We start from the raw sequence: 144179 nt of genomic DNA on the forward strand, positions 1-144179 counted from the left end.
ACCAGAGAGAGTTCAAAATAATAGTTTTATGGATGCTCAATGAACTTAGGGAGAGAATGGATGATCTCAATGAGAACCTCAAAAGAAAGATAGTAAACATAGAAAAGAACACAGAAACCATAAAAAAAATCAGAAATGAAGAATACAATAACTGAAATGAAGACTATCTAGAAGGATTCAACAGTAGACTGGATGAAGCATAAGATCGAAAAAGTGAATTGGAAGACAATTGAAACAACAAAAAGAAAATTAAAAAATAGGATAATTTAAGAGATCTCTGAGATATTAAGTGTAACAATATTCTCATCATAGGAGTACCAGAAGAAGAGATAAAGAAAGGGATTGAGAATCTATTTGAAGAAATAATGACAGAAAACTTCCCTAACCTGGCAAAATAATTAGATGTACAGTTTAGGAAGCACAAAGAGTCCCAAACAAGAGGAATGCAAACAGACCCACACCAAGAACATCATAATTAAAATGCCAAAGGTCAAAGACAGAGAATCTTAAAAGTAGCAAGAGAAAGGCAGCTAGTAATTTACAAAGGTACCCACACAGGAATGTCTGCTGATTTTTCAACAGAAAATTTGCAGGCCAGAAGGGACTGGCAAGAAATATTCAAAGGTATGAAAAACAAGAATCTACAATCATGAATACTCTACCCAGTAAGGCTTTTAATTAAAATAGAAGGTGAAATAAAGAGCTTCCCAACAGGGAAAAGCTTAAGAAATTCATCACCAACCAGCCAGTATTATAAGGAGTGTTAAAGGGACTTCTGTAAAAAGGGAATGAGGTAAAAAAAAAACAAAAACAAAAAACAAAAAAACAGAAATAACAATACAAATAATAAAATAGCAGTAACAATGTACCTATCAGTAATCAATTTAAAATAAATGGATTAAATGCTCCAATCAAAAGGCACAGGGTAACTGAATGGATGAGAAAACAAGACCCATGCATATGCTATCTACAAGAGACCCACTTCAGATTAAATGATACAGACTGAAAGTAAAGGGATGGAAAAAGATATTTAATGCAAATAAAAATTTTAAAATTTTAAAAAAGCTGGGATAACGCTACTTATATCAGACAAAATAGACTTTAAAATAAATGCTATATATAATTAGAGACAAAGAAGGGCATTGCATAATGATAAAGGGATCAATAAACCAAGAAGACAGCATCCAACACAAGAGCACCTACATACATAAAGTAATTATTGACTCACATAAAGGGAGAGATCAACAGTAACACACTAATAGTAGGGGACTTTAACACCCCATTGACACCAATGGGCGGATCCTCCAGACAGAAAATCTACAAGGAAATAATGGGCCTCAAAGACACACTAGATCAGATGGACTTAATAGAGTTTTTCAGAGCATTTCACCTGAAAGCAGCAAAATATATACATTCTTCTCAAGTGCTCTTGGAACATTTTCCAGGATAGACCACATGTAGGACACAAAACAAGTTTCAATAAACTTAAGAAGATTCAAATCAGATTAACTTCTCCTCCGATCAATGGTATGAAACTAGAAACCAACTACAATAAAAAAAAAAAACTGGAAAATACACAAACACATGGAGGCTAATTAACATGCTACTAACCAATGAATAGGTTAACTATGAGACCAAAGAAGAAATTGAAAGATATGTAAAGACAAATGAAAATGAAAACACAATGACTCAAAACCTATGGGACACAGCAAAAGCAGTCTAAGAAGGAAATTCATAGCAATACAAGCCTACCTCAAGAAGCAAGAAAAAGCTCAAATAGACAACTTAATCTTATACTTAAAAGAACTAGAAAAAGAACAGCAAACAAAGCCCAAGATGAGTAGAAGGAAGGAAATAATAAGGATCAGAGCAGAAATAAATGAAAGAGAGTCTAGGAAAACAATACAAAAGATTCATGAAACCAAGAGCTAGTTCTTTGAAAGGATAAACAAAATTAATAAATCCTTAACCAGACTCATCAAGAAAAAGAGAGAGGACCCAAATAAAATCAGAAACAAAAGAGAACTAACTACAGACTCCACAGAAATATAAAGGATCATAAGAAAATACTACAACCAATTACATGCCAACAAATTGGACAATCTGGAACCAATGAATACATTTCTAGAAACATACAATCTCCCAAGAATGAGTCAAGAAGAAACAGAAAATTACCAATTACCACTAACAAACCTGTATCGGTAATCAAAAAACTCCCAAAACGAAAGTCCTGGACCAAATGGCTTTATAGTTGAATTTTATCAAATATTTAAAGGAGAATTAACACATATTCTTCTCAAACTTTTACAAAAAATTCGAGAAGAGGGTAAGCTCCCTAGCCCCTTTTATGAGATCACTATTACCTTGATTCCAAAACCAGACAATGACAGTATAAAAAATAAAAAAACTATAGGCAAATATCCCTTATGAACGTTGATGCAAAAATCCTCAACAAAATATTAGCAAATCAAACTCAGTGAAACGTTAAAAATCTCGTACACCATGATCAAGTTGGATTTATTCCTGGGACGCAAGGTTGACACAATATCTACAAATCAATTAATGTGATATATCGCATTAACAAATTGAAAGATAAAAATCATAGGACTGTAACAATAGATCTATGAAAAGCATTCTACAAAATCCACCATGCATTTATGATAAAAAAAAAATCTCTGAGCAAAGTGAGAATAGAGGAAACATATTTCAATATAATAAAGGCCATATATGACAAACCTATAGTTAACATCATACTCAATGGAAAAAAGGCTAAGAGTGGTTTCCTTAAAATCAGGAACAAGTAAAGGATGACCACTTTCACCACTTCTGTTCAACATTGCATTGGAAGTTCTAGCTATAACAATCAGACAAGAAAGAGTAATAAAAGTTTCCAAATGGTAAGGAAGAAGTAATACTGTCATTATTTGCAGATGACATGATACTATATATAAAGATTCCACCAAAAACTGTTAGAACTTATCAATGAATTCAGTTAAGTATCAGGATACAAAATTAATATTCAGAACTCAGTTGCATTTTTATACACCAATAATGAACTTTCAAAAAGAGAAATTTTAAAATAAATCCCATTTACAATTGCATAAAAAAAAAACAAATTGCCTAAGAATTGAATTAACCAAGGAAGTAAAAAACTTATTCTCAGAAAATTATCTATTGAGAAAAGAAATTTGAGAAGATACAAATAAATGGAAGTATATACCATGCTCATGGATAGGAAGAATCAACATCATTGAAAATGGTCATATTACCTAAAACAATCTAAAGATTCAATGCAATCCCTATCAAAACACCAACAGCATTTTTTTCAGAGAACTAGATCGCATAAACCTTAAGTTTATATGGAACCATAAAAGATCCTGTGTTAAACTATACTACAAAACTACAGTAATCAAAACAGCATGGTACTGGCATAAAAACAGATACATTGATCAATGGAACAAAATAGAGAGCCCCAAAATAAATTCACTCCTATATGCTCACTTAATATGTGACAAAGGAAGCAAGAATATACAATAGGGTAAAAAGAGTCTTTTCCATAAATGGTGCTGGGAAAATTAGATAGACGTATGCAAAAAAATGAAACTAGATCACCTTCTTACTCCATATACAAGAATAGAACCAAAATGGATTAAAGACTTAAATGTAAGACTCAAAACCACAGTATTTCTAGAAGAAAACATAGGCAGTAATCTCTCTGATATTGCTACTAATAATTTCTTTTTAAATAAATCTCCTTGGGCAAGGGAAACAAACAAGAAAATAAAAAAAATAGGACTACATCAAACTAAAAAGTTTTTGCACAGCAAAGGAAACTATCAACAAAATGAAGAGATAACCTATGAATGGGAGAAGATATTCGCTAATGATACATTAGATAAGAGGTTAATATCCAAAATATATAAAGAACTCATACAACTCAACAATAAAAAACAAACAATCCTATTAAAAAGTGGGCAGAAGACCTGAACAGATACTTCTCCGAGGAGGAAATATAGATGGCCAATAGACATGAAAAGATGCTCGGGGTCACCAATCACCAGAGAAATGCAAATTAAAACCACAATGAGCTATCACCTCACACCTGGCAGAAAGGCTATCATCATTAAATCAAAGAACAAGTGTTGGCAAGGATGTGGAGAAAAGGGAACCCTCATACATTGTTGGTGGGATTGCAAATTGGCACAGCCACTATGGAAAACAGTCTGGAGGTTTCTCAAAAAATTAAAAATGGCTATACCTTTTGACCCAGCAATTGCACTTCTGAGTAATTATCCAAAGAAAACCAAAACAATGATTCGTAAAAATCTAGGCATCCCTATTTTCATGGCAGCACAATTTACAATAGCCAAGATATAGAAGCAGCCTAAATGCCCATCAGCAGATAACTGGAGAAAGAAGTTATGGGTTATATATATAATGAACTATTACTTAGCCATTAATAGGTTAGTTGAAAGGTTATGCTGAGTGAAATAAGTCAGACAATGAAAGATAAATACCATCTGATTTCAATTATATATAGGATCTAAGGAACAAAAAGAGCAAACTAATCAAAAACAGACTTTCAAATACAGATGACAATCTAATGATGGGTAGAGGGGATGGTGGTTGGGCAGCTAGGAGAAAGGGGTGAAGGGTTAAAGAAGTACAAAATAGTAGTTGATAGATGGTCACGGGGATGGGGAGGCCAGCATTGGGAATGCAGTCAGCAGTAATGTGTGCAGAGCCAGAAAGAGAAAGAGCAATCAGGAGATTTATTTATAGTTTATAAATAAACAATATAAATGTCTAACTAATGTACTACATTCTTGAAACTAATAATAATAAAAAAATAAAATAAAAGGCTAAAAAATTTTTGTGTTTTGTTTATTTCTGCTTTAATCTTAATTATTTTCTTCCATATGTTTACTTTGGGTTTTGTTCTTTTTCTAATTCTGTTAGGTGTAAAGTCAGATTGTTTATTTGGAAAGTTTCTTGTTTTTTTGAGGTAGGCCTATATATTTATGAACTTCCTTCTTTAGAACTGCTTTTGCTGCATCCTACATATTTTCAAAAGTGTTTTTTATTTTTATTTGTCTCTGTAATTTTTGATTTCCTGTTAGATTTTCTTTTTGATCTATTGGTAGTTTAGTAGCACGTTGGTTTGTCTCCATGTGTTTGTGTTTTTTCCAGTTTTCTCCCTGTAGTTAATTTCCAGTTTCATCCCACTGTGATCGGAAAAGATGCTTGATATGATTTTAGTCTTCTTGAATTTACTGAGACTTTTTTTGTGGCCTAATATGTAATCTATCCTGTAATATGTTGCATGCACACTTGGAAAAAAAAAAGTGTATTCTGCAGTTTTGGAATGAAATGTTCTATGAATATCTCATAAGTCAATGTGACATTTAAAGCCATTATGTCCTTATTAATTTCTGTCTGGGTGATCTATCCATTGATGTGAATGCGGTATTAAAAACCCCTACTATTATTGTATTACTGTGAATTTCTACCTTTATGTGCTTTACATATTTAGGCGCTCCTCTGGTGCATGTATAGATACTTAAATTGTTACATCCTCTGCTCGGATTGAACCCTTTATAATTATTTAATGTTTTTTGTCATTTTTAAATATTTTTTTGTTTTGAAGCCTATTTTATCTGATGTGAGCATTGCTATCCTAGCTTTTTTTTAATTTCTATTTTTATGGAATATCTTTTTCCATCCCTTCCCTTTTAGTCTGTATGTGTCTTTCAATTTGAAGTGAGTCTTTTGTAAGCAGCATATGATTTATAATCCATTCAGCCACCTAATGTCCTTTTATTGAAATATTTAATCCATTTACATTAAAGTAATTATTATATGTAAATATGTATAACTTGTTGCCATTTTGTTCATTGTTTGGGGATTATTTTTGTAGTTCTCTTCTGTTTCTTCTTCTTTTGCTCTCCTTCCTCGTGGTTTGCTAGCTTTCTTTAGAGTTTGGGTTCCTTTTTCTTAATTCTTTTTATATTTTTATAGGTTTTAGTTTGTGATTACCATGAAGTTTATGTATATAATTCTATTTCCATGGCAGTCTATTTTCAACTAATAGATGTTTAAGTTCAAATATATTCTAAAAAGGATACATTTTTACTTTGCTCTCCATGTTTTACGTTTTTGATGTTATACTTTAGATCTTTTTGCTTTGTGTATCTCCTAACTACTTATTGTAGTTTGAGTTGAATTTTCTACTTTTGTCTTTTGACTTTTGTGGTAGCCATCTAAATGTCTGATTCATTGAATTTATTACATATTTGGATATAGATGTAAGATTTTTCTTTTCTCATATTTCTTTATTGCTGATTATAACCTTTCCCTGTCTACTTAAAAAAAAGATATTTTAGCATTTCTTGTAATGCTGGTTTAATGTGATGAACTTGTTCAGTTTTTCTTTGTCCAGGAAATTCCTTCTATGTGTGTGTGATTTTATTTTATTATTTTTTTAAATAATATTTTCTAATCTGATGTGAGTCTCTTGTAAGCAGCATATATAAGGGTCCTATTTTCTCACTCTAGCTTTTGATTGGAGCATTTAATTCTTTTTCACTTTAAGTGCTTGCTGATAGATATGTAGTTATTGACATTCTTTATTTATATTTTTGATACATATATTTTCTTCTTAAAGAAGTCCTTCCAACATGTCCTGTATCACTGGCTTGGTGGTGATGAACTCCTTTAGCTTTTCTTGTCTAGAAAGCTCTTTTTCTGTCCTTCAATTTCAAATGATACCTGTGCTGGGTAGAGCAATCTTAATTGTAGGTCTTTGCTCTTCATCACTTCGAATATTTTGTGCCAAGCCCTTCTGGCCTGCAAATTTCTGTTGAGAAACCAGCTGATTGTCTTATAGGAGCTTTTTTATAGGTAGTTAGGTGCTTTTCTCTTGTTACTTTTAAGATTCTCTCTTTGTATTTAAACCGAGTTTCCTGGGATTGTATGTCTATTTACTTCATCAGGTTAGGGAAATTTTTCATCATTACTTCTTTAAATAGGTTTTTCTTTTCTTGCTCTCTCTTCTCCTTCTGGTACCCCTATGATATGAATGTTGTTACACTTGATGTTGTACCAGAGGCTCCTGAAACTAACTTTATTTTCTGTTATTGTTGTTGCTGTTCTGATTGGGTGTCCTCCACTACCCCATTCTCTAAATTGCTGATTCATTCCTCTGTTTCATGCACTTTGTCGAGTCCCTCTAATGTACTCTTCATCTCAGATATTGTAGACTTACATTTCTGACTGGTTCCCTTTTATATTTTATTTACATTTTTATATTTTCTATCTCTTTGTTAAAATACTCACTGAGTTCATCTACTCTTCTCTTAAGTCCATTGAGCATCCTTATAACCAGTTTTTGAACTCTGCATCTTGTAGGTTACTTTTCTGCATTTTATTCAATTCTTTTTCTGGAGCTTTGTTCTATTATTTTATGTGGGACATGCTATTTTCTCCCCATTTTGACTGCATCCCTGTGTCTGTTTCTATGTATTAGGTAAGGATCCTATGTCTCCCAATCTTAGTAGAGTAGCTTTATGTAGTAGGTGTCCTGTGGGGTTCAGTGACCAAGTCTTCCCTGGTCACCTACATGAAGAGCTCAAGCTGTGTCCCTTGTGTGTATGTTCCCATTGTAGTTGAGCCTTAATTGTTGTTTGCATGCCACTGAGAGGAATGGACCCTGAAGCTTATTGGTTGTGAAGCTTGGCCTGTGAAGGATTGACCCTATGGAGCAGGATTCCCTTTAGCAAGACTCTGGTGCTTGCCCAGTCTGCCCTTTGGGTGTGTCCTCAGATGCTGCCCTGTGTGGTGCTCTGACTCTGTTGCTGATCAAAGCAGACCACCAGGTGTGCTGGCCCAAGAGCTTTCTGGGAAGAGTCCATCTGTAAGGTCAAGTTTTAGCCTGTGCTCCTCTGGGACCACCTGGTAAGAGATACCAAGCAATCCACAGATGGCTTTCACCCTTGTTGGGCTTATAGGTGCCTCGAGAGGCCAGGCCAGGAACCGATGCTGGCTGTGGGTAGTGAGGGGCTTTGGGCTACTCAGTAAGTGGTATGGGTCATGCTGAGGCCAGGTGCTGCTGCTTTGGATATTGTGAGCTTTTAGAGATTTTAGGAAAGTCTGCAGCAAGAGCCAAGATGGGCCATTTGTATAGAATAAACCATGGGAAGTGGACTGGGTGGGCCCACAAATTGGGAGAGACATAATCTCAGGGAATCACCTGGGCAGGGTGACCTGTGTTATCTAGATTGATGGAGACTCAGATATGGCTGCTGCCTGTGTCCACACACATGGAAGGGAGAGCACTCAACAAAGAAACAAGATACTTTCAGCATTTTTGTTTGGGAAAAGGCCGTCCCTCCAGCCCTTGCCCTGAAGCCTGACAACTCGAATTTCCCCCTATATGTTCCTGGCACTCTTTGAGCAGCTTCCCCAGCACTGGACCTCAGAGCAAGCAAATCATCATTAAGTCAAGGTGTGGGCCCTTTAAAAGGAATATCTGTGACTTCTTCAGTCCTCTGTCTCACTCAGCCATGATTACCACTCATTTTCACAGCCAGAGATTGTGGGGACTACTTTTCCCAGCTCTGGAACTCTGGGTGGGGAACACAGTATGGGGCTAGGACCCCTCATTCTTCAGGTTGAGGAGGGGGCTCTGCAGCCAAAATAACCCTTCCAATTCTCGATCACCTATGCAGTTGTGGCACCAGGCTGTTTAGTATCTCCACCCCTCCTACCAGTTCTAGGTGATCTCTTATGTTTGTCCCTAATTGTAGGGCTTTTGTTCAGACAGACCTCAAATGACTCCCAGTGATGGTTGCTCTTTAGATGCATTATAATTTTGGTGTGATCACAAGAAACGGTAGGCACAGCATCTACTTTCTACGCCATCTTGACTGGTCCCTTGGGAAACTTTATCTATCCTTCAACTTTGAATAATAAGCTTATTGGGTGAATTATTCTAGGTTGTAGGATTCTGTCTTTCAACATTTTAAAGATGTCCTGCCACTGGCTCCTGGCCTGTAAAGTCGCTGCTGAAAAATCAGCCGATAGACTTATAGGAATGTTTTTGTATGTAACTAGTTGTTTTCTACTTGCTGCCTTCAGAATTTCTATTTATCTTTTACTTTTGCCATTTTAATTATAATACATCTTGGTGCAGATTTCTTTGAGTTCATCTTGTTTGGAACTCTGTGCTTCCTGTACCTGGATGTCTATTTCCTTTCACAGGTTAGGAGAGTTTTCAGCCATTCGTTCTTTAAATAAACTTTCTTCTTCTTGCTCTTTTTTTCTATTTGAAAGATCCCTATTATGCAAATGTGTGTGTACTTATTCCAGAGGTTCCTTAAACTACCTTCATTTTAAAGTTTTGTTTTTGTTTTTGTTTTGTTGTACTGATTGGTTGATTTCCACTAGTCTATCTTCCAGGTCCCAAATCTGTTCTGTATTAGATAATCTGAGGTTAATTCTTTCTAGTGTATTTTTCATTTTAGTTATTGTATTCCCCAGCTTTGCTTAGTTCCACTCTCAAGTTTGGGGAGTATCCTTATGATTATTTCTTTGCATTCATTACCAGGCAAATTTCTTACCTCCATTTCATTAGAGTCCCCCTTTCCCTTCCAGAATTCTTCTCATTCCTCAATTTAAGAGGTATTCTTCTGTCTTTTCATTTTGTTTGACTGTCTATATTTATTTATATGAATTAGACAAAATAGCCATCTCTTCCAGTCTTGAAAAAAATGGCCATGTGTAGAAGTGATCTCTCTGTAGGCTGCACGTGGCAGGTGATTTTGGCAAGCCAGTTGGAACCAAGTAGGTGCTTACAGTGTCTGGGTCACTGGCCTACTGAGTTGTAGTGGCTCTGGATGGGAAATTTAGGTGCCTATAGTAATGCCCTGTTGATCATCCTTGCTCCCTTTATTGGAGCCAAAATTAGATTGGGCAATGTGTTTGGGAAAACACCATGGTGACCTTGCAGATAGGCGAAAGCACCTTATTAAGGCAGAGGGGGACATATACAATGGTGCTCATTAGCACTTCTTTCCCCAGAGAATTCCTACAGTTTCCAAAGAGCTCCTATAGCTTCCCAGCCTTCTCCATATGGTCTCTCTCTCGTTTGTTGTGCAGAACAACATTGTCTTACGTAGAAGTGATCTCTGTGTAAACTGTGTACTGGGTAGCTTTAGCAGGTCCATTAGAGCTAGACAGGCTTACAGTACCTAGGGCATGGAATTGCCAGGATGGAGCAGCTCCAGGCAGGGAGACTAAGTGTATGTGGTGATGCTTTGTTTATCCTGCTTGCTCCCTTTATTCAGAACTTGAATGAGCTCCAAGCAGTGTGGCTGAGATCACGCTGTGGTGATCTTACAAGTAGGTCAGAGAACCTAAATAGAGCTCCTGCCTCCTCTATTGTTGTAGAGAAGGCTGTAAACAATGACACTTGCTGGTACCTATGAACCCAGAAAGTTCTTTCAGATCCTGGAGGACTCCTAGCCTTCTCTATTCTGTCTCTTTATCATTTGTTGTTCATAAGTGGTTCAATTGGTCATCAGTTTTCTCTCCGGAGTAATTGTTCTGTATACAGGTGTATGTTTCAGTGTGTTTGTGGGAGAGGGTAAGGTCAGATGTCATCTTTGACCCATCCCTTATTTTCTGTTTCTATAAGTTTGACAAGATAGTTCAAATAAGTGAAATCATACAGTACTTGTCTTTTTGCAACTGGTTTACTTCACTTAGCTTAATGTCCTCCAGGTCCGTCCATGTTGATGCAAATTGCAGAATTCCATCCCCCCTTAGCATTACATAATATTCCATTGTATGTATATACCACATTTTCTTTATTTTTTCATTTCTTGATGAACATTTGAGTTGCTTCCACCTTTTGGCTATTATGAATAATGTTGCAATGAACATCGGTATGCAAATATCTCTTCAAGATTCTGCTTTTAGTTCTTTGCATATATGCCCAGAAGTGGAATTGTTAAATCATATGGTAATTTTATTTTTAATTTTTGAGGAAGCTTCATACTATCTAAGTAATATGCTTTTACAGATATTTCTTGTTTTTCTTTTCTTTTGATTTTATAGACATTATCTATTGGCTTTATACTCTGGAAGATAAGCTTTATTATACTTCTCTCCCATCTTAATTTCTCTTTACTGCTGTCTTCCAAGTATATTTATATCCCAAGTTTTGGTTAAATTACTATTTTGCTTTTGTATTTATGCCTATACAAGCATTGTTTATTTAATTTGTCTTCCTGTAGAACATATTTTTCCTCAATTTAAGGATAGTGCTATTTTTATTACCTTGGTTTTTTTTATGTACTTATCCTTCATTTATAACCAGATTTACCTACAAAGCTGTAAAGTTTCCCCCATCAGGTAACTTATTAATCACACATTTTCCTTGAAGACAACTTCTGTTCTTTTGCTCCATCTTCTCTGGTTTCTTTAGGCCTGCAGCAGAGCTTACTTCCACCATCGTTCTGATTTTCTCTTAATTTTTTTGCTGTGCTAGGTTCCCTATTTCTTGAATTCTATGGCTTAGATTTTCTCAAGTCTGGTGATTCTTGGCTGTCTGTTTATATTTAAGACTAGAAGCTGTATGTTTACAGAGACATTGACAGTGAAAAGACTGATCATATGCTATACCCCAGACACTACTGAATTCATGGGGCTTAAAAAGGAAATAAGACTCAATGAGAAATAAATATAAACTCAACAATTATAAATCTAAAATTATAAGTGTGGCTTTAGTATGAATGAGGGATATTAGTGGCATAAATAAAAGAGTAATTGGCTCCTCTTAGCCAATTACTATATACTACTAATAATTGCAGTAGTAACAATAACTAACATCTGGGTAAATGCCTACTCTATACAAGTACAATTAAATTATCTATGTAAGACAAAAGTTTTCCTATGGTTTTAAAACTATGACCTTTCTGAATTTTCTGAACAGAATTTTATTACATTGGGAAGAATGAGTTATACATCAATAATGTTTGAAGAAGCAGTACAGGTTGACAAGTGGTATTTTGAATGTTTTTGTTTCTCATTCAGTCTTTTCATCTTTTTAAATGAAACAAAGTTATATTTTCATTTTTACAAGTGCTCTTGTGCAGGGCAATACATATCATATATCATTTGTGTAGAAAAGGATATATAATACATATTTTTGTATAAACTACATATTTGGAAAACATTTTTCTTGAAGAATGAACAACAGTGTGGACACTCTGCAGAAAGGGATGGGACATGCAGGTATGTGTAAGTTGGAGGAGAGCTTTTTAATAACTTTTCTATACTTCTATTCAGTTTGAACTTTTAAACCATGTAGTTATATTGCTTTTGTGATAAAAAAAAACTAATTTAAAATAAAATACAGATCTAAGCATGTTAAAATTTAATCATAACATGACATTAGAAGGATGATTAAAATGGAAAACACTCCACCAACATAATTCTCCTCAGTGCATTTTCAGAACTGAAGGGCTGAAGTCACCTGTCAAAAGCAAGCAGAGCATCAACAGAATGCTGCCCAGATCAGGTAGGGGAGTGAGAGAAAATGTGATGAAATTCCACAGGACAGATTTTGAAGAGTCTCATAGCATTGATCTACCTGTCAGCTCTCTGCTCTTCACTGACTTCCAATCTGTAAGGGTAGTGTTTCCAGGTCAGAGCTGAGTCTGCTCAATTCTACCTTGCTGTCACCTCTCTCTCCCTTTCTCTGGAGCAATGGTCATAACGTGGACTAAAGCCAGGTTAGCTTTAGGATTAGTTTTAGGACTGGAAACAGAGTTATGGATGAAGAGCAATAATCATGAACTTACCAGGCAAAAATCAGCCATTCTGACAGCAAAACCAGTTGGTCAAGACAAGAAGTCAGGTGCAGTTAAAGCTGAGGTCCCGGCTACATCTTTGAAATCAGAAATCCAAGCAAGTGTCAACACCAAGGAGAAGCAGCAGCATGAGCACCTCAGAAGGTGGTCATTCACTTAATTGCCTCAAGAACTCCGAAGTTGACACCATTCTAATCCTCACTTTATAGATCCAGAAGCTGAGGCTTGGAGAAATGTAGTCATTTGCCCATGTCATATAGCTGGTAGGAGTTAAAGACAGAATTTAAATCCTAGCTGTTCAGCTCTAGGGCCAGGAAATGTGCTAACAATACAGATAAAACACTCAGTACAATAATTACTTGATTAACCACTAATAAACATGTGATTACAAACTAAGGTAAGAGATTTGAAGAGAAGAAATGCAACGTGTAACTAAGATACTTAACATACACTGCAGGGTTATGTAAGGCTTTCCTGATGAAGGAAAACTTGAACTGAGACTTAAACATTGAGTTATCTAGATTAAAGGCTGGAAGGAGGAAAGTCAGAAGAAGAGAGTTCCCAGTCAAGGGAATAGTATGTGCAAGGTCTTGTGTGGGGGTGGGGGGGGACAAGAAAATGCCAAGTATGAGGAAAGCCTACAGCAAGTGCTGACTAGTCTTGGGAACAGCATGAGGCGGTGACAGAACCTTTGGGGTGTTTGTGGAGATTGATTAAGACTTGGTAATTGCCTTCACACCTAAAACTTGGGGTAGAAAAGTGCTCTGGCATGAGGGACTTAGGCTTTTTGTGGGAATTTAATGTGATCACGTGTATCAGCATCTATCACTATGTCTGCCCATGCACACGTTAGTTTTGTTCTTCATCTCCCAGGCCCCTGTTCTTTCCTCCTGCTACATCCTGTAAGAATTACAGGGATCAGTCAGTCCACATAAACTCCTGATTATGTGGCTTAAACATTAAGTGAGCAACAACACCAAGTTTGCAAAGAATTGAAATGTGGTGGCCCCAGTTTCTCTGCACTCTTTGTAAAGAGGCCTCCTTCCCTACACTCTCCTCCCCTGTCTAGAATGACTCAACATAATGGAAAGGCAGACAGCTGAAGTGCATTTGGCCAAAGCACATTGTGTTGCAGAGTTTGCTGGCTTTCCCTACCCTGGGATTTCAAAAGCAATTCAAATAAGAGATAGACCAGGTGCAAAGATCCATTGATTTGTATCTGTTAGAGTTGAGGTGGATTTCAGCTGTGTCCCCATTTGGCACTTCCCTTTCACACTGTGCCAGGAAAGCATTGAAAAATGCCTCTTGAGTGTGTTATGGAAAACTAGCTCCCTGGCTTGTACTCACTTTGCTTATCTGGATCTCTGCACAGTGGCATGGCCTCCATTCGCCATAGAATTGTCATGCTCAGATTGTTCAGCTTTGGCATTTTAACCTGTTTTTCATTTCTATGAGTAAAAGACTATTCATTTAATAATCAGAGAGTACTTGGTTATTCAATAACATCCTGTAAGAATTACAGGGATCAGTCAGTCCTTGATCCTTAAAAAGAAAGGAAACACATTCAGAAAATGGTGAAGATTCAGCTTAGAAACTGCAGTGCAAAGGAGGTAAATGTTAGTTGTATTTTTGGAGGGTCCTTCCAAAACCACCTTGACACTGTACTGACTTTCTAGAGCTCAGGGCTGTTACAACAGAGCTATTTCTTTACCTATATGAAATCCTAAACACTGAACAATATGCAAAAACAACACAGATCACCTAACATGAACTCAGCCCTGTTTGTGGTCCTGGGGTCCCAGAAGGAGGGGCTCCCAATGGAGTGGGAACAGATATTGATCATTGGTTACCTCAGGACAACCTCCGAAGACCCTAATAGAGGTTTGCACAAGACATAAGAGCAGAGCAAAAGTTAGCCATGGTTGGTGGGGAAGTCAGAGAAAGCCTCGGAGGGCTCTCTGATCCTTATATCCCTCTTTGTGAGAATCTGTTTATAATATAATCTGATTACAATACACTATGATTTAGGATCCCCTTTCTCTGCTTCTATAGATGTCATCACTACTATGTGTCCTCACCAGAGAGAGGCTTCTGATTAGGTTCCTGGCTTGGTTGTAATAGTTAACATTTATTGAGTTCTTACCAGGAACCAGCCACTGCCCTAAGTAAGCCCTGTCTCATTCCATCTTAGAACAATCCCATGAGGCAGCTCTTATTCCCAGCCTGACTTATAGTTAAAAAATCTAAGAATTGGAAGGATTCGGGTGATTGCCTAAAGTCACACAGTTAGAGTCGGAGGGTTGTAAAATGGGCAGTCAATGGCAGAGACCTTGTTCTAAGCCAGAAGTCAACAAATTATGGCTGATTGTTTTTGTAACTAAAGATTTATTGGAACATAGACATGTCCATTTGTTTACTGTTGCCTATGGCTGTTGTCATGCTGCAAAGACAGAGCTGAGTAGTTATGTCAGAGACTCTGTGGTCCACAAAGCTTAAAATATCTGCCTCTGCCTCTGTTCAGAAAAAGTTTGTCAGTCCCTTTCAATTAAATCGAAGTCTTACAGAGGGCACAGATTACCTCATTCATCTCTGCTAGCCCCTCAGCCTCCAACCTCCAACCTGGGAGATTTCATTATTGATTGTTACACTTCAGAGGACCTTAAAATTCTTGCTCAACTAAATTTAATCTGTATCTAAATAATCCTAAACTTCCTTCCAAAACTGTAAAAATTTAAGCAAAAGTATTTGCTGCAGGCTTCATTAGGTGAGACAAATCCCAGAGGTCAAGACTTGGCTCTAACAGTATGAAAAGGAAAACTTTAAATTAAAGTGCACTCTACATCTGTAGCAATCTCTCTTTTAAAAGTGTTATTCTGTGTGTATCTCTGCAGTAACCTAATCAGAAAAAAAGACAACATAGTATTCAGCACTTTTCCAGCTGGAACACTTAAGCAAAACCTCAAGGAGATGAAAATAAATAAAACCCTACACTAAGTCTCTGATGTCTTGCAGGCAGTCCAGAAAGGAGAAGCAAAGTGTTAGTGATGAAGCAGGTGTTCCTTTCCAGCAGGAGGGAGAGAATATGGCCAGTGGGCACTAGATCAGGCCTGGAAAGAGTTACTCATTTTGGGGTGGCACCTCTGAACCAAGTGAGACCACATGCTTCAACCTCACTCAGCCTTTCACATGGAGTTTTCCCAAATTTGAGTCACAAGGGCTGCAATAGTGTGGAAGGAAGAACATTGGACTGTTATGGGAGATCTAGGGTCACGTTTCAGCTGTTTTATCCCCTGGTGATTTCCTGGCTATGTCACCTAGCCCATAACCTGACACTGAATAAATCAATGAAGGTGTGTTGAGCACAGTGAGATGAACACAAGTATGGGAGCCAGATATGTATTTAAATCCCAGCTCTGCCTTTACTTCCAATGTCTTATGCAAGTGACATCTCTCTGAAGGCAAGGACTACATCTTATTCATCCTTTTATTCTCACTACCTAGGAAATAATAGTTGCTCAACTTGGAATGAATAGATCTTTCTAAACCTTGGAGTTACAGTGAACATTAAATGAGTAAATAAATGTCAAATCTAAGTATTTATCAAGTGCTCAATATGTATTATGAAGATAACAATAGGAATAATGATAATGATATAAAAGCAACACTAGTCATGTACAGGTCCCCAATCCCCAGGCTGTGGACTGGTACTGGTCCATGACCTGTTAGGGACTGGGCCACACAGCAGGAGGTGAGCTGCAGGCAAGCAAGTGAAGCTTCATCTTTATTTGCAATTGCTCCCCAGTGCTAGCATCACTTCCTCGGCTCCACCTCAGATTCTTATAAGAGCACTGGTCCCTGGTGCCAAAAAGGTTGGGGACCACTATACTACGTGACAATTACCTGTTCCCAATTGCTTTTTCACCCAGCACAGTAGCCGGAAAATAATAGGTGCTTAATAAATGTATGCTTCATTAATAGCTTTTGTAATACATAGAGGGTAACATAATCATAAAAATGGTACTATACAAATATAATTTTCAATTTTAAATGTAATAAGCATCTCAGTAATGCTATAAAGAATCTTTATAAACAGAAAGCAAGTGGCTTACAAATTAAATACTTTAAGCCAATGCACAAATTTATTAATAATCTCCTGTAGCTGCCAATTTCTATGGGTTTTCCCATCTACAGTGTCAGGATTTCAAATCGATGTGCCTTCCAGATATTGATTTCTATTTCTCTTTAAGTGGAAAATGAATTTTGCTTTTCATCCAGGATTCTTCCATCTTCAATATCATTTGAATCATTTCATCTAGTCTTACTAAGCAATGTAACAGCTGTCCAAATTTCAAAATATGAGGCTAAAATTTTTTGAATGACTTCCATTCTGATTAGAGCCTCTTGACAGTACAGGAGAGCATGAGAGTTTGATATTACAGGAATTCTCAAGACTTCAAATCCTCCATTGCCTATGGAATATTTTGACCAAGGGCTGAATTTGGCCAAGGGCTGTAACATTCAGAAGTCAAGCCCAGCACAGAGATCTTTTTCAGCACTTTGAATCCAGTGACTGTGGTACAAATTAAAAGAGCTTTATTCTGTACTGATCTGCACACTCTTGTTGTTCTTTCATGATTGGAATTTGGGAAATAACTGTTTTGAATGAGAGGTCAATCTACCTGACAGTAAGGGCTGTTCATTTCTTCTTTGAAACTCGAAAGTTATTAAACCTTTACCCTTTTCCAACCAACATTTACCCAAGCTATGCCACTATCTCTTTGCTGCCAAAAGATCCTCCAAAGATCTGAAAATGAAATAAGGCAGGCAGAACAGTGGCCCCAAAGACATCCACATCCTAGTTATCAGACGTACAAAAGAGACTTTCCAAGTGTGATTGAACCAAGGCTCTTGAGATGAGAGATTATTCTGAATGAGCTGAATGAGCCCAATGTCATCACAAGTGTCCTTATAAGTGAAAGAGAGAGGCAGGGGAGTGAGAGAAGGAGATGTAAGGATGGAAGCAAAGTTGGAGTGATACAGAGCTGTGAGTAAAAATGTGGGCAGCCTCTAGAAGCTACAAAAGGCAAGGGAATAGAGTCTTCCCTGGAGCCTTCAGCTCTTAATTTTAGGACTTCTAGCTTCCAGAACTATAAAATAATAAATTTATGTCATTTTAAGCCATTGCGTTGTGGTTGTTACAACAGCTCAAAACTAATACAGTTGATTCAATGCATTCTCTCTTTTTTTGAGTGTTTACCATGTCCATAGTCTCTCTGTGCTCACTTTACATGCATTATTCCTTTTAAATCTTCAAACAAGATATAATAGCTGTTCTAAGTCAATAGCAAATAGTGGAATCTGACCCAGAATCTGAACTTAAGACCACTCAGATCGTTATCTATTAGCTAAAATGTTTCTTGATGAGGGTGGAAATCTTATATTTTTTGTTTCTTTAAAAGATAGTTTTATGAATAACTAAAAATGATTCTGTTACAACATCTGGCATAACACACAAGAAACAGGGCACTTCTTAGACATTCCACGTCCTTCACCCAAAGTGATGAGAGAACAAAATGAGATGCAAAGTTGTCAAGGAAAGGCTACTTCTCTCATTCACTGAAATAATTAAGTAGATCATTTCCTTATTATCAATGAAACTGAGGACGTATTCATTCTCATTGAGATCACAGATGGAGCCTTGTTTTAATTTGGTGCTTTAAAGATTCTCATGCTCTCCTCAAGAAAATCTAGATCATTTGGGAAGAGGATCACTATAGAACTACTTGTTAGTAACTATCCACTCAATAAATGTGCCACTTCTCAATAATTGATCCTGAATGGTAAATACAAGAAACAAAGGGTCTTTCTCTCTCTCTTGTGTAATGGTCTCACTTAGGACAAAAGCCAATACCAGAAAAGGAGGTCAGACGTAATCCAGTGGATTTCTGTTATTCAGAGAGGAGATTATGCTCCAATGATGATTTGTTTGCTCTCCTACTTATCTGTTTTGGTCCTGCAGAAGTATGTATGGGAGAGGGAGGAGTGGTTGGGTGTAATCAGGTTTACGGAGCACCTATGCAGAAAGGACTCAGGCTCCACAGTACTGCAGTCTCAGGCTGGCGTGGTGCTGTTAAGCAGATCCACTGGGAAACAGCTGACCCTGCACATAAACCTGGATCTTGGTAGGTCTTTAAAAGAGGGTCCAGCCCCACCAGGCGTTAATTCTGCATTCAGGCGTTACAGTTTGGTTTGGGACTACTACGGGCAACATGGGAGTGGTTATGTAGCAGGTGTGTGGGAGATAGAAGAACCCACCCAGAGAGGAGTTTGCAGCCCAGGGTGGCAGGGCAAGTCAGAAAAAGTGGCAATGATAAAGAAAAAGGTCTAATTTGACACAGTCAAAACAGAAGAATAGGTGAGTCACTGAAATATCATTAAGCTCAGAGAACATTTTAGAACCCAGTGCAAATGCCTCCAAGCTAAGAAAAACTTGAAAAGAGGTTCAAAATGCAGAGAGAAGATGAGACCTATCAGCCAGAGAGAAGCTCAAGCTAAAGAAACTAAGCTAACCTGTCCTTGATGACAGGTATGGTACTTTCAGGAAAGGCCTCCAGGAAACCTAGCTGTAACAGCATGCCAAGTTCCTCACATGGCCTCTGCCACTGAAATTTATCTGTTAGTTTACTCTCTGAGAGTAGGCTCTGTTTCCAGTGGCAACTCATCAATTTCACCAGAAGAAATCTAAAGACTTAGTGACACACAGCCCCTCAGCAGATTTGAAATGGAGGTACCTACTGTCAAAGGCTGCTCTATGCCAGTGCCAGGCAGATGAGCAGGTACCAACATCAATGGTCTTTGGGGTCAAGATTAGAGAAAAGACCTCCAGGAAAACCATATCTCTGCTATTTGAGAGGCCAGAATGGTGATACAGTGATTAACAGCACACACTTGGCCAGGGAGATAAACTCACAAAATATACCCCCTATATAGATGTGTTACTGAACTGTAGGGTGATGGGTTCTGAAGTTTTCTGTTACAGGGGTGTGATTATGGGCAGCACAACCGTTCTGAGTCTCCTTAAATGGTGATGATGATGATGATTCTTGTGCCAAAAGCTCCAGCAAACACCCCTGTTTTCTCTCCCACTCCACTCAACAGCCTAAGAACATTGTGGTAACCAAGGGACATTGTCTTACACATAACAAAACAAACAAGAAAACCAAGATAGTCACCATCTCTAAATATTACTTCCATAAAGTCTCCAAAGAGTCATTTCAGTGACAAGATAAAGTCTGTTCAAGGAGACAGCACTCTGAAGAACAGCAGGGTATAAGTGGCCCTTCAACTCCTGTACAACTCCTCCCACATCTAATGACATCACATGGTGTCTGAATGGTAAACAAGGCCTAAGTGGGTGCCAGCCATGGCAAGGAAGAGCAAAACAGACAGCTGTGACTGTTGGCAGGAAAACCTACACCAAGTTTATCTAACAGGTTTTGTGTTTTTTTTTTTTTTTAGCTTTTTAGGGACATTTAGTATCTATACACAGAACCTCAGAGCTACTGACCAATTAAGTTAATGCAGTAAGAAAAAAAGCATTGGCCTCAGGGGGAAAAGTATCCAAACTTATTCTTCAATTATACCATTAGGAAAACAATCATTTAATTTTTTTTTTAGTTTTCCAACCAAGTATTTCAATGTCTGCTTTGGTATGAAGTTATCAGAACATATGGCACCTATTGAATTCACCTTGTTTTACTTAAATATCAAAGTAGCTGTACCTATATAGTGGAATACTATGCTATTATATAACTGGGAGCTACAGTAGTATATTTTCAGACATGGTAAACACTGACTTGAATATTATTCGATGAAAAAGTAAGTTACAAAATAGTTTTCATTGTATGAACTGTTTTTAGGGAGAGACAAAGATTTAAAGGAATTAAATTATAGATCAATGTGATATTTATCACGTTGAATATTTTGTGCCAAGCCCTCTGTCTTGCATAGTTTCTTTTGAGAAATCAGCTTCCAGTCTTATGGGCATAGGTAACTAACTGTTTTTTTCTTGCTGCTTTTAAGATTCTCTCTTTGTACTTAACTTTGGTCATGAAAACCTCTTTAAATACAAGGTCCTTGAGTTACATTGCTATGTTTTATTCTATGCATTTTATTGCGTCAGGTCTTATATTCAGGTCTTTAATCCATTTTGAGTTAATTTTGGTGTGTGGTGATAGACAACAGTCTAGTTTCATTCTTTTACAGGTGGCCTTCCAGTTTTCCCAGAACCATTTATTGTGAGGCTTTCCTTTCTCCACTGTATGTTTTTGGTCTTTTTGTGAAAAACTATTTGCCCATATAAATATGGGTTTACTTCTGGACTCTTGATTCTGTTCCACTGGTCCGTGTGTCTATTTTGCTATCAATACTATGCCGTTTTTATTACTGTCGCTTTGTAGAATCATTTGAAGTCAGGCAGAGTGATGCCTCTAGCCTTGTTCTTTTTTTCAGGATGGCTTTAGCAATTCAGGATCTTTTGTGCATCCATACAAATCTGATGATTTTTTGTTCTATTTCTTTAAAAAATGCTGATGGAATTTTGATGGGGATTGCATTAAATCTATATAATGCTTTAGATAATATAGTCATTTTAACTATGTTGATCCTTCCAATCCAAGAAAACGGAACATCTTTCCATTTCTTTGTATCTTCTTCGATTTCTTTTAGTATTCATTATATAGGTCCTTCACTTGTTTCTTTAGATTTATTCCTAGGTATTTTATTCTTTTTGTTGCAATTGCAAAAAAAATTATTTTTTCTACTTCTATTTCTGACACTTCATTATTAGAGTATAAAAATGCTATAGATTTTTGAATGTTGATTTTGCATCCAGAGACTTGACTTTATTTGCTTATGGTTTCTAGTAGTGTTCTTGTGGAGTCTTTTGGATTTTCTATACAAAGAATCATGTCATCCACAAATAGTGGCAGTTTGACCTCTTCATTTCCTATTTGTATATCTTTTTATATATTTCTCCTATCTTATTACACTCGCTAGGACCTCTAAAGTTATATTGAATAACAGTGGTGATAGTGGACAACCTTGCCTTGTTCCTGATCTTAGAGGAAAAGTTTTTAGTTTTTCACCATTAAGGATAATGTTGGCTGAGGGTTTGTCACAGATGGCCTTTATTATGTTAAGGTACTTTCCTTCTATACCAACTTTGTTAAGTGTTTTGATCATAAATGAATGCTGCATTTATTGATATAATCATATGATTCTTATTTTTTAATTTGTATATGTGGCGTATCACATTAATCGATTTGCATATGTTGAACCATCCCTGTGGCCCTGGGATAAAGCCTGCTTGATCGTGGTGTGTAATCTATTAATATGTTGCTATATTCGGTTTGCTAGTATCTTATTTGGGATTTTTGTATCTGTGTTCATGAGAGATATTGGTCTGTAGTTTTCTTTTTTTGTGTTATCTTTATCAGGTTTTGGTATCAGAGTAATATTGGCCTCATAAAATGAGTTGGGAAATACTGCCTCCTATTCAACTTTTTGGAAGAATTTGAGGAGAATAGGTATTAAATCTTCTTGGAATGTTTGGTAGAATTCACCGGTGAAGCTGTCTGGTCCCGGACTTTTACTTTTTGAGAGATTTTTGATGATTGGTTCAATTTCCATACTGCTGATTGGTCTATTTCAATTTCTCAGATCTTCTTGATTCAGTCTAGGAGGGTTGTATTTTTCTAAGTACTTGTCCATTTCTTCTAGGTAATTAAAATGGTGTTATATACTTTTTCAAAGTATTCTTATATGATCCTTTCTATTTCTGCAATGTCAGTTGTAATTTTCCCTCTTTCATCCCTGATTTTGTTTATTTGTGTCCTTTCTTTTTTTTTTAGTGAGTCTATCCAGGTGTTTGTCAATTTTATGAACCTTCTCAAAGAACCAGCTCTTTGTTGCATTTCTTTTTTCTACTGTTTGTTGTTGTTGTTGTTGTTGATTTCATTTATTTCTGCTCTAATTTTGAGTATTTCTTTCCTTCTGCTGACTTTTGGCTTCATTCATTCTTCCTTTTTAATTTTTTTTTTAAAAGATGAACGTTAGGTTGCTTATTTGGGCTCATTCTTGTTTTTGGAGGTAGGCCTGTAATGATATGAATTTTCCTATTATGGACCACTTTTGCCATGTCCCAAAAGTTTTGATATGTTGTACTATCATTATCATTCGTTTCTATGTATCTTGATCTCTCCTTTTATTTCTTTTCTGATTCAGTTATTCTTCAGTAGTGTGTTGTTTAATCTCCACGTATTTGTGGTTCTTCCTGATTTCTTTATGCAGTTGATGTCTAGTTTTAAAGCTTTATGATCAGAAAATATGATTGGTATGATTTCAACCCTCTTATGTTGTTGAGGCTCTCTGTTTCCCCATATGTGGTCAATCCTCTAGAACGTTCCATGTGCCCTAGAGAAGAATGTATAAGCAGCTGTTCTGGGATGGAAGGCTCTGTATATGTCAATTATGTCCAGTTGGTCTAATGTGTCATTTAAGGATATTATTTCCTTATTGATTTCCTGTTTAGATGATCTGATCATATCCATCAGTGGGGTATTTAGGCCCCCTACTACATTAGTGGTTTGGTCTGTTTCTCCCTTTGGTTCTGTTTATAATTGCTTTACATATTTCAGGGCTCCCTGACTGAGAGCATAGATATTAATAAGTATTATGTCTACTTGGTGCATGATTCCCTTTATCATTATGAAGTGTCCCTCAGGATGTTTCTTTACCTTTTTTACTTCGATGCCTATTTCATCTGATTTTAGTACTCCCACTTTTCTCTGAGTGCCTTTTGCTTGAAATATCATTTTCCGCCCTTTCACTTTGAGTCTATGTTTGTTTTTGGACCTGAGATTTGTCTCCTGGAGGCAGCATATAGTTGGGTTTTGGTTTTTGATCCATTTTGCAACTCTGTGCTTTTTTATTGGTGAGTTCAGTCCATTTACATTTAGGGTGATTATTGAAATATGATGTCTTCTTATAGTCATTTTATTTTTTGTTTTCTGGTAGCTTGGTGTTTCTATTGCTTCTTTGTCCTTGTGTTTTTGTTTTCTTTATGTTGGTTGGGTTGCATGAGTTTTGCCTCTGGTTCTTCTTGTTTTATGTTATATACTTCAGTTCTGAATCTTTGGTGTTTGGTTATCATCACAAATATGAAAAAAATATATATATTTGCATGTGTGTGTGTGCATGTGTATACACAGTCATCCATTTTCTTCTGCATGTGCCTTATCTTCATTTTTCTTTGCAAATTTGGACCTTTAAATCCTCCACTTTTCAGTCATTGTTATCTCAATTTGTCCCTATGTATACTGAATATTTATTACTATCTTGCTATAGCAATTCTCTTCTTATTATTTAAGCTTATAAAGTCTTGATATTAGTAAGGCTTGCACCCTCCTGCTTCTATTTGCCTGATAGTCACTTTACTTCTAAATATGTAATTTTTTTTGGTCATTTTGCTTTAGGTAAGCTGACCCCCTTTCAGGATTTCCTGTAATGCAGGCCTCGTAGTGTAGAATTCCTTCAATTTTTTTATGTTGAAATGGTCTTAATTTCTCCTTCATATCTAAAGGAGAGCTTAGCTGGATATATTACTCTAGGCTGGTAGTTCCTTTCACTTAATATGTTGAATATTTCATTCCACTCCTTTTTGGCTTATAAGATTTGTGCTGAGAAGTCTAATGATAATCTAATGGGTTTTTTTTTCTAGGTTACTGTCTTCTTTTCCCTGCCTGCCCTGAGAATTCTGTCTTTGTCATTGATTTTTGATAATTTTAATACAATGTGTCTTGGTGAAGGCCTTTTTGGGTTGAGATAATTGGGTGTTCTATTGACTTCGTGAATTTCAAGCTCCAACTCATTACTTAGATTTGGGAAAAACTCATCTGCTAGTTGTCTGAAAATGCTTTCTAGCCCTGCTCCTTTTCCTCGCCTTCAATAATGCTCATTATTCTTATGTTTCTCCTCCTGATGGTATCAGCTAGTTCTTGTATTTCTCTTTCATCATTTTTCATTCTTCAGTTTCTCTTTTCTTCATTCTGATTTATTTCTAGATTTTTGTCTTCGATATCACTGATCCTTTCCTCCATTCGATTGACTCTATTTCCCGTTTGCTATTTCATTTTTCAACTCTTGCAGAGTGTGTGTGTGTGTGTGTGTTTTATCTCCAGATCTATTCTGTTCTTCTTGAGGGTTCCAGTCTCCTTGCTCTGATCATCTAGTTGTTTTTTCAATTCCCGAATTTGTTGATATGACTTGTTTCGGAACTCACTGAATTTTTTCAGAAGTACCATCCTAAATTCTTTGTATATTTCTAGGTCTATAAGCTTATTTTCTGGAGATTCTTCTCTTTCCTTCTGAGATGCCTTGTCTCTTGGTTGTTCATGGTGTTTAATGGACTATTTCTCCACTTAGACATTAATGGAAGTGTATTCTGCTGTTTTTCCCGAAAGAAGCTTTATTATATAAAGGTCTTTCTTTAGCCTGCTGCAAAGAAGATGCTTTTCTTTTCATTTCCAGTAGGTGGCGTCTAAGCCTCTTGGATCCCTGCTTTATATAAAGCCTTAATAATTCCTTTTTTTATTTTCTTGTATATCTTTAATTATGCTCACTACCCTCAGTTTCAGTCCCTGTCAGTATCAGCAACAGTTTCGGCAGCATTTTCCCAGATTCCCCTGGGGCTCCGCAGTGATCAGTCTTGGATGGGGGAAGCAGCCCTCTAGCTTGGGGATGGGAGCTGCAGCTCAGCCTTGGTTTTGCAAATGCGGCTGGTAAAAATCAACTATTGTTTCTCTTCAATCCCATCCCTCTTCTTTGCTTTCTGCCCTGATGACCCGGTCCTACTGCAGCTACATGGAACTCACAGCACTTCCAGTCACAGTTGTTTAGGGAAGTCACCACACCTTTTCCCCTCTCCCTTATTCTAAAGGGAGCTCTGGCTGCAAGAGGCAGTTTCTTTATTTCTCCCAGTCTACTGACCTAGGGTTCTGACCTGTGGTAGCTCTTATGCGCAGATTCCACACTCAGACGTGCTGGTGTGCAGTTTGGGTGTTTTTGTTGAGTTTTAGATGTTCAGCTTATTGTTGTTTCAAGGGGAGAGATCTGAGGACATCTCTCACTCTGCCATGTTTTCCAGAATCCAAATCATAGCTTTAAACTAGACTTTTTCTGAAACTAGCAAGAAAGAAACCTTTTTTTTTTTCATTAGGATCATTAACTGTGAGAATTATGTAAGCTTAGAGCTGTTGGTGGCTTTCCTGCCTTTACAAGAAGAGGTGGGTTAAATCTACCCAAGAATAAAGCCAATATTGAGCTAAGAAATGGAAAATGGTGCCCTGAGAGTATCTTATAAGCCCCTGGAATTAGTCCTGCCAGGAACAAGCTATGTCTCAGCCTTCACAGTTATACGAGCCCTTAAAAGTTAAGTCTCAGTTGGTTTTTGCCACTTGACAATTGAAAGAGGCCCATCTACTACAAAGTTTATTGAGCAATATTTATTGACACTTTTTTTGTGTGTGTGTGCAGGCATTGAGCTGTGCTTTATATTGAGAGACTTTCATTCTACTTTTAGGCAAATGAAACACAAAGTCTTCAACACTAGTTAGCTCCTAAGAGCCCATGAATCTCAGAAATAGTTTGACCTAATCCTTGAAACATCAGGGATATACTTCTCATCAGTACCATCACATTGAATTTAACCAAAAAAGGAAATCTCACCTGAAGCATTGATATTTTCACTGTAGAACTTCTACACCAATGCATCACAATGTGGTACTTTGAAGAATTCTTAGCTGACCCTGCTTCATTACCTTGGATTCAGAATTCTCCATTAAGCCATATATAGCAGTTTTATAGGGCTGCCATAACAAATTAGCACAAACTCATTGACTTAAGATAACAGAAATTAAATATCTCATAGTTAGAAGGCTACAAGTCTGAAATCAAGGTGTTAGCAGGGCCATGATCCCCTTCAATGCTCTAGGAAAGAATCCTTCTTTGCCTCTTTCCAGCTTCTGAATGAAATAGCTTCCAAGAATCCTTAGTGGTCCTCGACTTGTAGCTGCATCACTTCAATCTCTGCCTCCATCTTCATATGGCCTTCTTTACTCTGTATGTGTCTCTTTGTCTCCATATGACCTTCTTATAACCCATCATTGGATTTAGGATCCAGTGCGACCTCATTTTAACTTGACTATATCGTCAAAGAGTATTTTCAAATAAAGTCACATTCTGATGTTCCAGGTTAACATAAATTTTGGGAGTACACTACTCAACCCAGTGTGTACTGCCCAACAAAAGCTCTCAGTGGAATGAAACTTTCAGATATAATGGCCCAAGGAAAATCTCATCTAGTGAGATATTTTTTCTCTTTATGTCACAGAAATTAAAGACAAAACTTCTAATAGAATTTTTTTTTGCTTTTAGAGTGAATAAAGAACTCTTGTAAACAACCAGGCCAGCAGAACATAGGAAATATAAGCTGTATTATATCTGCATTTATATTTAGCCATACTAACTTCTGCTTTACCAACATATAGTTTTATTTGCAGATTGTGGGGCGGGGGGGGGGGAGAAAGGATCATGTTGAGAGGGATTTCCATTCAACATAATTACTCATCAGGGAAATAGAAATTGAAACCACAATGAGATACCACAACACACTGAACAGAACGGCTAAAACCATAAAGGCTGACAACATCAAGTGCTGACAGGGATGTGGAGCAACTAGAACTCTCAATCACTGATGGGAAAGAGAATAATAATACAACTATCTTGAAAAACTGCTTGAAGTATATATTAAAATTAAACATATGTCTGTCCCAAAACACAGCATTTCTATTTTAAGTGTAGATCCCAAAGAAATAAATGTCTATTCATTGTTGCTAAAACTAGAAACAGAATGGTAAATAAATTGTTGTATATTTATATAATTGAATATTATACATTAGTAGGAAAAAAGCTAGAGACACGGAAAATATGAATAATTTTAAAAAACACTTATAAGTGATAAAAAAAATCCAGACATAAAAGAATATACATAATGTGTGTTTCTATTTACATGAAGTTCAAGAACAGGCAAAATTAATCTTCAAGTCAGAATAGTAATTACCTCTGGAGTCAGGAAGACTGATTGAGAATTCACATAAAAGAACTTTCTGGAGTGGGGAAAACAGCTTTTACCTTGACCTAGGTGGTAGATAAAAAGGTGTATATGCGCATAAAAATTCATCAACCTGTGTACTTAAGATTTGTGTATTTTTATATAAACAATACTTTAAAAACAATAATAAATGTAAAGTATATAGTTTATTCTCTCTTGGAACTTCAGAAAGGGAGATGAGTATTAACAAATAAGGACTCAAACGCATTATTAAAATTATTATAAATTCTCCGATAAAAAAAAAAGGAGAGTGTACTTTAAGAAAGAAAAACAGAAGAATACAATTTGGATTGGGGAATTATTTTCCAAATAACTCCATACTTCTGTCTCAGATTTCTACTGCAATCTCAGATGGTGTCAGTTATTTGTAGACAATGGGACTCAGGTCAAGTCACCCCAAATTATGACAAAGTGGCATATTCATTATTTTGAATTAAAGTTACTCGAGAAATAGTAAGAACACTCTGACCCTCCTCTATCTCTGGCCCTCTAAAATTCAGGAAATTAATCTTCCATGTGAAAGGTACCCCAACAAAATAGAGAGACATCCTTATTACCCATGATAGGGAATTCAGGGCAGAGAAACCTATACAAACAAACCTTGTTACTTCTTTACTAGTTTGCTACCCTAAGCTCAAACTCTGTTTAGATTCTTCTCTAATTAAGTATGCAAGCCTAAGTTTCTCTGTCCTGTCAGTTTCTCACAAATTTATTGTTTCTTGTCTAAAAAGTATATCCGCTGTTGCTTTGGTCATTTCTTTAGGTCCCATTTCTGTGAGATGTCAGCACAAAAGAATTAAACATCCCCCCCGACCACCACCAATAATCTCTGCCTGTTTATTGAATCCCAGGAAACTTAGATCTAAAACAGATTATTTCTAAAAATGAGTTAGCATTTTACTTCAGGAAGTTTAAGAAACTTGCAAACAAGAAACTTATACCAGATGTCACTACACAATCTTCTCTCCTTCATTAGAGGTTAGATAAGAGGGAAAGGTCATTTGACTGAGGACCATGATGTGGATCTTTGAAGGAGACTGGATGAAAGTATTTGCTTTATTCTCTTGTTAAGCATGTTTATATATATTCAACAAACGGATTAAGTTCCACTGAATTATTCATGGAGCAATATCTTAAGATATAACTACTTCTAAGAGAGTTCATATTGGAGGGATGAAATAATCACTGACTCAGCAGACAGGAAGTTATTGATTATTAATTACATTCAATGTTTAGGTAAAGAAATGGAAAACATTACAGAACTGAAATTTTAAAAGGGTACCTCATCATAAAAAGTATACAGAAAAAGAAACCTCAAATGGTAAAATTGAGAAGGACATATCCCTGTAAAGAATTTGGCAAAAAGTCTCGGCAGATGAGCAAAGGTTTGAAAAATCCTGTTGCATGCCTGATGGTCTGTCTAAAAGAAGGGATCCAATCCAGAAATGCTAGTCAAATTTCTAACGTCTGGAAAGGAATCACAATCGAACCTCAGTCAAAATTCTGTTATTTGATAACTTTGATATCTCATATAATCTCAGTTGTTTTAAGGCGCCCTTTTGGGCTTTTGGATTTGGTGATTAAATCTTGTGAAGTAACCCAATTAATGTAATACATAATTAGTGTTAGCTTTAGAAATAGATGGTGTCTTCTTTTAATTTTATGGAATCTTTGTATATTTTTCAGACTATTGGTAAGATCAAGACAATGGGATATTTGGGAGTGTGTGTGTGTGTGTGTGTGTGTGTGTGTGTGTGTGTGTAATTATTTATTAAGTACAAATCCATTAACTATGTCTAAGTGGGCACCACAAAGGAAAGCTAATGAATCTGTGACAAGAATTTTTGGGACCAAGAAAAATCCATTCTAGATGCTGCATTGCCTGCAATACACTGCTTTTTTTTTTTCCAGATATGAGGATTTGCTCTTAACCATATAATTAGATTAACAAAGAAAATTATTACCTCCATAACCAATACTACTTGATGGTCTTACACAAATTCAGAACACTGATGGGGATGTGAGAACATTGTGTTGATAAACTGCAAAGGCTAGAGTGACCTTTCCACAGGAGAACAACTGGAAGCAACATATCTTGTTGGAATTTTTGTTGATTAGTTGGTTGGTATGTTTTTGCTATATTTCAAAAGAATGCAGCAAATTTCTGAACACTTCTGTCTTTGTCACCTGATATTTCTGTACCCACTAAAATAACAACCATTTAATAAATGAAATGCCCAATTAATAAAGTTGGATTGAACCTACATTTTTTTCTCCTTATCACAACAATGACTATATTGTTGTCCTTGAAAAAGATAACCTATTGCAGAAATAACTATAATACTAACATTTCTTTTTAAACTTCCCCCTAAATATGAATATACAGATAACTCCTGTTTAAATAATTTTTTAAAAAAAGAGTAACAAGCAAAAAATGTAGTCATTCTACAGCAAACCAAAACTAATCAGTCCTAGACTGAAACAATTCTTTCACTTTTTTTTTTTTTTTTTTTGCTAATAGCTTCCTGCCTCATCCCCTTTTGCCTATAAAAACCTTCCATTTTATACAGCCCCTCAGAGTACCCATCTCATTGCAAGATGAGATGTTTCCTGATTCATGAATCACTTAATAAAGCCAATTAGATTTTCAAATTTATTCAGGTGAATTTTTGTTCTTTAACACTTGGTATAACCCAATGCTATTCAAGAAAGTTTTCCTTAAGATGAATTTTGAGCTACATCTTGAAGGAAGGATGAAAAAATGGTATGCAAAGAGAGAGCGAAGATAAATGGATGAATAGTACGACAAGAGCAATGAGACTAGAGAAAAGAATGAAGTAATCTAGTGTGGGTGAAGAAGAGGACCCTCATCACAGTTATTATATGATGCTGTTTCCCTTTATCTCCAAATGGGAAACATGAGGAATATGTCTTATTAAGAGCAGGCATTTGAGCCAGATACCCTTATAAAAAATAACCCAATCTATACTTTAGAATGTTCTAATGTGGAAACCCATATCCAAGAATGAGCTATGAAAAACAGTATTTCTGCTATTTTTAGAGGCAACCACCTTCTTTCTCTGAGTAATAAGCCTAATATTCAGACTTATGACTCAAGCACTATAAGCAAATGAAAACTATATCAGATTAATATTTTCAAAATATTATTTCTAATGCACTTGCAATTTTACTCAGGATAACTCTGCCAAAAAGAATTCATTTGCTAGAGAGAATTACAAATAAAGAGAAGAGAGGGCCTTGGGGGTAGTGATGAAGGCAGAGAGCTCAGCAGTTCCTGGGCCAAGAACAACATTTGAGGACTCGTACCAGGCTCTTTGCTCCACAAATATAGCAACCACTGCAAGAGGCCCATTAGGCTGCTATGCAGGACACCTGTGACCAGTGTTGCTCCTACAGTTCTTCTGCTTAAAAGTCTTGTCCTCGTGGTTCTACATGATACCAGAAACTGCCACATTTTTTTCTTTTTTTTGACTGTCCCTATAATCACACATCTGGGTTTTGAGGCAGCTAGGTCCAGGATAAAGAATTTGATGTGAGAATGAAAAAAGAGAACAATAATACTAATGGGTATCATTTATCATGCACTTAATACCTGTGATATTGTGATGTCCTAATAATTATATATTTGGTCTTTGTTCCATTCCTGGCACATAAAGTAGTTTCCCCTTATCCATGGGGGTTATGTTTCAAGATCCCTAGTGGATGACTGAAACCATGAGTAGTACTTAACCCTATATATACTATGTTTTTTCATATACATACATACATACATTTTCACTTATAGGAAGCCCAATATGGCTTTTCTTTGGCATATCTGAGTTGCCAGAATCACTAATCTTATACTTTGCAGCCATTATTAAGTAAAATACGGGCTACTTGAACACAATTGTTACTTGTGGGCTCCAAGCCCGGCTGGTCAAAGGTCTGGCTGGTTCAAGATCTGGCTGTGATCCAGGCTTGTGGCTAGGAATAGGAATGTTACATTAGTGTAGTAGGGCACCTGCACCTAAAATATGTAAACATAATTTAGCTTATTGTATCACACATGTGTATGAATCCCACTATTGTACTCTCATCTGTGTGGAGCCATGCGGTCCCCTGGGGAGCAGAAGGAGAGCACAAGAAGGGGAGCAGAAGAAGAGCAGAAGCCCACTCCCCGCAATACAACTGCACTCCCCCCAATAGAAGCGTGCTTCTCACAGTAAAGTTGGTGCCTGCCATTTCATTCTCCTGTCAGCCTCTTGTGCATTCTTCCAACTGAGCGTCTCACCATTGACCTTCCCTTCTCAATCAGTTCGGCACTGACATTACTGGTCCAAAGTTCATATGTTCAATATTTCAAAAGGCTAAAACTAAAAATGTTAGAGTTTGAAGTAAGAAAAAGTTTAAATTGAGAAGGTGCTAACTGAGAAAATGAGAGCTCAAGGGGTACCTCAAATCCATGTAAATAAAGTACAGAGTTCAGGCTCATTTTATGTCAAGGGAAGAGGAAATAGAAGAGGCAAATGATGACTGACCACCACAGATATCTGGGCACCAGTAGGGGTCAAAGGAAGATTGTGTTAGTTGCTGTGATTCTGGTCATGAGGTTCCTACAAATCCTTGATGAACAATACATACTTCCCTTGTCTCCTTAAGTTGCAAGCAGAATTCCTCTAAAGGCTAGTATGTCTACATGCAAGACTAAGCAGAGGCTATTAGCCTGAAATCCATGGGACAAGCGGCTTAAACAAGATGAGGTCATAGAGACCTATCATTTCACTGTTACACAACCACTATGGTACCATGACAGTCCATCTGATAACCTAAATAGCTACTAAATTACCATTGGGCAGAAGCATATACAGCATGGATACACTGGACAAAGGGATGATTAAAGTCGAGGCAGGACAGAGCCAGGTAGGTTAAGATTTCATCATGCTACTCAGAATGGCCCACAATTTAAAACATCAATTGTTTATTTCTGGAGTTTTTCTTATAATATTTTTGGATCGAAGTAAACTACTGGTAACAAACTGTGGAAAGCGAAACCACAAATAAGAGGGGAACTATTGTAGCTCCTAAAACTCTTGTAATTTTCTAAGTGATAAGAGTGATGAAAGCTAAAGGAGCGTCTTTATTAGTCATAACATGCCCCTTTCAACCATACCTGAGCTTATGTTAATGAGGTAACTTTTGGAAAGTTCCTAGGAAGTGGGCCTGTTGTTAGAGGAAAATGTGATTAGAGGGTTGGAACTTTCAATCCCACCCCCTACTTCCTGGTAGGGAAGAGGGGCTGGAGATTGAGTTTAATCACTAATGGCCAATGATTTAATCAACCATGCCTATGTAAACGAAGCCTCCATAAAAATTCCTAAAGTATGAAGTTCAGGGAGCTTCCGGGTTTCTGAATGCATGAAGGTGTTAAGAGGGTCATGAGCTGAGGGGAAATGGGAGCTCCATACTCCTTTTCCCATATCTTACCCTATTCATCTCTTTCATCAGGCTATTCCTGAGATGTTTCATTTTATAGTACACCAAAAATATTATAAGTAAGCTATGTTCTTGTCTTCTGTGAGCTACTCTAGCAAATTCTCAAACCCAAGGAGGTGGTAGTAGGAACTTCCAATTTATAGCCAGCAGGTTGGAGGCACCTGAGATTGGCATCTAAAGTGGTTAAAGGCAGTCTTATGGGATTGAGCCTTTAATCTGTGTTATCTCCAGGTATATAGGGTCAGAATTGAATTAAATTTGCAGGACATCCAGTTGATGTCACAGAGAATTAGAGGACTGCTTGGTGTGGGAAACCCCCACTACATTCATAGTATAGAAGTGCTGAGTGAGTAGTGAGTAAAGAGAACAAGAGTTTTCCTTTTCATTACCATATTTCCTTTAACACTCATACCACCCTGATGGAGTCCTGACAGAGGAAACGCTTGGTTTCCCACTCAGCATCCAGTTTTCCCTTCGAACTGAATCAGTTTTGTTCTTCCCCAGTGCAACCCTGGGAAAACCAAATGCATTCCCACTCCAGTGATGGCTTAATTTATCTCTGGGTAATTTCGTCTCCTTTCCAGTGGTTGATTCAGGAATGTCCACGTGTACCACTTATCTGGAAAGTGAGTTGAGAGGAGACCACTCCTGGGGAAACTTAGAAAATTCTCCTTAACTTTTGATGCTTAGATTAGCTGCAGTCATCTAATAGTTTTGGCAGAATGTTACCATTTGGAGTGATTTTTGAACTCCAGTGTTGCCCCAACAACATGGGGAGGATAAAGACACACAGAGCAATTAGCATTTTTTCTCAGTTCCTCCCCATTGATGCAGCAAAGAATTACAGGTCAGTGAGATTTGGAAAAGGTAAGATTTATTGAAAGTACGTTTTAAAGGAGATGAGCCACACTAAGGGAGACTGCAGCCCTGTGGAATTTGGGAGGTGAAAAGATAAAAGAATAAAAAACAGAGTATCCCCAAGGGATGTGTGAGTTTTCAGCCAAGAGAGCTGTAACAAGGCAGAAGTGAGAAAGTCTGTATTATATTAAGGCCACGATGGGTGGTTACAAGGCCTTCTTAGGTGATTGGTGCGTGAGGTCATTTTGATCGACACGTGGCTTCTATATAACTCTTTGCCTAGTGTGCATGTGCTTACCTAGAATTCAGTCTGTTATAATTAGATTCATGGACTTCTAGTGTTATGCCCCGACTCATATCTCCACGAACCACCAAGAAGCCGACACCCATGCAAGAGCAAGAGGGAGTTTATTTCAGACTCGAGTCCGGACCTCAGTCCGCACACTGACACAGCAGTGAGTAGGAGGCGGTCCCGAACATGGGGTTTCAGGGGTATTTGAAGGGAAAAGTCGTAAGCATAGGGAGCGATGTCTTGGTGTTACAGGATTGGTACAACGAGCTTGTCTCTTAGCAGGATTGGCTGGGTGATGGCACCAAGGAACAAGGCGGGGAATTTGGAGAGTTACTTTCCATAGTTGCTCTGATTGGCTGAGTCTAGAGTGGGGTGATCGTCTTGCTATCTGTGGCTTTTCCGGGAACTGGCCCATGCTTAAGATGGAGTCTTATACCTAAGATGGAGTCACTTTGGTTGTTCATTCCCCCCTTCTACTAGTAAATGAAGAAGCTCAATCACGAGCTTCCTCCGTTTCTAGGTAATGGTACTGTGAACGCATAACCATGAGCTGGATGGTGCCTAACCGTTCCCTGATAAGCCTAAGCAACCAGTTAAGAACGCAGGGGCCAATAGTCAGGATCAGTAAGAAAGCAGTCAAGGGGCCTAGGAGCGGCAAGGCCCATGTCATCCAGGAGGATCTAAACCAACCGAACGCACCTTGAGCCTCTGCTTCAGCCAGGCAGTTCTTGATGGACTCTCGGAGTTCTTTTACCTTGTTCTGGACAATGCCTGATGCATTAACAACAGAAAAAACACTTCTCTCTTAGGAACTGGCAAGTACCCCCTTCAGTGAGACTTAGGTGAGGCAGGTTGTGGATGGGCAAGAGACCAAACTGGGACTCTGGCCACGGAGACCAACTGGTGAGCCCTTTGCCGCACTAGGTGGAGAGCCTGCAAGGACCCAAGAAGGGAGAATTTACAAGGTGTGATCTCCCTACAGTAGGGAGTGCACTGTGCCCTCAATAGAGGGGAGGGAAGGAGGCTCACCCAGTTCTCGCCAGTTTCTTCAAGTTTAAACTTGGTTAAGGTCTTTTTTAATGTCCTATTCATCCTTTCTACCTGGCCTGAACTCTGAAGCCTATATATGCAGTGTAGTTTCCAATCAATACCTAACATTCTGGATAAAGTTTGACTTGTGGCGATGAACACCAGGCCATTGTTGGACCCCAGTGTCAAGGGCAAGCCAAATCAAGGCACTATTTCTGACACTAATTTCTTAGCTACTACCTGAGCAATCTCTCTCTTAGTTGGAAAGGCTTCAGTCCATCCTGAGTAGGTGTCAATGAACACAGGTAGATACTTAAATCCAAAAGTTCCAGGGCTTACTTCTGTAAAATCTAACTCCCAATGTTCTCCTGGGGATTGGCCCCTAAGTCTTGATCCAATTTGTACTTCAACAGGAGTCGCAGGGTTAACTTGGGTGCAGATATGACATCTTGTTACCTCTTTGGCAGTTTTGTATAGCCCTGGGATATAATAGTCTCTTTTTAAAAGTTCAATTAGCTTTGCCCCTCCTAGGTAGGTGCTCTGATGGACAAGTGAGACTAGTTCCCGACCTAGGGCACCGGGCACCAGAGTGCACCCATCCGGGAGGTGGATCCATCCAGTGAGTCCCTTTGACCCCTTTAGCTTACTGCTCAGTTCAAGTTCTGCAGGGGTGTAGACAGGCAAGTCTGAGAGTGTTCTGGGAGGCAGGACAAGCATAATGTCAATAGGCCCCACTGGTTTTCGGGCAGCTTCCTTTGTGGTCTGGTCAGCAAAGGAGTTGCCCCGGGCTATCTCAGACACAGGCCTCTGGTAACCTGGGCAGTGTATGATGGCTACTTTCTTAGGTAGCCAGATGGCTTCAAGGAGAGCTAGGATCTCTTCTGTTCCTAATTTTCTTCTCTCCTGAGGTGGGTAATCCCCTCTCTTTATGTAGTGCCCCATGAATATGTGCAGTAGCAAAAGCATACCTGCTATTGGAGCGCTTGGGTCATGGCAATGAGTTTGGCTCGCTGAGCTGATGTTCCATGACTCAGGGCCTGAGCCCAGATGACAGTCTCTCCAGTGACTACTGCCGCCCCAGCATACCTGACTCTCTCTGAGACGAAGCTGCTTCCATCAGTGTACAGGGTGGCATCCGGTTGTGTCCACGGGACGTCAATCAGGTCTGGTCTGAGGCAGGTGATGTTATCCAAGAACTTGAGACAGTCATGTAGTGCTTTTGGGGTTATAATCTGGTAGCAGGGTGGCCGGGTTGAGACAGCAGTTTTCAGGAACTGAATGTGAGGCTTATTGTTGTAAGTAGGACTTCAGTTATTTTCTTAAGCTGGGGGATATTAACTTCATCCTGGTTGTTGAAGATGTGCAGGGCTACCTCAACTTGCTCAAATTCTTATCCTTAAACCTTCCTATCCTTTGTTACTTTTTTTTCCTAATATCTGGGGCCGACTGACTGATAAAAGCAAGATTTTATCAGAAACTGGCGATACTAATCGAGAGCCTCCTTACCTTGTTCGGTGTTGGGGTCTCAAGGTGGATGGGTATACGAGAGGACATGTTGAATACGAGCTGGGTCTGTAGTGGGCTGTCCGTTTGGCTCTAACACAGCCTTGGAGCTCTTCCGCAGGATCCGTTCCCTTTCTTCTCAAGTGAATAAAACCTGTAAGAGCTGCTGGCAGTCATCCCGGGTGGGCTGATCTGATGAGTGAAGAAAAATAGTCTGTAAAAGAGAGATCAGTCCCTGTGGTTTTTCTGAGAAAGAAGGGTTTTTATGTTTTTATTATACAGATCTTTTCTGTTATCCAAAATTTCAATTTCAATATCAAGACCACGTATTTAGTCTAATTACAGCTATCTAATTATTGTAATAGTTGCATTGTCATGGCCCAAATCAGAGCCATACCCTTTGCTTCTTTACAAGCCTTTTGTTTTTGAATAGTTAGGTCTATTTTTGATATTCATGACATACAATAATTTATAATTGAAATTATGGCTGATACCATTATACAAGGAAGTATGAATAGTAAAGATATTGACAAATTTTTAGGAACTTTATACAATTTTTGAAACACTTGTATTGGTAACATATTCATAACCTTTGTTTCTTAAATGTATTGTTCACTGGTAAAGAAAAATCTTTTAAAATCTCTTATTAGGAACAGACCAATAACACAAACTCTAGTTTTGTGTCTATACATTGTTGACATTAAAGTTCATTTTAAAACCTTATGATAAATACATTTAACTTTAGCCAACTTGACTGTCTAAAACAAGATTTTCTCTCTTTTTCTTTACAACTTCATGTTCACTTATGTTCTTGTCTTTTATTTTCCTCTCAGGATTTCTCTTCACAAACCTTCTACCACTTTCCTCATTCCTTCAGTTTGCCTCTTCTCATTCACTCAGAAATAACCACTTTAAGACAAACACCTTTCCTTCAATTCCCTTCAAAATAAATCTCCATACTTTATACCTTCTTTTGTGCCTCAAACAACCTTTAAATAACCTGAAACTATTTTAGGATAAAATTACTCTTTGTCTTAAAAACAACTCCTTTATATCTCAAACACATCTTATTTTCCTTACATACTTTGTATACAGAATTTTGTCCTTTACTTGTATTATTCTCAGTAATTCATTTATATATACTAGAATTTATAACTCTTAGTAACCTTCCTTAATTTCCAGAGAAAACAATAAAGTAAGCAATTGTAAACTGTTTTATATGTCAGCATTCAATAGATTAGCAAATTTATGAATGTACCAATTTTATAATTTTAAAGGCATATTTTTTGGTACACTTTTAGGAAGACTTAATTTATCTATAAGTGCTTATTTCTTTTTAAACTAACCAAAGCAGAGTTCTTTTATAAATCAACCTTTCTATAAAAATAAACTCCAACCCAAACCGAAGAACCAGTTAGAAAGGAGACTGTGCACTCTGTGAAACTTCTAATCAAATTCACATTCAGTCATAAAGAAGGATTAGCCTAACAGGCCCCTATTAGCTTCTTCAACTCATATTTTTAATATCAAAAACAAACTCACTTCTATCACTGGGTAAACTATTTAAATTTCCTGTACCTCAGTTTCTTCATCTGAAAGGCTGTTTTCAGGTTTAGTGACCCTTCTGATGGCCACTTGTTCCAAATGTGGGCCAATCTAACTGGCAGAACCTCTGGAGATCAAAGGGGGTGACGGGGGACCCATAACCTTGAACCCGCTGTCTGAAGTCTTTGAAATTACTGAAGACAGCAGAAACAATGGACAAATCGAAGGTCCCCTCCGGGGCCCATCCTACGTTGAAAGAGGGCCATTCCGTGTTGCAGAAAGTGACCATCTTTCCCTTCCTGACCTCTACAGAGAGTCTGTGAGCCCATTCCCGAACATCCTTGAAATGGCTGGTTAAAAGTCCTAAAGGGGAAGAGGTTGTCTGTCCCATAACGTCCGTCACAGTCAGATACTACACAACCACACCAATAGCACGGATACGACAACACAGGAACACAAAAGAAAACAGACATGAGGTCTCGCTCCTCACCCGAGATTCAGAAGGGGTCCGGAACGTCTCCCGGGACCCCCCGCAGTCGTAGCCATGGGTGCGTCCACCTGAACCACTCTTGACTGCCAGAAATTCAGAAACTGGCTACCGGTAAACAGAGACTGAGGCGCTGAAGGGACCAACAGACTGGACAAACATATAACAACCACTCACAAAGAGACCAATAGACTGGACAAACATATAACAACCACTCACCGGCCGGCCACAGAGGTCCCTCCGGATTGGGTACCTTGGGGCCGTGGAGATCCCGGACGAGCCCCCAAATGTTATGCCCCAACTCGTATCTCCATGAACCACCAAGAAGCCGACACCCATGCAAGAGCAAGAGGGAGTTTATTTCAGACTCGAGTCCGGACCGCAGTCTGCACACCGACGCAGCAGTGAGTAGGAGGCGGTCCCGAACCTGGGGCTTCAGGGGTATTTGAAGGGAAAAATCGTAAACTATTTAAATGGGGAGCGATGTCTTGGCGTTACAGGATTGGTACACGAGCTTGTCTCTTAGCAGGATTGGCTGGGGTGATGGTGCCAAGGAACAAGGCGGGGAATTTGGAGAGTTACTTTCCATAGTTGCTCTGATTGGCTGAGTCTAGGGTGGGGTGATCGTCTTGCTATCTGCGATTTTCCGGGATCTGGCCCTTGCTTAAGATGGAGTCTTATACCTAAGATGGAGTCACTTTGGTTGTTCACTAAGTATTATTATGATAGTATAATGCGGCTGAGTTTGTGGGCAGGTTAGGGTAGTACCTTTGGCGTAAGCGTCTGTGGCCAGATTAAACCAGCTATTGGTTGTGGCCCTCTCTCCTTTGTTCCCTGGGATGCAATGATGTATTCTTTTGGAGATCTCTGGGCTGGGCCTCCATTCCTTTGTTCACCTGTCGCTCATGTCTGACTAGCTACCTAACAACCAGCATGAGCATGGCAAAGCTGAGAGAAGGAAAGACCGGCTTCCTTGATGGCACAATTGAACTGCTGAATCAAACGGCCCTAAGACCTGAATTCTTCTGGATGTCCTGTTACATAATATAATCAATGCTCTGCTTAAGCCAGTTTGAGTTAGATTGTTTTCCTACTTACAGCCAAAAACATTCCGATACATTGTTATTATTTTTCCTACTTGGAAATTGAGGCTCAGACTGTTAAGGGTGGAAAATTTTCAAATGGCCAACTTCTGCTTCCTTTATTTAATGTTAAACAGGGTATAGTTCCAGGAGATATTCTGTGCAAAGATATGCTAATATTAAGGGTATAGTGATCCTGCGTAAAGATATGTTAATGGCCAGCCAGCCTCTGCTTCCGTAAACCTGCTTGCTTGCTAGAGGTGGTTTGGGGGCTTTTTAAGCTATTCCTTCTAGAGGGTCGGCCGATTCTCTAGTGGGGAGAGTCAGTCCTCGGCCGGCTAATTAAGGCTCATAATTAATCTCAATTGGCTCCATGGGTCTTAAATTTGATTGCACCACAACAAGACAGCAAAGTAACTCATTCAGGAGTGGGAGAACAGAGTTGAAAGTGAGATCTCTTTGACTCTAATTCCTACTCTAACCTACTAACTAATCTGAGAATGGGCCATCAAAGCAAAGATCCAGACCCTCATAGGGGCTGGACATCAGAAGGGAGCTAGTGTAAATCTCTTCAAATATTCCTTATCAGAAAGAGGAAGGGATCTAGAGCGGGGCCTCCTAAGCAGCCAGGGCACCACAACATTCTGGCTTTGGGGATTGGAGGTGGGATATGTGTGTGGAAGTCCCTGTAGAAGCACTAAAGTGACTTTGACCAATTTCATAATATGAAAAATGACATTTTCGCAGTTTTTCATGTACAAAGTGCTTTTCTGATATGTGATTTTAGTGTTTTTCATTCTTTTCAGAATCTCCCTGAGGCATACATTTACCTTTATTTTTTTAGATGAGAAAATTGATTCTCTTCAAAGTTACAGGATTTGCCCAAATCCTCCCAGCTAAGTGGTAAAGCTGGGGCTTGACCTAAAGTCTGTCTGATTCTAAATTCATGTTCTTCTCATGTCACTATGTTTGTCAATATAGCTCTTGTTCCTGCAAGTGATTTACTTGGGACCATGTGCTTTTAAAAATGTTTGGCAACACCTTGGAGAATGGTGGCTTTCATGGTTGGTACAATAACTGAGTGATTTAGAAGGAGGTCCAGAGGGGAAGAAAGGAGCCAACTGCCTTGAGAGTTTCCAAGTAAAGTTCAGCCCTGGAGCTCAGAATTTTTGTTATTTGGAATCAGAAGAAGCACTTTAGAGCAGAATGGAAACCCTCAAGCAATGAGCCTGGTAGCCCAAACCACCCCTGGGGGTAGAATTCTGCATTACATTTATCTTCGATGGAAAAGCTTTATGCTCTCCACTAGTACTCTGAGGCCTTGAGAGAAGACATTCCCAGTACCAATCTTGGTACCTGGCTAAAGAGCCATGCTGAGAAAAACTCAGAAATCAGTGCAGAAATTTAAACTCTTAGTCTCCTAGCATTACTTGCTGAGGTTTCTCCTTGGTTGTTTATAAAGATAATTATAAATTAAGTTTCCACAAGCAAGAACTTACCCACCCAGAACTATTCTGTTGTCCTCACCAGAAGCTGTGCGCACTAGGGCATTTCACATGGGCCCCTCCCTGATGGTGCCATTGAACGGTCTACTTGTAATTCTGAAGAAGAACTTGATACAATGAGCCTCACAGTGTTCCTGGCCTCATTTCTTCTTACTCTATAGCTTGTAACTGTACACAAACTTCATTTCTTTAATATAGTTTTTTCCTTTGTTTGAAGTTGGTTTTGCCCAAATAATGGCTTGATGACTCATTTGCTTTTTCCTCCGTCTTTGTCCTCCATATGCCTGTTCCTTGAATCATTAAGTTTTAGGACATGATTAACTGAGCCTCCAGTCTATAGTCATGAGGACAAAGAGGTTTTGATTAGACTTTAGACTAAGGATAACATCTTGGCTTTAGATCTGTTTCAGCCCCAGCTCCATTAAGATAGAAAGCCATGTGATCAGATAGAATGGTGCCATGGCTGATTCCAGGACCAGAAACAATGATCAACTACCTCAGCTCCCTTTAATCATCCAGTCAGTAATACCATGACACCAACTCCCTTAGTTTCCATGACAGCTGATTTCCCTATGTAATCTGTGCTTCCCAGACACCCAGGGAGCCAGGCCTTTGAGCAATAGCTTGTCTGTGTCTCCAGGACTTGCAATTATCTAATAAATACTTATTCTACTTAGCCCAATCCGTATGTTGGTTTTTTGGCTGAGTGGCACATATAGCCCCAGACTCATTTGCCCTCTTCTTTCTATTCTAATTTCTTAAAACTTTTATTGAGTGCTGACTGAATTCCAGACACTAAACTTACCTTTAATCCTCACAACACTTTAGCAGTAAGTATTATTATTCCTGCTAATAAGGAGATTCAGGTCAAGGATGACTTGCTTAAACACATATAGCTGGGAAGACATTGTTTCTGTGAGGGTCTGCTTCCATGGCTAGTCTGCACACAGACTTCATGACTAGCGCATTGTGATCAGGATGGCAAGGGCAGGATTTCATAGCAGTTCTGGTTTATGAGCCATCAACTATGTGTACACATTATGCGGTGCTTGGTAGAATTGGGGTTGTCAAAGACCTGTTCTTCAGTGAGTTTCCAGTCTAGTGGAGACAGCTGTTGTGGAAGAGACTACTAATTAAAATCAAATATTCATTCTCCTCATCTTCAAAAGTGATATAATTTTTAAGTAGATGTATAATTACTAAGCTAAATACTGTAATCCCAGTCAACCCTGCAGCTAGGGGTGGCTCTGTTACAGAGTTCTAGCCAATAGAATATAAGGAGAAGTGATCTGTGCAATTTTTCTGTTGTGCCTTTAAAAATAAGTGATGTTCCCACTCTTTTCCCTTCATTTCCTTCCTGCTTCTTAGAATGGAGATGGAAGAAGCTAGAAGCACTATCTAGAATCTTACAGTGGAAACCACATATTAAGGATGTCAGAGCAACAATATAGGAGAAGCCAAGGCCTTGATGATTATGGAGCTACTATATCAGCATTGGACCATCTCTGGACTTTAACCTGAGAGAGAAGTCAACTTTTCATTTTAAATCACTGTTATTTAGGTCTTTTTGTAAAGAGGCCAGCTTTACATTCTATTGAATAGAGATATAAACACAAATACCTTTGAATGAATGTCTAATAACTTGGTAGGCCCATCTGTGTAATGGTAAGATGCAAGTAAAGTATCCACCATTTACTCCGATTCCCCGAGAAAGTGCTTCACAAGTGATCTACAACCAGTTTGTTAATGTGCATACTTGCTCTGTTCTTTCTTTTCTGCTCCCTGTCATCCACATTGCTTTCAGTCACAGCTCATTATGAGAAGGCCACCACCCAGCCCAAGAGTACTATCTCCCTCAATCCTCTAAGCTTCTGTTTGAAGAGAAGTGGAGAATATCTTTGCAAAGGCCAGAAGGGACTCTTTTGCAACTCTGGCCACTCCTAATCTCCTGGGGAATCTGGGCAGGTCTACTCAGAGCCCATCCAGACAATGGTGTCAGCTTCAGGCTCTTCCTCTTCACCACAGGGCACACTCAGTCCATAGGACCAGCCCAAGGGATACAGATACCAAATCCTCCCTTCCAACCTCTTCCTCTTCCACTGCTCACCAACCAAAAGTTCTCCTGCATATGAATGAAGGAGAATAGACCCCAAGATACATTGAGGATATGTGTAGGAGGGACACTGACAGAAGCAACCAAAGTTAAACCATATATATATATAGCCAAAGCTGACTGGTGTGTGTGTGTGTGTGTGTGTGTGCGCGCGCGCGCGCGCGTGCGTGTGTCCCAGAAGAACCACCAGGAGGACCAGAGGGGTAAGAAATGCGCTTTGTTACTCACAAGGCAGGGAAGCTTTAGCAGCAGCTGGTCAAAGCTGTAGGAATAAAGCTACTGACTAAAAGCAAGCAGTTTTTTATTCACACAAGCAGAGGAGGGGTTATCTCATTGGGAGAGCAGCCACCTTCTCAGATAGATGGGAGCATGATGTGCTGCTTGGTTATGAACAACCAAAGTGACTCCATCTTAAATATAAGACTCCATCTTAAGCACAGGCCAGTTCCTGGAAAAGCCGCAGATAGCAAGACGATCACCCCACCCTAGACTCAGCCAATCAGAGCAACTATGGAAAGTAACTCTCCAAATTCCCCGCCTTGTTCCTTGGCACCATCACCCCAGCCAATCCTGCTAAGAGACAAGCTCGTGTACCAATCCTGTAACGCCAAGACATCGCGCCCCATGCTTACAATTTTTCCCTTCAAATACCCCTGAAGCCCCAGGTTCGGGACCGCCTCCTACTCACTGCTGCGTCGGAGTGCAGACTGCAGTCCGGACTCGAGTCTGAAATAAACTCCCTCTTGCTCTTGCATGGGTGTCGGCTTCTTGGTGGTTCGTGGAGATACGAGTCGGGGCATAACAGTTATAGGAGCGGATAACGTCCATGGGAGCAGCAGAAGACATCCTTGGGAGTAAATGCTGCTGAAAGCTCTTTGTGTACTGCCTTGGTTGCTGGCTGGGCAGTCTTCTGAGTTTGTGGAGAGGCTATATTCTGAGTTAACCCAATAGAAGGCTTCATGGAGGAAGCATTATGTCCCAATGGAAGCCAGTTACAGGGAACCCAGAGAGATTTCCAATTTTTCATTCCCTTAAAATTCTTAACAGGTAGCCAGCCAGATACAAAGCTGACAGGAAACCTACCTAAAAAGTCCAGGCTCTCTTAATCCAATTGTTTTGGTCCATTTATCAAGAGCTCATAAAACAAAAGTACCTAGAGGGACTATCAAGGAAATGTCAATGAGTGAAGTAGAAAACTGAGACACATTTTATCACCCACGAGGACAATGGATGCACAGGTTCCACTAACTGTTACCATGTAAGAATAGGAACCCAGATGAGATTAATTCAGATTTATCAAAGAAAATGACCTATACATCTGAATTTTTAATGTGAAATATCCCAATTTTAAATGCCTATTAACTCACATTTTTTTAAAATTACAAATTAAATTCATTTTAGGCCACACTCAGCCTGCATCCTGACATTTTGAGACTATGTTTATATTTGTACTTAATGAGTGAAGTATGTGTGTGGAGAGAGGTATAAAAACAAGATCACTGCTTTCAAGGAATTTATAATCTATGAGAACAGATATGACATAGGCACACACTACTGCAAAGAGAAGTCTGTCACATATTATTTAGAGAAATCAGGGATAGCTGCCTGCAAGAAACACCTCTTTCAAGAAGCAAGAAGAATTTTAGAAAGAGTGAAGTGGGCCAACAGTACCAAATTCTCCCAGAGATTAAGAAAGACAAGACCAGAGAAAGGTCATTGACTTTGAAAAATAGGAGGTCCTTGGTTGCCAAGGTGAAGGTATTTTTAGTGGACAGCAGGACCAAGGCAGTGGCAAAGCTGAAACTATAAGTGATGTGACTTGTTGGAGAGAAATGGCCACTGCAGGAAGGAAATAAGAAGAAATCTAAAGGTATTAACCAGACTGGAAGAGAAAAGGTGTCAGTGAGATTGCGGAAAAGGAGGACATAGGAGAGGGAAGGAGAGATGATGGTGGAAAATAAGAGAAAGAGCAGATTCAAGGAGAAAGAAGGAGAGGATGGAACCAAGGGTATGGGTAGGGGTTTAAACTTGGTTGGAGGAGGAAAGGCTCTGAAAGTAAGGAGTAATCTCTCTGAGGACATAACAAATCACAAGACAGTCCCCAAAGTTTTCATTTCTTAAAATTAGCAGAACAGAAAGCTGTCAGGAGCCATCTTAAGACTAGAGGTCCGCCATTATAAATTACCAGGAAGGTCACGTAGCCAGAAAGAACTTGTTCTTCTTTTTGCATAAGTCACTCAGCACCTTCTAACTAAGCAACAGGAAGCCGCAATAACCGCAGGACAGAACGACGCTGATACCAGCTGGCCAATCAGATCATGCCATATACTCCTCTTTCCCTAATCAGCCCTACCCCTTTCTCTTATTTCCTGTATAAAAGCAACTGCTGCTCAGAATAAAATTTGAGGCTTGATCAGAACACTGTCTTGCCTCCACTCTTTTCTCTCGTCCGTGTTACCCCTCTTTTCTTTAGGTTGGGTTCTCCTCGGTTCTCCCACCAAATAACTTGTCCCGCCCGCGGGACAAGTGGCGCCCAACGTGGGGCTCGAGTGCAGAACCCTTACCCAGGCGGACTACGAAATAACAGAGGCTGCAGCTCGTTAAGGAGAAGTTTTTCAGAGAAGACTGCCTTTCACCGCTCATGGAAGGTCCTCGTCTTCGGCTCACCGGAGATCGCCGTCTTCGGTGAGTGTTCATCCGCCTTAGTTTAGTTTCAACACGGACTGCTAGGATCATAAGTAACAAATTTTAAACGGGGAAAAGAGTTGAGCATAACTCCCTCTGTCTTCTCTAGGTCCTCTTGTCTTTTCCTTTTTTTTTTCAAAGGATTTGGGACTTTTCTCTCTAGCCCGCTTCTCGGCACAAGCCGTCCACCCCCGAGGTTAGAGGCTGCTTTTTCTGAGTTGGGAAAATACAGTGTGTCAGTCGACTTTAAGGCAGAAGTCGTCCACTCAGAGGGCATCCCGGTCGTAGACCTCTCCCTCCGCCCTGGAGAGAGCTGTAGGTCTGCGATTCGCCTCTTGAGAAGCCGTGTTGGCGGATTGTACCAACCGACTGCCCACGTCGAGACCTCTGGTATAATCCCTCCTCTGCCGCCTCTGTAAAAGAGCCTTGTCTATGCCCAAAGGCACAGCTGGCGGGACGTCCGTAGGCATCGCACCCCGGGGGGTCCGTGTTAGCGGATTGTACTAACCGGCTGCCCACGCGGGAGAGAAGTTAAGTTCCCTTCTCCTCCTTTTTGCCTTGATACCTATGTTCACTTCCTCAGTTCCTATCCCTCTTTCTTTTTAGATAAATAAAACAAAAAGATGGGACAAACCTTGTCCAGAGAAGCACTATTCATAAAAGACTTAAAACGCTCATTCAAGGAACGAGGAATCCGAGTAAAAAAGAAGGATTTAGTCAAATTTTTTCTCTTCATTGATGAAGTCTGTCCCTGGTTCATAGTAAATGGCCCCAAAATCCATCCAAAAAAATGGCAAAAGGTAGGCAGAGACTTAAACGATAAGTTACAAAAGGAAGGCCCTGATGCCGTCCCCATCGCTGCTTTCTCTTATTGGGGACTAATTCGAGATATTGTAGAAACCGCCTCCGATGACCCCGAAAAACGACAACTCTTGTCAGTAGCGGAGTACTGCCTTAAACCGCTGTCTCGCTCAGCATCCGTTGCTTCTCTTCCCACTGAGAAGCCCCCCTCTAGATGTCCCTCAGTCGTTATAGACATGAGCGATCCCTCTCCAACTAAAGGTATATACCCTTCTTTGCCCACAAAACATCCCCCTTCTCCTAAAAGTCCTCTTACCAATCCCTTACTGACTAAAAGACCACTCAATGACCCCTTAGATCCTGGTGATGCCGCCACCTTAGGAGATGAGGCCGTACGATATCGTAACCCAGATTGGCCTTCTGCTTGGCTCCCACCCTACAATCCACAGTTCTGTGCGCCTGTTCTGCCATTCCCCGCCTCCAACGGCAACAACCTTTCACAAACCAAAGATAAGCTTGCTGCACAGATGGCCGAGATAGAGAGCAAACTAGCCTCCCTTCAGGCTGCTTTACAAGAGACTGTCCTTACCGCCCAACGCTTGCCCATAAAACCCTCCAAAAACCCCAAACCAAAAACCCTCACCTTCCCTGTCATCACCCGATCCCAACGACCTGAATCTCCCACCTCTAACACCGCTGATCCCCCTGATGCCCCTGAAGGTGGAGAGGACACTGCTGACAATAATGATGAAGAAGAAAGCAGTGACGACGAACTCCCTCCCCCCGCCCCGGAGCGTAGAGAGTTCCATAAATTACAGTTCAAAAACTTAAAAGAACTAAATACAGCTGTCAGGACTTATGGACCTAATGCTCCTTACACCTTATCTGTCCTCGAAACACTGTCTCGAGGGGGACACCTTCTCCCTTGTGAATGGCTCCGCATAGTCCAGGCTGTCCTCACCCGTGGCCAATATCTAACTTGGCGGGCTGATTTCTGTGACCGCTGCCAGACTATAGCCGCTAATAATCTTAAAAATCCCCGCTCTCATTCTTGGACCTTTGAAAAACTTACTGGTCAGGGGACATATGCCACTGAAGAGCGACAACGAAATCTCCCTATTGGACTCCTTTCTCAGACACATAATGCCGCTCTTGGGGCCTGGAGAACTCTTCCTAGTTCTGGCACCCCCACCACACCACTCACCAAGGTTATCCAAGGTCCCCAGGAAGATTACAGTGAATTTGTCAGTCGCCTTCTAGAGGCTGCTGAGCGCGCTCTAGGAAGCGACGCCACTAATGACAGGTTAGTCAAACAATTGGCTTTTGAAAATGCTAACGCCTCCTGCCGAGCCGTCCTCAGGGGTAAGACCCGGGACAAGACGCTCGATGAAATGCTTCGCTTGTGCCGAGACGTTGATCCATTTACTTCCAAGGTATCTCAGGCCATTCATCTAGCGGTTGGTGCTGCAATCCAGGCCAACCCTGGCCAACAAAAAAATTGTTTCAAATGCGGTCAGCCAGGGCACTTTGCCCGTCAATGCCACGGTTCCCATGACATCCAAGACTCAAAATGCTAGGTGGCTCCCTGAGAGACTTATTAATTAACCCATCCAGGGAAAAACCCTGAGATTATCCCTCTCTCTGTACTTTTTACAGAAAACCTGGAGAAATGCTGCTATTCGTCAAAATGTGGTTGATAGCCTCTTGGATACTTCAAACCGCAAGTATTAAGCTTTCCGTATCTAACCAGTACCAAGTCTTTAATTTCACTTGGATCATCAGAAATCAGGCTGGTGATATTGTCAACTCTACCTCCACTCTTGGAAATCAGCCCTCCTGGCCCCAGTTAGAAGTAGATCTTTGTGCCCTAGCCCTAGGGGCCGGTGCAGACTGGGGTACCCCCTCTAATTTTTGGCCCCAAGATAAACCTGTTGATGCTCCTGACCCTACTTATAACGGTAACCTCGCTGGTTGCAACTCTTACATTAAAAGGGCTAGCCTTGCTGATCATATGGATGGCTTTTATCTGTGTCCTGGCCCCACCCACCGAGACCGCTCTCTAGATTACAAATGCGGCCACTCCAGTGAATTTTTCTGTGCCTCCTGGGGCTGTGAGACCGCAGGTGATGCATATTGGGGACCCTCCTCTACTTGGGATTACATTACCCTTCGGAGAAAGTTTCTCCCTAAATATTTACAAGACAAACTTAAAATCACTACTCCAGAGCCTCCTAAAACTCAATGTCAACACGCTTGGTGCATCCCTCTTCTCATTTCCTTTACGGAAAACGCAAAAAATAAAGACTGGACAGGCCGAGGATTCACTTGGGGTCTGCGTCAGAGACACTGTGATGGCTGGACGTTCGGTTGTTCAGATCCCGGGTTGACCTTTACTATACAGCTTCTTAAAAATATCCCTAATAAAGACGCTACAGCCATAGGACCTAATCCGGCTCTACGTCACCTCCCTAAAGATAAGGCTCCTATCCTTAAACCCACAACTACATCAGGTAAACTTACAGCCACACCCCAGCCCAGCCATAAAAAAACCACCCCTTTTCAGCCTACCATCCTGCCTGGGCCTCCTGATTCTTCACAACTTATAGTTGACTTGATTAATGCCTCATTAGAGGCTCTCAGAGACAAAAAGAGCACAGCCCATCAAGAATGTTGGATTTGCTTCTCGCCTATCCCTCCTTTTTATGAAGGCATAGCGACCCTTGAACCTCCCCTTTTTACAAATGATAGCGGTGCTTTGTTACATACTCAAGACCCCTTTACAGCCCTCACCCTAACATCTATCTCCGGCTTAGGCCTCTGTCTCATAGGACCAGCAATGCGTCCCCCGACCAGCCTAATTCCCATATGTAACCAAACCATGACAATCAATCACACATTCTCATATGTGCTTGCTGCTAGTGGCACTTATTTTGCTTGCTCCTCTGGCTTAACCCCATACGTTTTTACATCCCACTTTTTGACCTCTCGCGATTACTGCGTAGTTGTTTTATTCCCCCGATTTTTTCTCCACGACCCTAATACTTTCCTTCAATTCATAGATCCAGATGCCACGTCTCGTAACAAGCGTGAGCCTCTCACTGCTATCACCCTTTCTGTCTTGTTAGGTGTCAGTGCCATAGGAGCAGGCACTGGCATTGCTTCCTTAGTCACTTCCAACAACCAATACTTACAACTTCAATCTCTTATTGACAAAGACCTTAATAACCTCAGAGAAGGAATACAAGACCTAAAAGACTCTGTAGCGTCCCTCTCAGAGGTAGTTTTGCAAAACAGAAGAGGGCTTGATCTCCTCTTCCTCAAAGAAGGGGGCCTTTGCGTGGCCCTCAGAGAAGAATGCTGTTTTTATTCTGATAAGACAGGCCTTATGCAAAATAGCCTTGACAAGGTAAAAAAGAGTCTAGAAAATAGAAAAAGAGCTAGAGAACAACAAGAGTCTTGGTACCAAAACTGGTTCTCTGCCTCCCCTTGGCTTACCACCTTGCTACCTAGCCTTTTAGGACCTTTTGTAGGCATTTTCTTACTAATCTCATTTGGGCCTTGGGCATTTAATCGTCTTACAACCTTTATCAAAGACCAGGTTGACAATGCAATCAAAAGACCGTTAGAAGTCCATTACCATCGCCTTGCCTCCCAGGAGCCGGTTGACAGCTACAATCAAGAACCGCCCACCGCGCCTGTTGGTCTGCAGTTCTCCTTCCTCGATGAAGAAATGAACCTTCCCTGGTATAGCAGAATATGGCGCTTTATCCGTAGGACCTAGCTCCCGCCCTTCGGGGACGGCCTGGTAACTGGAGACAGGCCCGCCTCTTCCGATATAAAACAAGAGGCCTGGGCACCGAGCTGAGTGCAACGTCTAATAGTGCAAGGGAAGGTCCTTACCTGACCTGCTCCAGAATTCCCTGAGAGCATGCCTGGCTACCTAGAGGTTAGCTGACATCACTCTGCCACTCCCAGCCTTCGGGAGGAGTCAGGCCACTGCTCCCTCACTCGGTTAAAGCTCACCCCCAAGACGCAGAGGCTGGTAGTCAAAGACGGGTAAGAATCCCTCAGGGCTGGGACCAACCTAAGACAGGGCATGATTGCATGACTTTCATGTGCCGATGACGGGTAAGGCCCAGACTGGTGAGGGGTCGCCTAAGACAGGCACAGTCTATCTGCGCCTCAGCAAAAAAGGCTTTGGCATTTTAAGAAGTAAAAAAGGGGGAGATGTCAGGAGCCATCTTAAGACTAGAGGTCCGCCATTATAAATTACCAGGAAGGTCACGTAGCCAGAAAGAACTTGTCCTTCTTTTTGCATAAGTCACTCAGCACCTTCTAACTAAGCAACAGGAAGCCGCAATAACCGCAGGACAGAACGACGCTGATACCAGCTGGCCAATCAGATCATGCCATATACTCCTCTTTCCCTAATCAGCCCTACCCCTTTCTCTTATTTCCTGTATAAAAGCAACTGCTGCTCAGAATAAAATTTGAGGCTTGATCAGAACACTGTCTTGCCTCCACTCTTTTCTCTCGTCCGTGTTACCCCTCTTTTCTTTAGGTTGGGTTCTCCTCGGTTCTCCCACCAAATAACCGGTCCCGCGGGCGGGACAGAAAGCTGTGCTGGAAAGTGAGGGAGAGAGAGGGTAAGGAATGGAGATGGAGAGAGAAGAGGCAGAGAGAAAGACAGAAAGACAGAAAGAGACAGAGAGAGAGACAGAGAGAGAAGGAAAGGGAAGGAAGGAAGGAAGGAAGGAAGGAAGGAAGGAAGGAAGGAAGGAAGGAAGGAAGGAAAAGAAAAAAAGGAAGAGCTTAAAATTATTTCCATGGAATTTATATTAAAGAATAAATCTTTTTGATTGCAAGAAACATCCTTGAGAACTCTAAAAAGTTTTAAACAGGGTTGGAAGCAATACAAGTAAAGATGAATAAAATTCATCTTGGCAAAAGATGAAATCAAGTGTAGGATTAGCATTAAGTATATCTTGGGGAATGAAAAAAAATGTTCTGAGTCCATATTAATAGAGTGAGATTATCTGTGGGGCAAAGATAGCCAATGACTCTCTAGTTATGAAATAGAAAAACAAAAGGATTGGACCACTATAAATCATTTTTAAAAGGAGTGGAAAAGTGCCTGTTGCAGGGTTACTCCCTTTTACATTACTGCCTCTGTCATTGTAAAAATTCTATGTTCCTTTCCTGAGGAACAGTGGCTCCATGTCTGGCTTGTGCTGGCTGCCTATCCTCAATAGTTTTCTAGAAAAACCTATACCTGTCTTCCTTTTGCAAGTTACTATCCCACTAACTTGTTTTCAATAGAAAGATTCAGTGCTCTTATTTGTACTACTGTCCCTACTCATGACTTCTAATAGATTTCTATAGTTGTTTCATGAGACATATGGGCAGAAGGTGGCCTAGAAATAGCAACTAACATTCATTACAGCACATACCCACTAGGTGCCAGGTGGGGCTTTACATACATACATACATACATACATACATACATACATACACACACACATACATACATACATACATACACACATACATACATAATCTAGTTCATTCCTGACAATAACCCTCTATCTAATTTCTAATTCTTACCAGCTGCATAAACTCAGAAAAGGTTCTTACTGTTTCTTCAATTTCTTCATCTTAAAACACAATAATAATAAGAGTCTATGTCACAGAGTTGTAAAGATTAAATGAGTTTAACATATTTAATGTGCTTAAAATAGTGTTCTGTATGCAGTAAGCTCTCAATGTTTTTATTATTATTGTTATTGTTTTTGTTATTATTAAGTAGGAGTTATTATCATCTTTATTTTACATATGAGTAAATTGAGGCACAGCTTGTTTAAGTTACTTCCCAATGTCAACAGAGCCAGCTGGTAAGTGGTGGAGGTGGGCGGAGGTGGGTAATGCCAGAGTCCTTTACATGCAAAATAAAAAAAACAGAACATTGAGCTACAGAGCTCCATGGTTGAAGAAGAAAGATAAGAACCATAGTTGTGTGGATTTCAATCTTATTTCCCCTTCTTTTCAACTAGAAGTGCGACCGTGTCTTGTTACATTTGTTCATATAACCAGCTGGTTGGGAATAGTTTTGCCTGGGAATTAGCTCCCTTATGAAATTCTGTGAGCTCCCCTGTCTTACAACCAGATAGAGCATGTCATTTATGGGTAAAAATCTCCTCTGAACCTTGGCCACAATTATCTGCCAAATATGAAGTTCTTCTAGAGAACCCTGGTTGTTTGACATATTTTAAAAAATGGATCATAAATTCACTTGCAAAGTGAATCACAGAGGAAAAAAGTTCTTCATAAGAAATACTGTCATAGGCTTCTGTTGGAGAAACATTAAGTGTGGTTAATTTACTTTTCCTGGCCCTTTAGGAGTTGACTGTTCACTGTATATGACTCTAAAATATTTCAAGACTATTTATATTCATGCTAACTAATGTTTAATAAATTTTTATTATGCCACATGGAGAATCATAGCCTAGATCTAACCTTTCCTAAAGTATAAGATTTCCTATATTGGCATAATGTCTTCTTTCCATAAGAAGAATCCCAAAAGGGATTCTGAAACTTATCTATTCACTCTCTCAGCACCATCTTCACTAGATAACTGTTGTTGTTGTTGTTGTTGTTGTTAATCCATTAATGTAAAACTCAGTTTCATTGGTGCTAAGGAATGGCTCTAAGATTTTATATCCAGTTAAAGGAAGAGCTGAGTTGATACCTCCCTTTTTGCCTTAGTTTCTTCCTTAGTTATAGGGTATATAAATATGTTCTAGTCTTCTTCTGTTAAGATTATATTTGGTTGCAAGTAAAAAAAACTCAACTTCAAGTATTTAAATATATAGGGATTTTTCTCACACAACAAAAAAAAATCAAGAAGAAAACTATTATTGTCATTATTGATTCAACAGCTCAGTGATGTTACAACTACTGTACCTGCAATTTTCTCATTTGCAAGATGCCTGCTGAAATTTATTCCCTTTCACTAAGGTGTTTACCTCACACTTAAAGATATCTATCTATAACTCATTTTCCAGAATAGTGGCATATGGCCACCCTTACTTAGTTGCAAGAAGAAGAGAATTGGGAATGGATGCTGGTGTTGGGTAAGTCAACCCACAGTGACTTCACATGTGAATCTTGAAGAATATGTTTATAAAACTCCTAAACAACTGAGTCAACTTGTTCAGTCAAATCAATAAAAAAGTATTTGGAGATTTGTTTAGTGATATATCCATCACTGAAATTATGTATTTTATTGTTCAACGGGTTGGTTGTTTGGTTTAATTTGGATAGTCTAATTTTGCTCCAATCTCTGATCTTGATCCATTGACATATTTTGTTAAAATCTGATCCAAAATAATGGTTTTCAATAGAGTTCAGTGGATCACTGCTAGCTTGACTGTACAAGAATCACCTATTTATTCTTGAGTCAGTTTTGGTCATTTGAGTCAAAATATTTGTCCATTTCATCTAAATTTTTTAATTTGTTGATATAAAATTATCTATCATATTACCTTATTATTATTTTGATGTCTGTTAGACTTACAGTGATGCTCCTTCTTTCATTTCTGATATTAATCATTTGCATCTTTATTTTTTTAATCACTCTAGTTAAAGGTTCATCAATTTCATTGATCTTTTCAAAGAATCAGCTTTCGCAAGTTGATTTTTGCTATTTTTTAAATTTTCTAATTCATTATTTTCTGTTCTTCATTATCTTCTTTCTTCCACTTACTTTAGGTTTAATTTACTTTTCTTTTCCTTTTTTTTTAAGATGAAAATGTGGATCATTGATTTTGAGCCCTCTTTTTTTCTAACATAAGCATGTAGAGTTATAAATTTTTTCCTAAGAACTGCTTTAGCTGCATCCCACACATTGTGATATTTTTATTTTCACTTAATTTTTTAATTTTATAGTGGTGTTTCATTGTTTTTGTAATTTGCAATTCCCTAATGACATAAGATTTTTAACATTTTTCCATATGTTTATTTTTTGCATATTTTCTTTGTTGGGTGTCTATTCATATCTTTTGCCTATTTTATCATCAAGTTGTTCTCTTTTTTTATTTGAGTCTTATCAGATACGTCTTTTGCAAATATTTTCTCAATCTATAACTTTGTCTTTTCATTCTCTTGAACTGCTCATTTACCCTGTGCTTCAGTTTGGGTAGAGCCTACTGTCTTCAAGTTCACTAATCTTTTCTTCTATAGTGGCTAATTAGCTATTAATACCATGCATTGACTTTTTCAAGATTTCAAATATGGTGTTTTTCTTCTCTAAAATTTCTATATAAATTTCTATTTCAATTCTTTATCAATGTCATTTCCAGATCTGTTTTTCTATTGACTCCTACTTATGCATCATATTTTTCTCCTTAACATACCTAGCAATTTTTCATTAGGTGTTGGACATTATAATTGTTATTTTGTTGAGTATCTGGATTTTATTGAATTTCTTTAAAGAGTATTGTGTTCTATGGTGCAACTAATTAATTTATTTGCTAATTTTTTTAATGCCTTTGAAGGTATTTTTAAGTTTTGCTAGGGTGGGTCCAGATATTCTTCACTCCAAAAATGGTAAAGCCCCATTTCTATGGTGTGACTCTTTTGTGTTCTCCATTGAATATTGTGGGTGATTAAAAAGGATTTATCAGTCTGATTAGTCAGAGATTAAACCTCTCCCCTCCCTGTGTGAGCTTTTAGAATTATTTAGCTTTTAATTCCTTGGTCTTCTGTGCCCAGCTTGTGAAATTTCGCACTTTGTGTGCACACAGTATAGTACTCAGCAAAGACTCAAGACAAGCCCTCCATAAATTTTTGTAATTATTTTGTTATTCTCTCCTTTCTAGAAGTCTGTCCAGCAAATTCAGTCACCCCAGCTTCCCCAAACTCTTTTCTCCATTTTTTTCCACTCAACAAGTCTGATGCACTGTTTTTGGATTCCCTCTTGTTGTGTCAGTGGTCCATAAATTGCTTTTGGTTAGAAGACTGGAGTATTTACAAGATTCTCAAGGCTCATTTTGTCTCTTTCCCTTCTCTCAAGATTTAGTCATGTGCATTCTGTTTTTCAATGAATGAAAACAATTGTTTCATTTATTTTATCCAATTTTCTAATTGTTTAGTCTAAAGTCAAGTCCAGACCTCCTTATTCCATCTTCACAGGAAAGTGAAGTTTCTCCAGATGATTTCTGATATGCAGCCATGTTTGGAAACCACTGATATTAACAATTTTGGCATAATTCTTATCTATATTTTGTTAACATTACGATGTTATTAATGGGATCACCTTCTCAGATCCAATTTAAATATTCACTTTTGATAACAGTACTAACAATATTTAAGATATTGTACCAGGCAGTCTGCTAAGGGTTTCATTTATGTCATTTCATTTAATTTATACAAACACTATTATTAAACCTGATAATGTCCTCCAAAGGAAAAACCTAAGATTTAAGATATTAGCTTTTTCTTCCTGTGTCATACTGCTAGTAGATGGTATTTTAACAGCAGATCCTGTAATCTTAACCACTATGTTATAACGTATTCCAGGGGGCCCATTGGGTGTTACATAGATTACATGACTGCTATTCATCTACATTTAAACTGGAAAACCACATTTTCATGGAGTTATGCTTGTGGAGACTGCTCATTTGGAGTAAAGACCACAAAAACAAAGAGATAGGAAGAAAAATAGTATGCCTCCAAGTGCTTGACATTGTGAAATGGCCATATTGATAATGAGATTGTTTTAATGTCCTTCTGAAGTTATTTCACTAAAATTTTACATTTTGAAAATTACTCCACAATACTGTAATATTTTCATATTTACCTCATCCTGAAATTTCATCTCATCTTCCATTCCTACTTGGAAATTAGAATCAAAGTGGTCTGGGATAGGGGAGAATCGGAATTTGATTCCAATTTTCTTAAATTACTTGGTAATTTAAGAAAAAGAAACAGTAATCTTTTGTTCTGATAAAGCTTCAGAATATTGGAGCAAAACTGTCACATCATAATATTTCTTAATTCAAAATAACCATATCTAAATGGTTGTGTTAGTAAACCCTGTTAAAATATTTTTCTTCAGGTATTTTCCTTTAAAAAAAAAAGTGACTTTAAAACAAATTCAATTTTAAAAGACCACAATTTCTGGAATATTTTGTTGGCTCTCCATCAACTATCTTGTCTCTTTAGTCAAATTAGGTTTGAAATTTTCTAAACAGACATTGAATCAATAGGCAACACCATGAATTAAGATTAAAAAATGAATTGAATGTGAGAAAACATCTATCTTCTCAGTTCAGTCATTTAGGAAGGATGTCTTTTGTGTCCATCCCTAAGTGCATAGGGCCACCACTCTTTGTTGCTAGGTAAGAGAATGGCTACCGAGTGATCTTCAGCAACAACATAGCAGTACTTCTTGCAATAAGTGAAAGATATCCATGTCTATTAATACATATTCCTAACATAGTAAACGATCGCAAGAATGTGCCTGAATACACATGGCTGCTGGCAGGCCTCAGGTCTACACTGGCTATTGGTCAGAAATATTAGGACTTTTTTTTGTCATGTGATTCTCTCAATAGGGGAGCCCACAGTGTGGCAGCTGGCTTCCTTCAAACCAAAATGCAAATGAGAACTTGAAAATGAGAGGGCAGTCCAAGAAAGAAGCCACAGTCCTTTTGTTATCTAATATCAGAAGTGACATCCACCACTTCACCCAGATTCTATTCGCTAGGGTTATGTCACTAAATCCAGCCCACACTTATAGTAGGAGATTACACAAGGGCATGAATGCCAGGAATCAGGGGCAATTTTAAAGGCTGCCTATTGAATTAGTCTTATATGCAAATTTCAACTATTTGCATCCAGATTACCACTTTGCTGTTAAATCCACTTGATACTTATTCCTATTTATAAGATATCTTACTGCATTTGACCTTGTCAACCACTCACTCCTTTTTATTATTTTCTTCTCCAATTTTTGTCAACACTTTGGTCTGCAAGTTTTTGTCTTACATTTTTTGTTTTTATTTTCTTTCATAAGGCCATATTATTCTGCCAAACTTTAAGGGTTTTCACCTTACAGTAGACCCCCTTATCCGTGGACGATATGTTCCAAGACTCCCCAGTAGATGCCTGAAACCATGGATAGTACCAACCCCTATTTATACAATTTTTTTCCTATACATATATACCTAGATAAAGTTTAATTTATAAATTAGGCATGGTAAGAGGTTAACAATACTGAGTAAAAATGGAACAATTATAACAATATTCTGTAATAAAAGTCACGTAAAAGTGCTCCCTCTTTCCCCACCCCCTCATTTCCTCTCCCCTCCCCCACCTCTCTCTCTCTAACTGATAACCCATGTGGTTAGTAAGTGACTAACAGGCAGATACATTAGACAAAGAGATGATTCAGGTCCTAGACAGGGTAGAGTGGGATAGATAGCATGAGATTTCATCATGCTATTCAGAATGGTGCACGATTTAAATTTTTGAACTTTTTATTTCTGGAATTTTTTATTTAATATTTTCAAATCACAGTCAAGTATAGGTAACTGATACTATGGACAGCAAAACCTAAGATAAGGGGGGACCACTGTATTCTCTTCATCAGGTGCCATTTATCCACACATTTGTAGCATCTGCCATGCATTAGGTGTCCTTATGTTAATCACCCTAACTGGCAGAACCATTTAAAGATTAAACTCCTTTAAACCAATGGTCCAAGGTTTCAATATTCACATTATTGGCTTTTAGGGCAGAACTACTGGAGATTTCTTTTGATTCCACTTTTCTAGTATTGATCTGAATCACCTGCATAAGCACGTGGAGTAAGAACAGACCATTATATTTTATTGTTTTCCATTTTACTTTCAGAACATTTGATGTAGCTTGAAAAGCCAGTAATGCCTGTCCTAAATTTGCTCATCTGAAAGTAATTTCAGTTGAGTAATTTAATGATTGGAACATTTTGGAGCTTTTTCCAGGACACCAAAACTCTTAATATGGTTTATGAATTCTACATCACTCTCTGGCTTACTGTTCCCAGCTGTTGGGAAGTCTTTACCAAGTCTCTCTGTAGCTCCACAGATCTGGCCTCTCAAAGGGTTATCATATCTTTCATTTCCTTTTGATCTTGGGATCAAGCTCTAATTAGAGGGAAATACCAGAGACAGGAATGATCCAAGGTGGGTAACATTACTGTAAACATTTACTTAATAATTATTTGGTGGAAGAGTTCTTGAATCTGGAGTCTAGGAACATTCAAAATTCCTTTTCAAGACCTGACAGGGTTCTGTTGAATGAGAAAATTATGAAAAAAACCCTTTGTGAACAAAAGCTGTGGTGGTTGTTACCACTACTTCCTGCTGCTTATTAGAGATTAAAAAATAATTAATAGTAATTTGTAGATTAAGTGCATAATGCATGAATCCAAAAAAGTTGATCTATAACTAAGTTCAGAGTGTCCTAATTCAGGGAGAAAATATACTGTCAATCATGGAGATGATGCTATGGCTAAAGCTTCATTGGCAGAGTAGGCTTCACTGTGCACTATCAGTGAAGGCTCACTCACCCTCAACAAATGTTTTCTTCTTTACTTTTCTCTACTTTCTGCCACTCTGAGAATTGTAAACCATATTAAAGAGTTGGACATATCATCAAGAAGAAAACTATTCGAGACAGAATTCCAGAAAACACATACCCAAATGACTTCATTCCTAGCTCTATCACATGTTGTTATCCTTGGCCAATATGTGGCGATTAATATTCCCTTCAAATTCTGAATTAGCTAGAAACCTCTTAAAGGGCTGAGATCTGTAATGAAGAGTATTATAAAATTTTTAAATTATTGTTTCATTATAACAAAAAAGTTATTTTTTAGTTCACTCTTCTGTATTCTTGCTCAATAATGTCCAATTATGGGTAAGGAGAGGCTTTCCAAATTAAGTCACAGATCATTTAAGGCTAATATGAGTTTCTGCTCTTTAATAGTCTTTGACAAAAAGGACACTGATTTTGGTTTATATGGTTAACAGGCAATATCCTTGGGCTCAATTGGATTGAGACAACTTGCTCTGCTAAAAAGAGCAAAGAGCTGAACTTCTAGAAGGTCTTGGAACTCTTCAATTTAATTCAACATTTACCAAGAAACTGTTTTATTGAAGATTATTTGCTGCATTACAGTTACAATGATAACAGGACTTGGTCTCAAACCCTCAAAAAGCTCAGAGTGTGTATTTGATGAGGGTAGAATGGGAGAAAGTAAACAAATAAAAACAATACTTGATATTCTATAAAGATAGATATGATAAGTGCCCTCTTAGATAAATAAGATAAATAAATGTCTATTGAACAACAGGCATAACCTGTTTATACCATGTATAAAATAATAACAAATCTTGATCTTCAAAATATATAGTATAGAAGTCCATGAAATTCAAAGTTGTGCAAGTACACATAATTCAGTGAGTAAATCAAATGATGTTCTCTGTTATATTTCCGGAGAAAGGAAAACAGGAAGAGCTGAGAGAAGATACTGCAATTAGTGAGGTTTATCTCTATTTTTGAAATCCTTTGAGAGATTCTAAAATATGGCCATCTAATGTGCTTTCTGAACATTGGGAGTTGCTTTGTCTGTGATGCACAGTAAAATAGAGGTCAACATTTATAATGGTTTTTCCAAAACATCCTCATACCTAGACTGAAGAGCCATGTGAGAGTTCAGTCTCAATATTGTGTTTGGTCCCCCAAGGGAGCCCACCAAAGTACTCTGGGGAGAGAAGCCCGGACAACTGGCATCATGGCCTTAGCCTACATTCCGATAAGTAGAAAGAGAGCCCAGGAAGTAAGGAAAACCAGAGTGATTCCAGATATTGAAAGTGAAGGTGCTTCAGATCTGCAGGGAAAACTATATATTGTCCTCCCACTGACTGGATTTTCTCCCCTACTCGTTTTTCCTCCTTGACAATCTCTATGTCTCTGAATCTGCCCATCTTGTTTAAGGCTTATGTCTCTTTGACAGTTTCCACACACATCAATCTCTTCATCCTTTGATCAGTTCAGCAGCTATCTATTTTCTGTGTCATAGATGGACATCTTGGCTCCATAATTAAATTCTAAGCTAAGCTATTCATCCATTTGAATATGGAGTGTCTACTATATTCTGAGCACCACATACAGTGCTGGAGCACAACTGTGAACAAGGGCTGTGCCCCTAGTGATTCAAACTAATAAAGGACAAAATTACACACTATGAAAAGTACTAGGCCAGATATTGAGTACTAGCAGATTCTATGATGGAGAGTATCAGGCAAGACATCTTGGAGGAGGCAGACTTTAAACTGAGACCTAGAGCAAGAGAAAAGACTGGTCACATGAAAGGGGATGGGGGTGAGAGGATGCTCCAGGCAGGTACACGTATAGAGACACAGAAGTGGAAGGAATTCAGCCTTCTTATGGAAGGGGCAGATGGTCAGTGTGACTAAAGTATGGTGAGCAAGAAGGAGGAGGCAGAAGATGAGATCAGAGAAAACAGCGACTAGACCAGGTAGGCCTGTGAAGGGACCCAACATTATACATCATTCAGTCAACATTTGGTACTCAGTAGTCCCCTTGATGCTCAACACAGACCTAAACTCATCAAATACTCAACAGTTGAAATGGCTGAGAAGTCTTAGTCTTGCATCAACACTTCTAGAAACTTCCAGCCTGGTAAATCAGTCCTTCTCCTGAGATTTGAGATTTTCCCTGTAAAAATGGGCCTAAAAAGAGAGCTTTCTCATAGGATTTCTATGAGTATTAAATGGGATAATTCATGAAAAGCCCATTATACAGCACATGGCACATAGTGAGCACTTAATATACTATCAGCTATTGTCGTGTTATTAGTAGCATTATCAACCATGACCCCTAAAATACTCAAAATTTTCCAATTCTACCATTCTATTCTCTATTTGGAGAAACCCTGAGGTGCAACTGGGTGCCAGTCCCTCTGTGAGGGCTTCTCAGACACTTCGGACAGGAATGCTGATTCATACTTCTCTCTTTCACTGCAGCGATGCATGTGGTCCACTTTGGTGATTCTTGATACTGCATTACATGAAAATTGTCCAGGTCTGTCTCCCCTACAAGACTGTAGAGTCTGTGAGAACATTTTCACATCTCTGAAATTAAGGATGCATCTAACTAATAATGGTATGATGAAGTTAATTGACGTAATTGACAGCGCTTTTTTTCCTTAGTGTCACATAAAATAATGCTGTGTCTTATAATAGATGACACCTGAGATTAGGTGAAATATGGTTGCTTTGGGCACAGGCTTTAGAGTAACACTACTGGGGTCACTTATTTGGTATGTGACCTTGAGCAGGTCACACACTTGACCTTTATTATATTTTTTGATCTGTACAATAGGCATAATAATAACTGTATCTCTCTCATACGGTTGTTGCAAGGATTCAATGACAATATATCATTCAGAATAGTGCCTGACACATTGTAAACCTTGTAGAATTATTAGCTACTGTTATCTGTGTTCCCAGTGACCAACTCAATATCTGGCCAGAGTGAAGCTTAATAAATAGACATCTGATAAGTACGCCAAAGAGCAAAAGAGCAAACTCTGACAGCCATTGGAATGCAAGCTCAGATCAAGTTTTACAAAGCCCCTGCCAAGGAATTTAGTTGATTGCCCTCTGCCCTCTGGATCACACCCCAGCCAGCTACTAAGTATAACTGGGGTTCTAAAGTTGGGTAGTTTCGGTCTAATAAAGGTTCTTCTAATAGCCAATCTTTGCTTTGGGGCCCAGCAGCCACCCAGCCGAGACTTTCTTAGAGGTTGCAATGGCCTGAAACTTTCTATCAATCCTCCTTCTTCTCTTCTTTACCAACTATTAAACTTCCATCATACTCTGGGGCTCCCTTCACCTTCTGTTCCTCCCCTTTATCCCTCCTCACAGGGCTTTCCTCTCATAAATCTCTTCTTTGTCTAATTCTGTCTTGGCCTCTGCTTCTGAGGGGGGCTCCTAGAAAACACAGTAGTGCCTTTGTGGACCCAGGCAACACTTTCATGTTTCCTGCCTGGACAAGCATGGTGTTGCCAGAGGAGAAGCAGCTGAGAACGCTCAGAACAGCCCATGAAGAACCTCATCCCCATGGAAGCCTTATCTCAGTGCCCACATTTGGTACGAACTATACCAGGATTTCAGGGAGCGTGAACCAGGCAACACTTGCTTAGTCAATGAAATTCTTTCCTCTTTGTAGGCCTCAGGAAGGCTGTATGAGAGCTCACTGCAAATAGCAAAACTCAGTGGGAAACATGAGGTAGGGCTTTGCACCTCATGTCCCGCAGTGGACCTGGCTATATTGAGAACCTTTACCTGGTTCTTTGTGCCCAACCACTAAACAAGGCCATGCCTGACTTTGGTTGTATTTGAGCACAGCCACAGCCTTTGGGATCTTTTCTTGGCCAGGAGCCAAAGGGGCCTAATTTCGTCTTCTGTTACCAAAAATACATTCTGTTTCCTCTCAGTCCTGTGCTTAATTCAAGAGAGTAACTAAAAATGCTGGGTAAATTCACATGCTATTTTTATTCCCACTTCCCATGTGCACTCCCTCTTTTTCTTCCAAATGTGGCTTTTCAAAATCTGTACTTACACATCAGCCCAATTATTGCAATTTAAAAAACGAAAATGGTCTCTCTATAAGATGAACACTTGTTTCTACAGCGTGCCCCTTCTTTACTTGCCCTTCCTCTCTCAAATGCCCACCCAGCTTATACTCGCAGGATGAGAATCATGTGAAAAAAGGGGTCTGGCTTCTGTCCAAAGAAATTAGAGACAAATAACAACAAGTATGACTTGCACTTGAGCCATCAACATGGATTCCAGGGCAGCCCCTTAGACTTTAGAATTATTTACCTTCTCAGGCCATCCTTCTTGTCATAAGAGCTCAGATGGCTTACAAATGACTAACACATAGAATATACTGAGGAAATCATTTTGAAATAAATGGAGCCTGTATTATGCTGGTAGATAAGAATAGAAAACCAATAAAGTAGAAAGTAATGGTTTGTAGTATACACTATTCTTGGTTTTTTTTACACTGTCAATATTCCTTTAAATAAGCAACTCTTTAAGCGCAAGCACAAGTCAGGTATTGTGCTTTTCACAAACATGTATTTTTAGAATAATTTTGAGAGCTGCATCTTTGGTGAACAGTGAAGCGTTGCTGCTCGTTGCTCAGCTCTGGCGTACAAAAGGGGCTGCTCTTCTGCACTTCCTTCTTCTCAGCTTCATGGTTGGAGTTCACAGGTTCCAATGTGGAGGTAGAGTGAACTGAATCTGGACCCACCAGGCTTCTCTGAGTTGAAAGGTCTCTATGGGCAGAGGAGTGGCTCCTGACAGTGGCCCCTCTTACCTTACCTGAACTCCGAGCTATGGTCCATATTTGTGTCTGGCCAAGGGTCTGGGGAGGACTGGTTAGGGTGCAAAGTACCTAAAAATTAGAGAGGACTGAGAAGATGGTGTTCTGAAGAAGGACACTGATTCAGACCCTGAAAAGGATCATTTTCCATAGCAGCCTGGTACTAACTTGGCTCTCAGGGATTAACTCAAATAAGAGTTGTCAGCTGTGGTTGCACAATAGACTCACTTGGGGAGATTTTTTTAATTACTAAAGCTAGGTTCCCTCCTATCCAGAGATGCTAATTCAGGTGTAGGTGGGGTCCTGAGATGAGTATCTTTTAAACACTTTCTCAGGTGATTCTAACATGCATCCACTGAGGACAACTGGTCATTCAACACCTGACTACACTTCCTGGGACTCAGTCAGAATGAGACAGGCTTTTGTGTGGAGAAACATGGGAGCAATGCCACTGTGTGTGGTGTTTGGGGAACACATATGCATTGTGTATATATTGTGTAGATATCTTCATATGTGTAAAATGTATATTTAAGTGTATTTATTTCAGTTAATATTGTAAAATATGGTTTAAAACATTGATATTATGGACAAATATTATATGATTTCATTTATGTGAGATGCTTAGAATAGTTAAATTCATAAAGACAGTAAGTTAGAATAGTGGTTACCAGGGACTGGGGGGAGGAAGGGAATGGGGTGTTGTTGTTTAATGGGTAGAGTTTCATTTGGGAAGGTGAAAAAGTTCTGGAAATGGATGGTGGTGATGATTGCACAACAATGTGAATGTACTTACTGCCACTGAACTGTGCACTTAATAAAAGTTTAAATGATTTTTAAGTAGAATTTTAAGATAATATGCTTTTTTGGTAGGTAACTTTTAAGGTTCTGGTTTAACAAGCTTCCATAATGCATATAGCATTGTACAGAATACTGGAAACAAAACATTTATTTCTTGCTTTGGATACCTGAGCAGTAACCTCAGCTTCCTGCCTATGGGTTTTCCATACCATACCAGGACCAACACCCTGAAATATCCACTCTAAATTTACTGATCCCCAGAACCACCTGAGTTATTACACATAGCTTCTCACAAGAGTTCCCATCTATACCTACCATTCCCACCCCTGAGACCCTCTTAGTCTCACAGCTATTTCTTAACCATCCAGAAATTCTTGGAGGCTTTGTCATTCATAAGTCTTATTTGCCACTACAGACAGCTCTGAGTATGTTGGAATGGCATATCAAGGTTTGCTTGTAGGGAAAGGAAGATCAGTGAAGTTGGAATTTAAGGAGTCTTTGAGTATACTGTAAGTGAACATGAAGAATAAGTTAATACCAATTTTGTCAAATGAGTGGCACTTAAATGACAACAGCATAAATGGCTAAAATAAATCAGCTATTCTTTTATTCATTATTTAAAAAAAATTATGAGGAAGCCATTATGAGCCAAGACTTGTCATAGTGGCAATGAGAAGATTCTGAGAAGTCCCCAGACCAATTTGGGAGATCAAATGGGCATTAATCATAGAACATAAGAAAGACCATAAACGAGGTAAAAGTATCTATTCTTTTGGTTGTAAGAGACAGAAATTCATAAAGCTTTAAGTAAAAAAATAATGTAATGGCTCATGGGATAGAAAAGTCCAGGGTAAGTTTGCCTTCAGACACAGCTGAATTCAGGTATACTTCTTAAAAATTTTCTCCTCTCATCATTTGACTCTCTGTGGTCCTCATTCTGAGGCAGACCCACATATTGTGGTGACTAGATTGCTCTAAGCATAATAAATTCATACCAGTTTGAAAATTCCATATAAAGAGAACTCTTTTCCTAAAGTTTTGACTAAAATTCTAGGAGTGAGTCTCATTGAGATGAAGTGCCCATCTCTAGAGCTGGGGGGATGGAGAAAAACAGGGAGTTGGCTTTACTCAAACTATATAGACTGATCAGGTGGTGAGGGAGATGTTTTACAGTGGGAAATAAATTCCTCTTATCCGAAGAGGAAATGGATCCTGGCCTGACAAGTAATTTTCCTCACCACAGCATGGAAATTAAGATGGGGAAGGGGGCTGGTCTCCTGTAGGAAATCAGAGGAGGATTCTCAGAAGGACCAATATTTAAACTGGTCTTTATGAACTTAAGAATGTGAAAGATCTGATCATGAAAGGAAGGGAAGGGTTAGAGGGAAGGCACACCTAAGGAAGAAATAGCATAAGAAGTATGAATATCAATCAATGATTTTAGATAAGAAGGTTCTATATGATCAGCCTATTATTGGGTGATACAGGTTGATCCAGAGAGGACATTAAATTGAGGCAGGAGAGACCTCTTCAGCCCACCTTAGCAGACCTGCCTTGAGACAGTCTCCATCTTTTAGTAATGATAATAAGATTTCTTGAAAATAAGCAGAGCAAGCAATAATGCAATTTTAAGTGAACTAAATATCAGGTCACAGTAATTCTTGGTCAATGACACAAGTTAAATACCTATAAAAGGTATTCCTCAGGTTGGGGTATAATTTGTGAAGTAAATTTGTTTTTGGTGCTCTTGTACTTTGTTTTGTTTTATTTTGTCTTTTAATGTATGGTTATATTAGAGAGAACCTCACCCATTAGGAGACTTCCAATGGTCTTGTGTGAAAAACATAGGTAAAAGAGTTCAAAGCACAGGATAATATAAAACAATATTGAAGTCTTAGAAACAGAGTTTAAATATTTCCTTTTGTTTCATTTTTTTGACTTTAAAAATATAATAGGAACCCACAGAGAGGATTATTTATGAAAATACAACTCTGTGGCCTGCTTCAGCCATCATTGTCAGATCACCCTTTCAGATATACGTTATTTTACAGAAAATTCTTTAAAATTCTGAGAGGTCATGTAATGTTGAATTCTTTCTTGGCTCAAATCAGGAATCAAACAATAGCTCTAGGTCTAAAAATGTTTCCAAATCTCTAACATTCTCTTACTCAAATTTAAAAAATTCCTAGCATGTCTGCCTTGAACTCCTCAAACTATGGTCATGAGAGAGTAAATTTCCATTTTGTTGTAGACCCCTCCTCTTGGGCTAATTCTATATTGAAGGCAATTTTGATAAACAATAGACAACCACTGTTATCTAACCCTTTTATCAAAAAATGCAAAGAACCAGGAAGCAAAGACAAAGAAATTTGGAAAACAAAAATGAGCTAACATTTATTCTTGATTTTTGTCTCTGCTTTTTTCATGCTTCCTTATTTTTCTCCATATATTAAATATATAATAACCAAATTTTATTAATATACACACAAAGTATATATTACATGTGTAGCATGTAAGCATGGTAGGTAGTAGGTAAACTAAGTCAGCAGTTGGTTTCTGCGATAGCATTCTGTATGGCCCATGGCGGGCTTGTGCCATTCCCAAATAGAAAAATCTCAAATGAAAGGTGACATAAGCCACATTGAGCTAAAAAGAAAAAAAAAAAACTAATAACATCGAAGAGTTACTGTTCAAACTAAAGGACAAGGCTCCTTTGTAAATTTTTAATAAAACTTCGCTTTGTTCTTTTTTCCAACAAATATTTTTAAATTAGTGAAATATCAAAGAAAACATGAGGAAGGGAGCACAGGATGGAAACATAAAAAGCATAAATGAAATCCAAGAAGTTCTGTGGTAGATGACTAAAATTTTCTTCACAAAGAAAAAATGAATAAACTATTTCATCATCTCATGTTTCCCTAAAAGGGAAAAACACATAAGTTTTGTTTTGGGATAAGTAGCCAAGGCTATTGTAGAGGGGGGAAGTGTTATGGGAAAATGAAAGTGACTCTTATGTCTATAGCACATAAAATATCTAAAAGTTACAAAATATTAAAGGAAAAGAAGGTATATCTGTAAAAAATTTTAGTGCACATGTTGGTGGAAAGCAGAATTGTGGGATAAATGGTTGTATTACTGAAATAGAACTTGGTATATAAACTCAAACATTCCTTTCAAATTCAGTTTTGCAGGGGTTTGACTTCAGAGGCCTGAGCACTTTCGACTTTATCTTTGTCTTTATTCTTCATTTGGATAAACGCAACTGCTAAAATTATACCTGAAAGAGAAAACTCAGGGTCAAACAGATGGGATCTTAAAATATACTGTCACATTCATTTATAAAGTAATATCGTGGTAGGAAAAAAAATGACTCATACAACTTCATTTTAGTTTGTGGCACAATAAAGTTTCATTGTCCTGGTGAATAAGAGTTTCTAGGCATTGGCTTTCTTAGATAAGTAAGTTTATCACTTATCTTATTGTCAGTAAGTATGTACCAATTCCTAAGTCATATCTAAGCTAGTGCCTATCGCTGGGTCTCTATCAAGGAATATAGAACCTAATACCTGCACTACTCTGAAAACTAAGTGTATAAGCATCTGACAATTTCCAAACTTTGTACATGTTCAGTAAAAGTTGATTCTAGTCCTTCCTCTTCTCTAGAAAAAATAGTTCAATCAAACAACTAGAAAGCTGTTCAAAGATTTGTTCACCTACCCAAAGCCTACATTCACTGTCTCCACTCAAAATATCACATGTTGGGGGTGCTTTCCTCATGATTCCAGTTTGAGTAGACTACCTAACCTTTCAGATTTCTCCTATCTTTAAACTCCTAGAAATTACATTGTACATTTTAGCAGTAAATGTGTGTTAAAAATCAGAGACCAATATGAAAAAGGGAGCTGTTTTAAGGAAATTAATCTGGCAGTAAGTTAATATCACTAATCATCAGAGAAATGCAAATCAAAACCATAATTAGATATCACTTCACACCTATCATATAAGCTATTATCAAAAAGACAACAAATAACATGTGTTGGAAAGGATGTGGTGGAAAGGGAATACTCATGCACTGTTGGTAGAATTGTAAACTAGTGTAGGCACTGTGGAAAACAGTATGGAGTTTCATCAAAAAAACTAAAAATTTCTACTTTTGGGTATCTATCCAAAGAAGACAAAAATGTGAATTCATAAAGTTATATGTACCCCTATATTCATTGAAGCATTCATAACAACTAAGATATGGAAGCAACCAAGGTGTCTATCAATAAATAAATGGATAGAAAAGATATAATAGACAGATGAGAGAAAGAGAGACAGACAGACAGACAGACAGACAGGCAGAAATATATAGATAGAGCCACTGATATACATATATATATGTATACACACAACACACATACACAATGGAATATTATTTAGCCATTAACAAAAAACAATGAAATCTTGCCATTTGTGACAATATGAATGGACCTAGACTGTATTATACTAAGTGAAATAAGTCAGCCAGAGAAGGACAAATACGGTGCAATGTCACTTACATGTGGAATCTAAAAAAACAAACAAAAAAAGTGAACAAACAAGATAGAAACAGTCTCACAGATATAGAGAAAAAACTGATGGTTGCCAAAAGGTAGAGAAATGGGTTAATGGGCAAAAAAGGTGAAGAAGAATAAGAGGTATGAACTTACAACTGTAAAATAAGTCATAGGGATGTAACGTACAGCACCAGGAATGTAATAAATAGTATTATAATAATTTTTCATGGTGCAGATGGTTACTAGATTTATCACAGTTATCACTTTTTAAGGCATATAAATGTTGAATAACTATATTGTACACATGAAACACACATAATATTTTATGTGAACCAAACTTTTAAAAAAGATAAATAAAATAAAGGATATTGCACAGTCTTTATTTTATTGTTATTTTAAAAAGATTCTTGCAATAATCCCAACCCTATTTTGCAAAAAGTAATGATTAAAACTATAAAATCCTACTACTTCTATCTATATCTGCAAACTCATCCAATCTTTAACTCGTAACAAAATTATGGGATTGAATGGTCATACTAGAAAGTTGCTATTTGGTACACAAGCTCAAAAATCCCTTAAGATGAGAAGTCAAATAGAATAAGGAAAGGCATAGAGGTAAAGAAGAGCTTAGTAAGTAATGGAACCTCAGAAAGCCAGCTCAATTCGTATAAAAGGTGTGCACCAGACTCTGGTCGTCATATGGTCACCATGCATATATTAAGATGGGTAATAGCCATGTCATGAAGACCCTTCCATATCATAATAACGAGGAGTTTGGATGGAAGTGTATAGGAAATGAGAACTCTGTTAGTGCTGTGAATCAGGGTCCAATGTGACAGATTAGGTCATTGCAGAAAAGAGCAGATGCTGAGAGAAAAATTAAGAATACTTAGAATAATCCCAGCCTTTCTTTTAAAAGAGAAAAGACATGAGACTGTGTAAACCCCTATACTCTGGAACACAAAAATTGATAAAGTATCTATTTCCAATACTTAACTTGTGGTGAGAACAAAGGTTGAACGAGGGTAAGCACTCGTTTGTAGGCATGGAGTGGTTCATAAAAAAGCAGACAGGTAGAATGGGGACTCTGCTGTCTAGCCAGGCCAAGAGCTAAGGCAAATGAGGCCTGTAATGTAGTGGAATTATTTGGAAGTAATAAAGATTCATGGTCCACAGTCATGGAAATGTACAGAGGAACATTCTGCAACATTTCAGGTATGTCAACATCTCTGGAAAGCTAACTTGTACTTATTCTAAAAATGGTGGACTAGATCATAAGCTCTATAGCTTATGATCATATAGGTTTTATTACGTCTTGCCCATCACTATCCCCCATACCAAGCACAGTGCCTGCCTGATAGATAGCAATGTCACAGCTGTTGCATTTCTTTCTCTTTTATCATGTATGCTCAGTAACTAGGCATAAAATACAATCCTTTATGCTTTAAAGCTCTGTATATTTCTCAAACTAACCAACAAGGCAATGATGGGTAGAGGGTAGTACTAAAGCAGTATCTCCCAACCAGGTAATCTATATTCTTGGCTATTGCCTCAGTTGCTATTTGAACAGCCACTAGACCAGCCCACGAAGCAGAACTTATGTTTCTGAAGACCAGCACAGAAATCCTTGAATCTGAGATATTATACTCACCAATGACCAAAAACGTAGCCAGGAGTATGCCAACTGTCATGCCCACAGTGGGCATCCCAGGCTGGCGACCTGCTGGCTGGAAGCACCGTTCTTCCACACAAGTGCAGAAAGTAACTGAAGAGCAAAACAGTATTTAGTAATATAAATTTTTAAGTGAACATTTGCAGAACCCCATATTAAACTCTAGAATTCTTTCAAACTACTCATGGTGATAGACATTATCCCGAGTTGCCTACAGCAAAATACCTACCTGGTAAAAAAACGGTCCCTTCCATGGGTGGCCGGCCACCATCATTGATGTGAATTGGGATATAATAAACTCTCTCCTCGAAGCCTATGTGTTTGGTGGAAAGTCTGGCATGAGTTCCTGTAAGAAAAAGAGTAAAATAAATGACATGGAACACAATTTCAGGCCCCTGGATTTGCAGGATTAAAGCTCATCTTTATATCATATACTAAGATCGACTGGGAAATGCTTAGGTATAAGTATGAGTTAAGCTACCTAAACTTTCCTAAAATATCACCTTGTACCTTCCTTCCATAATGTCAAAAAGGGCTAAAGTATTCTTTAAGTTCTCAATACCTGATTTCTCTGTAAAAATGAATACTGAATACAGTCAATTATCATTATTCCAAATAGTTGTGTCCTATAAAATTGCTATGGACACTGAATTAGAAAGAAAAAAATTTAAAGAAATAATTGGTAAATTTTCCCCAAATTTAACAAAAACTAAATCCTCAATCCAAGATCAGCAAATCTCAGAGAAAAGGAAAAGGAACAAAATTACAACACAGCACATAATAATCAATTGCTTAAGGCTAGTAATAAAGAGAAAATCTTAAAAGCATCCAGAGGGGAAAAGACACATTACATTCAAGAGAACAAAAAAGAAGCAATACAATCCAGAACACAGTGGAGAAATATCTTCAAAGTACTGAAAAGAGAAGTCTCAATAAATTGAAAAGTATTCTAGTCAAATGTTCTCTGGTCACTATGGAATAAATAAGAAATCAACAACCAGAAAGATATAGGAAATACTAAAATATTTGGAAACTAAAAAATACACTTTTAAATAATACATGGGTCACAGAAGAAACTTAAAGGAAATTTAGAAAGTAATTTAAACTGAGTGAAAATGAAAACACAATACATCTAACTTTGTGGAATGAAGTTAACGTGACACTAAGAGATAAATTTACAATATCAAATGCCTCTGTTAACAAAGAAAAAAGTTCTTATAGCATAAGAAGAATAAAAGAAATAATAGATATCTGAGCAATGAAATGCAAAACAAAAACAGGAAAGAAAAATCAATGAAACCAAAAGCTGGTTCTTTGAGAATATCAACAAGATTAATAACCTCTAGCCAGACCGATCAGGGAAAAAAAAGACATAATTTTTCAATATCAGAATAAAGTGATATCACTATATAATCTGCAGATATTAAGAGAATAATAAAATAATATTATATATAACTTGTGCCAATAAATTAGACAAATTAAATGAAATAGACAAATTATATGAAAGATACAAGCTAATAGCTCAACTGAAAAGGAATTTATAACTTGAATAGCCCTGTATCTATGAAAGAAGTTAGTTGTATTTGTAGATAAAATTTCCTACAAAGAAAACCCCAGGTCCAGATGGCTTCACTGGTGAAGTCTACAAAACTTTAAAAGAAATAAAAAGCAATTTCGCAAAACTCTTTCAGGTAATTTAAGAAGTAGAATACTTCCTAACTCATCCTATTAGGCCAGTATTACTCTGACTTATATCAAAACTAGACAAAGACACTGTAAGAACAGAAAAATATAGACTGATATGCTTCATGGATACAGGCGAAAAAATTCTTATTTTTCATTATATTAAATCTAACAATAAAATCATGATAATATTTCACAACCAAGTAGGCTTTCTCTCAGGAGCAGAAGACTAGTTAAAGATCCAGAAGTTAATTGATATAATTCACCAATTAACAGACCAAAACAAACAAACAAACAAACAAATCAACTACATAATCATCTCAATAGATGCAGAAAAAGCTCTTGAAAATTTTAACACTCATATCTAATTTTAAAAAAGCAAATAAATCTCTCAGCAAGTTAGGAATAGAAAATAAAGTCCTCAATATAAAGGGTATTTATAGCAAACTGTATACCTAACAATGAAAGATGAATGCTTTCTCCTTGAGATCAAGAATAAGCCAAGTTATTTCTGCTTTCACATTCTTCATTCAACATTGTACTGAAGGTTTTAGCCAGTAATAAAGCAAGGTGAAGAAATAAAAGGCATTCGGATTGGAAAGGAAATAAAATTATTATTACTCACAAACCTGATTGTCTATGTATGAAATTTATGGAATCTAAAAAGAGGGAGAACTAATAATGAGGTCATCGATGTTATAGGATACAAAATCAATACATAAAAATCAATTATATTCCTATATTACATAAAAACTAAAAAATTATAAATATCATTTAAAATCCAATCAAAAATATAAAATGCTTAGGGAAAATTTTACAAGAACTTTACACTTAAAATTAAAACACATTGCTCAGAGAAATTAAGGAAGATCTAAATAAATGGAAACATCACGTTCATGGGTCAGAAGATTCTATCTTGTTAAGATGTCAATTCTCCCCCAAATTCAGCTATAGATTGACACAATCCCAATCACTATCTCCATAGGCTTTTTTGTTGTTGTTGTTGTTACAAATAGATAAGCTGAATTTTAACATGTATGTAGAAATGCAAAAGACATACAATAGATGAAATAATCTTGAAATAGAATGAAGTTGGAAAAAATTACACTACTTGATTTCAAGTCTTATTTTGAGGTACAGTAATCAAAACAGTGTAGTATTGGTATAAAGTTAGGCAAAGAGATCAAGAAAATCCAGAAATGATCCATATATATGTGGTCAGTTGATTTTTGATAAAGCTGCTAAGACAATTCAATGTGAAAAGTATATTTTCAATCAGCAGTGTTTGAATAGATAGCCATCTTAAAAATAATGAACCTTGACCTTTACATGCACTATATACACAAATTAACTTGAAATATATCATAAAACTAAATGCAAAGCTAAAACTATGAACCCTTCGGGGGAAAAGTGGAAAATTTTAAGTGACCTTGAGCTTGGCCAAAATTTCTTAAACATCACACACAAAAATGTCGCAAATTATATAAGAAAAAAGTCAGATTTAATGAAAATTTTTAAATTTGCTCTTCAAAAGACTGTTACAAAATGAAAATGCAAGCCACAGACTAGGAGAAAATATTTATAAACATGTATCTGACAGTGAACTTGTATCTAAACTACACAAAGAATTCTTATGACTCAATAATACAAGCCAAAGAGGCAATTTTTTAAATGGCACAATATTTGACTAGACACTTCACCAAAAAAAGATATATGAATGGAAAATAAGCACATGAAAAGATGCTCAACACCATTATTTATTAGGGAACTGTAAATTAAAGTCATTCTGAAATACTACTACACTCCCACAGGAATGGCTAAAATTAAAAAGACTGAGCACAGTGAGTATTGGGGAAAATGTAGAGCATTCTCATACGTTGGTGGGAATGTAAAATGTTACAAATGATCTGGAAAGCAATTTGACATTTTCTTAAAAATTTAACCATAAACTAACATACGATTCAGCCATTCCACTTCTATATATTTAACAAAGAAAATGAAAACATATACTCAAACAAAATATTTGTTCAGCAAATGTTCACAGCAGCTTTACATGTAATATCAAAACTTGGAAGCAACCTAAATGACAATAAATAAGTGAATGGATAGCAAATTGTGATATAGTCATATAATGGAATGTTACTCTACCATAAAAAGGATGAAGAATTGATACACACAACAACATGGATAAAACCCAAAATAACTATGCTCAATGAAATTAGCCAGACCACCCCCCACCCCCAAAAAAGTGTTTATTCTATTATTTTATTTTGATAACATTCTTGAAAATGCAAACTAACCTGTAGCACACAGAAAGCAGATCAGTGATTGCCTGGGGATAGGAGAAGGGCAGGGTGAGCTGAAAATAGGAATTGCAACAAAGCATGAAAAATTTTGGTGGTGGTGAAAATATGCTTATATTGATTGTGTTGATGGCTTCAATAATGTATACATATATAAATTTTAATAAATTCGTATGTTTTAAATATGTGCTATTTGTTGTATGTCAATTATACTTCTACAGAGCTGTTTTTAAAAAGCATTATGAAATTTGCTTCATGGCTGCCATTGGAAATTTTGCAATTGCTACTCAGATTGTTCAACTAAGGGGGATGCTGTGTGTTAACAATCTTTCCTCCTTTCAAAGTTGGGGGCTTTCTCCCCTGTGGAGAACTTCCTTCTGCAAGTTCCCAGAGCATGAACTGCCTTCCTGGAGCATAGAAGAAAGCTTTGTTTTGAATGCTGCAAGCACATCAGGCTAATAAAAACTAATTTCACCATCTATCTGGGTTTTTTTATTTACTTTTTACAACTTACCGTTTATTTTGGAAACTTCCCAGTCTTTTTGTAAGCTTTCACTGCTAAGGGAAAATGTAAATTGTAGACCTCGAAATGACTGTTGATCATCATCAGTGGCCTCGAAAATAACACTTCCAGTTTTTCTGAGGGGATAGCAGAAGAACAAGCCTGTGTACTCCTTAACTAGCCGTGGGGGGTTGTCATTCACATCAGTAAGAGTCAGGTGGAAATTCGCTGTGGAACTCATGGAGGATCCACCTAAGGAATTAAGTGATTGAAACATGGTATCAACTCTCTCATTTCCTCTTAACAAGAAAGGAAATTTTCTTTAAAAAAAAAAAATTATAATTTAAGCAACTGAATATACTGAGGTAGTAGGAAAACAACAAGATTTTATAATCAGATCTGGTTTAATTTCCTGGTTAACAAGTCTTAATGATGATGATGATGATGATGATGATGATAACAACAACTAAGGTTTATGTGCTAATATTTTCTATACGTTACTTCAAATAAACTTTGATTTACTTTTATAGATGAGGATGAGAGAAGTGTGACTTGCCCAAGGTCACGCAACAAGAGAGGTTTCTGACCCAGGAGGTATGTATGACCTTAGAGTCCACACCCTAAATTTCTCCTCAATACTAATTGAGGCATTTTTGTTAAGTTTTCTAAGCTTCATTTCTTCAGCCATAAAACAATTGGCTTTGCGAGGATCCCAAATGTAGTGTTCTTAGAAAATAGCAAAGGGCTACAGAAAAGTTCTTTACTATGGTACAATGGTGAGCAAGCTACTAAACTGCTCAGTGCCTTGGTTTTCTCATCCATAAAATAAAGTCAATAAGCATACCTACCCCATAGTGTTGTATAAGGAGTAAATTTTTACACTGAGTGCTTAAAATAGGGTTGTCAGTGCAACATGAATGCTGTTTATTCCCTTTCTCTCTGACCTCTATCACAGATACTGTTTTTACAATTTCTGCCTCCAACCTGCTTCAATTCTAGTAAACCCTGTTTTCTTGCTTTTCTTTTCAACTGTCTTCAATGTTCCTGACTACACTTAACCAAAGTAGAAAAAGCCACTATGCTCCTGAGGTCATTTTACCTCTTTGCATAATTTCAGGGCCGACAACCGCAAATGGAGCAGGGATTTGAAGCTTGGTTTTGGTTCATGAAACAACTAAATGTGAGAGGCCTTTAGGACACATCCAAAGTGAAGTGTTGACCCCCACAGTATATTGCAGTGGAATGCACAGCATCAAGGCCCAGCCAGAACATTCCTCCTGATTAATCGGTAGTTTTTAAATCAATATTAAATGTATACAATGTGACAGTGGAATGTGCTTAACTAGAAGCAAGCAAGAGAGAGAGTCAGGGCCTGACCTGCTTTGGCTAACCTGTCCACTCATATGTTCGTTTCCAATTCAACACACATTTTCTCATTTCTGCCCTCATTGGTTTCACCTGACTACAGTACTTTTGTTTTTATTAATCTTTTCACAAGCAGGGAACATTTTTATGATTCTCATCTATTGGAATGTTCCCTATTCCAGCTCTCAACTCGACCTCACATTTTAAATGTGTATTTTTGATCTAAAATTCTATTTCTTTAGTCATAATTTGTTCAATTCTCATTTTTTGGTAAACCAGGCAGATATATTTACTATCTAACTAGAGGCTCTAATCAAGATTAGATCAACAGAATTCCTATTCTAACTTGGAGAATTCTGTAAATGCCAAGAACCAACCTTATCACTGGTAAGCACACGATTTCTGTGAGTTTATTTTTATTTTAACTTTTAAAGTCCCTGGAACTCCACACTCAGAACCAGTGGATAATATAAATTACCACAACTGAATTAAATGAGTTGCAAAGATTATATCAGGACAATTCAAACATCCTTGGATTATCTAAATAATGTCTTTCCTTTTCAAAGTTCACTTTATTTTATCAAAACAGATATCCAGGGCCACCCAAACCCTTAAATCAGAAACTCCAGGGGTAACTAGGGTCCATACTGAATAAGCTCCCCAGGGAATTCTGGTGCGTATCAAAATCGAGAACATTGCATATAATATTTTGTTTCGAGAAAGACAAAACCTGAGGTGCTACAATTTAAGACTGAAGGAGCAAGTAATGGTCTAGGTGAACAGGGCAGTAGTTTGACCCTACTCTCAGGAGAAATCTCGAACCACTTTGGAGAAGGTGGTAGTTTGGTGGGCACATAGGAACCGTCCTTAGACCTGCAGCCCCTATAGAAAACCGCAGAGTGAGCAGTATCCATGAAGCTGAGCCAGCCTGCAGGTGCAACTCTGCCTGCAGGAGCCCTGCTTGGGGAACGTGTGGTTCTCATCTTGAGCAAAACAAAGAAGCACTCTCCTCCACTCCTGTACCCTCTTGTTCTTCCACTATAAGATATTTTGACAATTTGACCCAGTGAACCTTCCCACCCACCTTCCCCTCTCTTCCATTTCTATTGATGTATCCCATAATAATTTATATTTCTTTTCTTTGCTCACCTACTTCAGTTGCCACCACTTGTACCCGATACAGACTTTCAGCTTCCCTGTCCAGTGAAGCCACACTAAAGATCTCTCCAGTGACAGAGTCAATTTTAAGCCAACCTCTTGAGTCACCTCTCAGTGAATAACTTTATAAGGTGAAAAGAACAAAAGAAAGCCCACATTATTCTACATGAAAATGTGAAGATAGTTTATGCATCACTACATCAGCACCATCCCTTGCATATTATTTACAGCATAAAAGATCATTACTTAGTATTATTAATGTTTTATTTACATAACATCTATCTTCAAAAGGAGGACTTACTATCTTTACAGAGTGGTAGTTGTATTTGTTTTATTAGAAAAGGTATAGTCACAAACTCTAGGGGAAAAAGTTAAACTTTTCTGGCAATCAAAGAATTTCAATGAAAACAACCTGGAAATATTTTTAAAAACTTATTAGCAACCCACTCCTCTAAGAAAACTGGAACAACCAGTGGTGAAAACGTTGTGTAAATGAATGGATATTCTGAGGCTGCTGGTGGCTCAGTGAATTATCTCATGCAACAAACATCTACTGAGTGCTCAACAAATATCAGGCAATGGACTAAGAGAGGAGATTACAAAAGGGGGCTCTTAGGCCAGTGGAGGAGACTGATACAGAAATGATAATTTCAATAAAATGTGGTAAATACAATGGAAGGGGCCTCATGGAATCTCAGAGAAGTTCACAGGCATCAGTGCAGTCTTCCTGAAAAAGTAGATGTTAATTTAACTAAGGTCAGAAAAAGCAGGCAGCTTCAAGCAGGAGATGCATAAGCTAAGGCTGAGAGGCTGAGGATGAACTTTCAGGTGTAGGGGAGTCAGACTTTCCAGCAGTGTTGGAAATAAATGGGAAGCAGTGAATGGGAACAATGATGTCCCAGAGACTGGAAAGAGTCAAATCATGGGAAGCAGTGAGCAGCCACGGAATGGTATTAAGCAGGAAATTGCTCTAGTCATATTTGTGTTTTCAGTGGAACTCATTGGCAGGTGTGTGAAAGATAAATTTGCAAGAGACAAGACTAGAACCACATGAAAAACCAATTGAAAAGGCCTTTGTAAAGCAACACATCATAGCCATAAGGATGTCTAAATCTTTAGCCCAAAGAATTTCACTTCTGGAAATTTTCCCCAAACAAAAACAATTTAATAGAAGTTACAGAAGAATCACAGGTATACATATAGTCAAAATATTTTGTATAATAAATACTGAAAACAACACACATGTGCAGGAAAAAGGTGATGATTAAAAAGGTATGATGTATTAGTTCATCAAATTAATTTTTCCCAATGTTAGTATATTCTATATGTCAAGTGCTATATTAAGCGTGTGTACAGGTGATGAACAAGAAATTCTGTGTAATCAGAATTTCATCCTGTGTAAGATGGGAACCCTTCAGAGGGTTTTCAGAGGAGTTATATGATCTGATTTGCTTTTTTTAAAGGACCATTCTGATTGCGACGAATAGATTTAGGGTGAGGTGGAGGAGTGGTGCAGGGGCAAGGATTAATCCAGAAAAGAGATGTAGCCTGAACCATGGCAGAAGTGGTGATGAGCACTTGTATTCTGGATGTATTTCAATGAAAAAATCTCTAATATTTGCTGGCAAATTAGATTAGAATCCATTGGTTGCTGATGGATTATAAGTTTACAAAGCTTAGAGAAATAGAACAATTAACTTACTCAGGCCAAAAACTTTAGAATCATCTCAATTTTTAACTAACTTATTGCTAGCATCTGAACTACTAATTATTCCTCATTCTTAAAGCACTTTTTTCATTTGGAGTTTTCTTACAGGGCACTTCCCTTTTCAGACTTCTTCCTCATCTTCCCAATCTCAACTTAAAAATATATATATATATATATTTTCTTTGATCTATCTGAGAAATTCTCTTAAATGCCTTTGTTTTTCTCACTCATAACTCAAATTTTTATTCACTTGACTTTGACTAATGACAAGTCAAGTGCTATTTTTAATAGCATTCTCATGAAGGAGGAAGAAACATTTATTAAACATAAATGGTTATAAAATTATAGACATTTGTGCCCCATCATAATTTGTGGCTCTAAAGTACAGGGCATATCTACACTAAACCACACAATAAGCCCCCCATGGTCTTTCCTGTCTTATGTTTGTCTTTATAAAACTAGAGAATAAGTAAACTAAAAGAGTTAAACAGTAGGTAAGAACTATACTCTTTGACAATCAGAAAAAAGTCTTAGCATTGATTCCAAGTACTTAAATGACAGCTCATTGAAGGCAAGACTTCCCACAAATGTTTAAAGAAACTTAAGAAATTACTATTCCTAACCACATACATTGGTTTAAATCATGCTGAAATATTTGCCATACCTTAGACAGTAGGGCTAATGTTATACAATAGAAGCAAAAGATGTGGGTTCAAGTCCTATCTTGTGCTCATTAACTATGTGATCCTACAGAAGTTAGAAATATTAACAGATATAGATATATACATGTATGTACGTGTATATATATACATATACATATACACATATATATATTTGGGGCAAATTAATTATCATTGCACTTTTTAAGAAAAATTTGTGTTGGTCCTATTGTACTGGAAGAAAATTGACTGAGATTTGCTAAAGTGGAAAGATTAATACATTTTGTTTAATCACCTTAGCCTGAGCATAAGCCTCCCCAGGGGTGGGCCCTGGAATGAGTCTTGTTGCCCCCGACCTACTCTCTGGAATACCAAGGAACCTACCTATGTACTTTACATTCAGAAGATTCCCTTATCCCTGCCGAGTCTGCCCAGTTGGGCTTTTGCTTCATTCTCTTTGTTTAGAACCCCAGTCTGCCTTAGGGCTTGGCTGGAACTATTCCCCAAACCCCAGCCCCTGCCTGGGACTGGTTCAGACACAAAGTGGTCTCTAGATCCCATCTCCTGAATTCATCAGCTCTCAATGGAACCTATAGTGAGTGGGCTGGAATGGAATCTAACATGCTTACAACTTGCCTGAGCCTGAATCTCCCCACCCTCCACCCACACTACACTTCCACCCCCACCTTCCACCCCCACTGTCAAGAACTATGGAACTGCTGCCTGCAGGAATCAAGGTCAAGTTCACCATGTGCACTAGCATTGAGTTTCAGATCACTAGCTGCTCTCTTAGGGGAGAGCCCTGGAGTCAAGCCAGCTCCTCTGCCCCTCTCAGCCCTTCCTCCTCCCCACAGGCCTTGGTCACCGCACAGCCAGGCCTGCCCAGCTTGCTCTCTTCTACCTTATTTCCAGACCTTCCGGATCTTTGGCAGTCACGTTGCCCACTTTTGTGCCTACAGCCACACCTTCACTGACTTTTGCTTGGAATACTTGTTGGGAAAATTGGGGTGCTTCATCCACATTTGTTACAAAAAGACTGAACGTGGCAAAAGATCTGGCATCGTACTTTACACCAGGCACCAGAGGCTCAGGATTTTCCGCATGGAACAAAATGTTGTGAATGGATGCTGTTTCGAAATCAAGAGGCTGTGTAAGGCAAAAAAAAAAAAAAAAAAATACAATTAATTTGAGGACAACTAGCTCCCTTAAAAGATTTATTCCCTAGACTCCTTTAAAAAACTCTCTTACAAAGCAGTAGTTCTCAATTCAGTGTCAACACAAACCTACTTTTCAGAATGGTAATAGCACCATGAAAAAGTCTGTGCTGCAGGATTTATCAGAGTTTTTAACATGCTAATATGCATTTGACTCTCCTAGAAGAGGAAATCAGTGCAGCTCTCCTGAAATTTATTTAACCCTGGAATAGTTCATTCAGCAAAAATTTATTGATTCTCTCAAAAGAGTTCTTAGTAGACAGCATGGGAAATGCTTATACAGAGATTTTTCACATTATATGGAGAATGATCTCCCAGGAACCTTGGGATCCAACTCCAAAATAAAGGCCCTTAAGCATATGGAGAATGGGAGAGGTTAGAAGAGACAATCAAAAGACAGATGATCTGCTCTTATTCCAGGTCATTCCAGACAGGGTCAGAAATAAAAAATTGAGAAACAAATCTTGGTTTAGTATGAGGAAGAATTTAACAATTAAGGCTACCCAAGACAAAAAACAGTTGCTTCAAACACAGTAAGTTTCCAAATCTGGAAGCTTTCAGGAAGGGCTTAAACAACCGATGATAGGCTAGTATAGAAAGGATTTAAATATCATTTAAACAATTGGTTTTATATATGAGACTTTGAAAGTCTCTCTTGAGGGTTCTTAACTTGGATTAAAGGGATTCTGGGAGATTTTAAACTCCTAGATTTTTAAACCAAAAGCAAAATATTACTTATGTATGTACTTATGTGAATTTTTTTCAGAAAGAGGATATATAGTTTTGTCAGAGTCTCAGTGGTATCTCAAAGTAATGAAGAAACCAAAGCAAAGTCCCAAAAGGACATTATGGATTATGGAAACTGCACTATTTTATTCACTCTTCCACGTGTGCAGGGCCCAGGACCTATTAGTGAGTTGTCAGCCCTTTAACTTTAATATATATATATATCTATACCATTGGTTAAACAGAAATAATAACATCCATGTGAACAGAAAAACTCATGGAGGGTTTGATGCATAATTGTATCAGCTCAGTCTGCCTTTCCCCAACATCTGAAAAAATTCTCCCCCTCACTCAGGAGCTGGCTCAATGCTGTCCCCTCCAGATCGGTTTCCCTGACTCCTTTTCTCTATGCCCAAGTACACAAGCTCCATAACCTCTATAATCTCATAGTACCTGACCCAGTATTCTAATTGTTTCAGTACCTATTTTAGATCCTTACTGACCATAAGCTCTCTGCAAGGAAGAATTGTGTTATATTCATCCTTGCTTCTCATCTCTTCCTTGACATGCAATATCCATAGACCATCAGTCAGGAAACATAACGATGAGAAGGCCTTGGTCCTTCCTGAACCTTGTGGGCTCCAGTGGAAAAGAGTCCAGAGAAAATGACCACTCTTCAGAACCCCTCTCCTCCATGCACACACAAACATATACAACATCATAACCCAATTTCTAGTTCAACTGAAAGTACAAAGATTGCTCATGTGGAAAAGAAAGAATTAATGTGAAGACACAAAGTATTTTGAGAAAAAAATAAGAAGCAACTGAAAGGATATAATATATAGGACATAAAATGTTGTGAGACAACTGAGATGTAAAAAGAGAGGTTTCTCACAGAGATAAGCACACACTGTCTTCAGGGCATGGCCCCATGATGACTGCTTGATCACTACCATATAGTTTTACATGGCTCCTCACTTGGGGTGGGGGTGCAAGCTGTAGCTTCTGACTCCTAGGGACCTACTCCTCATATCAGGAAATGAAGTCAGAAGTATCAGATTGAGAAATCCTGGTGGAGGGAGCAGAAAGGCACCAGCCCCTAGAACAAGCCTGCAATGAGGACAAAGGACATATTCTCTGATATTCTCTGTTCTTTGCTGGTCCAGCCACACTCAGGCTCGAGTAGGCAGCACAGGCATCTGTGTGCTCAGGCAGAGAAGGCACATCCCATCCTTGCCACCAAACAGGTTCTAAGTCTCCTCCTTGGCTTTCTCATCTCATCACTCTGGCACCCAGAAGTGAGGGGTAAAGAAATGAGATGGTATGTCTGTAAATGAGAAGCAGCTAGTGTTACCAGAACAGAACACATGAAGCTGAGAGTAGAAAGAAGTGGTGGAGAAGATGGTATATGTCAAATTAGAATTGGGACTTTATCCTTGAGGAGCAGAGAGAGATGTTAAATACCAGACTGACAAGGTCAGATTAACATTTTAAAAAGATAACTATGGGAGCAGCCATGTGAGGGATGGATTTGAGATGATCCATACTCATGGAGGCCAGTTAGGAAAGGTGGCAATACTTCTTAAACACTTATCGAATGGAAGAACAAATGAGAAAAGGAGCAGCCTACCATTGATCAGTCTGCCTAACTTTCCCAACAGAAAAAACACTGAACCAAATCTTCCAGGAAAAAAATTAGAAATGAAAGATAGTAAAATAGCAAATGGTAATCAGCAGAGCTTAATCAAGGATAAGTCTTGTCAAACCATAACACAGGGATGTGCCTGAAAGCCAAGTCAAGAAATCCATCAACACCTCTTGGGATGGCCTCAGGTCCCCTCTGGGAGACATATTCAACAAATAAGCTGGGAAAATACGCTCATGCTGCAATTTCTCTTCTGCACATAACTTCTTGAAAGGTCAAATCCAGTGATTTAGATTCAACCTGAAGGCAGAGATAAAAGTGCTGAGGGAGAGGAATTGCAACATGGGCTATTTAACATTTCATCAATGATTAGTGTTGAGAAAAAAGTGTGTCCTTTAGCTTTCCAGATAACACTTGGGCTGGTTAAAAATAGATCATGTACTAAGAATTCAAAGGACCATCTATAACAAAGACATGACAAAATTTGCATTTTTAATATTTAAAGCTAAAACGAAACACTGAATTTTAAGAAAGTGAGTCTCAGGAGAGTTATTGATGAGCTGGCAGGCCTCAAAGAAATAGCTTTCCTGCTCCTGAAACAGACCTGGCCTCGAGAGTGTCACAGTCTACCACACAACAGGCCAGAATTTTGAGTGGCGGTCAATATTGAATAGGGCAGCATTTCTAAACTTGTTTAATCCTAAGCATCGCTTGGGGCACATGAAATAATAGAAAATACTATATTGGTCTTTGTCCCCAGTTCCTGGCACAGAGCTCTTAAAACTCTTGTGATATCCTAAGTGATAAGAGTACAAGGAGCATCTTTTGTTCTAATATTTGGTCTTTAACCCCAGTTCCTGATACTGAACCCTTAAATCCTTAAATCCTAATAGGACTGCCTTTTGTTCTAACAAGGCAACACTTAGTGGGCTCCTAGATGACTTCGTGATGGGAACTAGTCACCAGAAAGACCAAGCCATAATTAGAAGCTTGAAACTTTCAGCCCCACTCTACCATCCCCTCCAGGGAAGGGAAGAGAAGCTAGAGATTGAATTAATGATAAATCTTGTCTAAGCAATGAAGCTTCCATAAAACTTCCACAAGTAGGGGGTTCAGAGAGCTTCCAGGTTGGTGAGCACATCCATGTGTTGGGAGAGTGATATATCCTAGCTTCATGGAGACAGAAGCTCCTGCACTTAAGACCATTCCAGACCTCAACCTGTGTATATCTCTTATCTGACTGTTCACCTATAACCTTTATCATATCCTTTAATGTATAATAAGCTAATAAATGTTTGTATTTCTCTAAGTTCTATGAGCTGTTCTAGCAAATAATCGAACCTGAAGAAGGAGACATGAGAACCCCTGGTTTATAGCCAGTCAGTCAGAAGTATAGGTGACAGCCTCAGATTTGCAACTGGATTCTGAAGTAGGGGCAGAGTTGTGGAACTGAGCCCCTAACCTGTGGTATCTGTGCTGTCTCCAGGTAGATAGTGTCAGAATTGAATAGCATTGGAGTATATCAGGCTGGTTTAGGAAAATTGCTTGTTGTGTGGAAAACCTACACATCTGGTATTAGAAGAAAGGTGTGGAAGCAGTATGAGAATAAAGGGGAAAAAAAAGGGTTTCCTCTCTTTCTCAGAACTGTTGTTAAAATTACTGATTTCCCAAGAACAAGGCCAAATAAACAACCTAACACTTCATCTTTAAAAAAAAACTAGAAAAGGAAGAACAAATGTAGCCTAGAGTCAGAAGGAAAGAAATAATCAAAATTAAAGAAGAAATAAATAAAATTGAAAACAAAACAAACAACAACAACAACAAACAATAGAAAAAATGAATGCAACAAAGAACTGGTTCTTTGGGAAGTTTAATAAAATTCACAAACCCCTGGCTAAATTCACTAAAGAGAAGAGAAAGGACACGAATAAACAAAATCAGGGATGAAAGAGTGAAAATTACAACTGATGTTACAAAAATTACAAAGGATCGTACAAGAATACTATAAAAAAGTATGTAACACCAAATTTGATCACCTAGAAGAAATGGACAAGTATTTAGAAAACTGCAATCTTCCTAGACTGAATCAAAAAGATCTGGAAAATCTAAATAGATTGATTCAATTTCTAAACATAAATTGAAACAATCATCAAAAACCTACCAAAAAGTAAAAGTCTAGGACCACATGGCTTCACCAGTGAATTATAGCAAACATTCAAAGAAGATTTAATACCTATTCTCTTCAAACTCTTCCAAAAAAATTGAAGAGGAGGCAATACTTCCCAACTCATTATATGAGGCCAATATTACTCTAATACCAAAACCTGGTAAAGATAACACAAAAAAAGGAAACTACAGGCTGATATCTCTCATGAACACAGATGCAAAAATCCTAAATAAAATACTAGTAAATCGAATACAGCAACATATTAAAAAGATTATACACCACGATAGAGTGGGCTTCATCCCAGAAGCACGGGGATGGTTCAACACACACAAATCAATTAATGTGATACATCACATAAACAAATTAAAAAATAAGATTCATTTGATCATATCAATAGATGCAGAAAAAGCATTCAACAAGATACAGCAACTATTTATAATAAAAACACCTAACAAAATCAGTAAAAAAGGAAAGTTCCTTAACATAATAAAACCTATATATGACAAACCCTCAGCTAACATTATATTTAATGGTGAAAAACTAAAAACCTTCCCTCCAAGATCAGAAACAAGACAAGGCTGTCCACTATTGCCACTGTTATTTAATATAACATTGGAGGTCCTAGTAAGTGCAATCAGGCAAGAGAAAGGTATAAAAGGCATTTAAATAGGAAACTAAGAAGTCAAACTGTCACTATTTGCAGATGACATGATTCTCTATATAGAAAACCCTAAAGACTATCCAAGAACACTACTAGAAACTATAAGCAAATACAGTAAAGTCTCTGGATACAAAATTAACATTCAAAAATCTTTAGCATTCCTTTAATAATGAAGTGTCAGAAAAAGTAGTGGAAAAAAATAATTCCTTTTGCAATTGCATCAAAAAGAATAAAATACCTAGGAATAAATCTAATAAAACTTGTGAAGGACCTGTATAATGAAAACTACAAGACCCTATTAAAAGAAATCGAAGAGATACAAAGAAATGGAAAAATATTCTGTGGTCTTGAATTGGAAGAATCAACATAGTTAAAATGACCATATTACCTAAAGCATTATACAGATTGAATGAAATCCCCATCAATCCATCAATCCCATTGTCATTTTTGAAAGAAATAGAACAAAAAAATTATCAGATTTGTATGGAAGCATAAAAAACCTTGAATTGCCAAAGTCATCCTGAGAAAAAAGAACAAGGCTGGAGGCATCACTCTGCCCAACTTCAAATTATACTACAAAGCGACAGTAATCAAAACAGCATGGTATTGGCAGAAAAACAGACACATGGACCAGTGGAACAGAATTGAGAGTCCAGAAGTAACCTATATTTATATGGGCAAATAATTTTCGACAAAAAAGCCAAAAATATACAGTGGAGAAAGGAAAATCTCTTCAACAAGTGGTGCTGGGAAAACTGGAAAGCCACCTACAAAAGAATGAAACTAGACTGTTATCTATCACCAACACACCAAAATTAACTCAAAATGGATTAAGGACCTGAATATAAGACTGGAATCAATAAAATCCATAGGGAAAAAAAAACATAGGAACTAAACTCAAGGACCTTGGACTTAAAGGGGATTTTATGGATTTGACCTCAAAAGCAAGGAAATTAAAAGCTAAAATAAATGAATAAGACTGCATCAAACTAAAATGCTTCTGCTCAGCTTAAAAAATCATCGACAAGGTAAAGAGACAATCATGTGAATGGAAAATATTTTTGCACGCAATGCCTCCAATAAGGGCTTAATATTCAAAATATACAAAGAACTCATATGAGTCAATAACAAAAAAACAAATGATCCAATCAAAAAATGGGCAGAGAACCTGAATAGACTCTTCTCCCTAGAGGTTATACAAATGGCCAACAAATATATGAAAAGATACCCAACATTGCTAGCTATTAGGGAAATGCAAATCAAAACCACAATGAGATACCATCTCACACCTGTTAGAATAGCTATAAGCAATAGGACAAGTAATAACAAATGCTGGAGAGGATGCAGAGAAAAAGGAACCCTCATAGACTGCTGGTGGGGCTACAAATTGGTACAGCCACTATGGAAAACAGTATAGAGTTTCCTCAAAAAACTAAGAATTGATCTACCATATGATCCAGCAATCACCCCAAAGACTTGAAAACTCATATCAAAAAGATATTTGCACACTGATATTCATAGCATCATTATTCTCAATGGCCAGGACATGGAAGCAACTAAAGTGTCCATCCTATGATAGATGATTGCCTAAAGAAGCTATGGTACATATATACAATGCAATATTACTCATCCATAAGAAGAGATGAAATACTGCCATTTGCAACAAACTGGAACCTCAAGATAATCATGATAATGAAATAAGCCAGACTGAAAAAGTTGAAAATCACATGGTATCAGTTATATGTGGAATATAAACCTAAAAGCAACAAATGAACAGGACAAACAGAGACTCAGGGATATGGACAATGGACTAGTGGTTAGCAGAAGGTAGAGGTTGGGGGAGGAGGGAAGTGGTAGACAGGATAAAGGTGGTCAAATATAGGGGAGTTGAGGGATGGTGAAGTGGGTAAAGGGGATCAAATATACGATAGCTGAAAGAAACTGGACTCTGGGTGGTAAATTCACAATAGAATATGTAGATGTCAAATTATAATATATACTTGAAAATTATATAATTATATTAACCAATGTTACTGCAATAAACTTTAAAAAATAAATAAAAGGCAAAAAAAATTTAAATAAATAAATAAATAAATAAATAAACAGCAAAGTGAATAAATAAGTAGATAATAAGAAATTACTGATTTCCAGGGCTTCCCGGAAGAGGCTGTGTCAGCAGTCCCCATTTGACTCTTGTATTAGACAAGCCAGTGTTCTGTGGCAAGAAGGGAAAGCACATCTCTCTACCAGAAGTTCCTGGCTTCTGCCTTAGTTCTAATTAATCAGGATTAAGATAATACTGAACATTTAAGTTTATCATCTGTTGGATGCTATGTTAAGAGTGATATACATATTTTCACATTTACTCTTTCAACATCCTCATGAAGAATTTGCTATTATTTCACTCATTTTTATAGATCAGAAATCTGAGGCCTGAGAGGTTACATCATTTGGTCAAGATTATAGAGCTAGCCAAGGACATCACCAGGCCTCTACAGAAATAATTTCCTGAGAGAAGCCAGAGCCTGGAGTCAAGTTCTCAGCTCTGCCATCACTGGGGTACCTGATTATATCTTGCTGTGGGCCTGAACCTCATCCATAGAGTGGGACCTATTCCTTGTTCCTCAGAATCAGTGTGAAAGCAAAGGAGAGCATCTGCAGAAGTGCTTCATAAAGTGAAATGGGCTACCTTTGTGAGGTATGGGCTTCTCGGTGAATTTTACCTACCATTAACACATTTGTAATTTGGATGAACAGTTGCTGACAAAATTGTGACAGAATGGAAAAGTCAGTAGTAATGGCACTTTTTCCAAATGTCAGACTGACACAAAATGCTAATGATTTGAGTTGGTCCACACACAAACCTCACTGCTAAAACCCAGTGAAGCCTTCTGTCAGAAGCAGAGTAGATGGTAGATAATGGGATCAGGATTATGACACTGTTCTAAGGCTTGCTTCACCACTAGCACTCTTCTTCTGGTGCTTCCATTGCCTGTGAAATTATTTTATTTTGTCTTCAAAAGCCTGTACTTCAGCTTTCCTTTATTGTGGTTCAAAACTTTCCTCCAGAGTCTTTAGGTTTTTTTTTTTTCTTTTTTGTAGCCTTCAGCATACTATACTGCAAACCTTCAACATTCAACTATGCTTGCAGTCTCTTTTGCTGTGATTCTGACTTCTTTTAATTCTCAATATGTTGGATGATAGAGTGCTGCTTCCTACTGAGTCATCTAGTAAATTGCTTACATGCTCTAAAGCATGGATGAGGCAGCCACAGAGAAAAGGATCAAAATTTAGGTGTACACAGTGGGGGATAAGAATAGATTAAGAGAGGGATGGGAAGATCCTGGTCAAATAAGCAGGTACTATGGTAATCAAGAATTTGGCTGCAGTCTGCCCAGTCCTTACAGAGGAAGAGACAAAGTAAGAACCAGTAGGCTTGGCAATACCATAAAAGATAAAAACAAGGGGTGGGTGGGGAGGAAGGGATGAAAGGATAGACTTGTCTATTAAACCTTGAAAGAATATCTACTAATTTCTTGTCATTTTAAAAAAGATGTCTATGGCTGGCACATTAGAATAGAGTCTACAGTCTAAATGGCTCCTAGGGTTCATCCAAACTCCACACATTTTCAAAAGAACAAGTAAAACCCTGAGCACACTCCCACTCAGATTTAGCAAATAAAAATATAGACCACCTAGTTAAATTTGAATTTCAGGTAAACAACAAATAATTATTTAATATAAATATGTCCTAAATATTGCATGGGGCATTTACTAAAAAATTGTTTATCCCGTATTTTATATATTTTATATGGCAATCTTACCCCCCTTCTGAAAGCTTACTTGGTCAGTTAGTTACAGACCCAGAACTAGATTCCAGGCCTTTTGTGTTTTAGGACAGGAGTGACTGAGAGTACTCCAGGAGTCCATCACCCCACCTGAGAGGCCACCACTAATACATCACCTCTGCCTATAGGTCCTTGCATGGCCATAAGTAAATTAATCAATAGAAAAAACAAATTCCATTAAAAGGCTATTTACCTTTTTAATCATGACATATCCAGCATTGGTTTGGGGATCTGTCTCAATCCCTAGTCGCCCTTCATTGTCTCCCTGTATAATACGATACAGGATTTTAGAACTCCCAGTAAATGGCTCATCATCATCAGTGGCCTGGATGGTTAAGATGACAGACCCAACGACTGCATCTTCAGAGAGAGTTAGGTTTCCATACTAAAAAGGAAACAGGGAAAGGAAATGATGAGAATGTGCATTGTCATTCAGCATAATTGCCAAAGAGCTAACTTGTCTCTTTGGTTTCAGAATGGACACAAGTCAGAGTTTGCATCAATACTCACCAAGCCTGTTCTTCCTATTGATGAGTATTTTGCAGTTGATTTTGACATCAGTCGCACTCATAGACTGATATCCACTGTACCAACAAATACAACATCTCAGAGAGCTACTAGGTGTTTTAGAATTCTAAAACAGACTCTCCCTCCCACATCTAATAATTATTATTGTAATTATTATGCTAGCGATGATATAAATAAGCACTAAATATTGAGTATGTACAATGTGGCAGGTACTTTACATACATTATTTTAATAAATCCATAGTCAATCAAGAAGTAGTAGTTGGGAACCTGAACTTTATAGCCAAATGCCCTGGGTATGAATTCTAGGCTTGTCACTTATTAGCTGAGTGACTTAAAGCAAGTTACCTAATGTCTTTAAGTCTCAGTTTCTTCATCTGTCTAATGGTGGTAATAAAAATAGAACTACTCATGTTTTCTGCGAGGATAGAGAGATAATGCATGTAAAGCTTCTGAGTGCCTGGTACATAGTATGTACTCAATAAAGATAAACAAGCCCTACTGAGTAGCTATATTATCCTCTCGATTTAACAGAGGAACAAAGAACTGGAGAGGTAAAACCTACTCAAGATCACATAGAATTGGGATTCAAACCCATGTTTGTCCAACTTCAAAGCCTGCGCTCTTAATCACTGGCCTAGACTGTATCCCATCCCCCACTCTCCCCACTGAAAATCTCCCAGATCATCTCTCTGGAAATCACAATCTTAAAGATGAAAATAGCCAGAGTCCAGGAGAGGACCACAGCAGTGAGAGCGGCAGACTCACTTTCTAGAGCCCAGTTTGCATTTCCAAGCTCTGAGACTCCCAAAGCAGGATTCTCATGCTTATCTAAAACCACTGTCTAGATGTAATGAAAGGAAATCTCAAGACAAAGATGGGATCATGGAGGCCACGAAGAAAACGGTTCTGCATCATGCTTGCTTAGCCTCAGTGCCTGTTACGCAAGTTACATTCAGTCACTCATACCTCTTACCACCCCAAGCCCTCTCATAAATCAACTTCTCTTCTTTGTCATAGCCTTGTCCTTATTTTGATTTGTGAACATCATCACAGAACTCTGCCTCATAACTGACTTCTAACATGACATAACGATTGAGTCAAATGGGCTTCTCTCTGCTCCAGAATAAATAAATGGAGACACCCCTTCTAAGAAGTAGTAATAAAACTGCCCCAAGTTTAAAGCCTTTATCAACAATAAGTAAACATTTTTCCTGATGTCCTCAACTGATCTTTTTCCCTTGCTTTTTCTGCCCAATGTTTTTAATTTTGCAAATGTCTTGAGCACATTTTACTTTGGCTTAAGCCAGAGATTAGATTTTTTCTTCTCTTACCCAATTATTGCAAAATGAATTTAAATTGCCAATATTCCAAATATTAAACTTTTACTAAAAATGCTTATTTGAGACCTACCAGTAATCTATTTATTGTCCTATTACACACAAAATATATAATGACAAACTGCAAGTATCCACTAAATTCCTTTCAATTTGACAGATTGTGGTTGCAGTTTTTAAGCAGCCCTTGGAATAAATGAGCAGTTGGCAGTTTATAAACAGATGTTCCCTGATACTACAACAGTGAATGTTATTGTTCCTTGAAGATTTCCACTGAAGAAGGTGTCTGCGTTTGTTACCAGTGCATTGACTAAGGCTACCTGTGAAGTCTGGCATCTTTCCTTACTGTCTGTGTCTTTATTCCAGAAGTCAGGGTCAAGTAATATGAACAAAGTAAAGAAAAAACAACGATGACAACTACTCACATCTGATTTTTCAAAGACGGGGATCTGATCATTTATATCAATAACGTTGACTTGCACATGACAGAGGGTCTTGAAATCTGAAAGTCAAAGTCACATCACAAAAATTTTCACTGAAAAATTATGCATTAAAATTAGATACCTGCAAGAAAATATCGGCCAGTGAAGTGACAGCCATAGTTACAATTTTGCCATTGATATGCAATTTATGTGGAAACGGCGTCCTCTGTTCCCTATGGGGAGGCTGAAAGAAGTCCTGAATGCAGTTCCCATGGGCTTCTGACAGCCCACCACCTTTCCCTTCTGGAGTAAGATCTGTTTCTGAGGAAGACTGCTCCTTTTCTGTGAAGCAGCCTCTTTTTTCTAACTAGAGAAGCTTAAATAGCCTTCTAAGTTTCTAGCTACGGAAACTTAAATAGCCTTTAAAGCCCAGTGCAAAAACTGTCATTTCAGAAAGGTTTCCCTGAGCATCCCAGTCAGCTTTTTTTCTTCTCAGAACATCCCAGCATCTCCTCTGTTTCCTATCAAGGGAAAGCTTGGGGTACCTATTCCCTCCCCTCCAAGTGAGGGAGAAAGTGGTACAATTAGTCCCCTTCAAAGGGCTTTATTGCCCAGTCTGCTGGAGGCAAAAGAGGGGAAGAGGTGGCTCATGGAACTCTGGGGAAATGACACAGTCTTTAAGGGGTGGGTTTGACAATCCAAAGACCTACTCAGAGACAGCAAATTCAACTTGGTTTTAAGATGAGCATGGGATGTAGGTGGGAATGGAGAGCTCAGGGAAATATCCAGAACAAGAAACAACATGACAGGTTCTTTGTTAGGGTCACTATTATTCTAATAATCACAATGTACTATGTATAAAGATTAAGAATCTGGCTTCTATGAGGTGATATCTCACTGATGTTTTAATTTGCATTTCTCTGGTGATTAGTGACACTGAGCATCTTCTCATATACCTATTGGCCATCTGTGTGCCCTCTTTGGAGAAATATCTATTCAGGTCCTCTGCCTATTTTTCAATTGTATTGTTTTGTTTCATTTTGTTTTGGTGTTGAGTTGTATGAATTCTTTATAAATTTTGGATATTAACCCCTTATCAGACATATAATTGACACATATCTTCTCCATTCAGTAGGTTTTCTTTTCATTCTGTTATGGTTTCTTTTGCTGTGCAAAAGCTTTTTATTTGATGTAGTCCCATTTGTTTACTTTTTTCTTTTGTCTCCCTTGCCTAAAGAGATATATCAGAAAAAATATTAAGAGCAACATCAGCCAGTTTACTGCCTATGTTTATTTCTATGAGTTCACAGTTTCAGTTACTACATTTAAGCCTTTAATTCATTTTGAGTTTATTCTCATATGTGGTGTAACAATGTGGTCCAGTTTCTTTTCTTTTTTTCTTTTTTCTTTTTTTTTTTTTTTTTGCATATATCTGTCCAGTTTTCCCAACACCCTTTATTGAATAGACTTTCTTTATCCCATTGTAATACTTGCCTCCTTTTTCCTTGATTAATTGACCATATAGGTGTGGGCTTATTTCTTGGCTCTATTCTTTTAGAATGACTATCATCAATAAATCAACAAATGACAGGTGTTGGCAAGGATGTGGAGAAAAGTGAACCCTTGTACACTGTTGGTGAGATTGTAAATTGGTGTAGCCGCTATGGAAAACCATTTGGAGGTTCCTCCAAAATTAAAAATAGAACTACCTTATGACCCAGCAATCCCTCTTCTGGGTATTTATTCAAAGAAATCCAAAACACTAATTCGAAAAGATAGATGCACCTCTTCATTCACTGCAGTATTATTTATAATAGCCAAGATATGGAAGCAGCCTAAGTGCCCCTTAATGGATGATTGGATAAAGAAGAGGTGAATATATATATAGTTCTTGGCCATAAAACACAATGAAATCTTACCATTAACAACAACATGGATGGACCTAAGTGAAATAAATCAGACAGAGAAAGACAAATACCATATGATCTCACTTGTATGTAGAATCTAAAAAACAAAATAAATAAAACAGAAACAGACTCATAAATACAGGAAACAGACTGATAGATTGGAGGGGGGCACCTGGGGAATGAATGAAAAAGGTAAAGGGATTAAGAAGTACAAATTGGTAGTTACAAAATAGTCATTGGTATGTAAAGCATAGGGAATATAGTCAATAATATTTTAATAACTATGTATAGTACCAGGTGAGTACTAGACTAATTTTGGGAGGATCACTTTGTAAATCATATATAAATGTCTAACCACTATGCTATATACCTGAAACTAATATAATATTAAAGGTCAAGTGTAATTGAAAAATTAAAATTAAAAAAAGAACTGAGGTTCTCAAAATAATACAAATTGTTAGTATTCTCTAGGTACCAGGCACTGTATTGAGTGTTTTACCTGTATTATTTCACCTTCATACTAACTTGATGAAGTAGGTACTGTTATCATTGTTATTTAGTTCACAAATGAGGAAGCCAAGGGATAGGGAAGTTAGGTAACCTGACCAAGGTCACACAACTAACTAGTCATGGAGCATAACTCAAATCTTTGTGCTCCCTTTCTCCTCTCCATCCACTCCCCACCCTCTACCCTACATTGTGTCTAGGAGGCCTACCTTATAAACTTCATCACTGAGCACTCTGGTCCCTCTGGGTAATAGGTGAGTTCTGCCAGTGGTAGCACTGGCAGGAGATGTGAGGAAGAGAAGGAGGGGAGAGGTCTGGTATAGTTCCACACTGCTAGCAACCTTGTCTATAGCCACAGGCACGGGACTTGCTACTTCAGATAATGCTCCCTTCCCTCAACCTTTCACATCTTATAGTAGGAAGGGCTATTCATTGTGTTTCATACCTCTTGTTAGTTTCCCTTCACCTTGCCCACAACCCTCACAAATAATTCCTTCTTAAAACTTTGTTACTCCTTTTGAGGAGGGCCATCTATTTCCTTCTGGGGCCCTAAAGACTATACTCAGGCAGTCTTACACCGTAGTTTGTGCTCATTGCCCTGGAAATGAGGCCAGGCATGTAACCTAATAATAATCAAAGTATAAATAAGTGCATGTTGATCAAAGCTAAGGCCAGTCTCCCAAAATTTGTAGACAACAAGAATGGCAGAAGATTGGTAGTAGGAGCAGAGGGTGGTGTCCTAGGATCTGCACACTGGCTCCCTTCTCTGTACAAACTTCCTCTGGGCCATCAGGGGCCTCCTGGTTAATAAGCTCTCCATGATTTTATGTAAAACTATATTAATTACAACCTAGTCTAATTTTCTATAATGCACACTTTAATGTTTAATTATATCAACACACATGCGCCCATATATATTTACATATAAATATATTTTATGTTCTGGCTCATATTTTTTATGGATGTATCTGTATACATAAACAATTTGTAATATGATTTCCGCTTTAGGCTTTTACAGTCTTAAATTGCTTCATCTTCCCATGCATTTGAAAATGGAATTTTTTTCTCCTCTGTAAATGCTATACTATTTTGTAACTTATCATATTCATCCTTCAAAACTCAGCTCAATGTCATCTCTTCTAAAAAGCCCTGCCTATTCTATCCCTCCACTGAGTCACTCATTTCCTTCACGGGAAACCTGTACATGCATCTTGCATTTTATTTACTCACGTGTCTACCTCCTCTATCATAAGTGCTCCCTGAGGACAGACATTGGATTTTATTCATAGGCTCACTCTCAGTACCTTGAATGGTGCCTCAAACAAGGTAAATGCTCAAGAACTGTTTGCTGAAAGAATGGAAGGCTAATGGTATGAGATTGTTAATTCATCATGGTTTATTATACTTATCACTTTTGCTGTGCCTTTTTATCATAACACTAGACAAATGTTAGACCCTCAATATTAGTCAAATTACTAACTCTCAAAATTTCCGTGCTGGGGGCCTATTAAACCCCAGTTCGCTCCAGTATTTCAACATCTGTGTAAAGGTAAAGAATATGAAAATTATGCCCCTTTCTTCTCCATACTTATATAATTTGTGCCATACCTATATAATTTGTTCCTCCCAAGTGTTATACACTTACTAAACTGTTTGTTACGCACTTACTGAACTATTTGTTGACCTAAGGTGCAGTTTTCGTTAACCTAGTTCTTAACCTAGGAATATATGTGCCTTTAAAATAAGTCTGTCTCTGAATACACGTGTCTGTGCACATTTGTCTGAGAATGTATGCATTTGTTTGAGAATGCATAGTTTTCATCAGATTTTCAAAGGATCTTTTGATACAACAAAAGTCAAGAATCACTTGCTTTGAAATTATATAATGAGTAGGGAAGAATGTCTCCTAATATTGTCAAATGGCCAACTAGAAGCTAATAGGAAAAGACAGAACTTCTCAAAGATGCATTTTCCCCCCATTTTCATGGAGTAGAATCCTTTGAGTCAAACAAGAATTGGAAAATATGATTTTCTTGTTCATGATCATGGCGACCATGACAACATGCCTTGCTGACCTCCAACAACAGAAGGACCTTAATTGATGATGACTCCACTGCTGCACTCTGAAATCCATCACCACGTATGCACTGAAGCCTTGCTTCTCATGGCTGCTCCCAGCCAGTGACTGAGGAAGGCAGGCATGCAAAGGCAGGCTCATTCTTAAATATTATAGACTCCTTCCCAGTTTAATTTTGGAGTCCTTAATGACCTTGCCAAACTTTTTGCTCAGTGGTCTATGATACTCCCACCAGCCTTTTTTCCCCTTTGTCTCCTTCACTCAGGGTCAGGCTTGTATTAACTCTGATGATTCTCCCAGTCTTCTCTGTATCTCTCCCATCTTTTATCATAGGCATTTCCCCTAATAAAAAATCCTTGTACTTTTAATCCCCTCTTAGCATCTGCTTCATGGAGGACTAGGACTAAAGCAATAATGTTGCTTAGTTGTAACTTGGACCAGCTGCCTTTGTGCTGCATGTATGTTTCACCTGAGAAGCAAGAACTCTTAAACAGCATCCTTCTGTAATATACCCAGGCATTACGGCAGCTTAACAAATCACAACTAAAATGAAAACAAGTATTTTCACTCTTTAAAGCAAATGTGGTACTAACCTTTGTCAGACACCTCTACTGTCAAATGGTACTGAGGAGTGTCTTGCTTCTTCAGGGACTGCATGGCTAACTGGAACACCCCTGTGTAGGCTTGGACCAGGAAGAGTCCTTCTTTGGGAGACTTGGGGGCTTGATCCACAATTCTGTATTCTAAAAAACTATTGATAGTGTTTGCTTCATCTGTGTCATTGGCAATAAGAGTCCCAATATTGCTCCCTATGGAAAAGAAAAGAAGGAAATCTATCCATTACGGTCTCCTTTTAATCTAATATAAAATGGTTTCGCTGAATGAGCAGGTTCCTAGAAACCGCTATAAATTAAATAGCTGACTGAATTTATTAGATTTACTTTGATTCTTCTAACCCTCTCCATGGTGTAGTGTGTTGAGTAGTATATTAGTTTTATAGGGTCAACATAGGGTACTTTAACAACAAAAATTTATTTTCTCACAGTTTCTGAAAGCTAAAGGTCTGAGATCATGGTGTCAGCAGGGGTGGTTTCTTCTGAGATCTCTCCCTTTGGCTTGGAGATAGCTGTCATCTCCATATGTCTTCACATGGTTATTCCTCTGTACATGCCTGTGTCCAAATTTTCTCTTCTTAGAAGAACCCTATATTGGTGATGGATTCAGGATGTTGGATTAAGATTGAGTTTCTTCTATATATGTAGGCTAACAAAAGTATAAAACAATGCTCCTTTTCTTTGCCTGAGGGTGAGGGGTGGTCTTACTGTTTAGCTCAATGAAATACTAAATTACTCCTTAATATGTCTATGTTCTCTTGTTTGGTATCTTCTATTAGCCAGAATCTTGTGTGACTCATGTCCCCAAGTCTTAGCAATACCAACATCAATTCATTTGGATTAAGACACATACTAATGACATCATCTTACCTTTATTTCTTTAAAGACCCTATCTCTAAATAATAGTCACCCTTTGAGGTATTTGAGTTAGGACTTCACCATACGAATTTAGAGAGAACATAATTCAATCTATAACAAATAGTGTCTCCCCAAAATTTAAGTTCACTCAAAAGCCCAGATATATTATTTGGAAATAGGGTCTTTGTAAATGTAATTAGTTAATGATCTTGAGATAAAATCATCCTAAATCTAGTGATTGGTGTTCTTATAAAAAGAGAAGACACAGAGACACACCCAGAGGATTAGGACATAGGTATAATGGTGCAGAAACTAGAGTTAGGCTGCCACAAGCAGCCAAGGAATGCCAAGAGGGACTGAAAGCCAGAAGAGGCAAGGAAGAATTCTTCTTTAGCTGGCACCTTGATTTGATTTCAGACTTCTAGCCTCCAAATCTGTGAGTATAAACTTCTGTTATTTAAAGACACCAACTTTGTAGTAATTTGTTACTGCCACCCTCAGACACTAATATACAAGGCAGATGGTATAACTGAAGAAGCTAACCGTGGGTCACTTCTAAGCAACTTTATGGAACAATTGCAGAAACTGACACTACCCTTAAAGGTAACATGGGACAAAAAACAGGCATGCATCCTATCCTCTCTTCCTCACTGCACTTTATGGCCCTAAGTATTTTATTCCTGTGAGTCTTTCAGTCCAGGGAGTTTCAGAAGTCAGAGGCTATGAGTCAGTGCTTCACCTAGCTCTGGGCGAGGTCTGATTGGTACTGTTGCTCTGCGAAGTGGGAATAGTGGGTTTCTCTTCATAAACCAAGAACCCCACTGTGGGACTAAAACTTGAAGACACCTAGGTTTAACAACCCCTCTCCTATATCAATTGGCATCCACTGACTTATCTAGAAATTTGAAGAGTTTTAACTGTGAGTAGTAGAAGGAAATACTTTCATTATGTCTATAATGGAACTGGACCCATGTAGACATGACTCATTACGTTGATGAAGGGAATCATCGTGAGCAATAGAGCAGAGGAAAATATGTACCTAGTAGAGTAGCAGCTGCTATTTCTGAATCCATCACAACCAAGTCACCTTTGTGATGTGTATCTGCCCTTGTAAGAAAAGTATCTATGTACTGGGATGAAAGAACGTTTTACTGAATTCTGTGATTCTTTGGTGTCAGCAGCCATATTTTGGACCTTTCCCCTCAGCAAGTGAGTATGACACAGAAGACCCTATTCTCTCACTCCACAGGAAACTTCCAGCTGTCAGAGTCACCATGAAGCTGTTGACATAAGTGACCATGGAAATTCCATTAAGGGATGTTACTCGCTGTAAATATGGAACTTTGTGGATGAGGCAGAAGTGAAAAGAGTGCCAAAGGCCAGGAACAAGTGGCAGCCCAAAATGACTTGGAGGTGTCATGTATATAGCACCTCTTGAGGCACTCAGAAATAAATACTTTATGAAAAACTAAATTTCCTGGATAAACACATAGGACTTGGTAGGAAAAGGGATTCCAAAATTAATGTTGGCATTGCTAAGACTTGGAAAAATGAGTCTCATGAGATTTTGGCTAATAGAAGACACCAAACAGGAGAATATAGACACATTAAGGAATAATTTAGTATTCCATTGAGCTAAACAGTGAGCCCCCCAAAGGACAGGGGCTTTGTTTTGTACCTTTGTTAGCCTACATATATAGAATAGATTCAATCTGCGTTAATTTATAAGGATTCCTGGTCCACTAAGTCCATTCAAGACTTTGAAATATTCTTACAAAATAAATTCTCACTTTTAGAGAGGCAAATAGCATAGACAGCTTATTTTACCAGAACAATTTATTCTACCAATAATGATTTTCTCACCAGTCTCAAAAAACTAATATGGCAGGCAGCCTCTAAAATGGCTCCCAACAACCCCTTGCCCTTATATTGATCCCTGATGTAATCTCCTCTTTTTGAGTGTGTGCTGGGTCTACTGACTCACTTCTAATAAATAAAATATGAAAAACGTGGTGGAATGTCACTTCCAAGATTAGGTAATAAAAAGACTGACTTCCATCCACTCAACATTTTCTTAGTGCACTCTCTCTCCTTCTCTCTCTGAATTCTCCCTCTGAATCAAAGGCACCCAGATGAGCTGCAGCCAGATTCCTGATTCACAGAAACTGTGAGATAATAAATATTTGTTATTTTAAACTGCTAAATTTTGGGGCAATTTGTTATGCAGCAATACACAACTTATACTAAATTTTAGGCTATATGCAGAGACTTGAGGTTTTATCTAGAAAGGTCTTCAGAAGTCTTTTGTCTTCATTCGGCATCTTAGATCATCCTAGATTTCAAAAAAAAGTCATGCTACAAGTGTTTCTTGGCTATTGTCACACATTCCATTGCTGTTAGAAAATTCCTTCTTATAATTAACTAAAATTCTTCAAGTTATCATTTAACACTCTCTATTGTAGCAAGAATTAGCATAAATGAAAATGAGAAGACCTAAGCAAAACACACTGACAACAGGTAGCCTACATATGACTCCTGACAGCAAGAAGAAAGAAATAAGCATTGAGCAAGCAAGCCACACAAGCAATGCTTATCAAGCTTCCAAGACACTACCCACTGTGTTAAAAGTATGCAGCAAGAAGAATAGAAAGACCAAAAGAAAATGATGAGAAGGTCTACAGGAATGTGAGGATCTTCCCAGAGGGCAGCAAAGCCCTGGGAATGGTAGTCATATAAGACTGCTAACCTTGTAAAGCTTCTAAAACTCATATGAAACAACAGATAAAACATTTCAAGAAATTCCAACCTGCTCAGCCAATGGGCTCAACACCAATGGACGATAGATAAGAGTTTTCCCAAATCCAGAAAAGTCATAAAACTCCCAGAAATCATAATGTTCTTATGGTAGGAGTTCTTATATGAATATAAAGCTATGATGAGAAATGGTAGAGGAAACATAGCAAGTCAGTAACAAAAGGACAAAAATAGATAGGACTTGAACTTCATCTACCAGCCTACTGAACTATATATTATCAGCTTTCTAGAGAGAAAGCATCAAGGGTCAAAAGTCAATTTCCATTTGTCATGCTTACTTATTATAGGGTATCTGACATTGGATGTAAATGATGATTTAAATTATTTAGCAAATTTGATGAAATTTTATCTGTTACCGAGTTTGTTAGAGAGAAAATAAGAATCTATGAAAAAACCTTGCAAATGAGATAACCTTATATATATACAAGATACAGGTGTAAATGGAAAAGAATGGTAGTAGTAGTAGTAACAGTAGTAACAGTAATAGTAGTGACAGTAATAGTGGTAGTAGTGGTGATGGTAGTTATAGAAAGCTTCAATTTAAGAACACTAAACAGATATTGACTGAACCCAGATATTGTATTTAGGTGAGTCTCAAGATGCATTGAACCTCTATGCTGTGCTAGGCATGGGCAATTGATCCCCAATCAGGTTTACCTGCCCACATTTTACACGACAGAAAGGAGAAAGGGATTACAGAGTTAGTATAGGAAGGACAGTTACACAGCTAGGAACAGCTCTCATTTCTTACCTATTTTTTCATTCTCCTGGACTTCAAATACAGTCACTGTAGATGGACATGTAGGTGGATTATCATTAATGTCTTTAACTTTCACATGAATTTTCAGTGGGAATGCAAGTGGTATTCCAAGATCATCCTTTGAAACCACATGAAAAACATACTACAACAGGAAGATAAGAATTAAAACATGACTCTTTCATCACTGTCTTGGAAAGGTAGAGAAGCGACTATTTCAATTATATTTCATTTACCTTTTACTTTGACTTTACTTAGAACTAGAAGTGGAGAAAAAAATAAAATGGGTCAGATTCGTGAGGATATTATCATATCTTTGAGAGCAATAATATACTGGGGTTTAGAACACAATTCGGGGTTTTTTTGTTGTTTTTAGGTAAAATATTTTCTTCTCTCAGCTACTTATGGGCACAGGACTGAGTTTTGTTTCCTGTGAAACTCTCCCCAGTTTTACTCACTGAATCCTTTTCTTCTCGGTCCAAGGGCTGAGTCACATAAATATCTCCTTTCTGGTCAATTGAAAATGGGAATCTTGGCAGCTTTTCCTTTTCAATTAAGGAATAATGTGCACCTGGCTCATTCCACCGCACCTACAGGGTCCAAAGTCAATTGTGAGGAAAGATACATCTGGACCGAGAAAACTGGAAAGGAAATAAACAATTTTCTGGTTCTTAGTTTCAATTTTCTGGTTCTTAGTTTCAAAAAAATTCTTGTTTGTATGTCTGTGGTTTCTTATAACTACTAAATTACATTGTTTATTTTCAACCTAAAATAAGCCTTTTTTATTTCTTTTTACTATTATGTTGCTCAAGAAAAAGCAACATAGGGGTATTTTTCGTCTCTAAAGCAATTTTTTTGTGAACCCTCTAAAGAGTTTGTAGATTACTCTTTTGGAAGTCTCACTGTGAAGGATGCATATATCATTAATCCAAAAAACAAAATGTACTTCGTAGCTAGCATTATCTGAGTCATAAGCCATAATATACGAAGAGCTTCATGATATATTAAGAGTAAAGAAAAAACTTTAAACTCTTCTCCATGCTGTTATTTAAGTAAGACAAATGATACATAATTAAACCACATTCCCCCCACCCCTAAATATTTAGTCTTAAACACTTTAGGGATAAAAATAATTTCCAACTCTTAGGATTGTGTTGTAAACAACTTGGCAAAATACATAATGTCAATAGTAAAAACAATCTATTTGCTACAGACAGAGCTTGGTCTCTCTGATATTCTAATACAAATAATAACCCTTATTGAGGGTTTACCACATGACAGAGAAAATTCTAAATTTTTATGTATTATCTCTTTAAATACTCAGAAGCCCTCTGAGGTTAAGGCTATTTTTATTTCTATTCTTTAAATGAGTAAACTAGGGCACAAAAAGATTAAGTGATTTGCCCAAGCTCCTATAGCTCAGACAAGCTTTGGAAGAGTATCAAGGGAGCATCATTGTGCCTTACTAGTTATTCAAGCATCATCCTCTGTCCAAGCCAAAGACCATATTCCTGGGTCTAAGTGAGTACCTCTTCTACCCTAAAAATTCAGTGTGAGTTCTCTCTCTTGAACTGTCTCCCACCACATTTCTTCCTGGATTTCAAGATACCTAAAACACTTTCCCTGGGCTTGGGTATTAGTGTGGCATCCCATAATTTCTTTTCTTTGACACCCCTGAGAGCAAACAAGTATATGTGTTCTTTTTAGCATTCATAAATCCTTATGGAGATAACCTAAATAATAAATAGAAAGACTTTAGTAAGGAACTCAAATCTGTAATTCTCATGGTAGTGAGTTCTGACACATCTTCTTAGCTGGCAAAGCAGAATACTTCTTGCTTTCATTTTTTTTTTGACAGTGAAGTTCATTAATTTGACATTCAATAAATAAAACTCTTTAAAGAAGTACAATAGATATGATGAGACAGGCCGTTCCAGGGCCCTTAAACAACAACGGTGTTACTTTAAAACAGTCTTAGGGAAACCACAGATTGGATTCAGAAATATTAATACCTGTCATCCTCTTTCATAGATACTACTGCTCAGTTAATCTCCACAATAACCCAGGGAGTTGTTATTATCCCCATTTACTGATGAGAAGTTGGGGCTTACAGTAGTTAAATGACTTATGCATGATTAACTATTGAAGTAATGGAGAAAAGACACGGTTTTGGTCATCTGCTTCCAAATCCAGTGCTCTCTTACTAACCCACAGATTTCATGTCAAGGAACTGTCTGATCTTCCAGAAAAGATTAGATCTCAGCAGAGTCCAGGCTGAATTTCCAGAAGCTAAGGTAGGAGTAGACTCAGGATGAGAGCACCAGCCATGAAGGTAGGAATGGGGAGCATGTGAATGGAGAGGAGGGCACACAGAGGAGATGCAGTTAGGGGAGATTGGTCTCCAAGGATAAAAGTTGCCTACTCAACTCTTACTTTTGGCCAGTTTTGTCTGTCCTTTATGCTATGATGGGATGAGTCTACTGGATAGAGATTTTTTTTCCCACAGAATAAGAAGCAGCCTTTCAAACTTCAAATCATATACATGTACATGATGTGTGCATCATATACAACCCAGTCTAGTGCGGCCGTATCACAGACTACTAATAGGGAATAACAAATATTAGTGGTATTCACTTGGAAGGTGAAGGTGAATAAAGTTCTCTTTTAAAGCTCAGATATATATATCAGAATCCAATTTGGTGAAGTCCAGAGTATACCCATAATGGTAAACTCCAGACACTTGGGGCCAGAGACTTTGTTTATTTAGTTTGTTTTATAATTACTCTATGTAAAAATATACCTAATAAGTCTGTCAGTGAAGAACATGAGAGTAAGCTTCTCAAAGTGAGACCATTTATCTAGTAGGCTCTAGGCATTCCTTGGGCACTACCTGAGTGATTTTGATGGGATGAGGATCAGTTGAGTTTTCTATAATCTCCACAGGTTCTGGTGCTTTCCAAATATTCTCCTTCACTGTAATATCCACAGATGTGCTGTCACTGAAGGAATTCTCATTCTGGCCTCCCATATCCTTCACTGAGACCACCAGATTATAGAAAGTATTCTTAATTGGATCCAATTCCTGTGATCCTATGGAAAGTAGGAGAAAATAGGAAAGGAAATGTCTCTGAAGGTGACAGATCTAAGTTTCTTTATCTGACTCAGTCAGTCCTGTGAATGCATCACCTGACTTACCTTCTGGGGTAAGTGAAATTGCCCCTGTTTTGTTGTTGATCTGAAAGTACATGACATTGTCGATCTTAGGAAGCTGAATGATAATTTGATAAATAAGCTGGCCATTGGGAGTGGCTGGATCATCCAGGTCTGTAGCATTGACAAACATGAAGGGCTTTCCTATTTAACAAAATGTACGCAGAAAAAAAAAGATATTAATTGAAACCTAAACCAAACATAGTTACTTTTTCCTTCTAAAAAGCAGAGATAGAATAGAAGAAAGAACCATAATTCATATCAGTGGGGAAATAAATCTTTATTCTGCTCCTTTCCCCTCAAAGTATGGTTTAGAGACCTCTAGGGGTCTCTGAGACTGTTTTTAGGGTCAATGGAGTCTAAACTTATACACATGTAAAAGATCCACTTAAAACACAAATTTATTCAGTGGATTTTAGTGTAAAGAAATATCAAAAGAAAGGGGGCATTGGTATGGTTTCAGATTTCACATTGTAAGAAACCAACACTTGTTGAGTTTTGGTATAGTATCAAAGAATATCCATAGTTATCTTAAAAGCTATTACGATACTTCTCCCTTTTCCAAGTACATATCTGTATGAGGCAAGTTTTTCTTGATATGCTTCAACCAAAACAGCATATGGCAAGAGAATGAATATAGAAACAGATGTGAGAATCCAATTGTTTTCGAGTAATGAAAACATCAAAGAGATTTAAAAATGCCATTCTTCTTATTCTTTTTGTATTTGAAAATATAATTATTTTTCATTAAGATGTGCATATTTTAAATAAATTAATAAATATCTTAAAGTTTCTCAGTTTTAATCTTTAATATGATAAATACTGGTAGATATAACCAGTGATGTACTGAAGCCAGCTCAGGAGGGCCATTGTTGAATTTCCAGTTTTGTGACTAATTGTTAACACCATTGACAACTCAAAATAGGCCATGGTGAAAGTATCTTTACCACAGAGATAGGTAAATTCTTCAAGGAGGTTTTTTTCCCATAGAGAGATAGCTATTAAATAGTTACCAGCATCCCTCTGGACATACCCCACATGAAACAACATTGAATATGTAAAAAAGTTCTTTGGGATCCTTATAATTTTTAAGAGAATAAAGGAGCCCTGAGACCAAAAAGTTTGAGAACCACTCATCTAAAATATCCTATTAATGAAAATAGAAAGGGGAAGACCTGGAAGATTTTTATTCAGCAGAGCTTGTTAATGAGTCTTTGGTATGCAATTCCAGGGGCAGAGACAGTGAAATTAATCCATATAATAAAGTGAAAGGAATATTTTTCCGGAGTTATTAGAAGTGGGAATTAAAGAATGAGAGATAGAAAAGATTAAGTATTATAGAGAAAAACTTGACTATTAGTTGATGGAAATGGCCAAGATTGTTTCTGAGAATTCAAAAGTCTAATATTCATGTTTATTTTGTGCACTGTTATGATATAATGCTCCTTCACCTTCCCAAATCTTTAATAAAGCCTGTGGCACACATCTATGCCTTAATGAGGAGCTTTTGTAGAAACGAAAGGTAGAAGCACAGTGAATGGATGAGTCACAGCTGTGGTTGGAAGTAAGAAAAGAAAGAGAACTGGGAGCAAAGGTGACCATGAGAATGTAGATTCCTGGGAGGATGTGGGAGAGTGAGTTTGTTTTTACAGAGTGTTCTAAAGTGTTATAGAGCTCTAAGGTGTCCTAAAGCTCACCCTAGAATAGCGATTCTCAACTGGGGGTGACTTTGCCCCCCAGGGAACATTTGGTAATGTCCGAAGTTACAGTTTTGGATTGTGAGGGATGATGTTGCTACTGGCATCTGGTGAGTAGATGTCAGGGATGCTGCTGAACATCCTAGAATGCACAGAACAGCACCTGACAAAAGAAGAATTATTAGGACCAAGACATCTATGGTGCAAAGTTGAGAGATCATGCCCTAGAGCAACAAGGATAATAAAACAACTCCTTGAGGATTGCTATGAAATGTAAATAAGATAGTGCTTAAAGAGTGATAGCCACAGCTATTAGGCATGCAAATCTGCCCCTTCTGCCTGAAACCCTTCCATCTTTCCATAAATATCTCCAGGCTCTTGCCTATTACCTGGGCGAGAATTTTGCCTTACTGAGCCTTCGTACTTTGACTGGAGAAATGTGGGTCTATTGTCATTGATGTCTTTCACTTCTATGGTGATGGGGACTGGGCCTTCCACTATAGTTCCATGAACATCCAGGGCCAAGACCTTGTGTTGAAATGAAAAGGAAAACATGTTAGACTTCATATCACACAACAAAAGTCACGTGAAGGAAACTAGAGTTCAAAGAACAAATAATCTGGTGACTACAGGAGAGTAAGATACCAAATTGGGAGCTGCTAAAATAGAGGCCCTATAAGTTAAGCCTGGCTAATTCTGTATATTTTCATCAGTGGGGTATGCTGAATACTGCATATGCTTCTTTTCAAAATAGCTGGAGTCAGTGAAATAAGAACACTTTTACCCTTGAGGCTATGGCAGTGTTATGTTGTCTTACAGAGGCATTTTACTGGTCAACATACAAATTCAATAGAAGTTACCAAACAGAAAGCTTTTGCCTTGCTCTTTTTCCTACAATTATCTCTCATCCATTACTGTATTCAGATACCAACAATTAAAAATAAGGGGAAAGAATGGGAGAAGGGTCTCTCTAGTTAGCCTCTGACCATTGGTTATATTTGCTTCTTGCAAGGTCTAAAGGAGCTCCATCTCAGCACTAATGCTGCCTTCTTTGTGGGTCCAGAGCCCACACAACAGCCATAAGCAAATACCAGTGATATATCAGAGCATTGTTGGCTTGATTTTGATCCAGTTGCCTGAACATAGCCATACTTGGACAAGTAATGCCATCTGAGGGCCTTGACAATGTAAATTGGGTTACTTTGGTCAAAAAGCCTAAGGAAGAAGGGATTTTTGCTATAACCCTCTGTAGCTGGTAAAAAGAAAAAAAAAAGAAAAAAATAGACAAATGAAGTTTTCAATGTATGCCATTAATGTTGGGAGAGCCCTAACAGGATCCTCTGCAAAGGATGAAGGAAGGAGCCAGTGATACTCCCAACACAAAGGGGGCTCAGCAAAGTTGGAGTTAGATTTCTTTTTCTGGTCTCAATTTACCTGGAGTCTGTGAACAGCTCTTGTTTCTCTGTCCAGAGATCTGTTATGATACAGAAGTCCATCTGGTTGTATCTGAAATATTCCATCCGTTTCCCCAGTTAGTTTGAAAGTCACAGCAGGAGGACTGGCCTTAAACTGGGAAAAAGCAAAGTTCGATGAGGTTGTAAGAAAAAACAGTGTTGTAGAATTTGTAGAAAGTCACCAATTTTAAGTAACATTTTCATCTGTATAATCACAAAACAAGTTCTGAGCTTTTAAAGTAATACATTCTAAAAGTTTGCCTATTAACTATTTAACATTCAAAATACATTTCCTTCAAGAAACAACGGATGATATATTTTAATATATTGACAAAAGGTCAATTGATGCTTCAAATTATAACCAGCTAGGTGAGATTTTGCTGGGAATATCTGAAAGCTATAACATTACTGTCTTCTAAGAAACATTAAAAAGGGTAGCTTTATTGCTAGGATAAAAAATTTATCATTTAGTACTTCTAAAAATTGTGTAAAAGATTAAGAGATATTTTAATATTAAGGAAAACAATTTAAAAGTAACTTTCACTTGATAGGATTCTATATGACAATCTCTTAATAACTTGTTCAGATGTGAAGAAAATATCAACTATAGACAAAGATATAACAATTTTTAAACCACAAAAATAGAAAATTTACATAAAATAAAGCAGACATAAAAATTGTTCAACCTCATTAATAATTTTAGGGTATTTTATATACTTTTATTAACAAATTAAAAATCAATAATGGTCAGTGTTTCAGGATGTTGTAAAGGATATAAAGAAACTTATTATTACTGATGCAAATATAAATTAACACAATCCTTTTGGAATTAACTGAGACATAAAATGTTTGTACCCTTTGACAGAAAATATTACTAAACAGAATTTATACTAAAGAAATATTTTTAAACAGTAAACTACACACTTGTAGTACAAGTAGCCTTATTTACAATACTGGTAAAGTTGATAACATCTAAATAGTCAAAGAGAAAGATGATGAAATTATTATAGCACATAAATTGGATAGAATTTTAATTATTAAAATGCTCATTCTATAAATTATAAAGCAGCTTAAGAAACAATATAATGAGGTAAAGTAACCAAAGGAAAATGTAAGAGCAAATCTGGACTATGACTGTAATAGTACCAAAAGTATTAAAATCGATGGGTAAGAAATGGAATTTTAAAAAGTAAGTTTGACATTTTGTGGGTAGGGCTGTAGATGAAGAGTTTTTATGTTTGTTTGCTTATTGATATTATGTTGTTTATATAATAAATTAAAGTGGTATTGTTGTATGTTTTAAGTTAAAAGTCTTGTATATAAGTGGGAAAGGTAGAATAAGGATCTACAAAAAATGTTTCCCCCCATAAAAGCAGTGAGAAACTGGCAAAAATTGTAAATATCAACTTTTTCAGAATTAAAAGTTTGTAAAATCCAAGGAATATTTATTTGAGAACATGACTCTTAGTAAGAACTAAGCTTTGTAGTTATTTTCACTTGCTCTAATTCCATTGACCTTTCTCAAAATATGCAGTAGCTTTGAAAATCAACAGCCTCACAACCACAGCACTATGGAAGAGACAAAGGAGTTTGGAGTTTCTGAAATGCCCCATCCCCAGAAAACTGTTATTATCTCATCTATTTCAAAGTTCCCTGGAAACACTAATTAACAGGGCTTGTCTTTTTGGACCTAAGTCAGAGCTCACTCGCTGCAAATAATTTTTCTCCTGAAGAATTTGTTGTAAATCATCATTATCAATTGTTTAACATTGCAGCTCCTTGAGGCAGGGATAACAGTTGACACAACAGAAGCTGACCGAAAAATCTTAAAATGTAAAGTTGGGGAATGAGATGTCCATAGGGGTCATTAAAAATGTCCTATATATTCCTGGGAGTCTAGAAAGCCATATTCATGAGTAGAGCTGCACATGGGCCCACAGAAGACTTGAGAAGACCTTAATCTCTCACCTCTGGCTGGTCTTGAGGCTCTGCACAAGCAAGAAGTGAAGGCTAAGACAGAGTTTTAAATTGCTTGCCACATCCTTAAATGTGTGTTCAACATGCACACAGAACCCCTTGGCAAAGGCTGGAAGACTTATTGGTTCAAGGCTTTCAAGAAAGTCTCAATTCAATCATTAGCTGAACACTAAACTAATGGAGCAGAGACTTGATGGTCATGCATGAAAAAGAATAAAGACTTTACAGAATTAGTTCAATGAAGTCATTAAACAAGCAGCAACAACAACACACCCTTGGAAGAGGAGGGCTTATGATTTCTAGAGCTGCTGCATCCTATTATTTAACCCATTTCCTGTTTGCCCTAGAATACTCACTGGCAGCACTTGTGGCTGTTGTGTTTACCCCGAGATAACGTGCTGATTACAGTACTAATCTAACCTCCAAAGTTTGCCGTGAAATTTTTCACTTTTATTATTATTTTTGTATCACTCTAGCATATCTAATCTTTGGAAATGCTATTATTCTATTTATAGCATTCTGTTTTTAGTAGTGGTATTTCCATTTACAAAATATAGTAATTCTCAATTGCTGAAAATGTCAAATCCTAGATGGTCCACTTTGTATCGTTCTATGCTTTGAAAATTACCACACCAAAAAAAATTATTAAATACTGATTATCATATATATTACATCAAATAATCCTAATATGTTACATTAGGATTAGAGACAAGTTCTGTTTAGAAATAACTCCAAGAACAGTTTTTATATTTTATTTTCACATTGAAAACCAGTCAGATTTTTTTTTAGCCTCAAAAAACATGTTCATGTAAAATTAAACTAATTCTGGCAGTGAGTTGCACTTTTTTTCTTTACAGAAAATGAGTTAAAATGTTCAATTTTCAACAAATGATTATGAGAGATGCAAATAAAAATAAAGACCCCTACACAAGAAAAAAAAAAAAAGCAGTCACTAAAAACTGTCCCTGAGGAAGCCCAATGTTAGACTTACTAGATAAAAACTACAAATTATCTATTTTAAATAAGTTTGAAAACTAAAGGACACTACCTCTAAAGAAGTAAAGTACGAGTACATTGTCTCACCAAATAGAGAATATCAATAAAGACATAGAAATGATTTAAAAAAAAAATAGAAATTCTGATGTTGACAGATATAGTAACTAAAATAAAAAATTATTAAAATGGGCTCAATGATAGATGTGAGCTAGCATAAGAAAAAAATAATGAGCTTAAAAGAGATCAGTTGAGATTATCCACCCTGAAGAAAAAAGAAGAATAAAGAAATATTATTAATAGAGTTCTAGAGACAATGGAACATCATCAAGCAAACATATGCATAGTGGGAGTCATAGAAAGAAAGGAAAGAGAGAAAGGGGCAGAAAGATTACTTGAAGAAAGAATTAACAAAATTTTCCCAAATTTGAGAAAAACATTAATCTATATATCCAAGAAGTTTGATAAACTTCAACTACAATAAACTCAAAGGGACCCAAACTTAGACACATCATAATTAAACACTTAAAAGATAAAGAGGACCTTGAAAATGCAAAGATTCATCACATACAACAGATCTCAATAAAATAAATAGCTGACTTTCCATGGAAGCCAGAAGACAGCAGAATGGCATATTCAAAGTGCTAAAAGAAAATGACTGCTAAGTATTTATATCTGAAAAAATTATCCTTCAAAATGAGGGTGAAATTAAACTATATTACTATTAGAAAAAAAATAGGCTTAAAAACAATATAAATTTAAAATGAAAATTCTTACTGAAGACTGAAAAGGACATTCAACAATGATACAAGGATCAATTCATTAAAAAACTATAACAATTATAAACATATATGTATCTACCAACATACCCCAAAGTACATAAAGCAAAAAATGAGAATCGAAGGGAAAATATACAATTCAACTGCAATAGTTGGTGACTTCAAATCTTCACTCCCAGGATGGGAGAAGGGATACAAGGCAGTTTTCAGCCTCTGTGTGTTTAGAACTGTCAACAAAACAATGGGAGGCATCTGCCTTAGAAGGTAGTTTAACAACCCTCTGTTTCTCTCCCAGTGTGTGGGGGACTGGGGATCATGGGTACCCCAGAAGCTCATCAAAGCATCCTCAGCCATGCTAAGGCCAAGCAGGCTTCCCCAAGGGATTTCTGGTAAATATAGTAGTATGTTTTTCTCCCTCTCCATCACATTTCCAGGATTATTTCAAATATTTTTATAGCTGAAGTCTCTCACTCCCACCTACAGGTCACACCTTCCATCTGATGCTTTTCTCAGTTACCTAACTGAAAGAGATGACTGCCTCCCAGTGTGCCCTGGCCAACCCACAGGCAAGGGCCCAGGGCTAGGCTCAGAGGTGGTGATGCAAAGCAGGCCTTTGGGCAAACAGTGAAGCCATTCCAGCATAAATCCAGAGAACCCACATCTTCAAACATTTCAAGCAGCAAACACATCAAACTGACAGCCTGATGGTCACATGGTTATCCCCTGCTAGAAACAAGTTCCCTTTCTACCCTTGATGAGAGGCAGAACCTAAAGGCACCAAGATCCCCACTCCCAGGGTGGGAGAATTTACCCCAGACACAGCTAAGGAAGTCTGAATATAGGATGTTAGGTTCAATTCCTTACATTACTAAGGCCACTCATCTCTCTGTTTAACTTAGCTTCTGAAATCATTCTTGATAATGAGATCTGGCATATCTCTATTTTATTTCCTGCTACACAGTAGATAAGAGTAAAAGTCCACTGAGAGAGCATGAGAAGTTAAGATGACAGTGATCAAGAGTAGTCATTACCTGGAATATGATTTGACTTGCTTCTTGGCCTTCAAAAATAGAAAATGTCATGGGTTTCAGGGGTCCACTAAACCTCCCTTCTTGGCCATATCCAGTTGTCTGTTAAAAAAATGAAATGAAAATTAACATTATCATCTATTATGAATGTATATGTGTCACTTGCTGATTTATTGTGGCTTCCAAGACTGATATATAAAACATAAGATTTTAACCTGGCTCAAAGCAATATGAAATCTAGTCAAAATGGTCAGAAAGGGGCCTGCTATCTCTTGAGGCTCTACTATGTCAATGGTTTGCTATGAACCTGGCATTGCTTTTCTCATTTAACCATTCAAGCAATAGCCCTGTATGAGGAATATTAACTCTCATCTTACAGATGAGGCTCAGAAAGGTCAAGCTACTTGTTCAGAGTAAAATTTATAAGTGGTTGACACAGCATACATGCGGATCTAACTGAACAAAAACTCATGGTCTTCCCACAGTGCCACTCTGCCTTCTAAATTCTAGATGGTTTAACAACAGCTTCTTAAAACATCTCCCTTTACTTCTGTTAGCTTATAAGGAAATTCATAGAAGATTCCCTGAACTCTAGAGCTTATAGTCTCCCCAGAGACAATTGGGTTTATAGGGGGAAGAAAATATATGCAGATATGTTTAATAAAATGCTTGCTTGACATACAGTTACATGATAAATTCATTCAAATTTGATTTGAATTTGAACTGTAACTTTAAGAAAAGCTTACTGTTTAACATTTTTTAACCATCTTTACTCATTTAGAAAAAAAATTAAAGCACAGAATGTTTACTTCGAGCAGTAATGCCACAGCAATTCTAATAGTCAAAGACCCTGAACTTAAAAGGCAAGCAACCCTTTGCAGATGCCCAAATCCAGAGACAGTGAAAAGAGCTCACACTTGCTAAGTTAGTATGTGCTGAGCTATTTCCTAAGCATATTTAATCCTGACAACAACCATAAGGAGGTAAATTATTGTTAGCTCATTCTACAGGTGATGAGACTGAGACACAGGGAGGTTACGTATTTTGCTCAGGTAGTGGCAGGAAGCAAGATTCAAACGTGAGACTCTAAAACCAGCTGTTTCAGTCACTACCAACCAGAGGAAACAAAAGCAGCAGAGATGTGTGGGAAGGTACGACCCTTGTCATTCCCAACCAGCTAAAACAGGGAGCATTCAGCAACAGCCCTTATGATCCCTTAGTTTCTAGAACAACTGCTCTCTGAAGGGAAATGCAAGGCAGAGTGGAGCAGGTGGCACATAGGAAAAGACAGCCAGCCAAAACCCCACCCATGGAGGGTTATCCTCTGGGAGGAGGGATTTAGCCCCCATACTTGAATCTGGTCCCCCCTCCTTCCTGAGTGGTTCTTCAGACCTCCTACTTATAGTAGAAATCAGGGGTGGGATAGGTTAGAATCAAAAGCATATGGCAAGTCAGTAGTTTTTGAGCTAGAAAGATAAAACTAAAAAAAGTAAGAAGTGGAGAGAGGAGGGGTTTGTGCAGGGGAGAATTTGTCTTCCACTTCTTTAGGGAGAGCAAGTATATTCTGTGAATAACCCAGAAACAGACAGTATGAGAGTGATGGGGAAAAATTATCTTACACTAGATCCTTGGGTTAATTGAATCTTAAGTTGATAATGGTTGTCTGGTCAAGGAACAAAAACAAATGAGAATACAGAGAGATTTGGAATTTGGTCCACTCTTCTTCAGATTTATGGCAGGCCCTTGGATTAGCTGCTCCCAGCCATTGTCAACCTCTCTCCCATGGGAAACCAAGTGGTCTCTTTCCTAGACTCCTTTGCAGCTAGGAGAGTGACCAAGTGAATTATTCTGGTTCATGAAAAAAAAGGAAAGTCTCCTGGGGAGTTCTGGTCAAGCTTTTGTTTTCCTCATGAAAAAAGACAGATGTGGTTGGCATTGCCCTTTACCTTCCCTCTTGTAACTCAGATAATGGACCTTGTGTCTTTAGCTATGACAGCCATCATGAAACCATGAAGGGACAACCCAGCTCAGAAAATGGTAGAGCAAAAAGAAAGAAGCCCAAGTCTCTGCTAACATCACAGTCCTGCTGAACCCGCCCTGGACTGCCTACTTCAGGATCCTTGTTATCTGAGGAAAATAAGCCCCTATTGAAGACCTCTAAAATTAAACATCCTGTTACTTATAGCTAGAAGTACTCTATACTGAAACAATAATTCTATAGCCTATAGCTCATCTCTTCCTTTCTAAGTTAATCTTCCTCTGGGGGATCTTCTTCCCTTCCACTTCTTTACTACATCTTCTTCAGGTCCATTAGCTCCTCTGGAAGTTGAGGCACAAAAACTGGGTGAAGATGGCCAGGTGCTGCCTGGCCATCTTTGTTTGGTCCCAGACAAAGGCAGTGATTTCTGTGCGGCTACTGTTTAACAGAAAACTCCCTTCATCAACTTGCCACTTACATCAACAAGTGGCCAGCCTTTCAGTTGATCATACCAGTGATGGCATCCAGAAGAAAACTGCATTAGTCAAGCAAACCTCACATAAAGCCTTCATTCTTTCTACATGGACAAGCTGGCTTACCTATCAGGAAAGGAGGATACATCTCAGTTGCAGGGTTCAAAGTTGGGTTCTTATATCAGGGCAACAAATCTTTCTTCCTGCCCATTAACACAACTATCTAGACTATAAAGATTTCAAAATCCATGTGCACACCATGAGTCATCAGGCCATACTGCCAGAATTGAGAAGGACAGTGTGATGGAAACATATGAAAGGACCAGAGGGTTTTTGTAGGAGTTGGAGGTAATAACATTCACCATCTTGTACAAAGAGGGAAAAGGAGGGGCAGAAAGTGGAACAGACAGTTCTGAGTGTTCCTCGTGTAGCAGGTATGGAACTAGACCCTCCACACACATCATTTCTTCTGATTTTCATCAAAATCAGGAAAGTATCTCCAGAGAAGTTTCAGAGCAGAAACACAGACACTTGGCTTTACAGTGGGATAGAGCCAGCTCTGTTGAACCAAGCCCCAACTCTGAACCATGTTGCTACAGTGCCTTCCAGGCCACAAAAGGACATGTTCAATTGCCGGATCTGCCTGCCTGGTAGCCACCCTCACTGCATTTTCCAGCAACTGTTCTCTGAGTTGATTACATAGTATTATTCCACGATATTCTTCCTTCTTGAAGAATCATAGTCCCAAGCAAAACTCTAAAATAGGTGATTTCTCCTTGATTTCCCTTCCTCCCTATTCATCACCTTTTCCCAAAGCCTAGATTACTTATTTCCTCTTTCTTCAATACCTTTACAATATATTCATGCAGTGTTTCTAACCCCTTTATGAAAACCAGTTCTCAGAAAGTAACAGGAGACCCATTCACAGTATAGAATAAATGACTGGCAATCATTTTAAATTACTACCTCTGCTGAAGAAAGTTGTATGGTAAAGGCAAAAACTTCAACCAAACTTCCACTCTTCGTAAGAGAGAATTTGGGAGTAAAGATGGGTGGAGGCAGGAGAGAGAAGTAGCTCCATCTTAATGTCCCTGAAATCCCACCACAGAGGTAGCAATTTCTCTCCTTCAACCAAAGGCAGCTGTGCTTTGTGACTATCTCCTGGGCAAAGATCTTGCTATCAGCAATGTTTGGGCAGTATTTCTTACTATAGGTAGAAATACCACTGGGATGAGAGCAGAGAGAAGGAAAACTTATTTTCAACTTTTATCCAAAAAGAAGAATGCATGTCTCTTCTTAGACAAAAAGCTGATAAGCCCACTAATATCAAATTATTGATAGAATCTTCTCTCTCTCTCTCTCTCTCTCTCTCTCTCTCTCTCTCTCTCTCTCTCTCTCTCTCTCATCTATTGTTGTTTCCTAATATAAACCCATAATTATGAATTTAACTTCTGCCTTGTTCCTGGCACTGTGCTATGTGCTGAGGCTGCAAAGATGACTAAAACTTGGAGATCAGTATCCATTTAAGTGTAGACACTGAATATTTAAAATCCTGTAGTAATGATAATAGCTAATATTTAATGAGTGCTTAGACTATGCTAGTCACTAATCTGAGGGCTTTAAAAATGCATTGTCTCATTTAATTTCCACAACATTCTATAAGCAAGTAATCTTTCAGACCCATTTCACAGTGCAGAAAACTTAGGTTCAGTGCTTAAGTAACTCATCCAAATTCCTATCACAGGTAAGTCACAATGCCAAGTTTGAACCTAGATCTGGCTTTACTGTAACCCCATGATATATAGATAGCAAAGATTGTTTCAAAGAGTAGGAAGAAGAGAGAAGTCATGTTGGGATGTTTGACCCAGTTCTTAAGTAATCCTAGTGACAAGCTTTGAGTCCCTGGTCTTTGAGCATATGAGTTGCTCATCAAATTTTAACTACAGGTGATCCACTCTTGGCCCTCTAGTCCCAGGAGAAAAGCTGTGATATTTTCACAAGTTTTGTACTACTTCACTCTAAAAATTTTGATCTGCGTGGGCTCTAGAGGGTTCTCTGGGACTTGAAATTTACTTATATGTTAAATTTATATGTTACAGAAGAACGTAACCAAGATTTGAGGTGCGAGCATCTAGAGGTGCAAGCATCACCTTCCTTCTAAGGTAAAAGCAAATGCTTCTCCATAATCTTGCTTTATAATACAACAAATTGGCAAGTGCATGACATTTATGGATCTCATGAGTAAAATCCGGATGGCATCTCATTATCTGAGGTCAAAGGTTGGATTTCTTCAAATTTCATCCATCTCCAATGTCTATAAGCCTGTCAGCCGATAGGCTTAGCTCAATAAATGGCTAAAGACAAATTTAACTAGAAAACACCAAAACATTAATGGAAAGAAAAGTACAGAGTAGAGCAGGGTTGAAAATAGAGAAAATTATTTTCTTCATGTTTCACTGGTAATTTTTCACTGTCAAAGTAAAAAAAAAAAATGGTCAAGATTAAGGGACTCAGACTAACACATGTGGCAATATGCTTTTATTTCCTGATTCCCTAACATGAAAATCTAAACTGGAATTGATAGATTTGTTTTACACTTTGCCCATTAAGTGCTATTGGCTTTTAAGAGCTAAGGAGAAAGTACATTGGGGCAAACATTTAATTTTGATAGATTCTTGTTTTAAGTGATAACCATTGCTTCCTTGGTTTGGGGTAGAAGGATGGTGAAAAATATCTTAGTAAATAAATAAAGAACATCTTCTTCTCTTACCAAATAAAACATAAGGAGATATAAGCAGTGCAGTTGGGCTTGCACCATCATGGTTTTCTTTATTTACTATCCTGTGAATAAACCAGAGATAAAAGCAATTAGTTACCAGTCTGTTGAAATTATGTCCTTTCAACCACAAAGGATCATTGGACAATATCCAGTTACAACATAGTAGAATGGGAACCCTGAAGGCCAGTCTCCCCTCTGTTTAGAGTCACCTGGTCTTCCAGAAGCTTCACAATACCTCATCCATAGCAATGTACAAGTCAACTTAGCAAATCAAGCTCATGCTTCTTCCATTTCTTTAACCACTCCACTTTATTATAATCTTCTTTTAAAGGTCTCAAATAATAGATAATAAATATAATTTTCACTTTTGCTACATGGATGGGGAAGCTATGTTTTGGCAAATTCCAGGATAACTAGATACTAAAATTTTAGAGATTCTGATTCAAAGCTACAAATATATGAGATTCTGGAAGCAGAAAGAACCCAAAAATGTTAACAGTCCTTCTTTCAAAAACCTCATCGCTGCCTCTTTGGTCTTCTAAATGTTGTTAACTGTGCAATACACTTAAGGAAAACACGTTCTTCTTATTACTCTAAAAGCAATTAAATAAAAATACAAATTCTGCTCTAAATAAATTAAATTAAATTAAAAATGCATTCAGAGGTGGTTCAAGATAGTGGCATAGGAAGATCCCAAACTCACCTCCTCTTATAGACACAAGTCTACAGCTACATTTGAATCGATTTCCTCTGAGAAGGACCTGAAGACTACCTGAACAAGTTCTCCACAACAAAGGATAAAAGGGTCACGTTAAGATAGGTAGAAGAGATGTGGCCTTTTAAAACCTCATCCCTGGCATGACAACACACAAATGAGAGAGATCTCACAAATATGAAGCTTATCCCAGAGGGACGAGAGGTTCATGCCCTACATCAGCCAACCCAACCCTTGGGACCTGCACCAGAGACCCTGCCTCCAAAATATCTGGCTTTGAAAAGTAGCAGGTCTTATGTCCAAGAGAACCATAGAACTGTAGAGAATTAAGATTTCACTTTTAAAGGGCTGTAAGCAAACTCACTCGTCCAGGGACCAAGAGCAAAAGCAATAGTTTAAAAAGAACCTAGGACATATGTGACAGAGATTCATGTACTAATCTTAAAGTATCTAACAGAAGGACAGGAGCCTGTTGGAACTTTCTCCAGGAACAGGGGTACTGCTGAGGTTCACTTTTACATTTTCCATCTACCTTGTTAGCATCAGCACTAGTGAGCACAATATTTGCATTATTTCTCTAACATACTAGTGCCAGTGGGCACACCTTGCCATTGTGCCACTCCCATGGCCCCACCAAGGTTGGCACATGAACATCCAACCTCCTCATCACTCCCATGGCCCTGTCATGGCCAACAGGTGCATGCAGGTCACATAGAGGATGTCCCTTGAATACCTAATTCGTGGCCAGACAGGATTGCCTTTCTGGGCACCACATGTCTGAAATAATTAGAAAGACAGTTTTTGGCAGGCTATCACCCCAAGGACACTGCAAAGAAAGCAGACTGCAACACATTTTCAATCTTCCTATGAAAAAGACCTATTTTCTTGTCCTGGAGCTCCAGCCTGAGGGGCAGACTTCAAGTATGTCACACATCTAAAGGTTACAAAAATGTTCTCAGGGAACATAGGCTGGGGAACACCATCTTTCCTCTCTCCTTTGCTTCACTATAGCTCACCAGTACTTCCAAAATAGGAGCTTATACACTTGTCTGGATCCCAATTTTTACTACTATCACCAAGGGGAAACCTCTAGATCAACTGGTCTGCAGTTCAGCAGGATTCACAATTGCGGTTCCACAGGGCTGTCTAAACATTGCATGCCTTAAAATCTGTTGCCTCATTGTCTAGCTTCCATTTAGCCTGAAACTAGGTGCTGAGCTAGATCCCTCCCTCTGGAATATTCACAGGTCTTGGTAGACCCTCAAAAACTGAGACTTATTGGAAATGAATCAGGCTTCTATAGACAATCACAAAGGTTGGAGAGACAATCAAGAGATTGGGCAAGGTTAAACAATAAGGTTAATCTCCGACACAGGACTACTCTTTCAAGACTTGTAAAGAAAACTCTGTCATTAAATACATAAAAACAAACACAGAGAGTCAGGCAAAATTAGGAAATAAAGGAATATATTCCAAATTAAAGAATAAGAAAAAAAATCTTAATGAAACAGACATATAAATACTTTGCCTATTAGAGTTCAAAGTAATAGTCATAAAGATGCTCACTTAACTCAGGAGAATAGATGAACACAGTGAGAACTTGAACTTCAACAGAGATAGAAAATATTAAAAAGTACATAAAAGAAGCAACAAAGCTGAAAAATACAATAACTGAATGGAAAAAAAATACACTAGAGGGGTTCAAAGGCAGACTGTTTGAAATAGAAGAGATCAGCAGTGTGGAAGATAAGGCAGTAGAACTCACCCAAACAGAGCGGCAAAAATAAATAAATAGATAAATGATAATAGATGATATAGATAGATAGATAGATAGATAGATAGATAGATAGATAGATGATAGATAGATAGATAGATAGATAGATATATAGATAGATATAGATAGGTGAGAGAGAGAGAGAGAGAGAGAGAGAGAGAGAGAGAGAGAGAGAGAGAGAGAGAGAGAGATGATAGAGCAAGCTTAAGGGACCTATGGGACAGCATCAAGCGGAATAACATTTATATTATAAGGGTGTCAGAAGGAGCAGAGAGAGAAAGGGGCGGAAAACTTATTTGAAGAAATAATGACAAAAATTTCCTCACCTAAGGAAGGAAGCAGACATTCAGGTCTAGGAAGCACAGACTGTTTCAAAGATAAACCAAAGCTATCCACACCAAGATACATTTTAAGTAAAATGTCAAATATTAAAGATTAAGAGAGAATCTTTAAAAGGCAGCAAGAGAAAAACGACCCCCATAGGACTATGAGCTGAGTTTTTAGCAGAAATTTTGCAGGTCAGAAGGAGCAGAATAATGTATTCAAAGCGCTTAGAGGAAAAAACTTCCAAACAAGAATACTCCACTTAGCAAGGTTATCATTCGGAATCTAAAGATAAAGAGTTTCCAGACAAGCAAAAGCTAAAAGAGTTTATTACCTCTAAAGTGGCCTTACAAAAAATGTTAAAGGAACTTCTTTAAGCTGAAAAGAAAAGGTCGTAGATTAACCACCTGTCAAGCTAGTATGATGGTTAAAAGACAAAAGTAGTAAAATTAACTATAATGATAATTAACTCAGATAAATACAAAATTAAAAGATATAAACTCTGACATTAAAAACATAAAACATAGGGGGTGGTAAACATAGAGTTAGAAGAATGCTTTCAAATTTAAGTTTCTATCAACTTAAAATAGACTGTTAAATATACTATTATATGTGAACTTCATGATAACCACAAAGCAAAAACTACATAGATACACAGAAGATAATGAGAGAGAAATATAAATATAACACTACAGAAAACCATCAAACCACAAAAGAGAGCAAGAGCAGAAGAAAAGAAAAAAAAAGGAAATCCAAAAAGAAATCCAGAAAATAGGGAACAAAATGGCAATAAGCACATACCTATCAATAATTATTTTAGAGAGGATTCAAGATGGCCTAGAAAGTAGATGGAGAGTTGAAAACTTTGGTTTTAAGGATGCTCAAGGAACTTAGGAGGAGAGTAGATGAACTCAGTGAGAACTTTAACAAAAAGATAAAAAACATAAAAATGGAGATGGAAAACATAATGGGGATCCAGTCAGAAAATGAAGACCACAATATCTGAGATGAAGAGCATATTAGAGGGAATCAATAGAGTGGATAAAAACAAGGATCAAATCGGCAACATAAAGGATGGAGTAGAAGAGGACACCCAATCAGAATAGCAACAATAAAAAAGAATCCAAAAAAAAAAAGAAAGTTTAAAAAGCCTCTGGGACAATATCAGGCATAACAACATTCACATCAGAGGGGTACCAAAAGGAAAAGAGAACAAGGAATTGAAAACCTATTTTGAAGAAATAATGATGGAAAACTTCTCTAACCTGGTGAGGGAAATAGACATACAACTCCAGGAAGTTCAGAGTCCCAAATAAAATGAACTCAAAGAGGTCTACACCAAGACACATCATAATAAAAATGCCAAAAGTTAAATTCAAAGAGAGACTTTTAAAGCAGCAAGAGAAAAGCAGTTATTTACATACCAAGAGAGTGCCTATAAGACTGGCAGCTGATTTCTCAACAGAAACTTTAGAGGCCATAAGGGCTTGGCACAAAAAGTTCAAAGTGATGAAAAGCCAAGACCTACAACCAAGATTACTTTACTCATCAAAATTATCATTTAGAATCGAAGAACAGATAAAGAGCTTTCCAGACAAGAAAAAGCTAAAGGAATTCATCATCACCAAGCTGCTATGACAAGAATGTTGGAGGGACTTCTTTAAGAAGAAAAACATGTCTATCAAAAGTCTAAATAAAGAATGGCAATAACCACATACCTATCAATGAGTACTTCAAACGAAAAAGAATTAAATGCTGCAATCAAAAGATAGGGTGGCTGAATGGATAAGAAAACAAGATACTTATATATGCTGCCTACAAGAGACTCACTTCAGATTAAAAGATGCACAGAGACTAAGAGCAAGAAGATGGAAAAAGATATTTCATGCTGGACCTAGAGGGTAGTATGCTGAGTGGAGTAAGTCTGATAGAAAAAAACAAATAACATATGATTGCATGTATATGTGGAATCTAAAGAACAAAATATATAACCAAACAAACAGAAACAAACTCATAGATACAGAGAACAATTAGAAGGTTACCAGATAGGAGGGGGATTGACAATGTTGGTGAAAAGGGGAAAGGGTTAAGAAGTAAAAATTGGTAGTCACAAAATAGTCATGGAGATAGAAAGTATAGCATAAGGAATATAGACAATAATGTTACAATAAATGTACAGTATCAGAGAGGCAAGAGATTTATTGGGGTGTTAACCTTGTGAGTTATACAGATGTCTAATCACTATATTGTATACCTGAAACTAATACAGTATTATATGCCAACTATAACTAAAAAATAAAAAATTGTTTTAAAAAATAATAAATGTTAAAGAATATAAAATAATAAACTTTTCTCTAATTATCTATATCTAAAAAAAAATCTTTTCTTTCAAAAGAAAGTAATTATTATTTTAAATGTAATTGGATTAAATTATCCAACCAAAAATAACAAAACTCATTTATATGCTGCCCATAAGAGACTCACCTCAGGTCTAAGAACACATCCAGACAGAAAAATCAATAAACAAAGTAATCTAAAATGACACATTAAACTACATTAACTTAATGGATATATACAGTACATTCCATCTAAAGGTAGCAGAATACACATTCTCAAATGCACATGGATTATCCAAACTAGATCACATATTAGGCTATGAAATAAGTTTAAATAAATTTAAGGTTGAAATTATATCAAGCATCTTTTCTGACTACAATGGTATGAAACTAGAAATAAGTTACAGGAGGAAAAATGAAAAAAAAAATCACAAATGTGTGGAGATTAAACAAATGCTACTGAACAATCAAAGTGTCAATAAAGAAATCAAAGGAGAAATTAAAAAATATCTTGAAGCAATTGAAAATAGAAATACAACAGTCAAAAATCTATGGGTTGCAGCAAAAGCTGTTCTGAGGGAAGTTTATAGCAACACAGGCCTACCTCAGAAATAAGAAAAAAATCTCAAACGATCTAACTTTACACCTTAAAGGAATTAGAAGAAGAACCAATGAAGCCCAAAGTTAGTAGAAGGAAGGCAATAATAAAGGTCAAAGCAGAAATAAATAAAATAGAAACTAAAAAATTATAATTAAAAAAATACCAATGAAACTAATAGTTTATTCTTTAAAAAGATTTTAAAAACTGGCAAACTTTTAGCAAGACTTACCAAGAAAAAAAGAGAGATCAATACATAAATAAAATCAGAAATGAAAGAGTTTTTGTTGAGCATTTTTGCATCTATTGTCATTAGGGATATGGCCTGTAAGGATCATAAGAAAAACTATGAACAACAAATTGGACAACCTAGAAAAAAATGGATAAATTCATAAAAATATATATTCTTCCAAGACTAAATCAGGAAAAAAATAGAAAATCTGAATAAGCCAATTATTAGTAAGAAGGTTGAATCAGTAATAAAAAAAAAAAACACCTCTCAATATACAAAAGCTCAAGATGAGAAGGCTGCATTAGTGAATTCTACCAAACATTACAGAATATATAAATATAGAATATTTAATATCTATTCTTCTCAAATGCTTTCAAAAAGTGGAAGAAGAGGGAATGCTTTTAAGTTCTTCTTATGAGGCCAGCACTATTGCTTCCAAAACCAGGAAAAAACAGCACAAAAAATTAAACATATATGTAAAAATCCTCAACAAAATATTAGCAAACCAAATTCAACAATATATTAAAAAGATTATATACTATGATTAAGTAGGATATAGTCCAGGGACTAAAGAATTATTCAAAGTCCTCAAATAAATCAGCATGATATACCACATTACCAAAATGAAAGATAAATATCATATGATTATCTCAATAGATGCAGAAAAAGTATTTGACAAAATTTAATATCCATTTATGATAAAAACTCTCAACAATGTGGAAATAGAGGGAATATACCTCAACATAATAAAGGCTATATATGACAAACCCACAGCTAACATCATACTCCATGGAAAAAAGCTACAAGCATTTTTCTTAAGATTAGGAACAAAACAAGAATGCGAACTTTCACCATTTTTATTCAACATAGTATTGGAAGACCTAGCCACAGCAATTAGACAATAAAAAGAAATAACAGTCATCTAAATTGGAAAAGAAAAAGTAAAACTGTCACTATTTGCAATGACGTGATACTATATATACTATAAATAGTAAGCTAAAGACTCCATCAAAAAAAAAAGCTGTTAGAACTAATAAATGACTTCAGTAAAGTTGCAAGATACAAAGTCAATATACAGAAGTCTGTTGCATTTCTATACGCTAATAACAAAATATCAGAAAAAAATTAAGAAACTAGTCCCATTTACAATTTCATCCAAAAGAATAAATTTAACCAAGTAGGTGAAAGACCTGTACCCTGAAAAGTAAGACATCGATAAAATAAATTGAAGAAGATACAAATAAATGGAAAGATATTCCATGCTCTTGGACTGAAAGAATTAACATTATTAAGAATCTCTATACTACCCAAAGCAATCTACAAATACAATACAAGCCCTATCAAAATTCCAGTGGTATTTTTCACAGAAAGAGAACAAATAATTTTAAAATTTGTGTGGAACCATGAAAGGCCCTGACTAGCCAAAGCAATCTTGAGAAAGAAGAAAATAGCTGGAGGTTTTACACTCCCTCATGTCACACTATATTACGAAGCTATAGTAATCAAAAACTATGTTATTCACATGAACACGGACACATAGGTCAATGTAACAGAATAGAGACTCCAGGGAAAAAAAAACAGCTATATGTGCTTAATTAATTTATGAAAAGGACCCAAGAATATACACTGGGGAAAGAACAGTCTCTTCAATAAAGGATGTCAAGAAAACTGAACAGCCACATGCAAAAGAATAAAACTAGACCACTATCTCATACCACGCACACAAATTAACTCAAAATGAATTAAAGACTTGAATGTAAGAACTGAAATGATAACATTCCTAGAAGAAACATAGATAGTAAACTCTTGATATCGATTTTGGCATTGAATTTGTGAATCTGACTCCAAAAGCAAGAGCAATAAAAGAAAAAAATACACTAGTGAGACTACATCAAATTAAAAAGCTTCTACACTGCAAAGGAAATCATCATCAAAATGAAAAGATGACCTACTGAATTGGAGAAAATATTTGCAAATCATATATCTGAAAAGGGGTTAATATCCAAAATATACAAAGAATTCAAGCAACTCAATAACAAAATAACAAACAATCCAATTAAAAATGAGAAGAGGGTCTGTATAGACTTTTTTAAAAGACATAAGATGGCCAAAAGATGCATGAAAAGATGTTCAAAAATAGTAATTATAAGGTAAAATGATAATCAAGACCACAATGAGGTAATCGTCAAACACTTGCTAGAATGGCTATTATCAAAAAGACTAGAAATAACAAGTGTTGGTGAAGATATGGAGAAAAGGGAACCTTCATACACTATTGATGTGAATGTAAATTGGTGTGGACACTATGGAAAACAGTATAAAGTGTCCCCAAAATTTAAAGATACGACCGAGCTGGGAAACATGGTGGAGTGAGAAACATCTCCAGATCTCTCCCCTTGAAACAACAATAAGCTGAACATCTAAAACTCAACAAAAAACATCCACTGCACACCAGCACCTCTGAGCATGGGATCTGCACATAAGAGCTACCACAGGTCAGAAGCCCAGGTCTCAGGCAGTGTTCTGGGAGAAGTAAAGAAGCTGCCACTCACAGTCTTTGGAGCTCCGTGCAGAAGGAGGGAGCAGGGTGAAGGAGTAGGAACATCCCTGAACAGCCCTGCCCATAAGTGCTGTGAGTTCCACGCAGAAGGCGTCAGGGCCCAGTCATCAAGGCAGAAATTGTTATTCTTATTTTATATATGAGGAAATTCAGGTTCAAAGTTAAGCAATTTGCCTAATGACATACAGCAAGGAAGTGACATTACGGTACTTCCAATCAGATCTGTCAGATTCTAAAGTCCAAAACCTCTTTAAATTCTTTATATTATACGCTACATAGTGTGATAGCTACAGAGAAGTTGGTAGAAGTATAGAGATATATAAAATGTACATATTGCTTATATGTGTAATATAAATTAAGCAGCACATCCCAAGGTTCTACAGCTATTTTAAGGAACAGCCTCCACAAATGTTCCATGAACATTTAAAAATTAGCTTTTGTCTCAGAATTAATTTGGTTTAATGTGTCTAAACATCATTTTAGAATTGGCTCATTATGTTAAATACAAACAAGATATTTTCTACTGCTTTCGACTGTTTATATGGTTTGGAAACATATAGAAATAAATAACAATTCCAAGTTCTAGTATATTGTAAATGAAATATTTGTAAATGAATAAATTGGTATTTTTACATCTAAGTAGTTTTTTATATTAGAAAAAATGAACATAATCGGCAATCACCAAGACTTGCTTAAGAAAAGTAAAAATATAGACAATAATGACACATTTGGGGATCTTTCTCCTCACATTCTTCAGAACAAGATCTTTCCAACACTGGTGATGATGTACTCTTCCAGCCTTACCTCCCGCTCCCTTCTTACACCCAGTAACATTGTACACCCAGGTGGACTTTACACCCCAAGCTTTCCTGTTTCCATGCTTTGGTACTTGCTATTCTCCCCAGCTGGCACAGGGCCCCACCTGGAGTCAGTAGACAATTGACCTTTGCATTATGAAGTTATATTGAGAGTATCTTTCTTCCTCTACTTCTACTTCTCATATCTAGGTCCAAAGTATTCATTTATGTTAAAAGAATTGAATTGTTATAAAAAGCATCTATAATACTATAGATCTTGTGCTAAGAACTATGAAACCAAAGTACAGGTCTGCCTTCCTGGAACTAAAGTACAGGGTCTGCCTTCCTGGAACTAAAATTGAAATCTTACTTCCTTCGTAAATCCACTGTTGATTTTCAGTCAGAAGTATCTTCCTCTTGAAGCCCCTCCTGCCCAAACTTTATCTTTCATTGTTTATTTATATGTTTGTGTTACTATCTCTACTAAAAAATAAAATCTTTCAAGACAGAGAGAGACCTGATTTCAAAAAATGATTTCTTAACTCTTACAGCTCTTTACACTATGCTTTGCATATATTAAGCTCTTAAAGCAACATCTGTATGGTAGAGTTATGGAGGGTCCTTTACAAACAGATAACGGTAACACAGAAAATGGACTCCACATCAGAGAACCTAAACTGGAAACTCACCTCTGCCTTTTACTAACTATAAGGCCACAGGTATACTACTTAATCTCTCTGTGCCTTAGTTACCTCAAAAAAAATTTTTTTTGGAGTAGAGAGCAATAACTTCTATGTTTGTTAAATTCTAAAACATTTGTGATTATCTAATATTGATATCTTATTAATTTGTTTAAACTGGAAAAGAATAGATTTCAGAATAACATAAAATTCTAAAGGAAACTAACAAGATTTAGGGATTTATTTTGATGTAAAATAATGAATTTTGATTGTTGATGAAAAGATTGTTTCATTTTTAAATATACTAGTAAATATTCGTTCGGTAAATAGGTTAAGAACTGGTTGATATACGTAGTCTCTCCTTCAACCGATTTTCTTTTTTAGCACTTTAATCTTCCAAATACACATAAACTGAATGATAAGAAAGCAAATAAAATAAATGCCTTATTTCAGTCTGATGTGCAGAGAGACCACCGGTAAGGTGTTTTGATGGAATCTTAAAAGTAAAAGTAGCAATGTACCTATCCTTTATTTCGTCATTTATATTTATTCTTATCCCTCACAGAAGGGTTTCTCATGAAAAATAGAAGTTATTTCTCTCTACTCCAAAGGCCTAAGGTTTCATCATTTATTTGTAGACAAATCTCCCACACAGTGATGAGATTGTTAGGAGTGCAGACCCTGGCATTAATAGACTGACTGGATCCTGACTCCTCCACTGACTTACACTTATTCATCTGTAAAGTAAGGATAATAATAGTATCTAACTTTGAGAGTTACGCGATTCAGTTAATTAATATTTCTAATAGTTTGGCAAATAAAAATTCTTTCTGCCACCCAAGTTTGCTTAGCCACAACCTTAAACATTATATAAAGGACATCTCCTTTCTCAATCCCCAGCTTTTGGTGGCCCTCATAATGATAATACTCAATAAGTAACCTTCAGAGCAACATCCCCACAGAAGAGGACTTTGGCCTCTCAAATAAGTGTTGCCTGTATTTCCTCTTTGCATGTGATATTCCACCAATGAATATCACATCCTGGATCATAATGATGATGGCAAGAAACAATAGTTTATAACTTAAATTGCCTAAAACCACCAAGTTATACATACTTGATATATTTCCTCACAAACATTATTTTGAAAAAGACTGGAGTAGCTTTCAGATAATTCAGTGACATTTTATTTCAACTACTTGAAATTGTTGATCCAATAGTCTTCTTGGACTTTTATTATTTGTTAGGGCCTCCCTCAGATTCAAAGATTAAAATCAGAGAGCATATATGGCAACTATCCAAGAGGCCAAGTACATCCTTAGCAAAACAGGTCAAAGTTTTGTAAAAAGAAAAAGAAGTTTTGAAAACCCACCACCACCTACAAACATGGAATCAGGGCTGCTGGTCTTGTTGCTTAGGGTTAATGCTTTCATTAATTCACCATGGCCCACAAAACATTAAAATTCTTCTATATCCTGAATCTGTGTTCAGCCAGGATACCAACACAAAGGCAGCTAACATTTACTGAAAAAAAGGTTGCCACACACATGCTGAGACTGCTTTATGAATTATCTTATTGATTTCTCATAAGAACCCTATAAAGCATGTTCTATTACAGTTTACCTCTTAAAGACTGAAAATCAAAAGGCGAGGGTCAAAGAAATTAAGAGACTTGCCCAAGATCACACTGTCTAGCTAATTCCATAGCTATGCTCTTATTCATATATTATTCTCCCTCTAAAGTCACAAACACCCTAATGATATCATTTAGTATCAATTCACTTGTTACACATCTTTTCAAAAATTCAAAAAAGCTATTTTTCACTCTGGCTACTCTTCCTCTTCATGCTGACATGACTCCTCCTTCTCAGGAGATCATCACCCAGGAGATTTATTTCCTACAGCACGTGTATTTTTCTGCTGTTCCATCTCTCCTCATTTCCCTTCTGAATTTCACCTCATCGATCTCCCATTTTTTGACAAATTCAGGATGGAAGTGTTATGGGCTGAAAAGTGTCTCTCCCCCTCAAAATACGCTGGAGTCAAAACTTCCAAATATCTCAGAATATGATAATGTTTGGAGATAGGGTCTTTACAGAGGTAATGAAGCTAAAATGAGGTCATTAGGGTGGACCCTAATTCAATATGACTGGTATTCTCATAAAAAGGGGAAATTTGCATACAGAAACAGGCATAGAGGCAAGATAACGTAAAAAGGCATAGAGGGAAGATGGCTATCTACAAGCCTGAAAAAGATCCTCACAACCCCAGAAGGAAGCAGCTCTGCTGACACCTTGATTTTGGACTTCTAGCCTCCAGATTTGTGAAAATAAATTTCTGTTGCTTAAGCCACTCCAGCTGTGGTACTTTGTTACAGTAATCCTAGCAAACTAATACACCAAGAAACTCTAGATTTCACTGAAAAAGTTGCTGCCATCCTAGAATAAAGGTGGCCCGATGGAGTTCATTCAACTATTATAGATACAGCTTGATTGATTCTCCTGCTGGGTTCCAATGCCCTCAAGAGCCATTTTAAACACTCTTGTCATTTTCCCATTTATTTGAATAAGGAGAGGGAATTTCTAGGTTCCCAGTCTCAAAACTTGCAAGTTGCTCAATACACAATCGTTGATTTTCCCCCTTACAAAAATCTAAGTGATAGGGAAGCCTTGAATAGGGTCAGTTATCTCTCATCCTTTTTTTTTTTAAATACTATTAAGAGCTTAGAATTTAATTAATTTACCCTCTTCTAAAGTTGAACCATGCATTTCCAAAGAACAAAGAAGATACAGAAGAAGTCTGCAAAATTCATTTTTAAATATTATAAGTAATGTGGGCAGGAACGAATGTGACTGGAATTCCTAACATCACCAGGAACAAGCAACACCAAATATTCTTTGTGCCATTTATTTTACTGCTGCATTGTATATTGCTAGGAGCAGTACAAATTATAAAGCAAAACCAGATATGAATAAAGATCACACTAAAAGCTCACTCACACCATTGTTCATCAAGTTATGTGCAGACAAATTATGCCTCTTTTGAGTCTCGCTCACAAATCTCTGGCACCAATTACATCATTTAATGTTTAGAAAAATCATGAAGGATCAGACCAGACTCTTGACAATTTTGGGACGCAATTAAAGTGATCATTAATGAGCTAGAAAAAGGCAGGCATAAAATCAGAACTGCCGCCTTGCACTTTAGGCTGACTAAGAGCAAAAAAGGAAAAAAGAAAAGGAATGGTAGATGTTTCCCTGCCCTGCACACACACACACACACACACACACACACACACACACACACACACACACACACACAAATGTGAGCACTTTTTTCTTTCACTAAACTTTGCAATATAGATATGCCAATATTTCAGTATATGAAAATCTAGATTTACAAAAGTGTAAAATTGAAGGTGATTATTTGTTTTATCCATAGGTTCCTGGTCAGGTAAATAGGCTCATAGGAAGATAAATGGCTGAACTTGGTCTACAACAGAGCCCCTACCAAGAGGCACCAGAACCAACACACCCAGTAGCCAGCTTCAGACCATACCAGAGCACCACCCAACCACCTCCACAAACAATACACTCAAAGGGCAAACTGGGAAGACACTAGAGCCCTACTAAAGAAAATCCTACTCCATAGGGTCAGCCTCTGCACAATACCTTTCCCCCCAATAGTCATAGCCAGTCCTTATATCCAATCACCTTGAGGATTAATCCCTCTTATTGACATGCAAATGGCAATCAAGGCTCAACTACAACAGGAGGGAACATACAATCCACACAAGGTACATACTTGGAGCATCCTGTTCAGGTGACTAGGGGGACAGTGCCATGTTGCCCCACAGGACACCTACTACATAAGTCTACTCTACTAAGTCTGGGAGATGTAGCAGTTCTACTAATATATAGAAATAAACACAAGGAGGCAGCCAAATGGAGAAACAAAGAAACGTGTCCCAAATGAAGAACAAAACAAAGTTCCAGAAAAAAGTATTAAACAAAATGGAAACAAGCAATCTTCTAGATGCTTGTTCAAAACGTTGATTCTAAGTATGCTCAATGATCTCAGTGAGAACTTTAACAAAGAGATAGAAAATATAAAAATGGTAATAGAAAACATGAAAAGAACCAATCAGAAATTAAGAATACAATAACCGAAATAAAGAATACAAAGAGGAAATCAGCAGTAGATAAGATGAAGCAGAGAATTGAATCAGAAATTGGGAAGACAAGGTGGAGGAAAACAACAAATCAGAACAGCAAAAAAGGAAAAATAATCCAAAAAGTGAGGCTAGTTTAAGGGGCTTCAGGGAGAACACCAAACATATCAACATTCACATCATAGGGATACCATAAGTAGGAGAGAGAGAGCAGGAATTGGAAAACATATTTGAAGAAATAATGATGTAAACTTTCCTAACCTGGTGAAGAATATTTTGACATACAAGCCCAGAAAGCAGAGAGTCTCAAACAAGATAAACCCAAACAGGCCCACACCAAGATACATCATAATTAAAATGACAAAGGGAGAATCTTAAAAGCAGCAAGAGAAAAGCAGTTAGTTGCCTACAAGGGAGCTCCCATAAGACTGTCAGCTGATTTCTCAACAGAAACTGCAGAGCCAAAAGGGCTTGGCACGAAGTATTTAAAGTGATGAAAAGCAAGGACCTACAACCAAGATTACTATACCCAGGAAAGCTATCACATAGATTCAAAAGACAGATACAGAACTTCCCAGACAAAATAAAACTAGAGAAGTTATCACCACCAAACTGGTATTATAAGAAAAAAAGGGACTTCTTTAAGAAGAAAATAAGATTAAAAATATAAATAATAAAATGGTAAAAACTACATATCTAGCAACAATTGCTTTAATAGTAAATGAATTAAATGCTCCAATCAAAAGACATGGGATGGCTGAATGGATAAAAAAACAACACCCTTATATATGCTGTTTATAGGAGACTCACTTAAGATCAAAAGACACAAACAGACTGAAAGGAAAAGGATTGAAAAAGATATTTCATGAAAATAAAACCAAAAAAAAAAAGCTGGCATAGCAATACTTATATCAGACAAAATAGACTTTAAAACCAAGGCTATAACAAGAAACAAGGAAGGACCCAGCAATTTCACTCTGTGTATTTATCTGAAGAAACCAAAAACACTACATTTAAGGGACACGAGTATCCATATGTTCATTGCAATATTATTTACAATAGCTAAGTTATAGAAGCAACCTAAGTACCCATCAACAGGTGAATGGATAAAAGAGTGAATGTGCATATATACATATATTTCCTTCATATCTAGCAGACCATCACAAGGCTTCACTGGCCTAAAGAGGAGGGTAAGAATCACTATTTTTCAAAAGATGGCTTAATTATTTTTGACCATGTTTTTTTCATGTATTATACAACATTTCTCCATGTATTATAAAGTGTACAGATGAGCATTTTATCGAGAAATAAAGTCACAATTTCTGGCCTTAGAATTCAGGATGAAGTAAGTCCCATCCCACAAGGTTTAGACACTGAGATTTAAAAATAAATACATAACTTCAGTAATACTAGTTTCTTTATAAGGTGACCCTGAGGCAAGATTCTTCTGACAAATATGTGCAGTTATGCTCAAGTATGGGATGTTAACGTTCTAATTTTGGTAATTAAATCATAAATGGCAACTGGATAAGTAATGTAAATTTATTAAGGGATATCACATCACTATGAAATTTCACTCTTGAGTTAGCTTTTTATAATTAAAACAAAAATATATATAGCTAGCATTCATTAAGTTAAGCACTTTGGACAACTTATTTAAATATCACAATGAATCTATAAAATAGATCCTGTTGTCATTCTACAGAGCAGGAAAGTAAGCTAAGAGAGGTGAGGAAGGCAGTCATCTGACTGCTAAGACCAAGTATGGAACTCTCCATGTGAGGAAAATGTGATCATCTTTGGTTTAAATATTCCTTAAGAGCACAAATCTATAATTGTGATTTCTCTTTGTTTCTTAATTAAGAACTACAGGTCCTAATGTTTTAAAATAATTAAAATATGAAAACAAATTATTGATTCAGATTATCATGGATGAGGGAATTCAGTATGTCAGTTTTACAGAGTATTTTAAGAGAAATTAAGTTTTCTTTGTGCCACACACATAATAATCAAGTATAGGTTTGTCTATTACATATGCATAAGTGAAAAATCAAATTTAGTATAATTAATACTTTGACCACTAGGTAACTGCTTTTATTAATATTTTTTGTACCTAAGTAAATGTTTCTGTTTGTTCTCACAATTAACAAATAGGTAGGTAGATGCTGCTCTAACAAACTTTAGTACCTCTTTCATTGTTTAATCAATAAATAAGCTACGGAACAACTAGCCCCATTCTAAATTTGATACCAGGTATTTCTGAGTGAATGCAAATTTATGCCAATGAATAAATCTATATATTCCTACTCATGTAAACTACCACCCATTAAAGCACTTATTTGGGAGCTTTTGGAGAAAGGAGCATGATGATGCCCAGCTCTCTTTCTCAGGGTCATCTCTCTTTCCATGGAAGATAAAAGTACAGGCACACTCTACTTTCCAGAGAGTTCCATTGACAATGGAACAGGAAGTTGAGTTACTCCAGGACATATTTTGCCTTCTATAAAAGAAAGGAGGAGGTACCAGAAATGCATCCTTCACCTTGAACAAAAGTGACTTTTCCCAGGGGTTATCTTAGCAAGTTTCAAAGGATGCCACACCCACACCTCATCAGAAGACTTACATATGAAACATCATAGGGACTTCTAAATGCCTCTGATAAAAAAAAGTAAAACCCAATTGTTTCATCATTCTCTTATATTGTTGGACCCCACTTTCTTAACACAGAATTGGTTGCTTTCTTGTACAAAAGAAGATATAATTATTGCAGCATTATTGGTTTTTCTTTTCCTAGAGAATGAAACAGAAATTTCTCAATTTGGCCTGAGTCACTTAGCTGAACTTTCTTGTGAAAAGGAGAGCGAACATTGATTGAACATCTATCAAGTGCCAAACAATGTACTAAGTTCTTTACACGATTATCTAATTTACTCTCACAACTACATGGTTAGGCAAGTATCTCCATTTTATAGATGAGAAAATTAAGGTTCAGAGAGTTCAAGCAATCTGCTCAGTGCCTGCCAGCTGGTAAATGATGAATCCAGCCTAACCCACTGCCCAACCCCAAAGATCATAAACTATATACCCTGTAATCTATGATAAACCTTCACTCAGTGAAAGACTTATTATGTTTCCTGATAGGAGCTGAATGTCGTCCATTTTCCTTTTCACCTAAACATGTACTTTCTTCTTCTTTCAAATTATTCCTCTTTTGCTAAGTTTTTGAAGAAAATATCAGAGGTTGCATTGTCCTCCCAATCTCCTGCTCTAAATCTTACATCACAGAGGTCATCTGTCCCCCGAAAGTCATAACAAAACAGAGGCAGGGACTAGAACTTTGAAGACACTGATATGTTGTATATGATTTGACAACTCAAAATAATAACTCTTTAGCAGATGATACATCCACGAGTGAGGCTGAAAGAAGTATCAGAAGCCAACAAACACACGCATCAAGCCTTGCATTGCCAATTGTGAAGGCAGATCTATCTGTTTTCAATTCTCATTCTAGTACTTTTAAGAAAGGCTTCTTTTCTCTCATGATTTTCCCTCCCCCGCTATTTTAAGAATGCTAAATTGAATCTCATTCTCTATGAAGTAGTTAGAATGCTCAGTTTTCGAAGACTACATCTGAAAGGGCACTTTATGAGAATGAGATTCCAACTCCAGTTTCTAGGATACAAGAGCCAGAGCATCTTAAGGCTAGGCACTTTAAATTTTAATCACAAAGAATGGATGTACTAGTCACTTAAATATCCAAAAACTCAGTCTTCCCTTCCTTTCACTATCAAGTTTAATTCAACCAAAACCACTTCATCAAATAAATTTATGATAGATGAATGAAAAGAAACCACTTAAGAAATTATGCTCCATAAGCAAAATTTCTCATACCAGGAATAAACTTCCTATCCCAGCAATGCTACATAGCACACTTCAAGAAATAAATGTTATCAAAGACTTCTCAAGTACCCCACCTCCACCACCTATTGTGTCATTCTTGAAGAAATACATTATTGACATATTTAGGACATGTCAACCCTTACCTTTCTGTAAGTAAATAACAAAATAGTTGTTAAAAGTTATTTTCTTCCATTAAGCTCTTGAGACTCTTGCTGGAACTTGAGTATCTCTCCAGAAGAAACTCCTTCTATACTGCTCTGCTTCCCCAGAAGCCTCTCCCTTCACCTTCAGTCAAACATTAATCATCAACTAGTTTTATTGATTTTCAGGAACCATCAGATGTCATAAAACATATTACTAGATTTAATCTAGGAAAGAAATGAGTTTGTACCAAAAGAAGTTAATTCACAACCAATACATCTCAAAATAAGTTTCTGAATTTTTGAGTATAGATAAGTAAATTAGAATACAAGGAGAAGTTAAAGAGGAAAAACTTGCTGTATATTCAACTATCTCTAGAGTGTGAAATCTATGACATCAAAGACAGAATTTCATCCACATCCTGCACCACCCTCAATACTTAGCATAGTGTTGTTACAGAAAACTCAATTGACAAATATTTGAGTAGATTACATTTCAAACATAGAGTGCAGGGTGCCATGTCCGAGCAATGACACAGTTCACTGATAACCAGCTACAAGAGACATAGGAAATGACTCAGAAGATACAACCAAAGACACAATCTGGCTGCACCTCTTTCTGAGATTGTACTGTTCCCTTCAAAGTCTTCATGAAGCAGCCAACAGTAGCCATCACCCAAAACACAAACCAAGTTCTTTGTGGAAGATAGACTGTTCCATGATGTGACCGCTGTCTGTCCCACAAGTTTGACTCGGGCCAGAACAGAGGTTGCTTTTGGCAAACCCCCCTTAGAGACTGTCCGATCATAATTGACGTTCATTCTGACATAAATCAGCTCCCCTCCCTTACCTCCTTCTATGTGCTGGTTCCTGGAACAGGTTGTTGTCCTGACCTGGTCAAGCATGTAATTTCCCACTCCTGGTAGTATTCACCTACTATTACCTGTGATTGTCCCCTGTTCCCCTCCCTTTTACCCTATATAATTCATTGGCAACTGCCAAGCTGTCCAGAGATCATCTTGCCCAAGACATGCCTCATATGCAAGTTTCCCTTTATAAACTCCATTAATGACCGGACTGGAGTGACCCAGCCTCTTTCTTTAGTCATTCCCTGCCTTCCACTTACAGAGCAAGACTCAATTTCGGGGCTTTTCTCCGGCTCTGTGTATGAACATGCTTTTTCTCACAATTCTGTAAATGGATTTACCTAAGAGCAAGTTATTTTTTCCACTCAAAGTGAGATTTCTGATTAAAAAATAAAAGCCACTAGCTCCAGATTTCTTAAGTCAAGGTCTCTTTTAGACTGATTTCTGATTCCCACCCCTCAGTCACTCTGAAGATGAGAATCAATGTTATTTTCGTGTCAAACATGTTATACTTTACTGTGTTTCTTCTGATATTCTTTTCTGGGCTTCTCCTGAGCTGTGCTTTGTTTTCCATTTGCCTCAAGTGTACACCTAGCACAATGAAAACTTGAGAGCACTGTCCAGATGGGCTTTCTCCTTTCCAGCTCCATCGAGATGACTTTATAATTGCTCTATGCCTCATTTATCTTGGGGACCCTGAAAGCGAATCCACCTAGTTGCATACCAGTGGTTAGCACGCTTGGTGGACCAGAAGGTGCAGGAAAAATCCTTCTTCCTTTGTCTTACTGCCAACGTAATTATGTTTGGGGAAATGAGGTCATTGAGGCTAAGTAATTCTCAAATTCTTAAGACCTCTTCTTTCTCATTAGCTGAACTTGTTTTATAAAATTAAACACACAAAATCACTTATGTGTTTTACTTCCTGGAATCATTGACAAGCACCTCATGGTATTTCTGTGAAAGGAGTTTGTGTCTTCTTCAGAAACTTTTAAATAATGTATGTAAGAGGTGTTTTAAATCTATAAATTTTTCAGCGTATGTATGTATGCATTGCTTTTAGTCATTGTTTTTCAGCAATATTATAGAATTATGTTCATGATATATTAGAGTATTGGTTAAAAAATGTTTTCTCTTTTAACCTTTATAACATGTCTATAGAGTATATATTATAGACAGATAACAGAGGCACAGAGACGTTCTAACTCTTAACCAAGTAACATAGACTATGATTACAGAATCAGGATTCCAACACCTATTCTATATATATATATAAAGGAGAGAGAGACAGTTTGAGGCTAATAAAAGGGTTTTTTTCCCCCTACTATTTATTTTTATAGAAGTGCACCCAATTTCCAGTTGCTTATCTAGGAATGTTTTAACTCCATCTATAAATAGTTGCTCCCGGCAACTTCCCAGTAGGCAAGGTCCTTAATCTGACTCTAATTACCCACGTTATCAAACTGCTGGAGAATCTTATGAATGGAATGGTTAGTAAATACCCACATCATCAGCCATGCTTCTAGAGCTTTCTAAACCTGGAGAATTTATTAAACCTGGGCCTTACACCATGAGACCCTGGTTCAGTAGGTCTGAGATGCATCCCAGAGATCCACAGTTTTTAAAGCACTCTTGGTTTCTGAACCAGGTGATCACATAGACCTTTCTATGAGAAAAAAGTGCTTAGAGATTTTGTGCTTTATCTGCAAGTAAAACTTCTTTAGCAAGACCTGTCCCTGAGATTAATTTCCCCCCACCATTTGGGGTCCATTTCTACAGGAATGTCTTAGACAATGATGCAATTGGTTTGATGTTTTGAGATGCAGTTTGGAACTAGCAGACACAAACATTTTCATCTGCCCTCAGATATTTTTCTCACAGTCTACTGAACTTTTTATTTGATCTCAGATTTTCTTTAAATTCCAAGAAATTACAATAATCTTGTTGGTTTTCTGAGACCTTTCTCTGTCTCTCTTCACAGATTCCACCAACATTAGTCTTTGCTCACATCCAGTTCACTGCTCAGGCCACTGCATCAGCTTCCACCTTCACTACCCAACTAAAGCCAACAACCTTCTCATGATAATCAGAGACGCTCTCCAGTCTACACTTTACCAAACCTCTCATGACATTTGCCACTATCAATAGCTCTCCTTGAATCTCCCTTTAGCCTTAATTTCCTCACCAATGTTCCCTCCTGGCTTTTTTTCTACCTCTTGGCCAGTCTCGGGACTCCTATGTGTGGTCTATCAAACCCTTGGGTCAGTCCCAGGTTATCTAACCTTGTCACTCACTCTAGGATGTTTCATCTTCTTTCATCTACAGGATAAAGTCTCAAGTCTCTCCAACCCAGATCTCTCCCTCATTTGGGATTTCAGTCTTTTATATCCAACCACCTATTGCCACAGCTCCACCTATATGTGCCATATGCACAATAAATTCAACATGTCCAAAATTAACCTCAATGTTTTAACTCCTCCCAAAATGATCTTCTTGAGATACTATCCCTACATGTTAGCCCTAGGAGTCATCAAGGCTTAACCAGAGAGTGTACTGTGATTGATTAGTAATTCCCTTTATGGCTACAAATAGGATACTGGCAATGCATATGCCTGGGATCCTCCCACCTTGCCTAGGATGACTCTGAGACTTAGAAACTAGAAACTCAGTAAACAGTTTTCATTCTCTGCTTGAAGGTCTGTCACTAAACACCAAAACACTGGGATTGCCTCTGAAAATGTCTTTAAGAAGTGTTTCCTGGAAAAAAAAAAAGATCTTTTCAACAACTAGTAATGAAACAACTAGATATCTACATACAAAAGAATGAAGTCAGATTCCTACCCCATACCATTCAGAAAAATTAACTCAAAATGGATCAGAGATCTAAAACTAGAAAACTCTTAGAAGAAAGGGTAAATCTTCATGACCTTGGATTTGGCAATGGTTTCTTAGATACGACCTCAAAAGCATAAACAACAATAGACCAAAAAAAAAAAAATTTCATAAAAATTAAGAAGTTTGTGCTTCAAAGAACACTATTAAGGAGGCAAAAAGACAAAACACAGAATGGGAGAAAATATTGAAAATCATATATCTGAGAAGGGAATTGTTTGTAGAATATATGAAGAACTCTTACAATTCAATAATAAATAGACAAAAACCCAATAAAAATGGATTAAAGATCTGAATAGACATTTTTAAAAGAAGGTGTACAACCAGCCAACAAGCACATGAAAAGATGCTCGACATCAGAAGGTATGAGCAAAATGCAAATCAAAATGGCAATGAGATATGACTTTACACCCATTACGTACACCCATAAGATAGCTATAATAAAAAAAGATAGTAACAAGTTTTGGAGAGGATATAGAGAAATCAGAATTCTCATACACTTCTGGAGGGAACATAAAATGATTCAGCCACTTCAGAAGTCTGAAAATTTCCTCAAAAACTTTGAGCTAACATTTGACCCAACAATTTCACTTCTAAGTATATATCTAAGACAAATGAAAACATATTTCCACACAAAAAGTTGTACATGAATGTTCTTGGCAACATTATTCATAATAGCCCAAAATGAAAATAACCCAATGTTGTGGTGTGTTTAAATTCTAGACCCATGGAGCCAATTGAGATTAATTATGAGCCTTTATTAGCCAGCCGGTGACTGACTCTCCCCACTAGAGAATCAGTCCCGAGCTTTCAGAGGAGGTAGCTTATAAAGCCTAAAACCGCATCAAATAAGCAAGCAGGTTTACAGAAGCAGAAGTTAGCCATTAGTATATCTTTGCACAGGACATCTCCTAGAACTACACCTTAGTTATACATTAAGCAGATTATAGAAGCAGAAGTTGACTGTTGTCTGGTGCAAAAATGTTATTTCCGGGGGACTCTTAAATCTTATAGCAAACAGGGCCTGGTAGCCAGTTCTGTTATCTGCATCCTGGCGGTGATGTTGTTTGCTTTTTTTTTTCTTTCTTGGGAGCTGGCGCTTGAAGATATTGCTACTCCCTGTCTTGCCCTAGTGACTAATTTACTGGAGAATTTTTCACTCTGACACCAAAGGTCCATTGACTGATGAATAAATGTGATGTAACCATACAACAGAATATTATTCATCCATAAAAAGGAATGAAGTACTGGCATAAGCTACAATATGGCTGATTATCGAAAATATTATGCTAAGTAAAAGAAGCCAGACAGAAAAGGCCAAATACTATATGATTCTATTCATAAGAAATGTCCAGAATAGGCAAGTTCATAGAGATAGAAAATAGATTAATGGCTGCCTGGGGTCAGGGGGTATGGTCGGGAGGTGATTGCTAAAGGATATGGATTTTCTTTTGGGGGTGATGAAAATGTTCTAAAATTGATTGCAGTTGCACAACTCTGAATATACTAAAAATTATTGAATTCAGTTTAAATGAATAAATTTTATGGTATGTGAATTTCATCTAAATAAAGCTATTACCGCCCGCCCCCCACCAAAAGGAAGATATATTCTGTACAACCAGTACTACCCTGATATGAATACACAAGACAGGGCTCAACATTTTTAGTTACCTTAATCCAGTCACTTCAGAACAGATCATTCGTGTTTTATTATCACAAATATTTCAGTTTTTTAATCAGCTTATTTTTCATTTAAATATATTTATCTTTACTTATTTTACTTATTATTTGATCTCCCCATTTATGTTTTACTTTTTAAAATGTGAATAGGAACATTTCAGTACATGAAGATTATTTTTGCCTGAGCAGAGAAGGAAGGAGAAAATAGCAACATGACCTCAAGGGCCCTTCATTCTCTGTCCTAGTATTTCAGCTCTGGCAGTTCAAAACTAGATACATGCTTTCATTTCACTGCCTGCCCCACCCAAAGGGAAGATTTTTTCTACATGACTAAATCTAGTAACTCAAGAGACAGGGGCCAAATTTTTCTCCCTTAGGTCTTCCCAGTCAGGATAACATTAATCCTAGTCCCAGTAACAACTCAGGAGAATTTTTGGGAAAGCCCTGTTATCTTAAGTCTGTAATTTTTCAGTTGCTATATGAGAAAACACAAGAACTGAAACCTCAGTTCCTCTGCCTGAGCTTGTCCTTGGGAAAGCCCCCAGTGTAGAGGAAGGAGGAGGAAGGACCTTAATGAGTGCTCTGGCACCACCAGTCTCCCCTGCACCAAGGCTTGGAGGAGGCCCAGCAGAGCATCCTTAATTAAATTTCTGGGGTCCCACGTACACCACCTGCCCCCAGGATTGAACCTGATTAGCTAGACCAGTGTCTCACCAAGGTAGGATTCCAG

The 144179-nt window shown here is 37.5% G+C and overlaps 1 protein-coding gene across 1 annotated transcript; it reads right to left on the bottom strand.

The window, feature by feature from the left end:
• Positions 1 to 68931: 68931 nt before the first annotated feature.
• Positions 68932 to 119831, bottom strand: CDH17 (cadherin 17). Its single transcript, XM_016129509.2, has 17 exons — positions 119781 to 119831; positions 114563 to 114661; positions 109763 to 109897; positions 108718 to 108856; positions 106617 to 106775; positions 106312 to 106511; positions 103880 to 104011; positions 103416 to 103566; positions 98972 to 99187; positions 93891 to 93967; positions 91795 to 91986; positions 82242 to 82486; positions 78965 to 79095; positions 76463 to 76702; positions 72192 to 72308; positions 71942 to 72055; positions 68932 to 69029 (listed from the first exon to the last, which is right to left on the bottom strand). Exons 1-17 carry the CDS (start codon positions 119829 to 119831, stop codon positions 68932 to 68934), a joined length of 2496 nt encoding a protein of 831 aa, XP_015984995.2.
• Positions 119832 to 144179: the final 24348 nt, after the last annotated feature.

Source organism: Rousettus aegyptiacus, unplaced genomic scaffold (assembly GCF_014176215.1).
Source record: "Rousettus aegyptiacus isolate mRouAeg1 unplaced genomic scaffold, mRouAeg1.p scaffold_m13_p_15, whole genome shotgun sequence".
In the NCBI taxonomy this organism is placed as follows: domain Eukaryota; kingdom Metazoa; phylum Chordata; class Mammalia; order Chiroptera; family Pteropodidae; genus Rousettus; species Rousettus aegyptiacus.

What these genes read in the sequence shown, in the direction of transcription:
- CDH17 (XM_016129509.2), bottom strand. Translation starts at nt 119,831, where the DNA reads ATGATGGTGCAAGCCCAACTGCACTGCTTATATCTCCTTATGTTTTAT. An exon ending in AATTTCACTTACCCCAGAAG is followed by an intron (nt 106,512 to 106,616) that starts GTAAGTCAGGTG and finishes TACTTTCCATAG; the next exon opens with GATCACAGGAATTGGATCCA. An exon ending in ACCGAGAAGAAAAGGATTCA is followed by an intron (nt 103,567 to 103,879) that starts GTGAGTAAAACT and finishes TTCCTGTTGTAG; the next exon opens with TATGTTTTTCATGTGGTTTC.